General features: G+C 42.3%; 2 protein-coding genes across 3 annotated transcripts; one reads left to right on the top strand and one right to left on the bottom strand.

Annotated features, from left to right (window-relative positions):
* Positions 1–44,941: 44,941 nt before the first annotated feature.
* YME1L1 (YME1 like 1 ATPase) lies at positions 44,942–83,062 on the bottom strand. The gene is made up of 19 exons (XM_065398587.1): positions 82,855–83,062; positions 78,450–78,581; positions 73,026–73,188; positions 68,071–68,169; positions 66,848–66,957; positions 65,550–65,700; positions 65,374–65,457; positions 64,336–64,418; positions 63,249–63,339; positions 61,433–61,585; positions 58,857–58,989; positions 57,445–57,507; positions 56,751–56,863; positions 55,848–56,003; positions 54,407–54,558; positions 49,274–49,400; positions 49,097–49,170; positions 48,297–48,383; positions 44,942–46,941 (listed from the first exon to the last, which is right to left on the bottom strand). The coding sequence occupies exons 1-19, from the start codon at positions 82,885–82,887 to the stop codon at positions 46,798–46,800; spliced, it is 2,148 nt and encodes a 715-aa protein (XP_065254659.1). The 5' UTR covers positions 82,888–83,062; the 3' UTR covers positions 44,942–46,797.
* A 7,753-nt stretch (positions 83,063–90,815) lies between these two features.
* On the top strand, positions 90,816–128,961 carry MASTL (microtubule associated serine/threonine kinase like). Of its 2 annotated transcripts, XM_065397936.1 has the most exons (13): positions 90,816–90,986; positions 102,373–102,510; positions 104,079–104,218; positions 104,976–105,064; positions 107,248–107,354; positions 107,697–107,841; positions 109,868–110,040; positions 110,689–111,927; positions 119,031–119,169; positions 124,784–124,798; positions 126,499–126,612; positions 126,700–126,801; positions 128,804–128,961. In XM_065397936.1, the coding sequence occupies exons 1-13, from the start codon at positions 90,816–90,818 to the stop codon at positions 128,959–128,961; spliced, it is 2,730 nt and encodes a 909-aa protein (XP_065254008.1). The 2 variants fall into 2 exon arrangements, with proteins under 2 accessions (XP_065254008.1, XP_065254006.1); XM_065397934.1 differs by lacking the exon at positions 124,784–124,798.
* The last annotated feature ends 15,218 nt before the right edge of the window (positions 128,962–144,179 follow it).

The raw sequence follows: 144,179 nt of genomic DNA, 5'->3' as shown, positions 1-144,179 counted from the left end.
AACTTTAAACATCTAAGATGTGGAGGTACTTTATGAACCACAATACATTTCACTAAATCAATGTGTTTCTAGAGTTTATATGGCAGTAGGGGCCATAGAAGTGTGTGTGGTTTTCTTGTTTGTTTTTTAAAATGGTACTTCTGCTGGGAGCACAGTTCTAACTCCAATTTCACAGGATGACCATGCTGAACTGAGCGGCCCTCTCATCCCCTAGTCCCCTCCTGCTGCACCTCTCTGCAACCATGTGACTGAATTGCACATTCTTGGATTTATGTTCTTGAAAGTGTGTCACAATTGTATCTGGGGAAAAACTACACTTTGTCTTGGGCCACCTTTTCAAGATCATTTATGAATATGTTGAACAGCACAAGTCCCATTACAGATTCTTGAGGGACCATGCTGTTTTCCCCTCTCCATTGTGAAAACTTACCCATTTATTCCTATCCTTTGTTTCCTATCTTTTAAGCAGTTACTGATCCATGAGTGGACTCTCCTTCTTATACCAAGACTGCTTACTTTGCTTAAAAGCCTTGGGTAAGGGACTTTGTCAAAGGTTTTCTGAAAGTCCAAGTACACTATAATCACTGGATCACCCTTGTCCATATGCTTATTGACACCCTTAGAGAATTCTAATAGATTGGTGAGGCATGATTTCCCTTTACGTTGGGGGGAGGGGGGGAAGTCAACACAGCTTTTCTATCATGTTCATCTGTCTATATTAATTCTGTTCTTTACTAGGATTACAACCGATTTGCCTAGCACTGAAGTTAGGTTTACTGGCTTGTAATTGCCAGGATCACATCTGGAGCCTTTTTTTAAAAATTGAAGTTACATTAGCTACCCTCCAGTCATCTGGTAGAGAGGCTGACTTAAATGATTGGTCACATACCACAGCTATTTCATGTGTGAGTTCTTTCAGAACTCTTGGCTGAACACCATCTGGGCCTACTGACTTATTACTGTTTAATTTATCAGTTTGTTCCAAAACCTCCTCTAATGACCCCTCAATCTGGGTCAGTTCCTCAGATTTATAAACAGAAAAGAATGGCTTGGGTGTGGGGATCTACCCCACATCCTCTGTGCAGTGAAGACTGGTGAAAGAATTCATTAGCTTCTCCTAAATAGCCTTTTCTCTGAGTGCTCCTTAGGTATCGTGATTGTACAGTGGGCCCACTGAGTGGCAGGCTTTCTGCTTCTGATGTACTTACAAAAACTAACAGCATTCTTTTAATCTTTAGCAAGATGCTCTTCAAATTCTTTCTTGGCCTGCCATATTATACTCTTACACTTGACTTGCCAGAGCTTATGCTTCTTTCTATTTTCCTCTCTAGGATATGACTTCCAATTTTTAAAGTATTCCTTTTTGCCTCCCACCACCTCTCCTACTCTGCCGTTCAGCCATGGTCACATTTTTTTGTTCCTCTATTTTTTTTCTTCCTATTTAGGGTATACATTTAGTTTGAGCCTCTATTATGATGTTTTTAAATAGTCTTCATGTAGTTTGCAGGGATTTCACCCTTGGGACTGTTCCTTTTAGTTTCCATTTAACAGCTTCCTCGTTTTTGTGTAGTTCCCCATATTGAAGTTAAATTCTACTGTGGTGGGTTTCTTTGGCTTTTTTCCCCTACAAAGATGTTATATTTAAATTGCATTATGGTTGCTATTACCAAGCAGTTCCACTATATTCACCTCTTGGACCAGATCCTGTATTCCACTTAGGACTAAATCAAGAATTGCCTTTCCTCTTGTGGGTCCTAAGATAAGCTGCTACAAGAAACAGTCATTTATGGTGTCTAGAAATTTTATCTCTGCCTTGCTTCCTGAAGTGACATATGTCCAGTCAATATAGGGATAGTTTAAATCCCCCGTTATTGTTGTGCTTTCTGCCTTTGTAGCCTCTCCAATCTCTCTGAGCATTTCACCATCATCAGCGTGGTCAGCAGTATATTCCTACTGCTATACTCTTATTGTTCAGCATGGAATTTCTATCCATAGAGAATTTATGGTAAAGTTTGATTCATTTAGGATTTTTACTTTATTCAACTCTATGCTTTCTTTTACATAGTGCCAATCCCCCACTGGTGTGATCTATTCTGTCTTTCCTACATATTTTGTACTCTGGCATTATGGTGTCCAATTGATTAGCCTCATTTCACCAAGTTTCTGCAATGCCTATTATATCAATATTCTCATATAATGCCAGGCACTCTAGTTCATCCATCTTAGTATTTAGACTTTTTTAGCATTTGTACATTGTATCAATATTCAGTTATTTGACTGTGTGCTAGAATTTCTATGCAATTCATTAAACTATAGGACCAGATTTTTCAATGATGTTTTGGGGGCTGCACAGTTTTAACTGAGGGAATAATTTTGTCCATACAGTCTGGTTTTAAACTCTCATTCCATTTGCTCTTAGTAATGTTCTACTGGGAAGCAGTATTCAAAAGATGCTTATGCAAAACACTATAATTATGTTGATTGCCTATATGTCAGTGGTATGTTGCAATATGCAACAGCTTGCAAATTCTAACCCACATACGCTAAAACAGTTTTTCAGGTTAGACTGGAATGATTTCTTCTGGGTCAGCCGTGCTAAGATTTGTACTGTTGTTGTTCTGTGGGGTGCCATTTGTCATCACAAATACACCATTTCTTATACTGGGTAAGTGGAAAAATGTGGGTTAGATTTAGAAAAGTAAAAAGAGTGAATTTCATTTTATGTGATCATATCCTGAAATATGCCACATCTCTTCAATATGGCTTTTTGAGTGTGTACTCTGACCAGTATTCCACCTCTCTAGATACACAGCCACCACTCAAATTACCTTAAACAGGGAGAAACATGTATTCCCTATCCCAGCTCTGCTCCATCTTTGTAGTCCACTTTCACTTCAAGTGAGAAATGAAGGGTTTAAATTGAGATTTCCAAACCTCAATAGTCAAACAATAACTTGGTGACCATCCCTCACCTATGTTCCAGGACAAATTTGGAAAAAGTGCAGACTGAGTGAGCAGGAGGGACATGACTAACAAAACTAGCATGTGGTGATGGAGGAATGATTGTTGGCAACCAAAGAATTTGTTCTGAAGAAGGGGGACCCTGTTGATTGAACTACTGACATTTTCAAGAGGCAGGGTATTTTATAATGCATAATGTACAATTTCCAAAGCTTTAATTAAACAAAGCTTTTATCTACAAAAGTACATTGAGCACTGTAACAGACAATTTTTAGTATTCTAATTTAAGAAAATATTATAAATTGATTTAATCATGTCTTGTTATTTCAGTAGGTTTCTATTCTCCTCACCTCGTGTACACATGATTTACAGTAATACCAACATAAAAGGGAGGTGAGAGCTAAAGGAAGAGAGAATAGACCCTTAGTTCACCTTTGTCATATTAATAATGCTTAAAAAGTAATATCGTAATCCAGTGTCAAACTAGGCTATAAAACAAACACAATGCTCTCAGTATCTTAGGGTACGTCTATAGTGGAGTTGGAGGTGTAATTTCCAGTTCAGGTACAAATGCGCACTAGCTGTAATCAAGCTACCATACTAAAAATAGTAGTGTAGCCATGGTGGCATGAGCAACGGGGTGGATTCATCACTCCAAATATAATCCCATCTAAAACCCTTGGTAGGTACTTGGTTGGCTAGCCACCCATCCTGCCGCTTGCATCCCTGTGGCTACCCTTTTATATTTTTAGCATACTAGCTCAAATCAGAACTCATGAAGGAATATCTCCTCAAGCTGGAAACTACAGCTCCAGTGTAGAAGTACCCTAAGATAGACCAGAGTAAACCAACATTTAGAGTGCCCATAAGAAATGGAAATGAGGATAATGTTTGAAAGTATGAGGTATTCATGTGCACAGAATAACTTATGTAATTGGACATATAAACAACCCAATCAAGAATCACCATAGAAAAATACTTCAGCATTTTGTAGCAAACTCCTGTGAAGACTGAAGCAAGGTTAAGAGTTATGAGGTATTTCCTTCCCCCCTCCCCCCCCCCCCCCGCACCCCCCAGGTCAGGGCAGCTGTTCTGAAGTTTCCTTCTCTCACATGCAGGCAGCACAGCTCCTGAGGAAGGGATGGAGGATATTTAGGTAGAGCTGATGGCAAAACAGTTGTAGTTGATAATGCTAGTAAATTCTCAGTAATACTTAAATCCAAGGGTTAATTTTAGCCGAACAAGAGGTAAGCAACTGAACTCTCAAAGATACAGCACAAATAAGTACGATTTAAAATAGGTTCATGTACTTACACAGCAAGACAATTATAAACAGTGTTAGTTCCCTTCCAAAGATGATGGATTTTAGTAAACTGGGTGCAGTGGCGTAGCCAGCTTCTAAGAGGAGGGGGAGCAAACTTAAAAAAGGCGCCCCCTCTCGGCTCCCCCTCTGGCCACGCCCACCTTGGCTGGCTCCTCTGGCTGCACCGCCCCCCTCGCTCCTCCAGCCACGCTGTGGTCCGCCAGCCTGCTCCCCCCCTCGCTCCTCCAGCCGCGGCTGCCGGCTGCGCCCCCCCCCGCTCTTCCGGCCACGCCCGCCGCCCCCCCATGGCTGCCGGCCGCGCTGTGGGCCGCTAGCCTGCGCCCCCCCTCGCTCCTCCGGCCACGGCTGCCGGACGCGCTGTGGGCCGTATGCTGCACCCACCCCGCTCCTCCAGCTGCGCCCGCTGCCCCCCCATGGCTGCTGGCTGCACTGCGGGCCGCCAGCCTGCAACCCCCCTCGCTCCTCCGGCCGCTTTTGGAAAGGCGCCGCTTTTGGAACATGTGCTGAGGGGAAGCGGCTGCTTCCCCTGCACCCCGCTAGCTACGCTACTGACTGGGTGATGTTGGTTATATCAATTGTTATGTACAAAAATTGCAAAATACATTTCCTTATAGTTACAGTGCTCTCTCTTTTGGAAACAAGCAATTAAATCAGGTACCAAATGAATTTATTCTCTGTCAGATTTAAATCCTATATCCCTAATTATTGTTTTTAGGAAAATGGTTTCAAAGTCTTTATGCTACTTCAATGCAATATCTTTTCTCCCTTGTCCTTACTATGATTTTTTTTTATAGTATTTGAAATCAGAATCTCAGTAATATTTATAGAAGTTAAGTTTTACTACATTTCATATATCCCGCAGCTTTAAGTCCTACCAGCACAAGTGTCTGGATTTATTGAACAAAGATCTGAATTCCAAGCTTTCACCAGGTGTGCAAGGTAGCTGTTGTTTGGTTTCTGCATATGCTAGGCACAGAGGGAACAGGAGTTTGCCATCTATCCAGAGAGGCATCACTGGAAGAAAGAGAGCTGTCATGGAGGACATAGTTTAACTTTGACTATTCCAAAGTTGTTATTGGGCATTTAGTGCACTATGTGAGTGCAATCAGACACTCACTACGCTCTCGAATGAACAAAGGAAAATGATAGACAAAAAAACCGCACCATCACATGTGGGTGAAAAATTTTCACAAAACAATCACTCTATATCTGACCTATTAGTCCTCACCCTCAAAGGAAACCTGCACAACACTTTCAAAAGACAAGCTTGCAAGCTTAAATTCATAATTTTGCTAGACAATAAAAATAGTGGACTGAATAGAGACACTGAATTTATGGTTTATTACAACAATCTATAATCTACTAACAACCCCGCCCCCCCCCCGCTGCTTCCCCCCTATCCCCAATGATTGGAGAGGTGTTAACAGGCCATTTCACCATGAATGTTTAGCATAAGTAGTTAACACACATTTCAAGGGAACACTCTGTTCTGCCTTGTATTTAGCTATGACACTCTGAGCATGTTTCCCAGACCTGATGAAAAGCTCTGTGTAAGGCTTTGTCTACGCTGGACTTTTGTCAGCAAAACTTTTGTCATTCAGGGGTGTGGAAAAAAAACACACACACCCGAACTACAGCTTATTAAAAAACTATTGCTTCTGCCAGTGTGATATCCATAAAACCTGGATCCCTATGATAGGCACCAACCTGTGTCATCTTCCTGACTGCTGTTGATGCCCTTCTTCTCAGGCATGCTCATTTTCAAATGTTAGTACTTTTTTCTTTGTGGGGTTAATAGACCCCACCAATATTAGACAAACAGCCCTTTGTTTATTGGTATCTTCTATAGCATTTTCATAAAAATGCTGCTCAAGTCTGAGTATATGTGGCAAAAAACTTTTTTCATTAAATTAGAAACTGTCCATATTGCCATATGCTGCCATTTTATCTTAACACTTTAAAAAAAAATCCTACCCTTATCACCTGTATTCTGTTATATTTTATGGCATATACATAGAGAAGTTAGATTAAAAACATGACATACACTGGCTAGAGACTTACAAAGTAATTCCACCTTATTTCTTAAAATTCAGAACACACAAGAACACAAAAAAACAGAGAAAAACAAAGCCAGCTGCTCCCTCAGGGAGAGAGGCAAAACTCACCCAATCTTGTCCTAGGTCAGTTCTCTTCAGACTGACTCTGTGATTCACATGCTTCCCTACAGAGCTCCTAGCCTACAAGCCAGACCAGGAAACCACTCCACTCTTAAAGTGATAGCTTGCAGTTCCAACAGTCCTCAATATGCCACATTCCTGTCTGATTCTACCATACTGGCCATTCATGTTCCCAGAGTGTTCTGATTACGAACCCTGGCTTTTAGAGAAAGCCAGCCCTAAACTGGGTCTGGTAATAATGTTGACCAAATGTTGTCCCAAAAAGAAGGTTCTGTACCTTTTCACAGTAACAGATGGCACACCCATGGAAAAAACAGCTGGTAAATTCAAAAAGCTGTGGGTTTATCATTGCTAACTGTGTAACCATCCAGTAAGTAAGGACTCACTTGAAACCATCCACCCCGACAGCATGCTGAATATCTATAGTTCCTTTAGGGGTTGTGTCATAACTATAAAGGGAAGGGTAACAGCCCTCCAGTGTACAATACTATAAAATCCCTCCTGGCCAGAGACTCCAAAATCCTTTTACCTGTAAAGGGTTAAGAAGCTCAGGTAACCTGGCTGACACCTGACCCAAAGGACCAATAAGGGGACAAGATACTTTCAAATCTTGGTGGGGGGAAGGCTTTTGTTTGTGCTCTTTGTTTTTGGGGAGAGTTCGCTCTTGGGACTAAGAGGGACCAGACATCAATCCAGGCTCTCCAAATCTTTCTGAACAAGTCTCTCATATTTCAAACTTGTAAGTACAGCCAGGCAAGGCGTGTTAGTTTTATCTTTGTTTTCTCAACTTGTAAATGTACCTTTTGCTAGGTTGTTTACCTCTGTTTGCTGTAACTTTGAACCTAAGGCTAGAGGGGGGTCCTCTGGGCTCTTTAAGTTTGATTACCCTGTAAAGTTATTTTCCATCCTGATTTTACAGAGATGATTTTTACCTTTTTCTTTAATTAAAAGCCTTCTTTTTAAGAACCTGATTGATTTTCCCTGTTTTTTAGATCCAAGAGGGTTGGATCTTGATCCACCAGGAGTTGGTGGGAGAGAGGAGGGGGGATGGTTAATTTCTCCTTGTTTTAAGATCCAAGGGGTTTGGATCTGTATTCACCAGGGAATTGGTGAAGAGTCTCTCAAGGCTACCCAGGGAAGGGAATTAGCACATGGGGAGTGGTGGCAGCGGACCAGATCTGTTTTCATGCAGGCCCCCACATCTGTACCCTAAAGTTCGGAGTGGGGAAGGAGCCTTGACATGGTGGCAGAGTGGTGGGATCATTTTAAACCAAAAGCCAGTAAGATTTTTTCTCTCCTTTCTAGCTGCTTAGAAAGCAGAGCTGAAGGTAGATGCATATCTGATCTCTCCTTGCCTGAATGCAGATGTGTTAAGTTTTTTTAACAAGGGTCTTTGTTAAGAGAAGGGTTCAAGCAGTGAGCAAACAGCTGGCAAAAGGAATTTACAAGCTGAATTATTTTTTTTCTTTCTACCTCTCGGGGATAGCTAGTTAGAAAGTCTCTGTTACCTAAGCAGCCCTGAGGTGAGTGCATCCCAGTTTCAGTGAACTGCAGAGGGGTGTGGCCCAGCACAAGAAAACAGGAAAATGACTACCAGTGAAGCAGCTAACAAACTAGAACTGGCCAGACTAGAAGCAGAAGAAAATTAAAGGAAACATCAGAGACTGCTCCAATTAAAAAAAATCAAGAAAGAAGCTGATGAGAGAGCTATGGAGCAGAGAGAAAAAGAGATGGAGGAGAGAGAAAGAGAGAGGAAGCATGAACTGGAATTAGCAAGGGCTAGGCAGAATAATCCAGCCAACCCTAGCAACCCCTCTCCAGGTACCGCTTCCCATCCCAGAAAATTCCCCACCTACAAGGCAGGCGATGATACTGAGGCCTTCTTAGAAAATTTTGAAAGGGCCTGCCTTGGGTACAGCATCACTACAGACCAGTACATGGTAGAGCTGAGGCCGCAGCTCAGTGGACCCTTAGCAGAGGTGGCGGCTGAAATGCCTAAGGAACACATGAACAGTTATGAACTTTTTAAAAAAAAGGCCAGAATCAGAATGGGGCTAACACCCGAGCATGCCGGTCGGCAGTTCAGAGCCCTACGGTGGAAACCAGACGTGTCATTTACCCGACATGCCTACCACATTGGGAAAAATTGGGATGCCTGGATATCAGGAGCAAATGTTAAATCTACAGCAGAGTTGCCCTTCCTAATGCAAATGGAGCAGTTTTTAGAGGGTGTTCCTGAGGAAATAGAAAGGTACATCCTAGATGGGAAGCCTAAAACTGTAACCGAGGTGGGGGAGATTGGAGCCAAATGGGTGGAGGTGGCAGAAAAGAAAGAAACTAGTAGCAGTTGGAGCGAATATCAGAAGGGGCAACCCGAAACAAAACCCTACCACCGGGGACAACCCAAGGCCCCATCTACATCCCAAGGGAAACCCCAGACGCCTTCTCACCCCACCACACCAGTCTCCACCAACCAACCTCGCCCCGGTGATACCTTAGCAGCGTGATGTTTTAAATGTAATGAACTGGGACATATAAAGGCCCACTGCCCCAAGAACCCCAACCAATTACAGTTCATTGCACCACAATCACACCAAAGATCCCCAGGCCCAGATGCCTCTCTCATACCCTCGGAGCTAAGGGAAACCTTGAGAGTGGGCGGAAAGAAGGTTATCGCGTGGAGGGACACTGGGGCACAAGTGTCGACTATCCACCAATCCCTAGTGGACCCCAAATTCATCAACCCGGAGGCTCCGGTGACAATTCAACCCTTCATGTCACACTCTGTAACCTTGCCTACAGCCAAGTTACATGTCCAGTACAAGGGCTGCAGCCTATGACAATTATCCCATCCCCATGCTGCTGGGGGAAGACTTGGCCAACCATGTGAAGCTAGCCAAGAAGGTGGGAATAGTCACCCGCAGCCAGGCTAAGCAAGCTTTCACCCCCATCCCTGTTCCGGAGCCGTCTACCAGGGCCCCGTCTGTGTTACCAGAGACCCAGACAAAGGTGGTGGAACCGGATCCCCTGCCAACAGCTGCAACAGCCATAGTAGATCCAATCCCAGAGACCCAGCCAAAGCCAGTCCCAGAACCGGAACTGGCAACACAACCAGCACCAGAACCATTGCCAGCACTGAGTACAGCGTTTGCAAACCCGTCTACAACTCCAACGCCAGAGGGCACCAGCGAGCCTGAACTGGCAGAAGCAGCAGATAACCCTACCCAAGAGGCTCAGCCTGAGCCCGAAATACAACATAGTGCACCAGCGGACAGCGGTTCACAGTCAACGGAAACAGCCCCAGCACCTGCATCGCTTCCAGAGGGACCAAGCCCAAGTCCACAGTCCAAGGAGGAACTGATGTCTCCAGCATCAAGGGAACAGTTCCAGGCCGAGCAGGAAGCAGAGGATAACCTTCAGAAAGCTTGGGTGGCGGCACGGAGCACCCCACCGCCTCTCAGCTCTTCTAACCGATCCCGGTTTGTTGTAGAACAAGGACTTTTATACAAGGAGACTCTTTCTGGTGGGCACCAGGAAGATTGGCATCCTCAAAGACAGTTGGTAGTTCCCACTAAGTATCGGGTAAAGCTCTTGAGCTTAGCCCATGATCATCCCAGTGGCCATTCTGGGGTGAACAGAACCAAAGACCGGTTGGGGAAGTCCTTCCACTGGGAGGGAATGGGCAAGGATGTTGCTAATTATGTCCGGTCTTGTGAGGTGTGCCAACGAGTGGGAAAGCCCCAAGACCAGGTCAAAGCCCCTCTCCAGCCACTACCCATAATTGAGGTCCCATTTCAGCGAGTAGCTGTGTATATTCTGGGTCCTTTCCCAAAGAAGACATCCAGAGGAAAGCAGTACGTACTGACTTTCATGGATTTTGCTACCCGATGGCCGGAAGCAGTAGCTCTAAGCAACACCAGGGCTAAAAGTGTGTGCCAGGCATTAGCAGACATTTTTGCCAGGGTAGGTTGCCCCTCCGACATCCTTACAGATTCGGGAACTAATTTCCTGGCAGGGACCATGAAAAACCTGTGGGAAGCTCATGGGGTGAATCACTTGGTTGCCACCCCTTACCACCATCAAACCAATGGCCTGGTGGAGAGGTTTAATGGAACTTTGGGGGCCATGATACGTACATTCGTAAATGAACACGCCAATGATTGGGACCTAGTGTTGCAGCAGTTGCTTTTTGCCTATAGGGCTGTACCACATCCCAGTTTAGGGTTTTCACCATTTGAACTTGTGTATGGCCGCGAGGTTAAGGGGCCATTACAGTTGGTGAAGCAGCAATGGGAGGGGTTTACGCCTTCTCCAGGAACTAACATTCTAGACTTTGTAAGCAACCTACAAAGCACCCTCCAACACTCTTTAGCCCTTGCTAAAGAAAACCTAAAGGATGCTCAGGAAGAGCAAAAGGCCTGGTATGATAAACATTCCAGAGAACGGTCCTTCAAAGTAGGAGACCAAGTCATGGTCTGAAAGGCGCTCCAGGCCCATAAAATGGAAGCGTCGTGGGAAGGACCATTCACGGTCCAGGAGCGCCTAGGAGCTGTTAACTATCTCATAGCATCCCCCACCTCCAACATAAAGCCTAAGATATACCATGTTAATTCTCTTAAGCCCTTTTATTCCAGAGAATTAAAGGTTTTCCAGTTTACATCCCAGGAAACAGATGACGCGGAGTGGCCTGAAGGTGTCTACTACGAAGGAAAAAGTGACGGTGGCGTAGAAGAGGTGAACCACTCCGCGACCCTTGGACGTCTGCAGCGGCAACAGATCAAGAAGCTGTGCACTAGCTTTGTGCCAATGTTCTCAGCCACCCCAGGACGGACCAAACGGGCATACCACTCCATTGACACAGGTAATGCTCACCCAATTAGAACCCCACCCTACCGGGAGTCACCTCATGCCCAAACTGCTACAAAAAGGGAGATCCAGGACATGCTACAGATGGGTTGGGTATAATCCACCCCTCTAACAGTGCATGGGCATCTCCAGTGGTTCTAGTTCCCAAACCAGATGGGGAAATACGCTTTTGCATGGACTACCGTAAGCTAAATGCTGTAACTCGTCCTGACAACTATCCAATGCCACGCACAGATGAGCTATTGGAGAAATTGGGACATGCCCAATTCATCTCTACCTTAGACTTAACCAAGGGGTACTGGCAAATACCGCTAGATGAACCCACCGAGGAAAGGTCAGCCTTCGTCACCCAGGCAGGGTTGTATGAATTTAATGTGCTCCCTTTCGGGCTGCGAAATGCACCCGCCACCTTCCAAAGACTTGTAGATGGTCTCCTAGTGGGATTGGGAGAATCTGCAGTTGCCTACCGATGATGTGGCCATTTTTTCTGATTCATGGGCAGAACACCTGGAGCACCTGGAAAAAGTCTTTGAGCGCATCAGGCAGGCAGGACTAACTGTTAAGGCTAAAAAGTGTCAAATAGGCCAAAACAGAGTGACTTACCTGGGGCACCAGGTGGGTCAAGGAACTATAAATCCCCTACAGGCCAAAGTGGATGCTATCCAAAAGTGGCCGGTTCCAAAGTCAAAGAAACAGGTCCAATCCTTTTTAGGCTTGGCCAGATATTATAGGCGATTTGTACCACACTACAGCCAAATCGCCGCCCCACTGACAGACCTAACCAGAAAGAAACAGCCAAATGCAGTTCAGTGGACTGATGAGTGTCAAAAGGCCTTTAACCAGCTTAAGGCGGCACTCATGTCTGACCCTGTGCTAAGGGCCCCAGACTTTGACAAACCGTTCCTAGTAACCACAGATGCGTCCAAGCGGGGTGTGGGAGCAGTTTTAATGCAGAAAGGACCGGATCAAGAATTCCATCCTGTCGTGTTTCTCAGCAAGAAACTGTCTGAGAGGGAAAGCCACTGGTCAATCAGCGAAAAGGAATGCTACGCCATTGTGTACGCGCTGGAAAAGCTACGCCCATACGTTTGGGGACAGCGTTTCCAACTACAAACCGACCATGCTGCGCTAAGGTGGCTTCATACTGCCAAGGGGAATAACAAAAAACTTCTTCAGTGGAGTTTAGCTCTCCAAGATTTTGATTTTGAAATACAACACATTTCAGGAGCTTCTAACAAAGTGGCTGATGCACTCTCCCGGGAAAGTTTCCCAAAATCAACTGGTTAAAAATTGTTCTTGGAATGTGGGACATATTGTTAGTTTTTATATAATCAGTAGAATGCCTAAAGGTGCATGTGTCTTATTAACTCTGTTTTCTCCTAGAGCTCCAGGAAGAAATCACAGCCAGTGTGGAACTGGCTGTCCAACACTATCTGTGATTTGGGGGGGGTGTCATAACTATAAAGGGAAGGGTAACAGCCCTCCTGTGTACAATACTATAAAATCTCTCCTGGCCAGAGACTCCAAAATCCTTTTACCTGTAAAGGGTTAAGAAGCTCAGGTAACCTGGCTGACACCTGACCCAAAGGACCAATAAGGGGACAAGATACTTTCAAATCTTGGTGGGGGGAAGGCTTTTGTTTGTGCTCTTTGTTTTTGGGGAGAGTTCGCTCTTGGGACTAAGAGGGACCAGACATCAATCCAGGCTCTCCAAATCTTTCTGAACAAGTCTCTCATATTTCAAACTTGTAAGTACAGCCAGGCAAGGCGTGTTAGTTTTATCTTTGTTTTCTCAACTTGTAAATGTACCTTTTGCTAGGGTGTTTACCTCTGTTTGCTGTAACTTTGAACCTAAGGCTAGAGGGGGGTCCTCTGGGCTCTTTAAGTTTGATTACCCTGTAAAGTTATTTTCCATCCTGATTTTACAGAGATGATTTTTACCTTTTACTTTAATTAAAAGCCTTCTTTTTAAGAACCTGATTGATTTTCCCTGTTTTTTAGATCCAAGAGGGTTGGATCTTGATCCACCAGGAGTTGGTGGGAGAGAGGAGGGGGGATGGTTAATTTCTCCTTGTTTTAAGATCCAAGGGGTTTGGATCTGTATTCACCAGGGAATTGGTGAAGAGTCTCTCAAGGCTACCCAGGGAAGCGAATTAGCACATTGGGAGTGGTGGCAGCGGACCAGATCTAAGCTGGTAGTTAGAAGTGGAAGCATGAAGTTCAGAGTGGGGAAGGAGCCTTGACAGGTTGTATCAGCCACTGGATAGCCAGGGTAGAATATTTCTTTTTCTGCCTGTGATAGTTATCTAGTGAAACTAGTTGATAGTGTAAGAAGCCCTATGGTCATGGAGTTTAAAAACGTAAACCTGTGCAGCTCCCTGAAGACTGGAGCCAATGTGATGTATTAGAACGGCTCTATACACGTTTACCAATTCAGCACCTCTGTGCTACTCTCCAACACCACAGCCTCCGTCATCTCCATGATTTATTTTCTGTAGAGGATTCAGACTTGTCTCATAATTTGTACATCCTGCTGGCAATAATGTACCAGTTCATTTTATAGGTCAAATGTAATTTTGATTAGCTTGATACCACTCCAGAAACTCCGCTTTCTCCTCAGGTATCATATAGTCAACCTCATAGTGCTCCATCCCAGGTCTAGACCCAACATTGTTTTGTTTGTTTTTTAAGTGTTAAAACATGGAAAATAGCCGTTGGCCCCTTCAAAACCCATGATCTGCAACATCTTTCATAGGCAGGAAGTTTCAAAAATCAATAAGAGAAATGTCCAAGGCCTTTGGCTTCACAATCATTAGTTTATCTTCCTGAGTTATCAATCCTGTATCCAACTTTTTCACTAGCACCTGCCTGGTGATAAATCTTGCTTCATAATCTTTCGAGTTGTGAGCTATGAAGGCATACCCCGGAAACTGCTTTGCCCCAAAAGTATTGACAATTTCCAAACCCTTTCTACACCCTTACATTTCTGAGAGATCTTCCTGATGTCTAGACTCTTTGCAAACATGTAATTAGGTATGTGCACACCAGTTTTCTGAATACATTCAGAACAATTAAAAATATACTTTTCTAATATAAATTTCTAAAAAAAGTCAATTCTAAACTAAATGTTCTGGTAAGTTGAAAGAGAACTTTTTGACCTTATTGAAACAAAGGGTTTTGAATTTTGTATACAAAATTACATTGAAATAGACACATTCCTACAAAAATACCAATTTTATCCAATCACCATTTTACAGTGAAAAACTGTTCATTGGAAAAATTTTGACAAGTTCTTGTTCAGAGTAGTGCCAAGCAGAGCACATTGGAGCAATCTTGTCTCAAGTTGACAAAGATGGATAACTATAGTAAATTCTATATTTCAAACTAAATTACTGTATATACTCGTTCATTAGCCCATTCGTTTATAAGCCGACCCCCCAAAATGGATAGGTAAAAATAGCAAAAACTGTATGACCCTTTCATAAGCCGACCCTATATTTCAGGGTTGGAAAACTTTGGCTCCCGGCCCGTCAGGGTAAGCCGCTGGCGGGTCAGGTTGTTTTGTTTACTTGGAGCGTCTGCAGGCATGGAGCCCCTCAGCTTCCCATGGCCACGGTTCACCGTTCCCAGTCAATGGGAGCTGCGGGAAGTGGCTCAGCTCCATGCCTGCAGACGCTCCAGGTAAACAAAATGACAATGTATTAGATATTCAATTCAATGATTCCATAGAGTTTAAAATCATCAAATTTTGGTGTAGACCCGTTTATAAGCCGACCCCCGCTCTTTGATGTGTCACTGTTTACCAAAAATATTTGGCTTATGAACGAGTATATACGGTACTCCAATATGGATGCTGACTCAAATTTCTTTTTGCTTGTTCAGAATAGATTCTTAAATGTACTGCATTGTGTCTTCATGATTTAAAGTGATACCATAAATTATTTTTCACCTACTTCATATTAGGTAAGTGCCCTATTCAGATAGCTACTGTAGTATGCATTTTCTGGACCCTGTATTCGCTTCACATTTTGCTTCCTAAACACAGGCCACAGATGATAGTAATAATCATGGGCAAAGATCAACATCTCTTAGCATTTGGGAAGGACAGTGTCATCAGCAATTCTCTAGAATATGTACACATATAAATTCAAAAATCCTGAGCACAGATATAGTTGGGGATTGGGGGGAGGAGGTGGCATATGCCAGTGAAAACAACTACACACTCTTGAAGGAGAAGAAAGAAGCCATAAAAACTAATAAAATAGCAATAATTGGTCACTAATCTTATATTACCAGGCCAAATGACTCAGAGTAAAATTTTGATCAGCATTTATTCAGTATCATAAGCAATACTTCTTGGAACAGCTATGTCTAGAACACAGAAAAGTCTAGTTTTGATTTAGTCCTAATTAAAATATAACATGGGAGGTGGTTTAAGAAGAACCATAATTGAACCACTAAGTTATAATATTCACCATATAACTATGTTCTGCATCCTCTGGGGAGGGATTGTACCATAATAGAACTGACTCTAAACTTTACAAAGGGAGATATTTTAAAAATATGGAATCCAGAAAGAAACTAAAGAGAAAAGTAAAGATGTTAAAAATTTTCAGTCTAGTATGGAGGCTACTTAAGCATCCCATAACTAGAGTACCAAAAGGTATGTATGTATATCCCTTAGCAAAATAGGAAGTGGGAATAAAAAGAAGTATGACTAAGGGCAAGTACCTGACATTCAAGTGAAAAGGATATCCTTCAAAAAGTGAAAATCCAGAGCAAATGAAGCCAATACAAAGAAAAACCACAGGAATGGAAGGCTTAAATTTGAAAGGCTAGAAGAAATTTGAAAAACAAATAGCCAAAGACACAAAAACAAGGTGACGATCACTGGCAAAATTTTCCAAAATTGAAATTTGCAAGCTCACTATTTTTTTCCCAGGCAAACTCTAGGGGGCCATTGATGCACTATCATGTTTCAAATACAAATAGGAAGAGTAACATTGTTTCAGAATCAGGGATTGTGCGTGCAAGAATTTGTGATCATAGCAAATACAAGCAACAAAAGAAAAGGCATAAATAAACATATACAGTAGTTGCTGTTCTGTATGGGTGAGCACACTAATTCCATTATCAGACACCTCAGGAAACAGGAGCTGAGGCAGAACAAATGTCCCTGAATCAGAAAGACTATGGAACAGAATGTCTCTATCTGTTCAGAAATCTGGGTGCATAGATTCATAGATTCTAGGACTGGAAGGGACCTCAAGAGGTCGAGTCCAGTCCCGGGCCTGCATGGCAGGACCAAATACTGTCTAGACCATCCCTGACAGACATTTATCTAACCTACTCTTAAATATCTCCAGAGATGGAGATCCCACAACCTCCCTAGGCAATTTATTCCAGTGTTTAACCACCCTGACAGTTAGGAACTTTTTCCTAATGTCCAACCTAAACCTCCCTTGCTGCAGTTTAAGCCCATTGCTTCTTGTTCTATCCTTAGAGGCTAAGGTGAACAAGTTTTCTCCCTCCTCCTTATGACACCCTTTTAGATACCTGAAAACTGCTATCATGTCCCCTCTCAGTCTTCTCTTTTCCAAACTAAACAAACCCAATTCTTTCAGCCTTCCTTCATAGGTCATGTTCTCAAGACCTTTAATCATTCTTGTTGCTCTTCTCTGGACCCTCTCCAATTTCTCCACATCTTTCTTGAAATGCGGTGCCCAGAACTGGACACAATACTACAGCTGAGGCCTAACCAGAGCAGAGTAGAGCGGAAGAATGACTTCTCGTGTCTTGCTCACAACATACCTGTTAATACATCCCAGAATCATGTTTGCTTTTTTTGCAACAGCATCCCCCTGTTGACTCATATTTAGCTTGTGGTCAACTATAACCCCTAGATCCCTTTCTGTCGTACTCCTTCCTAAACAGTCTCTTCCCATTCTGTATGTGTGAAACTGATTTTTCCTTCCTAAGTGGAGCACTTTGCATTTGTCTTTGTTAAACTTCATCCTGTTTAACTCAGACCATTTCTCCAATTTGTCCAGATCATTTTGAATTATGACCCTGTCCTCCAAAGCAGTTGCAATTCCTCCCAGTTTGGTATCATCCGCAAACTTAATAAGCGTACTTTCTTTGCCAATATCTAAGTCGTTAATGAAGATATTGAACAGAGCCGGTCCCAAAACAGACCCCTGCGGAACCCCACTCGTTATGCCTTTCCAGCAGGATTGGGAACCATTAATAACAACTCTCTGAGTACGGTTATCCAGCCAGTTATGCACCCACCTTATAGTAGCCCCATCTAAATTGTATTTGCCTAGTTTATCGATAAGAATATTGTGCGAGACCGTATCAAATGCCTTACTAAAGTCTAGGTATACCACATCCACAGCTTTCAGAGTAGCAGCCGTGTTAGTCTGTATCCGCAAAAAGAACAGGAGTACTTGTGGCACCTTAGAGACTAACAAATTTATTAGAGCATAAGCTTTCGTGGGCTACAGCCCACTTCTTCGGATGCATATAGAATTGAACATATATTGAGGAGATTTATATACACACATACAGTGAGCATGAACAGGTGGGAGTTGTCTTACCAACTCTGAGAGGCCAATTAAGTAAGAGGAAAAAAAAACTTTTGAAGTGATAATCAAGATAGCCCAGTACAGACAGTTTGATAAGAAGTGTGAGAATACTTACAAGGGGAGATAGATTCAATGTTTGTAATGGCTCAGCCATTCCCAGTCCTTATTCAATCCTAAATTGATTGTATCTAGTTTGCATATCAATTCCAGCTCAGCAGTCTCTCGTTGGAGTCTGTTTTTGAAGTTTTTCTGTTGTAAAATAGCCACCCGCAGGTCTGTCATTGAATGACCAGACAGGTTAAAGTGTTCTCCCACTGGTTTTTGAGTATTATGATTCCTGATGTCAGATTTGTGTCCATTAATTCTTCTACGCAATATATGTTCCATTCTATATGCATCCGAAGAAGTGGGCTGTAGCCCTCGAAAGCTTATGCTCTAATAAATTTGTTAGTCTCTAAGGTGCCACAAGTACTCCTGTTCTTTTTGCACATCCACAGCTTCTCCCTTATCCACAAGACTCATTATCCTATCAAAGAAAGCTATCAGATTGGTTTGACACGATTTGTTCTTTACAAATCCATGCTGGCTATTCCCTATCACCTTACCACCTTCCAAGTGTTTGCAGATGATTTCCTTAATTAGTTGCTCCATTATCGTCCCTGGCACAGAAGTTAAACTAACTGGTCTGTAGTTTCCTGGGTTGTTTTTATTTCCCTTTTTGTAGATGGGCACTATATTTGCCCTTTTCCAGTCTTCTGGAATCTCTCCCGTCTCCCATGATATTCCCAAAGATATCTGAGCTAGAGGCTCAGATACCCCCTCTATTAGCTCCTTGAGTATTCTAGGATGCATTTCATCAGGCCCTGGTGACTTGCAGGCATCTAAATTTTCTAAGTGATTTTTAACTTGTTCTTTTTTTATTTTATCTGCTAAACCTACCCCCTTCCCATTAGCATTCACTATGTTAGGCATTCCTTCAGACTTCTCGGTGAAGACCGAAACAAAGAAGTCATTAAGCATCTCTGCCATTTCCAAGTTTCCTGTTACTGTTTCTCCCTCTTCACTAAGCAGTGGGCCTACCCTGTCTTTGGTCTTCCTCTTGCTTCTAATGTATTAATAAAAAGTATTCTTGTTTCCCTTTATTCCTGTAGCTAGTTTGAGCTCATTTTGTGCCTTTGCCTTTCTAATCTTGCCCCTGCATTCCTGTGTTGTTTGCCTATATTCATCCTTCGTAATCTGTCCTAGTTTCCATTTTTTATATGACTCCTTTTTATTTTTTAGATCATGCAAGATCTCGTGGTTAAGCCAAGGTGGTCTTTTGCCACATTTTCTATCTTTCCTAACCAGCGGAATAGCTTGCTTTTGGGCCCTTAATAGTGTCCCTTTGAAAAACTGCCAACTCTCCTCAGTTGTTTTTCCCCTGCAGCTTCTGGCCACAATAGCCTTGTGCATGGAACAGCTAACAGGCATCAATATCAGGAAAGAAGAGTTCCCCTTTAGGGTATATCTCCACTTCCAGCTCGAGAAGATATATCCCTGGCTAGCTCTGATCAAGTTAGCTCACTAAAACTAAAATGTGTAGTCATAGGAGCAAGAGTGGCAGGAGGAGGTAGCCACCCTGAGTACGTACCAGTTTGAAACATTACGTATATCCTTGGGATGGCTAGCCCCACCCACTGCTCATGCCTCCACATCTACAGTCTATTTATAGCTGCTAGCTCAATCAGACCTAGCATGGGTATGTCTCCTCAAGCTGGAATTTACACCTCGAGCTTGAAATATGGCCATGTTCTTACATAAGTGACATATATGGGTCACACTGGGAAATGGAAAAAAAAGGACCGGCAGCTATCCACATTGGGCTGGTGACAGGGGGCAAACCTGGTGGGTGAAGAAAGAGAGTATCCCCTGAGAGAAACATGTCAAATTGCTTCAGACAGGCCAACAAGTCAATAATTCCCTGAAGTCACATACAGTATCCCACCAGGATATGACACCTCATCAGATCCAACAGCAGCCCATGTGGTTATGCTGCCAGGAGACTCTGGACAAATGGGGGAGCAAAACAAAAAACAAAAAACAACCTGCCACTACATAACACACACCACCATACCATCTTGATAAGTAGAAAAACATGAAAAATCCCAACCAAATAATATGCAAAAGAGCCATAAACTGGGTGACTGGGGTGTGGGATTGTCATCTGCAATTCCTTGGGGAGAGGGAGAGACAAGAAAAGAAGAATTATATGACTTGCAAATAAAGAATCAAATAAAAATATTTATCAGCGAGTAAAGACAGAGTAAAATAAATACACAGTTACAGGCCAGTGGCAGAACTCTACTCCCTGATGTGAAGGCATAGCAGTTCACCATGTATGTATAGATCAGTAGTTCTCAAACTTTTGTACTGGTGACCCCTTTCACATAGCAAGACACTGAGTGTGACCCCCCCCTTATAAATTAAAAACACTTTTTAATATATTTAACACCATTATAAATGCTGGATGCAAAGTGAGGTTTGTAATAACCTCACGACCCCGTGAGGAGACCCGACCTCCAGTTGAGAACCCTTGGTATAGATCCAGTGTGTAGCCTGGCAACTGTCTCCTGAGCGCCCCCTTGTGACTAGAGGTCACTCTGTAGTGCCCTGCTAATAACTTGTCCTTCAAAGGGCTCCCTACTCAAACTCCACATGGGCTTTGCTTGTCCCTCCACCCCTCTCCCCCCCCTTCTCAGGGGCCTGAGTTTATTCACATAAATTAAGTTCCAAAATAAAATTAACATCTCAAAACACAGTCCGTCAATTTTACCCTCTTGTTGGCTGATTCCTTCCTGTAGCGTCTGTCGGGAAATCCCACATCCCAGTTCTTTCTGCTGGAGCCTGCTCACTTCTAGCAGTCTCCAATTCATTCTACTCTCACAGCCTTTTTGCCTGAGCCTTTCCTGCTTTGGCAACCACTCCCAGGCCCTACCTGGGTGGAGTCTCAGCTTTCCAGTTCGGCTTCCAAACCCTCTGGTATTAAAGTCTTCCCTGCAGGAGCTGTTCTCACTATCTGTAGTTTATCAAGTCTCCCCCTTACTGCAGCCACTTGCTGCCCTTCTTAGGGAATTTCCTGACTCAGATGGGGCTTATCCTCTAATCAGGCTGGCTTAGAACCAAGAGTGGCCAACTGAACTTCAAATGGGGCCTCCAGATAGGGTCATAGGCCAGTCTTAGAGGTACTAGTGACCCAAGGCAACTACAGAATGCCGGCCAAAATACAAAGGAGCTAAACAGCTGCACACAGCACCCACAGGACACTTGTGTTACCGACATATCGGGTCCACCTAGCTGAGAGCCAATAATAGCCAGACAGGGATAAGGAAGAGTTGCTTTATTCTGCAGAAGAAAGGAGAGCTTTCCACCTTGGTACAAAAACTCTGTCTTACACACATTTTACAGATCCTTTATACACATTCAGACAAAGGCCCTTGCCGTGTTAACACTTGATTGGTGGTTGCTAGACCCGTGCTTCTGCTATCTGGTCAGTGAAAACCGGCTTGGAGCTAGTTCCCTCTGCCTAGAGGAAAGAAGACAGTTCAAAAGTTCAGGCTACTGTGTAGTGAGGTATCTGCTTCCCCCTAATGGCTGCTGGCTGCCATAACGGCTGCTAGCTGTTAAGGGGGGGGGGGGTCGCTGCTGACTATCACAGTCCCCCCTTTGGGCCTGACAAACCCAAATTGTCAGGCCCGTTGCGCAATTTGCGATCAAGTTGGAGGGAAAGATATCTAGAGCCAAGCGGTTCTGGAGAACCATCTGCCTTAGTGTTCTCTGTGCGGTTGTCAAGTCCACCAGGGCATCGGCGGTAGTTTAATTTTCCAGATGTCTCGGTGAATTACCCAATTCCACATGCATCCTCTCCATGGACCTGGCGGGATTCGGTATGTGGGAGCCCACACACCCCTAATTGGTCCATATGCTTGGAAGGAGCATTGAGAACATTTGCACTTCCACCCAGAAAGTTTCCAAGTATGTCTCCATGGCCATAGATCAGATAGTACTCCTGATGTGTCTGTAAGGGCAGTGGGCCAAGCCTGAACATGCTAGATCCCACTGCAATGCCTTCCCAGCCTTAGTGATATTCAATACCATTTCTGTCAGCAACTTCTGGGTCATAGAACTAAGGGCGGAGATAACATGTAACTCACCAATTCCAGCCTGTACCTGGGTTAGCTGTGCCCCAGAAATAAGGCTAGTGGCCTTTTCTAATTGCCCCAATTTTTCATCATGTTCTTGGTTCTTAAAAATATTCCAAACTGCTGCTGCACTATTGGCCCCATCCCAAAGGGATCCAGTTAAGTCACTTTTCTTTCTAGAGGAAATAACCCAAGCCCTCTGTTGTGCTAATCTAATGGCAGCCCCCTGTGAGCAATTTGGGTATGTAGAGGTGATCTGGAAACTGGATAAGGGTAATGAAAATTTAACAGTCCCTAGTGTAGTGTTAATCACAGTTCGTTGATATCCTAATACATTTCTTTTTGGTGTAGTACTATACCACATTTCCAAGCATGGGTCCCACAAGTTTCTTCCTGCCAGTGTATAATTCTTTGTTTCTTCACCAGGGTCAGTTCTTAATGTCTCTTGTAGGCAGGAATCCCTGGACTTTGGTGGTTCCAATGAAGCAAGTGTTCCTTCTTCTCTTTTCCTGAAACAGTCATGCTTCAGCATCATACAGGGGAGAGGTTACTAGCACATCACCCTGTAATGGTTTTGCGTCTTCTAAAAAAAAATTCAAAGGCACAGTAGGTCTGTCAGTGGACAAGGGAGAGGTTACTAGCACTTTACCTTGTCTTTTTTCCTTTTTCCTGCTGTCCAGAAGGCACAGCAGAGCTAGAAGGAGAAATAGGCTTATCAGTCGGAGAGTCCTCCCGAGGTGGAGGGGTCTTTTTACAGTGAGAAGCATGGGGCCAGGTAGGCAGTCCTTGGCACTTCACAGCGGTGTTGGTGGTTAACAGGACTTGGAAAGGGCCTTTCCAGCATGGAGCCAAAGCAGTCTTTCGTTGTTGGATCTTTACATAGACTCAGTCTCCTTGTTTCAATGAACGGCAGGGCTGCTAGGGTCTTTTGGTAGCACTTCTTTTATCTGTGAGAAAAGAAACCTAACACATTTCATTAATGCCTGGCAGTGTTTTGCAGATCTCATAGTTGCTTGGGCACATTCAGGCCCCCCTTTTCTTGGCTATCAGCCAAGTCTTAGCTGTGGGCAGTGTCCTTGGATGGGGCCAGCATCTTATCTTTGGACTGAGCTTGCTAGCTATTTTTTTCCAGTTAACTCGTTCTGTTCTTTTTCCTTCTCCCCTTCTTGGGTTCTTTTAACCTACAAAGGAAACTTCCACTCTTCACTCATACACCTTTTCTCAGCAATGAACACATACACATTGCCATTATACAGTACATTAGTCTTATTACTCAATGTATGCCATGTACACCCTTCCAGTAAAATAACTTTATTACAGAGCTTTGGAGCAACAAACCAGGACAAGCACACACACTTTTGAGGAGTCCACTCGGTACAACCTCTGGTGTCCAATAGCTTTCCTCCCTCCCCAGTCCTCTGGCTAGAAATCTGAGGTAGCCAGAAGGATCCCATGGGCAATATGGGGAGTGGGTTAACCTTCCATGTCCTTGCTTCCAAAGACTGTTGGTATGCAAATTTTAACAACAATTTTGGCCATAGAACACAAAAATAATTCCTATTGTGCCAGTAAATGCATGGTACGTTGAATGCTATTCAGCTGGCATCCGTTTTTTCTGATGATCTGAAAGACAAAAGAACAGAGGTCTACCCCTTCTGGGCAGTCAGTCATTGCTTAAAATATTTCCTTTATATACACATACTCTTGTTGATTTTAGGCAAAACAGAGGAATTATCCCATATTTCCTTGTATTTGTTTCATAGGCAGCCCAGGTTTCAGTGGCTTTTATCTTATTAGTTAAAAAATTGCATTAATACAGATGCTTTCTGGCTTGCTTCCAGATCCAAAGCTATCCACAGCTTAAAGATTCTTACTTAAAAAGGGACACAATTAACTTTCCCAGACTTTTGATTGCCTTTTACTTCTAACTTTTGCTTTCAAACACACAGTGATCTGAAAAAGACAACACAACCTACATTGGTAGGTTTGCATTTCTTTTACCTCTACTACAATATACACTGCACATGTTCTGGGGAAAATGCACATCCTCTCCACAATTCAATTTCCACAACACTAGCCACATCAATTTTTACAAAAGGTGTAACTATTTCTTTTTTGAACACCGGGTAAAGGCCATTTACTTAACATATAATCCAAAGGGCTATCCTTAGAGGGTTTTACCAGAGACCCACCCATCTGCCTGCTGACACTCTAACAGAGAATTACACAGAGAACAGAGGGAATTATGGCCTAATAGGATCCTATTACAGGAATTTCTACTAATACTGACCGCTACAGGGGACGGGACAGAAGGATCCCAATTCGACCTCAGAGCTTCATCGCACGCGATGGCTTCCACTCTGAAGAATTACGAATGAGAGGCTCAGTTCCGTCCACACACCTAACGCCCAAATGTATAAGACAGAAATTCATTAACCGGTTAACCAGAACAGAACCAGACCAGAACCAGAACCAGATAGTGTCTCCTTATCCTATTAGGGCTCACCTTATCGGAACACGAACCCCAGGGGCCGCGGTGAAGCAGAGAAAAGGGGAGAAACACCTTGTTGACGCCGTTCCCAGTTCGCTGCAGCCGTCCGGAGTCCAATGTCCAAGCTAGGAGAGTCCCGGTGGAGTCGCCAGAAACTGTTACTGAAATATCTGGTCCACCTAGCTGAGAGCCAATAACAGCCAGACAGGGATAAGGAAGAGTTGCTTTATTCTGCAGAAGAAAGGACAGCTTTGCACCTTGGTACAAAAACTCTGTCTTACACACATTTTACAGATCCTTTATACACATTCAGACAAAGGCCCTTGCCGTGTTAACACTTGATTGGTGGTTGCCAGACCCGTGCTTCTGCTATCTGGTCAGTGAAAACCGGCTTGGAGCTAGTTCCCTCTGCTTCATGGCAGAGGAGAGAAGACAGTTCAAAAGTTCAGGCTACTGTGTAGTGAGGTATCTGCTTCCCCCAATGGCCGCTGGCTGCCATAACAGCTGCTAGCTGTTGGGGGGGGGGGCGGGGTAGCTGCTGACTATCACACTTGCTAGGTGGTTTGTTCCAAGCCATGTGTAATCAATTCCCCCTTTGGCACTGGCTTCATACGTGTATGAAGTGCAAACAGGAGAGGGATACACCTCCAGGGAGACAAAGGATTAATCACCTTATAGCAGTGGCTACAACACTTGAACTCAAAAATAATTCAAGCTCACACCAGCAAACAAATTAAAAACAGTAACGACAAACCCTATGTAAGGATTTGCTTAAAGAGAAATATACTATCAGTATAAAATGATTGGAGATATTTAATTTATTTTTAATTACTAAAGACTATACCAGCAAACATACTAGGTCACATGACCACATACTCTCCCAATGTTCCTAACCAAAAGCTCTCCCTCCTCAGTTCTGTCTTTCCCCACGTCACAGGTATCCAGGTGGTGCATGTGCAGATGCACTGCCGGCCTGTAAGGAGATGCTGTTAGAAACATGCTTCATTACACTGGGAATTGGCAGTGTAGGTCTTGAGTATCTGGGTAGATCAAAGTCCTATCTCAGATGCAATGTGCCTTAATGGTGCAAAATTAAATCCTAACTACCTAACTATAACATAGCGTACTCACTCAGGTTTCTTTTCTCGCAGAGCAGTCAGGCAAGTAGGTCCCCCCTGGGAATCGCTGGAGAAGGACTAACCGCCTGGTCCCTTCTAGAACAGTACTGATGTACATACAGTTGTAAGCAGGTTGGGTGTCTGGATCTGAAATCCTAGATCCAGGGTGGTTTGGCAAGAAGGCTGTAGGAGGTGGTAGGACAGACAGGTTGTCTCCTCCAGTTACTGGCAGGCTGGTAGCAGGAAGAACAGATGGTCTCCTCCTGCGGCTTTCCTTCAGGCTGGGGTTACAGACAGTCCATTTGCTGGGCCTGGTAGTGCTACGCTGTGCTGACAGCATGTAGGGAGACTTTCTCCTGAGCCCCAATGTCTACACCATAATTAAACAGCCCATTAGCCCGAGCCGGGCCAGCCACAGGTTTTTAATTGCAGCATGAAGATACCCTAATTTGCTACTGGGGACTGCTGTTGCTTCCCTTCCTCCCAATTGTTGAGGGAGGAGAGTTGTCAGGGTGACTGGGGGTTCATGTTCTCCTCCACTTCCCCCCCCCCACACACACACACACGCATGCCACTGCCAGAGAAGTCAACAATGCAGGACTCTGCCAAAGACTCCACGGGAGCCCAAAAGGTGTCTCTTCTCTTGGGGTACAAAGCCCTTGGTAAGGGAGGGGGCTACACATGTTTTTTTACATGCAGAATAGACAGTCATGCATCATGCAGAACCATGACATTGCACTCTAGATGCCAGCAAAGATGGATCGGGCTTCCTTCTAGCCCTTTTCTGCTGAGCCACCCCAACTTTTCATCACTTGTAGTCTTGGTTTTACAAGGAAGGTGTACAGGCCAGCTGGGCTGTGGAATGCTGCAGCAAACTGTTTGTATATGTTTGGGCCATTTGTTGATTTCTTATTTTCCAAGTCTACAGTTTGTACTCTGGCATTTCATTGTCCTATTGACATCAGTGAGTGTTCTTGCATCCTCTGATGCTACTGTTCTACCATGACCCACAGTTTCTCTATCACCATATGTTTCTTTGCAGAAGCCAGGAGGGGCACATTTGGGTGCAGCTCCATTAGTGAATAAATCTGGTATTGCAAAACCACTTATGGAAATATCTCCCTGCTACCATACTCATGGGCCTGGGCACAGTATGAGCAGTCATTTCCCATTTTGTATGTGTGCAACTGATTGTTCCTTTCTAAGTGGAGTACTTTGCATTTGTCCTTATTGAATTTCATCCTATTTTCTTCAGACCATTTCTCCAGTTTGTCCAGATCATTTTGAATTTTAATCCTATCCTCCAAAGCACTTGCAACCCCTCCCAGCTTGGTATTGTCCGCAAACTTTATAAGTGTACACTCTATGCCATTATCTAAGTCACTGATGAAGATATTGAACAGAACTGGACCCAGAACCGATCCCTGCGGGACTCCTCTCGTTATGCCCTTCCAGCATGACTGTGAACCACTGATAACTACTCTTTGGGAACGATTTTCTAACCAGTTTTGCACCCACCTTATAGTAGCTCCATCTAGGTTTTATTTCCCTAGTTTGTTTATGAGAAAGTCATGCGAGACAGTATAAAAAGCCTTACTAAAGTCAAGATATACCACATCTACCACTTCTCCCCTATCCACAAGGCTTGTTACCCTGTCAAAGAAAGCTATCAGGTTGGTTTGACACGATTTGTTCTTGACAAATCCATGCTGACTGTTATTTATCACCTTATTATCTTCTAGGTGTTTGCAAATTGATTGCTTAATTATTTGCTCCATTATCTTTCTGGGTACAGAAGTTAAGCTGACTGGTTTGTAATTCCACGGGTTGTCCTTATTTCTCTTTTTATAGATGGACACTATATTTGCCCTTTTCCAGTCTTCTGGAATGTCTCCCGTCTTCCATGACTTTTCAAAGATAATTGCTAATGGCTTAGATATCTCCTCAGTCAGCTCCTTGAGTATTCTAGGATGCATTTCATCAAGCCCTGGTGATTTGAAGATATCTAACTTGTTCTTTCCCTATTTTAGACTCTGATCCTACCTCATTTTCACTGGCATTCACTATGTTAGACGTCCAATCGCCACCAACCTTCTTGGTGAAAACCAAAACAAAGAAGTCATTAAGCACCTCTGCCATTTCCACATTTTCTGTTATTGTCTTCCCCCCTCATTGAGTAACGGGCCTGCTCTGTCCTTGGTCTTCCTCTTGCTTCTAATGTATTTGTAGAATATTTTCTTGTTACCTTTTATGTCCCTAGCTAGTTTGATCTCATTTTGTGCCTTGGCTTTTCTAATTTTGTCCCTACATACTTGTGTTATTTGTTTATATTCCACTTTTTGTAGGACTCTTTTTTGAGTTTTAGATAATTGAAGATCTCCTGGTTAAGCCAGGGTGGTCTCTTGCCATACTTCCTATCTTTCCTACTCAGTGGAATAGTTTGCTCTTGTGCTCTTAATAATGTCTCTTTGAAAAACTGCCAACTGTCTTCTATTGTTTTTCCCCTTAGACTTGCTTCCCATGGGATTTTACCTACCAACTCCCTGAGTTTGCTAAAGTCTGCCTCCTTGAAATCCATTGTCTTTATTGTGCTGTTCTCCCTCCTATCATTCCTTAGTATCATGAACTCTATCATTTCATGATCACTTTCACCCAAGTTGCCTTCCACTTTCAAATTCTCAACCAGTTCCTCCCTATTTGTCAAAATCAAATCTAGACCAGCCTCCCCCCTAGTAGCTTTCTCTACCTTCTGAAATAAAAAATGGTCTCCAATACATTCCAAGAATTTGTTGGATAATCTGTGCCCTACTTTGTTATTTTCCCAACAGATGTCTGGGTAGTTGAAGTCTCCCATCACCACCAAGTCCTGTGCTTTGGATGATTTTGTTAGTTGTTTAAAAAAAGCCTCATCTATCTCTTCTTCCTGGTTTGGTGGTCTGTAGTAGACACCTACCATGACATCACCCTTGTTTTTTACCCCTTTAATCCTTACCCAGAGACTTTCAACAAGTCTGTCTCTTATTTCTATCTCAACCTCAGCCCAAGTGTATACATTTTTAATATATAAGGCAGAACCTCTTCCTTTTTTCCCTGCCTGTCCTTCCTGAGGAAGCTGTACCCTTCTATACCAATATTCCAGTCATGCGTATTATTCCACCAAGTCTCTGTGATGCCAACTGTGTCATAGCTGTGTGAGTTCTTCCTGCTTATTCCCCATACTTCTCACATTAGTATACAGACATCTAAGATATTGATTTGATTTTCCCCCTCTTCCCCCCCCCATTCTGTCTTGTCTCTCCCTTATTTCTGCCCATGCTCCCCCCCAGATTCCGACCCTTCTCCCAGGTGTCCATGTTTTTGACTTACCTGTGGGCTTCGGTCACCTGCCTCCGTTGAACCTAGTTTAAAGCCCTCCTCACTAGGTTAGCCAGTCGGTAGCCAAATATGCTCTTCCCCTTTCTCGAAAGGTGAACCCCATCTCTGTTTAGCAGTCCTTCTACTAGGATTGGCTGCCTGCTCCACTTCCCTGCCTCCTGAGGCAGAATAACCAATCAGAGTTGCTGCAGGCAGACTTCTCTCCACTTTTTGCTCCCTCCCCCCTCCCCCCCCCCGCCCCAGCAACCCAAAGCCATTCTCACATGAGGGGAGGAGTAGGACAGAGCTAAAGATCCCAACTGTCCAGGGTGGCTCTACTCCTGAGAGCAACAGGGACTCCAAGGAAAACCAGGGGTGTTCATTGACCCCAGAGTCCGTCCTCCCACCCCCAGCCTGAAGTATTTGATCTTGTGTACGCTGCCAGTGCAAAATGAGGTAATGCTAAATAGTCCTATTTTGAGAGGACTACTTAGCATGATCTCAGTTCACACTGACAACATACACATGTTCAAATACTTCTAGCTTGGGGGGGTGGCCGTTGGGGTGTTAGTTGGCTGTGAATTACAGCTAAGTGGCCAGCTAAGACCCCTGGCATTCTCCAGAGTCTGAAGTATTTGATTTAAGCTCTTTGGGGGCAGGAATTTGATTTTGTTCTGTGCTGGTGTAACAGCGAGCATAATGGGGTACTGATACATGACTGGGGCTATGATAATACAAATAAATAATAATTAATAACATACAGTTTTACTTTCAAACTCAAATAATTGAAAATCCCTATCTATTCTGCAGTTTCAGAGATATGTGATCACTTTGTTTTCCTGCACATGCTCTCCTTTTTACCAGAAATCATATACACACGTAAGTTTGCTGAATTGTAAGGTTTTTTGTTAGGCTGACCTTCCACATAATAGCATTATTTATCATTAACTGTTATTTCATTTTACCCTTTCAGTTTGCTCAAACAATGTCACCGAAAAATGTCATAAATTGTTTGTTTATTCAACACTTTGAAATTACAAAATGCTAAATAACAACGCTGTTTTTGTTATGATGTTGCATTATTATATCTCTATTGACTGCCTAGTTACCTTCATTATCAACTTTCTGATTAGAGTAAAATCTTGGAGGAGCATATCATTTTACATCACTTCATATGGTGAAAATAGATGTACAAACACTATGATTTTTACTAGATCATTGAGATTATGTAAGGTACATTCTGCATACAAACAGAAATCCTATACCCCTGGATTCACCATGTCTTGTCCAGATCCTTTTATAAAAAGAAAAAGAAAAAAGCTGTGGATTCATTTCTCCATTGGGGAATTCTGAGATCTTTTATAGTACCTTCCCTATATATGCTCTGAGTCAAAGTTTCTTAGTTTCCACTGACACCCAACAGCTCCAATGCTGGGATATAGCATTACACCAGACTGCTTTGATTTTTATTTTTAATATTTTTAGTCTAACCAAAATGCACTGTCCAGACTCAAAGTTACAGCAGGAATCTAGGCTGTTCCTTTTAGATTCTGAGTACATATACTGAGCAGAGACAAACTCCTGCTCCTCATATATAGCTTAAAGTTGACAAGTGATACAGGTTGCAACACCTATAGTTAAGGTTGCCTGACACTTCCTATTATTCCCCCAAACATTAATTCTGGTAGTGGTTTTGGGCCACTCTTCCCTGAGGACCATGTGCATGCAGTTCAGGAATCTGAAATTGCTATAAACTTCTTTCTGGTTGCTCTCAAATCTGTTTGCTCCTAATACCATATGTTGTTCATCTTATACAGGTTATGTCTACACTGCAAATCATGGGATGTGATTGCATCTCATGTAGACATACCTGAGATAGCTGTATTGTAGCTAGCTCAGGTACTTGAGCAGTGAAGGTATGACAGTTTAGGCTAGCAACAATGTCATTCCCCAGGATGCTGAGTAGGCTTGTACAGTCTGCACTGAAGCCAGTGCTGTCACAGCTCAATTGCTCCAGTACCCAAGCTAGTTAGAGAAAAGCTATCTTGTGTATGTCTATAGGAGCTGCAATCACTCCCCATGATTGCAGTGTAGACATACAAACTGTCAATGTCTGAGAGTATTTAACAATTAAACTATTCTTAAAACACTGTTACAACAACCTGAGCATAGTATTGTCTGCAGCTGGTTGCTCCCTCAGTGCAGTACCCCACCTTGTAAGACGGAGGTTAACCCTTAGTTTCTGCAGCCATACCCCACACTCTTACATACCAATAACATCTGCTCCATACAGATTGCAGAGGATCTATTGAAAGTAGGGAGGTTGGAGGGATTAGAGAATGGAGTGACTGGTGACCAGAGGATACACTGATGGACCTACTGGAGCAAATAGTGGATTGGAAACTAAGAGTTGCTTCAGGAGGCTAAGGGGAAAAGAAAATTGATTGGAGGCAGAGATTTGATTAAAAGCGTGTGAAGAGGCTGGTAGAGGTTAGTAGAATATGAAGACTAAATCTTGCAACTCTTTCTGCATAACATTTCCTATCTATCCACACAGCTAAAACTCTCATCTAGGCTCTCATCATTGTCAGACCTGGAGAGACACTGGAGCAGATTATTAAACAATTTGTAAGCATCTGACCTATGAGGACAGGTTAAAAAAACTGGGCATGTTTACTCCTGAGAAAGGAAACCTGAGGGGGGACCTGATAACAGTCTTCCAATATGTTAGGGGCTGTTATAAAGAAGACCATGTTCAATTGTTCTCCTTGTATGCAGAAGGTAGGACAAGAAGTAAAGCGCTAAATCTGCAGCAATGGAGATTTAGGATAGATATTAGAAAAAACTTTCCAACTATAAGGATAGTTAAGCACTGGAATAGGCTTCCAAGGGTGGTGTGGAAGCTTTTAAAAACAAGTTGGACAAACACTTGTCAGGCATGGGCAGCATGTGAACCACCAGCTGGGGGAGGCTAGCCCCTAGCCCCACCCCTTCTGCACCCCCCTGCCCCAGCCCAGAGCACCCCCCCCCCAACTGCAGCCGCCAGCCCCTGCCCCAGGCTAGTGCCGCAAGCCTCCCCTCACCCCCAGAGCGGACAGCCACAGCCCCGGAGAGATGGGAGGGCAAGTGATGCAGCTGCAGCTCCCCCAGCCCCGGAGCATCGGGAGGGCGAGTGGCGCGCTGCAGCCCCGGAGCGTGGGGTGGTCGGGTAGCATGGCTGGAGCGGCCATGCTTAGCGGAAGCAGTAGGAGGGGCCCTAGGGCAGAGCATGGTCTGGGACACACCTGGCTGTTTGGGGAGGCTCAGCCTCCCCCAGCCTATGTTACTCATCACCCATGCTGTCAGGGATAGTTCACTTGGTCCTGCCGTAGCACAGGGAGCTGGATTTGATGACTTTTCAAGGTCCCTTCCAGCCCTACATTTCTATGATTCTATGTCTCAACTACTGCGACGTTCTTCTCTCTGGCTTTGAGACAGGCAAACTTGTCCTGCTCATACTCATTCAGGATGTCACTGCAAAGATCATTTCCTAGCTTGTTGCTTTGACAGTGTCACCCACTCTTTGAATCCCTCCACTCACCCCCACGTCTCTACTGCATCAAAAATAAATGGTTTGTTTTCAATTTCAAGGCTTTTAAAAACCTATCTCCACCCAACCTATCATCTCTCACTAACAAAATGTCGACTCCCATTCCCGATCAACCTAGGATGTCAGCCTCTGTCATCCACTTATTAAATTTTCAAACAAGCATCTTCCTGCTGTCTCCCAGGCTGCCTCTCACACTTGGGGGGCACTCCCTATTAATATCTGCAAACCTAACTCATTATCCTCCTTCAAACACTCCTCTGCCACGATGTCTACAAAAAAGAAACTTACAATGGCTAGGCCTCTGGTGTGCTGAGACCACTGCCTGCCATGCTGATCATTATTGTTTCTTTGTTTCCTTGTGCTCCCCCATCTCTTTGTCTGTATCCATCTGTCGTCTCTTGTTTTATACATGGATTGTAAATTCTTTGGGGCAGGGACCATCGCTTTGTTCTGTCTTTGTACAGCACCTAACACAATGGGGTCGTGGTCCTTGGGCTCCTAGGCAATGTGTTAATAATAAGTCATGTAACAGTGGCTTACCTAGTCTGATGTCAAGTCACATGTGCCTCAGTTTCCCCTCTCAAGTATCTAGGTGCTTTGAATTGAAGACCAAAGCCAAGGGTCCTACCCTTCCAGGATATACAAAATCCAAATAAATATCCAAATGTAATGGAAAAAAGACATATTTTCCCCTGGGTCACAGGCCTACATTGGGGCCTGTCCACTTTGTCTCCTCTCCAGGGTATAACAGCAATTTTCCTTCCCCAGACCCCAGATTCTTTTCCCAGTCCTTTTCTTGGTTCATAGGGTTTTCATACCACACCAAGGTGGCAAAATGGCAAAGCCTGAGCCCTCTGTCTAGTTTGGACTCCAGCCCAGGGACCCTGTATCACAGGCAGCTGTCCTCCCTTAAACGCTACTCCCTGTTCATTCTTCCTACAGAAACTTTGGCAAAATTGCTGGTGATAAGCTGGTCAGGGAGGAAGCACATACAGCACCAAGGGTACTCATACCAATGAGGAGTTGGTGGTAATCATGGGCCACAAGCAGTTGCAGCTTCAACAAAGGCCTCTGGGAAGGGGCCTGTATAGGAGTGAGGAGGAGAGGCCTGGACTGACACTGGTGAGACCAAGGTGGAATCCTCATTAGAATCCTCTTCCTAGTGTTTGCTGAGGAACAGTGGAACACTGGAGAGATCTGAAGTGAAACAATTGGTACTGGGTAAAGTTCAGGTGATCTGGATGTTCTCAGTACTGACAGCACATCGGAGCTGAGGAGCAGTGTCAGGAGTCTGAGGTACAGCCAGGTCCTGGGGAAAACAGAACTCCTGTGGTGCTGCAAGGGTGCTCAATTCTGAGATTGAAATCTGTGCTGAAGTAGTTGTGACAAAGGACCCTGACAGTACCGCATGCTTTAGGTGCTCGGAGGGAAGCGCCGCTGCTGAAGATCTTGTGCACTCTGAGGGAGGCGCAGTCGGAGCCTGAGTGGGCTTCTTTGGTACCAAGGAAGAGCTCTTCTTGCCACCTTGATCTGATAAGGTCTCTCCGGGCCTGTAGCTTTGCCACCTTGCAGTCTAGCCATGCCCCTCTTTCAGAGAGATGTGGTGAGAAAGAGAGAAATCTCACCTAATAGCATAGTGCACAAGGAAATCCAATACATTAGATCATAGATGCAGGGATCATTTATTTTCTGTGGGTACATAACTTCACTTCGTGTCAACACAATGCTTATTGCTCAGCTTTCTCCATCAAATATACTGGCCTAATTTACATATTTTGCATTTTTCCTGTTTTTCATTTGAAATTGATGTTGATGGTATGTAAGCTGTTAACCTCTTCCCTCTTGTAGGGTTTGGTGTTGATGACGTATTTGTTATGATCTCCTGCTGGCAACAGACTAATGTTAAAAATAAAGTTGAAAAGCGGATGGCTGAAATTTATGCAGAGGCATCAGTGTCTGTCACAATCACCACTCTCATGTTGTAGAGACTGTCTAGTTAGGCCAATGTACATGCCCCTCTGCCATGTACATTGGCCAAACCGGACAGTCTCTACACAAAAGAATAAATGGACACAAATCAGACATCAAGAATTGTAACATTCAAAAACCAGTAGGAGAGCACTTCAATCTCCCTGGACACTCAATAACAGACTTAAAAGTGGCAATTCTTCAACAAAAAAACTTCAAAAACAGACTTCAACGAGAAACTGCAGAACTGGAATTAATTTGCAAACTGGACACCATCAAATTAGACCTGAATAAAGACTGGGAGTGGATGGGTCACTACAAAAAGTAATTTTCCCTCTGCTGATAATCACACCTTCTTGTCAACTGTTGGAAATGGGTGACGTCCACCTTGATTGCATTGGCCTCGTTAGCACTGACCCCCCACTTGGTAAGGCAATTCCTATCTTTTCATATATATACAGCTTACTGTATTTTTCACTCCATGCATCTGATTAAGTGGGTTTTAGCCACAAAAGCTTATGCCCAAATAAATGTGTTAGTCTCTAAGGTGTCGCAAGGACTCCTCGTTGTTTTTGCTGATACAGACTAACACAGCTACCCCTCTGAATCCAATGAATACATTATTTAGGAAATATTATGGTCTTTTCCTTTCAAATATCTGGACCACAGTGTTTGTGGAGTTGCTGGATGGAGGGTTCCTGGCTAGTAGTATTTATGGGGGTATTGTTTGCAGCAGAAGCTTAGATCTTCAGGACATTATCTACGATTATGTTCCTTGTTATCATGTTTCAGGCTATTCATGGCCTCATTTTTATTCCAGTGTTTTTAATCTTTTTTTGCAGAAATTGCAGATAATTCAGAAGGCAAAATCAATCCCATTAGTGAATAATACACCGAGATAATAGCCAATATAAAACACAGGCTGTCAGTAAATTGGATAATACTCTACCAGACAATGATACTAGAATATATATATATAAACTGCTTCACAAATCTAGATATTACTTCTATTAGTGGGCCAAATTGGGATAGCATGAATCGTTATGAGAATGCACAAATATCTTTCAGAAATTCAGCTGAAATACCTTTTGCCCCCTTTAAAATAAATCCAGATTGCTTTTAATTATTTACCACTGAAAATTCAGCATGAAAAAAAATAATGGTTATGTGTGGAAGATTTCTACATCATCAAGAGCCCAAGATTGTCCACTCTCATATTAAAAGCTGTGGGAGGGGATATTTTGTGAGGGTATGTAGTGAGTCGGTGTGGCTCCCCTCCTGCCCGGAAGAGGGAGCACGCGAGTGGGCGGAGCCACCGCCGCCTGTTCCCGCCCCCCGGAAGTCAAGGGGCGGGACAGGAAGTATAAAGGCCGGCCGCCGGAGCTCTGTCGGACGCCGGCCACCGCAGGGAGCAGACGTGCGGCCAGGAGCTCCCGGCCGGGATACCTCCGAGGCCCGAGGCCGTTGCCCTAGCTGGCCGGAGCTGCCCCGAGCCCACTACGAGGAGGAGCCACCGGAGCCCGTCCGCTCCCGTCGCTGGAAGGAGCCCTTGGAACTCCCCCACACCAACCCCGAAGGCGAGACCGCACCAGAGCCCCTCCGCCCCTGCTGTTACCCGGAGGAGCCGCCCGAGTGCAATTGGCCGGATTTCCCCACGGAGCTGCCGGACCTGCCACCAAGCCCCGGCCTAGAGGAGCCCATGCTGGTGGACTGGACCGGGCCCGGTGCCACGGACGAGGTAGGCCCTGAGGGGGAACCTGGAAGTAGACCGGGGGTAGCCGACCCCGGTCAGGCTGCAGACGCATGTGAGCCAATGTCAGTGTGTTTCGGTCAGGATACCCCACTGACCAGCAGCGGCAGTAACCGCTGCTAGGGCCCCAGGCTGGAATGCAGTGGAGTGGGTGGGCCTGCGTTCCCCCCTGCCACCCCCGCTTAGGGGTGGCAGGTTTCCCCCTCACCCAACGCTCAGGTGTAGGAGCCTGGGCTTACCCCCAACTGATTGTTGCTCGGCCCCTGAACCAGGGGGCCTGAGCTCCCTAACTGTGTTTGCTCAGCCCCTGCACCAGAGGGCCTGAGCTACCTAACTGTTGATTGTTTGCTCAGCCCTTGCCTCCAAGGGCCTGAGCTGTGACTGTTTGTGCCCCGCCCTGCTCCAGGGCCTGGGCCTACGAAACTAACTGTGTACTGTTGCTCAGCCCCTGCACCTAAGGGCCTGAGCCCCCCCCCTCCCCCCCAACTTTGTATTGTTGCTTAGCCCCTGCACCAAAGGGGCCTGAGCTCCTTAACTGCTGTGTACGGTTGCGCAGCCCCTGCACTAAAGGGCCTGCGCTGTGACTGTTTGTGCCCCGCCCTGATCCAGGGCCTGGGCCTACCTAACGGATTGTTTGCTCAGCCCCTGCACCAGAGGGCCTGAGCCCGGAACTAACTGTTGTTTGCTCAGCCCCTGCCTGAGGGCCTGAGCCCTGAACTAACTGGCTGTTTGTTCCACCAGTAGTGAGTTGGTGTGGCTCCCCTCCCACCCAGGAGGGTTGAGCCCTGGCACGAACCTTTTACAGGGTATCTATACAATTTTCTCACCAAGATGCCCTTACGATGGCCCATTGAAAGAGAGGGGGCTGTCCCTCTGTGGAAAGGCTGCCCCCCAAAATAGAAAATCCTAGGAATCCCACAACAAGGAGGTTCATGTTGAAGTACTGAACCTCCTTTCCACAACAGTGGCACCTGCCCCCAGCTCCTCTCCTTCCCTAGCAACACAGTTGATTGAAGATGGGAAATTGCACTTGAGGGACACCCCCTTCCCCTGCATGAATTCCAGGGAGAATGATCTGGTCCTATTAATAAATAATTGTATAGCACTGCCTAGGAGCCCTAGTCATGGACCAGGATCTCATTATGGTAGGCGCTGTCCAAACACATAATTTGGTACTGGAATTACATGTAAATCTCAGCAATACAGGGCCGGCTCCAGGGTTTTTGCCGCCCCAAGCAGCCCCCCCCCCCCCCCCCCAAAAAGCCACGATCGTGATCTGCGGCACTTCAGCGGCAATTCGGCGGGAGGTCCTTCACTCTGAGCCGGAGTGAGGGACCCTCTGCCGAATTGCCGCCGAATAGCTGGACGTGCCGCCCCCCCTCCGGAGTGGCCGCCCCAAGCACCTGCTTGCTAAGCTGGTGCTTGGAGCCGGCCTTGCAGCAATATAAATTGTATTTAGGTTTTTAGGAAAACTGAGGTATATCATGGGCTACTGAGAAGTATTTGTAATGGGCCTTTAACTCATTAACATTAATGATAATTAAGTGGTCACATCAAAAGTGAGAACATAAACCTTGGCCCAGACATACTCATTTCAGACTACATGGTGGCATTCTATGGGGTTTATTAGACTCTCACCCTCTAATCAAACAGTCCTACACTTGGTACCAGTACATAGGGAGCCATCCCAGTCAACTGTTAGTAAAAAAGTAAAATGAAATCCATCCAGAATAATATTTGGGTTTTGTGACTGGTGCAAAATATACCACATAAAGGGGACTGAGCATCTCCCTTTGGCTGACAAGCCCTCCAGATATTCACATAAATATCTAGTTATTTGGTGGGTCCAGAATTCAGAGTAAGATTAGGACTTGCAACTAAGGTCTGGTCTACACTACAAAGTTAGGTTGACATAAGTCACCTTGCATCTACACTCAAATTTGTCTCTGGCCAACTAAGTGCCCTGTTACAGTGATGCAGTAAAACCACCTGTCTGAACATCATGGATCCATAGGTAGGCATAACGAGGTCAACATGATGCGAGTGAAGACATTTTATGACTATGTCAACTCTAACTGTCCTCCAGCAGCTGTTCCACAATGCCCCAATTCTCTGTGACAGTGAACACTCTGGTCACTATTTAAAACTCCACTGAAAGAAATAGGGCGGCCATCTGCAGAAACCTCCAGAAAAGGATTGCAGAGTATCTCATAAATGTTTCATTGAACTATCTCAGGAGGATATGAGGGACAGCCTTATGTACATAAACTGTTTTGCATGGGCCCCTCTGCCTAATGCCAACTTTACAGTTTGTTGTACCTCTCATATAAGTAAAACTGAAAAGTCTGACCCACCTTGTCAACTAGAGGAGGGGCTGGCTGCCATCTTTACATTTAAAGACTGTAAGAAAAATATGTATACACATACTTACCTGAGGTCCCTTCCCCTTCATTGGGATCATCCGTGTTCACCTGGCAGGACTGACTGGACTGTGGACACATGCTCAAACAGGTTCTGCCTCGCAGCAGTGGTGCAGGTAAGGTTTCCACCAAATAGGGCATGCAGCTCATTGTAAAAAGCAGCAGGTCTGCAGCTCAACACCATATCCATTGTTGGCCCCTCTGGCCTTGTAGCATGCCTGGTGAAGTTTCTTTGCTTTCACACAGCCCTGCTTTCAATCCTTGTTGTATCTGGTTGCCTGCGGCCTCCCCCTCCCATGCAATCTATGTGTAAATATCCACATTTCTACTGCTGGTCCATAGCTGTGCTTGCACAGGCTCTTCTCCCCACAGGCCCAGGAGATCCAATACCTCTTGTCTATTACAGGCAGGAGCACATCTAGTGCATGGAACTGGCATGGTCAGTTAAGCAGTTGCACACCACAAGGGAGAGCTGCTAGGTGTGCTAACCAAGATCAGCAATCAAGAAAAGGCATTTCAAAACACATAGGTGTTTTAAAGGGGTGTGTGGCTTCCAGTCTCTATGACCCTGAGGAGTGCAGTTTAAAATAGTGATGTGAGTGGTCACCGCCACAGAGAAGGGGGCATTGTGGGACAGCTGCTGGAGAATTGTGAGGGTCACAACACAGAACATGCAGTGTCTACGCTGGCATTGAGTCAACCTCAGTAGGCTCCATGCCGTTCCCAGCAGGTGGTTTTACTGCATTGAAACAGGGTGCTCACGTGGGCTGGAGACAAATCTGAGAGTAGACACATGCACAAATAGGTTGACCTAAGGTGACTTACGTTGACCGAACTTTGTAATGTAGACCAGGCCTTAAACAGAGTTGTAATTTCTCACAGTTCATCCTCCAGAGCATTGGGACTACTCGAATAACTATTGAGAGTAAGGATTGTGGAATCACTCCCGAAATAACTCTAATATTGCACCACTTCATAAAACAAATATGTATAACTGTCATCCCTGGAATTAGCTCACATTGTGTCATTTTAAAAATACCTCCTTTAAGAAACATACCAAATAAATGTATAATTTATGATTTAATCATCTCAGTGAAGCACATGTTTTCAAAGAAATATTTTCTCCCTTAAAGTAAAAGACTTTTTTGAATGAGACATTCTCTTTCTCCTTCTTTCTTTCTAATAATAAAAGATAAGTGTTATTTGCAAATGAGAGAGGAGGAAAGTTGTTTGAGACAAGTTCAAAGTAAGTTAAGATATCAATCTTTTAATTGGGATTTAGTTTAGAGGTCCATTACTAGAGCTGGTCAAAAGAGATAATTTTTTCACATTTTTCATTAAAATTGGTTTTTTTTCCATTTTTTCTAAATTTCAAATTTCAGCCAGCTCTGCCCCTTCCAAACTTAAGATCTACAATATATTATAGAAAGAATATGCTGTGCACAAGACTAGAAGACTGATCAATCAAATTATACTATCAGAATTTAAATAATATTTAATTTGAATGAACAGGGCATATTTATATTTTTTGGTCTATATCCATGTGAAACATGCTTTATCAAAAGTTCTGTAACACCTAGATGTTCACTTCTGATGTACTCTAAGTTCAAGTGGAGAATTTCCACTGACAAATATTAAAGGCAACTTGCTTATTTAAAATGTGTATTTTTAAAAAGCTGTATTTTTCTTATAACACATCAAAACACAATAAGGTCCTACATCTGAGCATGTGAATAATGTTATTAATAAGAGTAGTCTCGTATTCATAGGCTCTGTTTACTTACAAAAGATGTGGCCAAAACTGTATACAAGCAATTCCTTTTGACCTTTACTGGAAGTTGGGCACCTAAATCACTTAAGCTGGTTTTGGAAAAAAAAATCTCATCCTAAATCTATGGTCCCACCTCTTAAACAAGCATTTAATGGGAGCAAGATGCCTCAAGGGCAATCCTGAGCTATGGAGCTTTTCCTCTATTGAGCTATTCCTCAGTCTAGTAAGGATAAATAAAACTGGTGTCATCTAATGGATGTTTGGTAGCCCCCACTAAGAGAAGAATTTGGTAGGTCTTTGGACCAGCTTCCACATCACAAAATCACAAGTACGTTTTTGACTGACAGATGTGAGACAGAGGCCAAGAACTGCTTGGGTTTCAGAGACCTGACTACGACTGTTGCCCACAGAGAAAATTCACTCCCCCCATCATCAGTTTTCCAACATTAAGCAGATTATAGTCGCTTTGCATCAATTAAACCAGTGGCGAGTGGAGTGGAGTAGTATATACATATCTGTCCTGAGGCCAGCACTTATATGGTCTTTCTGTGAAGATCTATTAAAAGGGATTTAAGACTTTCATTTCTGTTGATAATTTATTTTACCTGCTCCAATATTTGTGTTATTTCAAATTATTTTTTCAAACATAATTGAGGTTGCTTGTTGAAAATGCAAAGATATTCCTACTCAAATCTGAGGAGACATTGGCATGTGTTGAGCACTCCAAAATACCTGGTTAGCATCACTACAAAGGATGCTAAACATCACTTACAGATCTGACATAGAACTGGACTAATGACTGCTACTCTAGCAACACTCAACCATATTTGCAGAAGCAGAGGTGTTATCATAAAGTGCAAATTGAAATTGCTGCAGTGTCTTAAGCATCTTGCTATATACATGCAAGTTAAGAAAAAGCATTAAGAGGCTCTTTGCTTTTGAATAGAAATTCTACAGGCAATTGCTCTGTGTTAGCTATGGTTAGTACACGACTAACAAGGAGGTACTTGCCTGAAGTTACAGCATAACTAGAGTGATCCCTGCTATCAAGAAGAGCAGGCAAAGAAAACTTGAATTTGCAGGACATGTGAGTTGGATAAGCAAAGGACGGTTGCTGAAGCAAGAGTTGCAGGGACTGGTGCCAAGGGCATCAGCAGCAAGTGTAGGTTAATGATGTGACTGGATGGGATATGTTATGGTGCATTTCTCAAGGTGTGTGAAGACTACGAAACATGGAGGAAGATTGCTGGGTGATGACTTGTGTGCTGTTTACTATTCATTGTGATGTGACGGGTGCTTTGCACTCTAAGAGAATGAACGTATGTATGTACGTAATTGAGGCTGCAGTTGGCACAGGAGTCAAAAGTCACAGATCCAAGGACTGGAAAGAGAAGGAACCTTCACTTCTACAGCACAGGGTTATCCACACACTTAACAAAAAATTTAAGTTCAAACACAGTAAAAGCTTCTTTATCCGGCATGTTGGGAGGATGGGGGGTGCTGGTAAATGAAAAATTCCGGTTAACTAAGAGGGAGGGAGTTTGGATGTGGGAGGGGGTGCGGGACTGGGGGTTGGGGCATAGGAGCGGTTTCAGGGTTGCTACTTGCAGGGAGCCACCTGAGATGAGCACCCCTTGGATCTGACACCCTGAAACACCTCCTAACCCCCTGCCTCGAGCCCCCTCCCGCACCCAAACTCCCTCCCAGAGCCCACACCCCAACCCCGCACCCACTGTCGCACTTTGAACCCTTTGTGGCTGTTCCTCCGCCTAAGAGCAGCAGGGACATGTTGCCGCTTCTAGGGAGCCACGTGGAGCCAGGTAGGGAGCCTGCCAGCCCCCCTGTCAACTAGACTATAAACCAGACTTTCTATGACGATTAGAAATGCCGGTTTATAGAGCCAGGTTGGAACAAGGACGGATAACAGCTTTTACTGTATCATGAAACCACAGCAGCAAAACTCAGGGAACATTCTTAACAGACTCAGTTGTGTGTCAGGCTCAATAGTCACCCACTGTTTTGAGAATCCCGTGACTTATGGACTGCAGTTCAGGCCTATATATATATATATTTGAGTTGAAGTCAGACCAGTGAATATTATTCTCTCTCGGTATTTAGAGAGAGAAACAATAAAAAATACTAGCTGCGCACTGCAGATTACATATATCTGACAGGAACCATAGAGTTCTCTCCCTCATTCTTTTTTCCATGAAAAATATTTTTATTATTGAGAAAGTTGGTGAAAAGATGGGTCTTGGAGTTCCATTGCAATGGAATGTTATGAAAGTTTAATCTCCTTCACATACAAGTCTCACCCTGTAGCTGATGGCTCACTTGCTCCTGAAGAATGCAGCTGCCACGACACAGCTTGTTCATTGACACACAACCCATGGAATAGTACAGCCCAAAGACGGGCTTTGAAAGTAAGTTGCAGAATTTTAAAATCTGCTCCTTGATGCAAAGTCAGTGCCTATAGTAACTTGCATAGTACGGTGAGCTGCTCATGCTGCATCATTGAAACTTAACTTGAGAACACCACAGTTACAGGACTGATCTACTTTATCCTCGTCTACTCTTTTCATCCAAGATGGTGCAAGGGCAAAACAGGCACTGGAACAGCAATTGGAACATAACTTCAAAAAAAGGAAATGCAACAACAGATAAAGGGAAATATTGTGATATTGTTACACGAACATGCTGTGAGGTGTGAGAGCTGTAATGATTTATATACTATTCTTAATTCATTAATCCAGACAGGCTATAAAGAACAAAATGCATAGGGCAGGCGTAACTATAAAACAGGAATGACATGCCAAGCACAATTAAATATTAGAGGCAGCAAAACCTTTGAGTGGCTGTTGTGCAAGAAATTACGAGATGGGTGGGACATGGTCACTGCCTTTTTCCAAGGTCACCTTCAATCCTAGTCCTTGTGTCACCAACACAGCCATTTGGGAATAAAAGTTGAAAAATGTGACCACTTTCAAGCCAATAGAGCCAGAGGACGATGGAGGTACAGTAATACACCTAGCTTCTAGCATAGGAAGAGGAGTGATGTCTGTTTAGTGAAATAATGAAGCAACTGTAGAGTCATTCTTGGAGCAGTAGTAATTAATTCCACTGAAGTACTGTCCAGCCTTCCTTGGCTGGAGGTTTGATCACCACCAGTCTTTAAGAAGGAGAGTAAAATGAAAAATAGGGGAGAGACTTCATGGCTTATAGCTACTATAATAGTTATAGTTACTACCCAAACCTCCTCCCAAGTCAGTGAAATGTATTCATCTGATAGTGAGTTAATCACTGCTTTATAATCTCAGATCCAGAACAGCAAATGTCACACTTATGCCAAGTGCACAAGCTACTTATAAAAATCTCAGTAACTTTGCTATTTTATCAAACTGTAAGACAGCAAAATGGAATAGTCTGCTATATTTGTTATGAAGCTAAGACCATGCATGTCTGCAAAACTGGCAAACATATTGCACCATGTGAAATGGATTTCTTAAATAGGTTTTTAAAATTTCACTCACATACACACAACTTTCCAAATTTCAACCCAGTGATTAAAAAAATAAAATCACACAACTGAGTTGTAAAGCTCAGTATCAGGTATTTCCAAAGAATCTGGTACCACAGTACTGAAAAGTCTTTCATGATAATGTCACTAATTACAACTGATGCTTGAATGTGACTGTTAGAGGCATGGTGGGAAAAGTCACATTCAAACATCAGTTGTAATTAGTGACATTATCATTAAGCGCTTTCAATACTGTGTGATTTTTCCACCCCACCTCTAACAATCACAAATACAGCATGAAACAGCTTTACCCAGGTTTCTCCAAGATCCATCAGTACATGGACAGACCAATTTTTTTCCCCCCAGGAACCAAGTTACTGAGACTAAGCCTACAAATATCACATACACAAATAGAGACCCAGCTGTTACAAATGAAATAAAACAGGAAACAACTAAGTATCTCAGACCTTTTATAGTGTTAAAAGGAAGACAGTGACCATCAATTTTAAAATGACCGCTTTCCTCTAGTGAGCACATGGAGTAGCATTTGAGACTCCAGAGGAAACCATGTTCAGCTGTCCTTCAGTAGTACAGCTTAATACAATATAGGCTTTTGAAAGAGGGATTTAAAATAGGGGCAATTAAAAAAAATAGTAACTTTTGATTATAAACCAACAAAATAGATAGAGTGACAAGTTTTGCTTTTTGTTTAAACAAACAATTCATATTATTTACTACACAAAAAAAGAATTCCCCCTCTATTAAGTCAACTAATTACTAAAAGTAACAATTTAAGGAAATAAAGTTTGAGTGTTTCAGAAAAAAAACTTCCTAGTGGTCTAACTGAAGAAACTACAAGCTTGCCATAACTGTTTAATTTATTTACAAATTTAAGCATGGTTTATATACACCTCAATTTACATAAGAAGGAAACTAGTATTACACTTTATATCAATACACAGTGAAAGAAAAATGAAATAAAGCAAAGTGCATACTAAAATGAACCTTTATTATTTCAAAAACAGATGCCAAGCATGTCATATTTGCGTGTTTCTGAATGCATATTCCTAAAATACATATACATCTGTAACCAATCAGCCTAGCAGCTCGGTATACTGTTTTAGAGCAAATGCCTTGAGGTTCTTCCATACTGCACTAGGGATGTCATGGTACTAAGTTGAATGAATGAAAACAACATAGTAAATAGGAAAAAAAACCAAAAAAAAAAAGGGGTATTGCAGCACTGGTTTTGAAAGGAAAGGAAAATGCATTCTCTACTAATAAAATTTTTTAGCTAGCCCAATGTTACAACAAAATCCTGTGTTAATGTTAATTCTAAATTTAATTACCAATTTATTTCAAATTTTTCACATTTATTGGCACTATTTTTTCACTATTTAACCTTAAATGTTAATATTCTAATAAAAGCCTTCTCTCTAGGAAAGAAAAAGTGTATAGTGTCTAATATTTTCTATAATTGTACAGAGAGACTCTTATAATCAGAAAGTGTTAATTTTCCTAAAAATTGTTTCCTGGACCTGGCAGCAGCAAGATGCATATATAATGCTACTTGCAATAATTTTTGCTTGATTGTAACCTAGTTGCTAACGGTTTCTTTTAGACTTTCTTCTGGCTCTAGAATGTCAGTGAGTACTTATATGGATTAAAAGTTGTAGAATTTCAAGCAAAAAAGATTTATTTTTATGGAACAGGTAACAGGGAATGTTTTTTAAACCAACAAGCCACTTGCTTCTGAAGTACCCTTTTTTGTTGAGTAATACTGGTCTCCTCTTAGAAGAAATCTTTCACGGGTTTATCAAAAAGCCCATACACAATATTAGTAAAAACCAATTCAATAGTATGTCCAGCAGTATAAAAGCATGGCTATCAAATTACACCCATATATTGCTAACTTTATAAAGTTTGTGAGATAACCTTGTCAGGAGCACATTAGGTGTGACAGCACAGCATTTCCCATCCCTGACACAGTTTTGTCAGCATGAACGCTACTTTTTACAGCATGGTCCAAAGAGTTTTAAACAGGTGTATCCCATCATTGCCCACATATCGTGTTGAAAATTTTGAATCCTATGAACATGTACACTTTATCTTTTAAGAGTAATGAAAGTGCAATTAACAACAGTTCATCTGTTTTGGGAGCCCTGTATTTCCCTGTATTGGAGATGCACTGTGTATCCACTCATTTAACAGCTATGTTTGTTGCATTTCTGGAGCAGGAAAAGTGTTTTTTTAAAACTGTACTTTATTGGTAAACATAAAATCATTACTGTTCTGTAACTTTAGCACTTAAGGGCTCACTTTCTACAAAATTTTATACTGTACATATTAAGATGGTACCACTTCAAACCCACCGATAGCAGCATAACCAAGGAAAATATGCTTGAACACACTAGAGCATTCACTTTTCTTTTCTTCCAATTTCAACATTTGACGGAGGTCTCCAAACAAGGTGGATTCGACCCTGAGATTTTATATTTCTGATTTTTTTTCCTGTGGGAACTTACTTTATTCCTTGTCTCTCATTCTGAACAAAGACAAAAATTAGATAATTGTAACAAAAGCTCAAGACAATGCATTAACATTAAGAAATGCTATTAATACTATGCAAACATCAGGAAGAAAAAAAGCTATGCTGCATTCAGAGACAACTGCATTGCTAGATGTACATTCTTCAAATGATCAGTTAGACTCCATAAAGGAAGTTGTTATCTCACTTCTAGTTTTTTCCCCTCGAGAACTATCTGGATTTCTTTGGCATCCAAAGTCTCATATGTCAATAAAGCTTCTGCTAAATTCTTGTGTTCTTTTGCATGGGTCTTCAGAATGTTCTTTGCTCGTTCATATGAGTCCTAATATAAAAAGGTAAAAGTTTTTTTAAAAATTCAGAACAGAAAACGATACAAGTACATTTTGAATTCAAAATACACCACTAAGAAAGGGTACACAGCACCCATGAGAGATATCCTTTCAGTTCACTCCTAAGTATAGCTTTGATCTTGCAAAGACTTAAGCATAAAATGCTGCAAGTGCTTATGATTAGAGTCCCACAGACTTCAATGGCTCTCCTCAGGTGTGTAACTTTACACCCATGTTTAAGTCTTTGCCAGGATCAGGGTCTATGTGTGGGTTGAGGAAGCAATCCTGCAGACCTGCTTTGTGCTACTTATTTTTTTTTTTTTTTTTTAGTAAATTTGGAAACTGAATGACTGACAAATCAGTATAAGATTCCTTAAAGATTACTATTGAACATGTCAAGTTTTAAAAATCAAGCCCTGTGAGTTATCAGAACACAATAAAAGGGCTTAATAACTTTTAAAAATACTCATATTACACAGCTTTAAATTTTGCTGTCTCTCTCAAAATGTGCCCAGACTCCAAAGTGCGTACAATCTAAAATTGTGGTGGTTTTTTTTTTAAAGTTAAAAGCGTACCTTTTATCAATTCACTTTTAGACAATTTTTTTAATTACTCAAAAATGAGCCATTGAAAATAGAGGATTAGAAAAATATAGCAACACTTATCACAATGCTATAAAATATATGTAATCTGAAAATCCCAATACACCATTTTAAATTAAACATAATAAATCTGAATCTCAAATATATCAGCACTGTTAAGAGTTAGAATAATCATTTATACACAATATAATTTAACCCTCAAAATGCTAACCAGGAAGTAAAAATTTGAAAAAAAAAAATGGTACTAGATACCCTAAACTGGAACTCTGATCTGGAAGTCTAAGAATTATGTTCAATTACTTGATGGAAAGTTATAAAACAGTGTGAAAGTAACACAAAATCACCACCTATTCTAAAATAGGTAACTGGAAGGTATTCAGTGGAATTCCCACATTAATTCATTGGAAATTACACAGTTAAACCACAGCACCACTCTGAAGACAGAAGTATGTGTTAACATGGAATGCATCAGGTGTGCTTGGATAACAAAACCAACCCTGCCTATGCCATGCTGCTTAAACATAAACCAAATGCAAAGCTACTAACTCCTCCTCAAAGGCATTCAATATGAAGAGTCTGTGGGTTTTTGTTCAAATTTGACTTAGCTGCACCTTTAAGAATATTTCCATCCACAAGGTCAGGCACTATACTGTATATTGCAAAGAAACCAATATAATCAGTCATTCTTTATCTTTGTTCAGCCCATCTCTTAAATAGGATAAGTAATTGCGGGAAACAAATCTTACCTTTAAAAGTGTTCTTATTTCCTGTTCAATTGCAGACTGGGTTTCAGGACTGAGTTTCCCTGTATCTGCGTACGTCATAACACCAAGCTAAAGAAAGAATAGCAAGACAAGAAAAATCTTCTATTTCAATAAAAAACTGATGCTATTGCTATTTTTGTATAAGAGATGTACCACCCACTCGCCACCCACAAAATTGCTAGATAATATATACATCCATATTACTAAATCTGGCAAAAAGTCACAAGCCAAACAAGCTATAACATCACTGCAGGGTTGTATTTCCGTATGGTCAAAACAAAGCTCCCTTTAAGATTACATCTTAGTTGTGAAATAATTTTTATTCCTTTCAAGCTATCCAATATAATGCTGTCTCTTTAAAAGTCTGCAAAAATCACAGTTCTCTCCACCCCTTTCCCCAATGTCAGCTAAGATTTTCTTCCAAGGAATGAATCTTTAAGATTATCTTCAATTTTTAGAACATTTATTTTGCTACAAAAATAATCTTGTGAGTATGCATAAGCAATACTCCCCCTTAGCAGAAATGTGTTTGTTTAATGCAAGCGTATAAGTTGATATGTCAAGTGTACAGAACTCAACAAGAAAACCCATTGTATGAAGGTCAAAAGACAAAGCTTGCATTTCAAATTAGCCAGATCACTAGTTTATTGGGTTACTATGTCAACAGAATTTCTTGATCTCCATATAGCTTGATCTTTCATAGCTGTGTGCACATAAAAGGTGCACAATCAGAGCAACTGCTATGACTCGGTATGACTAAATTTAAATTAATATGATCTTACCTTCTCACTCATTCCAAATCTAGTCACCATCAGCTTTGCTATTTTAGTAGCATTGTCGAAGTCACTGGAAGCACCTAGACATTAAAAACAAAATTTACGTTAAAGTCAACTAAACCAAAGTTACATAAACTTAATATCCATTGACAGAAGATTCTTTAGCCACAGATCTCAACTGACCTGTTGTGATGTGATCACTTCCAAATATGAGTTCTTCTGCTACTCTCCCTCCCATACTAACATCCATTTGTGCAAGCAGCTGGGATCTAGTTTCACTCCACCTGTCATTTTCTGGTAGCAAAGATACCTATAAAATGTAGAACTTGTCAGATTAAAATAAAATAGAGCAGTGTTAGGGCTTCTGTTTTTTTCTGGATTTATTAATTTTATTTTTCAGGTGGGTTTTTTTTAAAGCAATTTTTGAGTTTTATATAGATGTCCAAAAATCAGGAGTTTTCAGGGCTCATTAGTATATATTGTAATGAGCAATCTCTTTGTAACACTCCTTAGTTCACTTTAATGTAGTACTGTTTCAAATTGCACTATGTTAAAGCACACTATGGAACCTTTAGTGCACACCAGCAGGTTCTCCACGGACCTATTAAAGATCAAGACATTAGTGTGCTTTAGAAATCACTCCCCTGTAGTCCACATTACTGCTCTGTGTAGACAAAGCCTAAATATTAAATAAATATATGGAGATATACCTATCTCATAGAACTGGAAGTGACCCTGAAAGGTCATCGAGTCCAGCCCCCTGCCTTCACTAGCAGGATCAAGTACTGATTTTGCCTAAGTGGCCCCCTCAAGGACTGAACTCACAACCCTGGGTTTAGCAGGCCAATGCTCAAACCACTGAGCTATCCCTCCCCCCCCAAAATACAAGTAACTATTTTCAGTGTTTATTGGATAAATGCCAATTTCTTCTCTGATTTAAAATACTTCTTTAAAAAAAAAAAAAAGTGTTTTATTGGTAAAATGTAAAACCAGAAGCCCTAAGCAACCTACATGTTGATATACCCAAGAACCAAGATCAGGGAACTACAAAATGACTAGTATCCCCACTATTTCCTGAATGTGTGCTCAGTACAGTTCAACTTGTCTGGAGGATATAGATTCATAGATTCCAAGGCCAGAAGGAACCATTGTGATCATCTAGTCTGACCTCTTGTATAACACAGGCCATAAAACTTCCAAAATAATTCTCACATTCCTACAGCATCCCTTTTTAAAAAACATTCAATCTTGATTATCCATCACTGACCATTTTTAAATCAACTACAACCCTTGGTAAATTGTTCCAATACTTAATTACTCTCACTGTTTGAAATGTATGCCTTATTTCCAGTCTGAATTTGTCTAGCTTCAGCTTCCAGCCACTGGATTGTTATACTTTTTGCCGCTAGACTGAAGAGCCCATTATGAAATATTTGTTCCCCTTATCAAGTTACCCACTAATCTTCTCTTTGTTAAGCTATACAGACTAAGCTCTTTGAGCCTATCACCATAAGGCATGTCTTCTAAGGTACGTCCAGACTACCCGCTGAATCGGCGGGTAGTAATCCATCTATCGGGGATCAATATATCGTGTCTCATCTAGACGCGATATATCGATCCCCGAACGCGCTCCCGTCAACTCTGGAACTCCATCAGGGCAAGCGGTGGTAGCGGAGTCGACAGGGGAGCTGCGGCCGTCAATCCCCCGCCGTGAGGACCCGAGGTAAGTCGAAATAAGATACATCGACTAAGTTGCGTATCTTACATCGACCCCCCCCTCTCCCCCGGTGTAGACCAGACCTTATACTTTAATTCTCATGGCTATTCTCTGAACCCTCTCCAATTTACCAACATCCTTCTTGAATTGTGAGCACCAGAACTGGACACAGATTCCAGCAGCGGTTGCATCAGTGCCAAATACAGAGATGAAATAACCTCTCTACTTCTACTCAAGATTCCACCCATTTATGCATCCCAGGATCACATTAGTTCTTTTAGCTACAGCATCACCCTGGGAGCTCATGTTTGGCTAATTATCCACCATGACCCCAAAATCTTTTTCAGATTCTTTGCTTCCCAACATAGAATCCTTCATCCTATAAGTACGGCCTACATTCTTTGTTCCCAAATGTATACATTAGCCGTATTAAAATGCATACTGTTTGCTTACGCCCAGTTTACCAAATGATCCAGATCGTTCTGAATCAGTGACCTCTCCACTTCATTATTTACCATTCTGCCAGACTGAGCCATCTGCAAGCTTTATCAGTGACCGTTTTACATTTTTTCCCCAGGTCATTGATAAACGTTAAAACAGTGTAGGGGCAAGAACCTGCAGGATCCCAATGGAAACACCTGCTCAATGACTATTCCCAGTTTACAATAACATTTTGAGACCCATCAATTAGCCAATTTTTAACCAATTTAATGTGCGCCATGTTGATTTTATATCATTCTAGTTTTTTTGTTTTTGTTTTTGTTTTTTTTAAATCAAGATGTCATGCGGGTACCAAGTCAAACACCTTAAAGAAGTCTAAGGCTGTTACATCAAAAACTACTACCTATATTACAGAACTTGTAATCTCATAAAAAATGATATCAAATTAGTTTGACAGGATCTATTTTCCATAAATCCACGTTGATTTGCATTAATTACATTACCCTCCCTTAATTCTTTATTAATCGAGTCCTGTATCAGTCACTCCATAATCCTGCCCAGGATCAATGTCAAGCTGACAGGCCTATAATTACCCACCTCATTCCATTAACCCCTTTTTAAAATTGTCACAACATAGACTCTCTTTCAGTCTTCTGGAACCATCCCAGTGTTCCAAGACTTATTGAAAAATCAACATTAATAGTTCAACAACCTTCTCAGGCCAACTCTTAAAACTCTGAGTCTCAAGGTTATCTGGACTTGCTGATTTAAAAGTGTCCAACTTCAGTAGCTTGTGTCTAATATCCTCCAAAGATACTAATGGAATGGAAAGTGATATCAACATATGATGAGACTACATAATCTGGATTTCCCCCAAACACAGAACAGAAACATTTATTGAACAGTTTTGCCTTTTCTGCATTATTATTAGGGGACCTACCAAATTTCAGCCATGAAAAACGCATTATGGACTGTGAAATCTGGTCTCCCCCATGAAAACTGGTCTTTTGTGTATTTTTACCCTATACCAGTGGTTCTCAAACTGTGGGTAGGGACCCCATTTTAATAGGGTTGTTGGGGCTGAAGTTAGACTTGCTGGGGCCTGGGGCTGAAGCCCAAGCCCAAGCCCCACTGCATGGGGCTGAAGCCCTGGGGCTTGGGCTTTGGCCCCTGAACATGGGGCGGTAGGGCTCGGGCTTCGGATTTGTCCCCTCCCACCTGGCACGGAAGGGCTCGGGTGGACTTAAGCTTTGGTCCCCCTCCTGGGGTCATGTAGTAATTTTTGTTGTCTGAAGGGGGTCACGGAGCAATGAAGTTTGAGAACCGCTGCCCTATACTATACAGATTTCACAAGAGAAACCAGTGTTTCTCAAACTGGGGGTCCTGACCCAAAAGAGGATCATGGGGGGGAGGGGTCGCAAGGTTATTGTAGGGGGGTTGCTATATTGCCACCCTTACTTCTGCATTGCCTTCAGAGCTGGGTGGCTGGAGAGCGATGGCTGCTAGCCAGGTGCCCAACTCTGAAGGCAGTGCCCCACCAGCAGCACAGAAGTAACGGTGGCAATACCATACCATGCCACCCTTATTTCTGCGGTGCTGCCTTCAGAGTTGGGTCCGGACCCCTACAGTTACAACACCATGAAATTTCAGATTTAAATATCTTAAATCAAGAAATTTATTATTTTTAAAATCCTATGACCGTGAAATTCACCAAAATGGACTGTGAATTTGGTAGGGCTCTAATTATTATAGATAATACCATTTCTCTCTAGTAATGGACCAATACTATTGTTTCTAATATATTTTAAAACTCCTTATTGTCCTTTACTGTGCTGGCCATAGATTTCTCCTTGCGTCCCTTATCAATTTCTACAATTCCTAACTTCTGATTTATATTCATTACTTTCAACTTCCCTTTTCTTTAATTTGGTTTTTTGTTTGTTTTTACAGCTGCCTTCTGTTCCCCTCTAAACCAGGTTGATCTTTTAACTAGTGCAGCCTTCTTTTTCAATTGGCGTTTTCTGGGCATTTAGTAGTGTGTTCTTAAATTATTCTCAATTATCACTCACAATTTTTCAATTAAATTCTTCCTCCCAATTGTTTGGGTTTATGACTGTTTTCAGCTTTGTGAAATTAACCCTATTAAAGCACAAATATATATATTACTGGTTTGGACTTTATTCTGCTTGCACATTATAAATGTGATCAAAGTCATGATCACTTATACCTAAGCAACCATTAATTTTTAGTTCTGTGGTCAGTCACTCTGCTGGACCATGCCTTAATACAGAATTCCTCTGTGTTGGCTGCAACACTTGAGGATGTTTTAGTACTGGCAGCATGAGACCTCCAGTGTATGTTACTCAAATGATGTCCCCCAGTCTCAACTTTCTTTCCTTACATGTTGCAAATAGGTGCGTAAGGCGGTGGGCATCTTGTTCCCTAAATTGATTTGGTGGTCGATAGCAGACACCAACTAATATCCCATCTTGTTCTGTACCTGTTTGGACACTGGTCAATATGCTTCTGGATCAATGTGTTACACTAGTTTGGTTGGATATTAAAAGACAAATATACACAATAGGGAACACCTCCCTTTCTATTCAAATATCACCCAGCTCAGATTTCAAAGGACAGGATAGAAATGTCGAAGGGACAAGGTCTGTCCTAAAAGAAGAGTGAGCTAATTATTGAAGTTAGCAATCTATTTTAGACACAATATCTTTGGAGAAGCACTGACTTGATACAAGGAAGTTTCTATAAAAGGCAGCTCTGCTTTTAAGCTTTCTGGGATTTTCTGGCTGTTCTAGAAGAGAAACGGACCAATACTAGTTCAGAATCACATCAAGACTTAATATTTCCTCCTTGCCTGTTTGAACCATTATTGATGGCTAGTTATTGATAGCAGGTTTGAAGCTAAGGAGAAGTCTGTCTCTCTAACCCAGCTATAGGAAAAAGGAACAAAGTAGAAAAAACAATTCAGAAGATTTTTCTCTTTAAAAAGCTTATTTTTATATCTTATATACATTAGTTTATTAAAGTAGTTTTGCAATATCATGACGTGCCTTTTATGTCACAATGTTGCTGCGAAATTCCTTGAAAGTGTGAAAAGGTAAATAGTATAAATGTTAGGCTTATTTTTTTAAAAAAAACCTCACATGTCCAAGTGTTGGTCCTCGGGGCATGATTGTAGCTTTGTTGATTGGCATTGCATCTTTGGTATAATATGCAATTATAGCATGTCCAGATTCATGATATGCTGTGATTGTTTTGTTTTTATCGTCAATTTCTACACTTCTACGTTCAGGTCCTTAAAAACATATGAAAAGGAAAAGAATAATAAAGCTGCATAACAAGCACATGAAATTAACTATCGTTCAACATGTTTACACACACACACACACACACAGACACGACTGACATTTGAGGACTACAGTGAAATAAGAATCAAATTATTGTCATTAGATTTGTTACTGGGAGGAATTTTCAAAAAGGCTCAGTATTGGCCTAACTCTGCTCTCACTGAAGTCAATTTGACTTTAATGGGAGTAATGTGAGGGTAATGCCAAGTGCTTTTGAACATTTCAGTCCATCAAGTATAAATAGATCAGAAGATGTTTTTCGATTAGTATATGTCCGAGGCATCTAAGTTTTACCTCACCAACTCAAACCAAATCTTGCTCCAGGGTTCTGATAATCTACCTCCCTTCTTTACAAGGAAGAAGCATATCTCCTTTATTTGATCCTTTGCCTCCCATTTATTTTTAAAGTGCTGACAGCATACTCATTATTGTATAGGACGTTGATTGAGACAGTCCTTGCTACAAAAAGCTTGCAGTATTAACAAATCTCAGACAATCTGTTTTAAACTGTGGTTAACATACTGTGAACCCTCTGATCCAGATGGGTCCTATCCAAAGTTGGAGTGAACAGCAGAAGGCTTTTGTACAGCTATAGGTCATCCCCTTTACCCTCATCCTCCCCCAAAGCCTCAGTCATGTCACAATAGCATGCTTTACCTCAATCCAAAAATTGTCCTAACTGTATCTATGGTATAGTCTGGCTGAGTACATTACAGACAGTGCCAGTTTGGTTTTTTACACTATTTGAATTTGTGAAAGATTATTGCAGTTGGTTGGAAACATGTTAATTTCTTCTTAACTTCGTAGCTTCAGAGCTTCTAAACACCCAAGCACGTTGGATATAATGATTCAATTGCCTCTAAAAGCCATTAGCCTTTATCGCAAGAGTAAATTTCCCAATGTAGCACACTACCAAACAGAGCATTTGCTGTCAGTATCTGAACCTTTTTTTTTTTTATAACCTGCCATGGCAACTACTATAAGCTTTGACCTAACTAGATAACATTACTGTACTTGAGACTATTACATTATTAGAATATCATTTAGGTTTGCATTTGAAAGCATCCATCTCAGGCCTTTCTAATGTGCCCACCATTGTAGCTGGTAAGCACTAACCTAAAAAATCAGTCTAATTGAGAAGCAGGTAGTTGAAACTGATAACAAAATGCAATAAACACACTCAAATATAACATTACACTATCTTAAAAACTGTTAGTCTTGCATATGAAAAGCCTACCCATGAGAATTTTGTCCTTTGAGAATTCCAGTTCCTTCATGGTTACCATATCTTTCCCATCAACAGCTGCCTTTAACGCAGCTTGGTTCACAAGATTTTCTAGCTCTGCTCCAGAAAATCCTACTGTTCCTCGTGCAATTATTTCTGGATCAAGAGCTGTGTGAAAAAAGAATAGATATTGATAACACCTATTACTTCCTTGCAAAGAATTTTTTTTCTGTTTATCTAACAATGTCAAAAACAGGTTAGACATTTATATGAATGAGAATGCCTGGTTACAACAGTAAATATTAAAATAAACAAGTTTTAGAAGGGATATGAACTCTCATGCCTCTGGATTTAAACACACCTCTAACCATTGCAGATTAGAAGGAAGCTCTGCTCAGGGCAGGTTGTCCCATAACTGTCTATTGCAAGGTTTCTTGCACCTTCATCTGAAGCATCTGGTTCAAGTCACTATTGCTGACATGACAATGAACTAGATCGGGGTTCTCAAACTTCATTGCATCATGACCCTTTCTGACAACAAAAATTACTTCACGACCCCAGGAGTGGGGACCAAAGCCTGAGTCCACCCAAGCCCCACCACCCTTGGGGAGGGCAGGGGAGAACCAAAGCCCCACCTCCCCAGGCCGGGGGGCCAAAGCTGAAGCCCAAGGGCTTCAGCCCCACACACGGGGCCTGTAACCTGAGCCCCGCCGCCCTGGGGTGAAGCGCTCAGGCTTGGGCTTTGCCTTTGGCACTGGGCCCAAGCAAATCTAAGCCAGCCCTGGTGACCCCATTAAAACGGGGTCACAACCCACTCTGGGATCCGGAACCATAGGTTGAGAACCACTGAACTAGATGGACCAAGAGTCTGATGGCAAAAGATGTCATCCCATGCAGCTAAATATTTATACTTACATTGATCATACTTTATTTTATTAAGGTACCATTTCAGAATTTCTGTTCGACCTTTCACATCTGGCCTTGGAACTGTAACTTGCATGTCAAAGCGGCCAGGACGTATTAGAGCACTAAGAGAAAGAAAAAAGAAACTTAGTAAATATGATGTGCTTTAACATTTGAAGATCAATGTTACTGACAGAGTGTTACACAGCATCTAATTTTCTTAATAAAACAGACATTTTGTGAAGACTTTCTCCCAGGAACACACCTCTCTCTCCACTTATCTGTACGCTGTGGAAAAAGCGGATGTAGGTGTTTGTTGCTGGTTAACTTTAGCAGAAAGCAATTTCTATTAATCTATCAGGAGGCACAGTAATATTTTTGTTGTATAGAATTGCTGCCAAAAACGTATATGCGGCTAAGGGGTGATTCTTTACCAAGTTGTCAATGCATCATGGAAGACTGGGCACCCAGCCATCACTTAGCACATTTTTACAATTCTTACTAGAACACGTGGTAATATTTCCTCTAAATCAGTGGCTCTTAAATGTTACAAATTGGCCGGTCCCTACAGCTTTCCAGAGAAAAGTAACCTCAACATTATTTGTAAAATCTGAAGATTATCACAACTGCATAGACAGCCCCCATCACTATAGAATTGGAGATTTAATACACATTTGTGAGACTGGTACATAAACTTCATACTTACTTATCTAATGCTTCAGGGAAGTTTGTTGCACCAATAATAATAACTCCTTCATTAGGCTTAAAGCTTCAAAAAAAGATTTAAAAGGATATTAGTTTACAAAGTTAGATTCCTAAGCATTATGAAATTTCACTTAAAAAACAAAACAAAACAAGGACTGCCCACTTTTTAGCTAGTTTACTACTTCTGGTTCTTCTCTGGGCCAGCTGCAGTCAATTGGTCTATCAGAGTGTGGAGTCCGACGAGGTCTGAGCCACAAACATAGCCACATCAACCCAATGATTGTCTTCATGTTTCCTCTACCCACCCATCCATTCCAGAGGACATAGCTCTGGAGGCAATCAATTGATAGATCATCATTAATAGGGACAGTATGTCTTTATTTCCTAAAACGGGACTTAAAATTTGGTCTAAATAATGGAAAAGGGGTATTTTTCACCCCCCAAAAAAATCAAACCTCTGTTTTGAAAATTAAAGTATTTTATCCTTAATCAGTAACAAAAAGAGCTTTGTTAGGTTTATGGCTTGAATGAGTTGATGTGAAACATCAGGTACATTTTCATCCAGACCCAGAGTTAAGCACTATTACATAAAGACAGATGAAGGAACATTCCAAACCTGCACTGCTTGTCAAAGTGGCAAGATGCAACCAAGCTCCCTAGGTCAAGTCGTGAAACAGTTTTTTTAGCTCATCCTTGAGGACAACATGCAGGTAGTAAGCGCTTTTCAGCTTAATACTTCTATCGGGGGGGGTGAATTTAGATTTTATTTGGTTTAAATCCTAGAAACACTGTTCCTAGTTCTCAAGGTCTGTATCCCAGTGAGAACACCTGCCAAATGCATCTACTTGAATCAGAGGAAAAGGACAAAGTTAAGCAAAGCTGGTGCACATAGCCCTTCTGGCACTTACTAAGCCAGTGCACCCTGGGGCTAGAGGGGAAGGGATTATTCAATCCTGCAAAGGGAAAGCAACATTTCCACGAATACTTCCCCTTTCACTGGTAGCTTTAATTCCTGCTGGGGCTCAACAGACACTAAACCAGCTAATGCTCCAACTTCGATTTCTCAACCCCCCCCCCCTTCATCTTTCACCCTTTTTCTCGCTCTCTCTCTCTTTTTTTTTTTTTAAAGCTAGGGTGCTTGCACGCACGCACACACACGCACCATCTCATCTGCTTTGCCACTTCAACCTGGCCCTCTCGTATACTTTCCTCCACCAGAATTCCTGGCTCTACTGTTCTTGCTAGCATAAAGTGGTGATAAAATTGGTTATAAGTATTATTTAAATTGTATAACCTTTAATCAAATCTCAATTTTGAAGAGATTCTTAACCTCAGCTTTAAGAGAGGGAATATCTCATTCAGGTGTTTTAAAAATATCAATATCAAAATATCAAAGAACAAAAATATATGTACCCATCCATTTCGGCAAGAAGTTGATTGATGGTCTGTCTTGAGTAGGGATGCATTGGAGACTCAATTCTCTTCCCGCCCACAGAATCCAACTCATCAATAAATATAACACAAGGAGCATTTGCTTTTGCTTCCCCTAACAAAGAAAATAGCTTAAGAACATTTGAAATCAATGTATTTCATATATACAAACTATATCCAATTTTCCCTATTATTTTAGGATTCTATTATTTCTATTCTATTACTCCACTATTTTAGGACTCAATTTTTTTTTGCCAACTGTCACCAGAATTGCACTTATTTCAGTCAATGAACCAACGTATTTGGGAAAAAGTGACCAAAGATTAAGAAATTCATATTTTAGATCATATGCACCCAACAACTGTTTTTTAGGGTAAGTAGATGTCAAATTGTAACCCATTAAAAGAGAAGACATTGTCAAGTTTGAGGAACTTAAGGTACAATAGGTCAACTTTATCAGCTCTCTCACAGCAAAGGTTTCACCTTCAGAATTACAGGTATTAATTAACTGACCGCTCAAAAGCGATAGTTGTGGTCTTAAAAAAAAACTCCCCAATAATCTAACACTCAGACCACAAATGGGTGCACACACACTAAACATCACAGGTTGGCTTTATTTTCCATCTAAATACCATCTGTTCAGGGTAACTTGTATCTACACAGATGGCAAGGGGACTCCAGCAAAATGACAAGTGTCAAGGCAAAAAGTCAATATTAGGCCTTACCAGTTTTCATAGTGCCTCTTTAAAGCTCACGCTCAGAGGCTGTTGATGGGAATAAGAAAGGGGATATTGAGATGTTAGCACTGTATTGGCCTTAATTTAATGAGGAGAGGGAGAAGTGAATAATCCCTTAATATATTTCCTATCACAAAATATTTTCTCCAATTGTTCAGACATCTGGAGATGAAAAACGGGCACACCTTAAGTGAATTCTTGCTTCTGAGTATCTTTGAGGCAAGCATTACAGAGGAACATTTCTATTAAACTTAGACTTTATAAAACCTTGTGTTATCACAACTTCAGTTTTGGCCCAAAATTAGCCCACTCTGACGATAGACAAAAATATACTAAACAAGACAAATTAAACTGATTAATCAGATATTAAATGGTACAAAAAAATAGAAGCTAAACCCAATTATATTTTGAACTGAACGGGACATAGTCAACTTGACATCTACTCAATTTAATAAATGTAATACCACCTAGCTTTTACACAGCACTTTTCATCAACAAATCTCAAAGCACTTTACAAGAGAGGAGGTGGTATTCTCCCAATTTTACAGACTGGGAAACTGGGACACAGAGGTGAAGTGACTCATCCAAGGTCACCCAGCAGGCCCGTGACAGAGCCGGGAAAAGAAACCAGCTCTCCCGATCCCCAGTCTAGTGCTCTTTTAAAGAAGCAAAGTCTAAAGTAAAAGAAGTGAGTTTCAAGTACTACACCTGTGCCTAATTCGCCTGCCAGTTTGTAGTTTTACCATTTTCCCCACTTTTAAAAAATGTTTTTTCCCTCCTGCTGTGTGAAAGTCACAAAGGAGAAAATTACTATATTGTGGAAAGAGTGAAACTGGCTACACAAAAGTCTTGTCAAATTATTGTTTATTACAGCATGGTAGCATCCACAATGTGCTAAGCACTGTACACACATTGAGGAAGGCATATCCTGCAACATAGCACTTATATTTTAGAAAGAAAAGAAAAAAAAAAACAGACAAAGGATAAAGGCAGGCAACACAAAACATAAGGAAAGTGTCAAGGTGAAGACTGACATCTTGTTAGTTACATTTTGTTTATATTTTGTTTTATTTATATTAAAACTAAAAAAAGTTCTTCCTCAGGCATTACTAAGGCTACGATTTAGTCACGAGTATTTTTGGTAAAAGTCATTGACAGGTCCAAGGGCAATAAACAAAAATTCATGGCCCGTGACTTGTCCATGACTTATACTATAAATACCCCATGACTAAATCTTTGGGGAGACCACTGCTGTGGGGGACTAGCTAGGAGGCCACTGCTTGGGGAGGGGAGCCGTGGGGGCCAACTGCTTCAGCGGCCCTGGGGTCAGCCACACTGACCACTGCAGAACTCACAGAGGTCGCGGAAAAAAATCATAGTATCCTTGACTTCCGTCACAGACACGAAGCCCTACTCATTACATTTAGTAATGTTAGGACCTACTTGTGACAACAGTGGCTAAATAATATTCCAGACAGAATTATGATTTTAAGTGAACGTATCCCTTTGTCTATGAAAGACTGAGGTATTAAATAACTTACCAAGACATTTTTACATGTGTTGGAAATAGTTTAAATTAATGTTGAAAGTAGGTTTCTGCAGTTCATGGCCACTCATGAGTCCGGTTAGTCTCATTCATTTCAATGGAAAACTGGCCCAGAGTGGAAGTGTATTTTTTGCCATGAGACATTGCTACTTTTCAGCAACCAGTACTTTATGCAATTAACATATGTACTCCTGACACTTTTAAATAGCATCAGCAAACACCCAACTTAAAGTGTTAAAGGAATAGAAAACAACTGAACTGAAAAATGAACTTACTAAATAGATTTCGGATACGACTGGCTCCAACACCAACGAACATCTCATCAAACTCTGACCCAGATGCATAGTAGAATGGAACATCAGCTTCACCAGCCACAGCTCGTGCAAGAAGGGTCTTGCCTGTACCTGGTGGTCCAACTAACAAAATCCCTGAAGAAAGATTTATACTATCATAAACAAACTCTGTTATACAGTAGCTCTCTCATATCTTCCAAGTCTTTAAAAAAATCCTTACAACTAGCTTCAATTAGATCTTAATATTTAATTTCAAATATTGCTTAACCAAGATTTTAACATGGTTGCAGCACAGCAGGACTTAGATTTACAGTTGATCTATTTATACTTTGATCCAAATAAGAAGCATGGAAACAACAGATCTGTAAATTTAAAAAGAAGCATATTGCCAAATAAAATCAGAAATCTAGATACAATAGTGTATGATACTATCATTATTAAAATTCTACCAGTGTCAACTTTTTGATAACTGTATTTGGGAAAAATACTTCCTCAACAGTGCTGCCCTTTCTTACACTTAAGAATTTTCCCCGTTTAAAAACACAATCTACTATGTATGTTTTGTCATGGTCCTGTGATTTGTTAAATTATGAATATGATCAACAATATGATCTCTATAAAGTAGGGTGGGTCAATGAGACTCATTTAAATTTTATAGAAGATTCAAAGCCTGTCTATACGAATTAAAGAGAAGAACAAACATAACCGTTTAAAACATAATTATAACCATATTTCAAAAATCAGATGAAAATAATTTGACCTAAACAGATCTACAAATTCCCTTTTCCTCTGTGTAAGTGAGCAAACAACTGCCATAAACTTAAGGCCAATGTATATTAGACAATTGAATCATTGTTGAAAATGGGTTTCAGTTATAAGTCCTCCTAAACTGTTCCTGAAAACAGTTCAAGTGGCAGCGCAGACGTGGCAAGCCCATTTCACACCCCTGAGATTTGGGGGTGGTCAAACTCAAGACAAGTTACATCAAATACTAATTATTCTTGCTGAAATGGTGGTAACCATTGTGCCTAGTCTAAACCATTTTCTATACCAGTTCATGGCAACGAGGAGAGGTAAGCCATTTTCAACAACTGTTCAATTTCCTAACAGACTAACTTTTAGGATGAAAAGAACCATTCCATTCTAGCCTACTAATTTCTTCAACTTTTTTTTTTTTTTTTTAAACTCATATAGCCTTCCATTTTTTTGCCCAAGATTCTCGTTTCTCACATTTGGGCTGAGACAACACAAGAGTTCTGGGGGAGTTTCAGCAAAACTGGCTGAGCCCTTTTAAAGTTAGAGCATAAACATTGCTTCTTTTTTAAACATATTAAGATTCTTGTTTTAACTTAGATGGGTTTTTAAGCTATAAACATGCCACAGATTTAACCCTCAATGAGCACAAGTGCCTTTGATATGATCAAAAGTTTGTTCACACAGTTACAAGTGAAAGACAACACACATCCACCATACACAGTACCAATTTTACTACTTTAAAAAAACCTAAGTTACCTCTCAAATCACAATGGGGTAGGACTCTTGGCATGGAATAGATACATGCTACACTGCTGCTGTACACCACACTGGTGTAGTTTGAAAAGTCGAAATGGCTGAGAACTTAATATCTGGATGATAGACAACAAAGTCCAGTGATGATTGAATCTGGTAATATTCTGAACAGGGAGTTCTCAACCATTCTGGGAGCTGTATCCATTGCTTCACTCTGACTCAAACATTCAAGGCTTCAGAGTGACATTCCAGGAATCTTATTATATAAATTAGCAGACGACATTCTTACCTTTTGGAAGTTTACCTCCCAGGACAGTAAATTTCTGTGGATTTTTCAAGAATTCTACAACTTCCTGTAATTCCTGCTTAGCTTCTTCCACCTACATATTAAAATATGCCAGGAAATGTGACAAAGTAGTTATAAAACACTGCAGCTATTTTGATACAGTTACAAATAATTGTGGACAAAAATTGTGGAAGTAGTCTGTGCTAGGAACATGAACAGACATGTTCAGATTGCAGCAATTGTTCACACAAAAATGAAGCAAAACAACGGGCTGGGAAAATGCATTAATGCAGTGTAGTCCTTAATGCTTCAAAAAGAAAGCAAAATATTATTTTATATTGTCCTCACAACACAAAAAAATAAAAACAGCCAAATTCCATGACAAAGCAAAGCATTACTGAAGTTTTCTCTAATGAGACTATCACAATTATTTATTTCAGATAAATCAAAAATTATTTTTGCAGTAAAGATGCAACAGGAATTTAGAGCGCAGGTAAATAGCTACCCATTGAAACTGCTCCCTATTAAGTAGATTAGGGGAACCAGAAACAAACGCATTGACTTTTTAGCACCTAGAGTAGCCTTCTTCAATGGTAATTCTGACTTAGTAGAGACTGCTGTCCTTACGCATTCATTCCCAACATCTGGTGATGCTTGTGGATGCAGACATGTCACCCACCACAGAGGCAACAAAAATATACTTATGCTTGGCTACTATAGTTTGTGAAATAATCTGTTCCATGCACCAGTAAGATAGAACATACTTCATGGACTTCCCCTTCAACCCATACTGTCTACAGAAAACAAAAATCAGTTGGCAGCTACTTACCTGGACTCTAAAACCTCGCTGCCTCTCTACTAACTATAGAACAATTTGGAAATGCCATGCTGGTCTTCACTTCCTTGCTTTTCTAGGTTTATCATTCATCCACAGTGCAAACCTAATTCTATCATTCTATAACCAGCCCTGTAAAAACAAGACTTTTAGCCATGGGCTACCACTTTTGGAAAATACCTGCAAAAACCCATAAGTTTTCAGGTTCATGGTTTGGCAACAAGCGATCCATGCAAAGCTAATTTTTGAACTTACTCCTTTAACATGTTCAAAGGTGACATTTTTCATCTGAATAGGATCAACTGCTGCATCAAGCCCAGATGTTGTCCGAAAGCGTACTGCAGGCAAACCAGAAGGGGGGGATGTTTCAGTTTACAAGATGCCATTTAATTCCAAGACTACATATATAATATTTTTAATGGATATGCACAGTTAATCTGCCTGTGTTATGTCATCCATATCTTTTTTTAAAAGCAATGTTTCCATTTACAAGTGTCCAGCTAGAATAAATATTTTAATAGCTTCATTTTGTAGAACAATTAAGGTTTAGTTTTTTCCACAAATATTTAATAGCTATATGAACTGAATTCAGTGGTTATGAGAGATTAACCAACTGCTTTTTGGTTCATTTTAGAGATCATTCCTCCATAGCTCAGGAGGAAGTCCTGTCTCCAAAAAAAAATAAAAAAAAAAAATACATGGGTAGTTGTACAAGCGTCCCCACAATGCCTCAACAATGAATCTCACCTCTCGTCCAGAGGTTCCACCCCTAAGTATGGAACTGTAATCCATTATTGATACATTCAGCCTTTGGCCATTCAAATGAGATAACGAACAAGCATAAATTTATGATGGTGCTTTTGGCAATATAAGCACCTGGTCATTAGAAGCTAGGTGAGATCACATGAGAACCACCAAATGGCAAAAGTTCTTTTCTCACTACTGACCTGAATGAGAACAGATCACCTAAATTCTGGGTCACATTACTTATTCTGCTCCCTCTACCCTCATTTTCAAGAGTTTTATCAAGAAAGTCAAGAATTGACAGAGTATCAGAGTAAGAAAAAAAATTACTTTACACATTTGTAGTTATCTTTTGAAGTGCTGAATACAAAAGCAATAAATATTGCCTAAATTCCTTTCGTATTTTGAAACGTTACCTTAAAACGATCACAATACAAAGTACAATACACATTTTACTTAGTGTTCAGGTTGAACAAAAAGAAACTGAGTAAAGTGAAAGGTTAGAGGAATGAAAAGTTAACAAACCAGTATCAGAAAAGGAGCCTTTACCAGATAAAAATGGGGTTTTTGACAAGCCATAAATACCAAGCAGTAACAAAACAAGGAGAAAAAGACGTGTTCGTCTTAAAGAATCTGTAAAAGAAAAAACAAAAAAATTTTAATAGGATGAAATAAACTACTTTCCAAATAACAGAATGTGATGGTATTACGTTAAAGCAGCTTACCATTTGTTCTTTGCGTGAGTGCCTGTGCTTTCAAAAAGCCCTCAGCAAAACCAGTTTTAAATGCATCTTGATGAGCTTCAGGTACATTTTTTGTTTTCACTAACTTGTCTAAGCTTTCAACATCAGATCCTCGGTCTCTCAAAAGGAGTCCCTAAACATACATTGCATACTAATATTACTTTGTATTCATTTTGATAGAGAGCCAGTTTTCATGCAGAGCAAAAACGATAGTGAATTGGCTTCCTAACGTGTACGTTTTTCAATGAGGAACTGTCAGACATTAGCAATATTAATTTGTTTTCAGTGTACAAAAATGTTATACAATACAACCTCAGAGTTACAAACACCTTGGGAATGGAGGTTGTAACTTTGAACAAAAATGTTATGGTTCTTCTTTCAAAAGTTTACAACTGAACATTGACTTAATACAGCTTTGAAACTTTACTATGCAGAATAAAAACACTGCTTTTAACCATCTTGAAACAAGCACAGAAAGTTTCCTTACCTTGTCAAATTTATTTATTTTTTTAAACTTTCCCTTTTTTTATTAGTTTACATTTAACACAATCCTGTATTTGGGAGGTTTTGTTTTTGTTCTCTTTTTTGTGTCTCTGCTGTCTGCTTGCATACTTCTGGTTCCAAATGAGGTGTGAAGTTGACTGGTCAGTTCATAACTTTGGTGTTTGTAAATCTGAGGTTCTACTATATGGGGCATCTGTGACAGAGTAGCTATTCCAGTAACAAAATTTTCTGGCTACTCCAAGATCTAGATTTACTGCATTAGATTTCTGCAAGTTGTCTTCCTGGATTAAAGTTACCTCCTGTTCAGGTAAGCATGCTACAACATTAAAAAGACATAAGTCACCAAAGTAGCTATTCTTAAAGCAGTTACAACTGCTATAGTACAAAAAAGCACCCATTTATAAGTAAAACCACTCACTGAACTTCTGCACATAGGAGTGCTTCACTGGTCTCCAAGATTCTTTTGTAATTTATTTTAAAAGTAAAGTCAGAAGCAACATATTTTATTTTGGAGTTAAAAATTTACTCTTCTAGATTTTCAACCTGCTATCATTACAAGAATTAATGGATTTAGGGATCCTTATATCAGCAATAATAAAGCAAGTCCTGGGTGCAGGATAAGGAGGGGAAATGGAATCCTTTCAATTCACTAAAGTTATAAGATCTAGGAAGATTTTCCTTTCAATAAGTGAGAACATTACTGATTATTCAGTAACTTAAATCTTCTATTTCTTCACAGTAGTCATGATCTCAAAAATGTAGCTCTTTGTACTTGCCTTTACAAATGAAGGGGATACATTTTCTGTTTCTGCAAATCGTTCGGATGTCGACTGCAGACGTCTTGCTCTTGATTTCAAAGTCTTAAAACCCCGAGACTGTATGAAAACTTAAACAAAAACACTTTCCTTTAACATCATACTTCCTCTTTAAGCAGAGAAGGAATAAGGTGCGTCAAACAAATCAAAGTTACACTATATTTGTAGGTTCTTCCTCTGTCTTTTCTCCAAAGCCTCTTACATATGATACTTTTTGTTTTTATTATTTATGCAATATACACCTCTACCTCAATATAACGCTGTCCTCGGGAGCCAAAAAATCTTACCGCGTTATAGGTGAAACCGCGTTATATCGAACTTGCTTTGATCTGCCGGAGTGCACAGCCCCGCCCCGCCGGAGCACTGCTTTACCGCGTTGTATCAGAATTCGTGTTATATCGGGTCACGTTATATCGGGGTAGAGGTGTATAAATGACTATACTAAAAAGGTGCTAGGTGACAAGAATAAATTACCAGTCATTTCAATTAGTCTTAAAGTTTTATCTGAGCCTTTGAATGGCTACACTCACTCCAAAAAGGCTCTTGCAACCCAAGTTCCCCAATTAATACTAAAGTCATTCTGAATCCCTCAGCATACTTAATGAAATGAACTGCAATCCTAATACAAAACCAAAGGAGAGTGACACAAGTTACACCTTAAGAAAGATTTCAGAGTGGTAGCCATGTTAGTCTGTATCAGCAAAAACAACGAGGAGTCCTTGTGGCACCTTAGAGACTAACAAATTATTTGGGCATAAGCTTTCATGGGCTAGAACCCACTTCATCAGATCTGATTATCTTAAGAAAGCTCACTAGTACTGATGTCAGATTGAATTTACTTATTTGACTCAAAAGATGAGGGGGTTTAGGTCCTCTTCACTAACATCACTTAAGAATTTCACACCTTAAAGCAAGGTCTACTAATTGTCATATTTATTGACTTTACCAAGAAACCATGTTTCTAAAGATCTCTTCAGATTTAACAGCCCAAAACCTTGTAAGAATAGAAGGCCCTTAAGATGACTTTTTAAAAAGTAAAGTACCAAATTCAAGTAAGTTTGCCAATATTTGCTGAATGCCCCCATTACTCAGACTAAGTAGAATTTCCCAGGGGAAAAAACAAAACCACAATGTAAATTAAAAACATGTTAACTGATCTCATGAGGTAGTTTCTTGCTTCATACCTGGCCAGCGCTGAAGGTCTGAACACACACTCTGGAGGGGACTGGGATGCTGTCTATATAAGTAAGATGAACGTAAAGTACTAAATACATCCATGAAACCTAGAAAAAAAAATTCAATAACATAAGCATGATTTCCATTTTAGATACAAGATATTTCACACTAGACTTTTTACTTAGTCTAAGTTATTCTTAATTATGTTGAATCCAAATGTCTACTTTATTTATATCTGGTCACGTGAAGTACCATCACAGAACAATAAAGAAATCATTACTAACAACATATAGTGGGAATTATTGAATTTCCTCATTTTGGAAACTTTCTCAGTACGCAAGAATCCTTTTAATTTTAGAACTTCCAGGTGAAAACAAATATTCCAGCTAAGATTTGAGATCCTGCAACTGCATGGGAAAATCTCAGTTATCTGGACTCTCACAGGATTTCTGTGTTGAGACTCATTTCATGAATTGATTTAAAAATAAGAAATGTACAAAGCATTAACACATTTTAAGACTACATTAAGGTATATTTGATTTGTTTAATAGTTGTAATATAGCATGGAAGCAACAAGAAGTGGAAAAGGGACAACACAGCAGGAAATGCATCAGCAAATACCATTTCAAAAATGTTAGCTACTGTGAATAGATAGCATACCACAAGTATGCCTTATATCCATTGTTCAAAATAGCGATACTCAGACTGAGGTTCACGAGCCACAAGTGGCTCTTTAATGTGTTTTCTGCAGCTCTTTGCAGCACATGATATTAAAACACTGTGTGATTGAATTATTAACCAATGTAAGTTAACAACCAATCAGGATGCTTTTACTATATTATTAACCAATAAAATAATACTTGGTCAGTCATTTTGCTGTGAGAATTTTACATATAAAAAATAAAAAAATATAGTAAATGAAACATTGAATTCACACTACTGTGGCTCTTTGGGGTAATGTTGATCGCTAATTTGGCTGCTGAACCACTGAGGTCTGAGTATCGCCGGTTTAGTGTCATTGAAATGCATTGTATTGTTAAGAAACTGATTTCAACATCTCCATTAGGCAGGCTTCAAAGGTGACAGAGATATGGTCCACAAAATGATGATCAGGGGACCATGAAGTTAAAAAAAATAAATATTTGTGAGCACATGTTCAAAGAAGGTATTTATATAAATTGGTTAAATCTAAGGATTATTCTGGGCCATCTTCTTAAATGTAACTAAAGGGTATATTAAAACACAAAAAACGCTTACATTAATGAAACATTAAGGTAACATTTTAAATGCTCAAAAGCCTGGAAATGCAAAAGTTAGAGTTAAATGTACAACCTTAATTGTGCACCCTTGTATGTATGTATTACTATACAATCTTTAATTATGAGCACATATTCTTCAAATAATAAACCATTTCCCACATCTTTATAAATAGATGTATTGCTAAATCTTTTTGGGGCATCAACCTAATGTTCCTCCATAATATCCAACAGTATAAGTTATACCAAAAAGTACAAATGAAGTTGTAATAAGATGTAAGAGTAATGATGAAAAGCAGTATGAGCTGGCATCCTGCATAAGTGTTTACAATTTAAGTGTCTACAATTAAATTGTAGAACTTTCAAAGCTCGTTGTCAGCAGTGCTTCATTAACACAGCTAAATTCGTAGCTGAATTTGGCGAATCCTATTCGACTTACCCCGCTGTGAGGACGGCGGCAAATCGACCGCCGCCGCTCCCCCGTAGACGGCGCTTACTCCTCCTGACAAGGTGGGAGTAAGCGCGTCGATTCAGGGATCAATTTATCCGTCTAGATGAGACGCAATAAATCGATCCCCGAGAGATCGATTTCTACCCGCCGATCCGGGCGCGTAGTGTAGACTAGCCCTTAGGCAACTTTACAAATCACAGCCTTAAAGTTTAAGAAATAAGTCAGGATAAATCACTAAAAAGCTAGCTAAACTTCTACAAAAGATAGTAAAATACTCCATCTTGAATATTGGTGGTCTATTTCAGTAACATAAGGATATGCTGTTAAACAGAACTTCTACAAGAAAATAAAATAAAATATATTCTGCTTTCAGCTGCCTGCCCGGTGAGAGGAGGAGGAGGAGGGGCGGAGGGGCCAGAAAGCGCCACACTGGGGGAAGAAGCGGGGGAGGGGGGAAGCTTGGCTGCGGCAGGATCAAGCTTCTGCCTCCTGCCCCGGCAGGGGAGAGCGGTGGGGGGGAGTCCCGGCCCCCCGCCCCACTCAGCCCCCCCGCCCACCACTCTCCCCTGCGGGGGCAGGAGGCAGAAGCTTGGTCCTGCGGCAGCCAAGTTTCCCTCCTCCCCCGCTTCTTCCCACAGCTTGGTGCGTTCCGGCCCCTCCTCCTCATCCTCCCCCTCCCCCTCCCTCTCCCTGCCAGCGATGGCCCTAGCGAAGGGGAGGGGTAAGAGCGGCAGCGTGCTCACTGCTCTGTAGAGGAGGCAGAGAGAGGTAGGGACGGGCCTGGGGGAAGGGGGTGGAACCGGGCATATCCCTCCCAGCCCCCTGCCGTGAGCTGCTCAGGGCAGGGGGCTGGGAGCACCCCCACGAGCCGAGCACCCCAGCCTTCTGCCCTGCACCCCCCCCACACCCTCCAGCCCTCTGCCCTGACCTCCCCTTAACACCCAGCCTTCTGCCCTGCACCCCCACACCCCCCCCAGCCCTCTGCCCTGACCTCCCCCCAACACCCAGCCTTCTGCCCTGCACCCCCACACACCCCCAGCCCTCTGCCCTGACCTCCCCCCAACACCTAGCCTTCTGCCCTGCACCCCCCCACCCCGCCCAGCCCTCTGCCCTGACCTCCCCCCAACACCCAGCCTTCTGCCCTGCACCCCCACACCCCCCAGCCCTCTGCCCTGACCTCCCAACACCCAGCCTTCTGCCTTGCACCCCCACACCCCTCCAGCCCTCTGCCCTGACCTCCCCTCAACACCCAGCCTTCTGCCCTGCACCCCCACACACCCCCAGCCCTCTGCCCTGACCTCCCCCCAACACCCAGCCTTCTGCCCTGCACCCCCACACACCCCCAGCCCTCTGCCCTGACCTCCCCCCAACACCCAGCCTTCTGCCCTGCACCTCCACACACCCCCAGCCCTCTGCCCTGACCTCCCCCCAACACCCAGCCTTCTGCCCTGCACCCCCCCACCCCGCCCAGCCCTCTGCCCTGACCTCGAGTCGCCTCCCACACCCAGCCTTTTGCCCTGCACCTCCACACACCCCCAGCCCTCTGCCCTGACCTTGAGTCGCCCCCCAACACCCAGCCTTCTGCCCTGCACCCCCACGCCCCTCCAGCCCTCTGCCCTGACCTCCCCTCAACACCCAGCCTTCTGCCCTGCACCCCCACACACCCCCAGCCCTCACCTCCCCCCAACACCCAGCCTTCTGCCCTGCACCCCCACACACCCCCAGCCCTCTGCCCTGACCTCCCCCCAACACCCAGCCTTCTGCCCTGCACCTCCACACACCCCCAGCCCTCTGCCCTGACCTCCCCCCAACACCCAGCCTTCTGCCCTGCACCCCCCCACCCCGCCCAGCCCTCTGCCCTGACCTCGAGTCGCCTCCCACACCCAGCCTTTTGCCCTGCACCTCCACACACCCCCAGCCCTCTGCCCTGACCTTGAGTCGCCCCCCAACACCCAGCCTTCTGCCCTGCACCCCCACCCCCCCAGCCCTCTGCCCTGACCTCCCCCCAACACCCAGCCTTCTGCCCTGCACCCCCACCCCCCCAGCCCTCTGCCCTGACCTCCCCCCAACACCCAGCCTTCTGCCCTGCACCTCCACACACACCCCAGCCCTCTGCCCTGACCTTGAGTCGCCCCCCAACACCCAGCCTTCTGCCCTGCACCCCCACCCCCCCAGTCCTCTGCCCTGACCTCCCCCCAACACCCAGCCTTCTGCCCTGCACCTCCACACACCCCAGCCCTCTGCCCTGCACCTCCACACACACCCCAGCCCTCTGCCCTGACCTTGAGTCCCCCCCAACACCCAGCCTTCTGCCCTACACCTCCACACACACCCCAGCCCTCTGCCCTGACCTCGAGTAGCCCCGCTCAGCCCACTGCAGGCCTAGGTGAACAGAACCCCAGGCTGGAAGCGGGCTGAGCAGGCTAGCGGCGTAAGATCAGCATTTTAATTTAATTTTAAATGAAGCTTCTTAAACATTTTGAAAACCTTGTTTACTTTACACACAACAATAGTTTAGTTATATAATATAGACTTATAGAGAGAGACCTTCTAAAAAATGTTAATATGTATTACCGGCACGCGAAACCTTAAACTAAAGAGAATAAATGAAGACTTGGCACACCACTTCTGAAAGGTTGCCTACCCCTACCCTAACTACACCAACATAAGCTCTACGCCTCTTGTGGAGGTGGAGGTATCATGTCAGTGTATTAGGGCACTTACATCGGCAGGAGCAAGGCTGTAGTGTGCACACTGACATAATTAGGTCGATGTAAGCTGCCTTACATCGACCTAATGCTGTAGTGTAAGACCAGGCCTCAGTCACCCTGAATGAAAAGATCTATCTTATGAACTAGACTTTCATAGCTCTGAAGACTCCCAAAAACCTTTGTAATTCTCCCCTTTCAACCAGGGACTTGTCTGTGCAAGCTATTTTTCACATTTATACCCAGTCAGGCTGCAGTTCCTTTAGTAATTCTGTTCCGAGGCTAGCCTCGAGCTGATTTCCCTCTTCCTACTCTCCCAACTGCTATGCTGTGGAGGCAGCATTATGACATTGGTATTCTGACTGTTTTTTTCTATGGACAGCTCCAATAGTTTGTTTTAAATCACAATCTAAGCAATTGTATAACACAATGACCTATGGCTTGATTTACCATGGTTTCAGCTTGAAAATTTAAGTGTGACAGCTTTCACTAGTCCCATTTTTATTTTTGCTGAAATGATAATACTGGCATATCACCCCAGAACATACCATGTTTATTTTCAAAGAAGGACTGTGCAGAGATATAGGATGTATTCCACTGGGAAGAGATTTTGTTTTCTGTACAATAGCCAGGAAGCAACCTGTTCACTAGTTCATCGAGCTGGCTAACTTTCAAGTCGGACAATCCCAGGTCTCTCAGATTCAGTACAGGCTGTAAGGCAATAAGAGAAGTATTCAAATATTTAATAACATCAGGTCACCTCATGGGAAAAAAAAGTCTGCTAAGAAGGGGATATTTTCACAGAATTACTGATACAGCTTCAACTATCAGATTTTTAAAGAAGTAAGAATTTTAAAGTGAAAAACACACATTTTAGATGTTGAAAAATAGGAAGGCTTAATTAAATCCTAAGAGAAAAATTAAACCAGTTATTATTGATATAAAAGAAGCTTCTACACTATGCAATCCTGTGCGTATTAATCACAGAGTGTGCGCTTGTTTGCTAATACATAGCCATTTGTTTGCTTAGTCCATGTTAAGAATGTTCTCTTCATATTTGAAAGCAGAGTAGATTGATTTAAGTCAAAAGTGAATTAAATCACCAATTTTAGTCATGATTTAAGTCAGCAGCCAGGAAACCTTGATTTAAATTGTCAATTTTAAATCTTGTTTTGTATTTGTACTTCTTATTTTCCTGAAGAAAAGTTGATTCTTATTAGTTGGTAATCATTAAAACATATTGAACAGCAACCAGCTATAGCCTTAACACTAAATTTGGTGGTACTTTTTGCTACCAGGATGACACACATCTGTACACATTTATGTAAGCAATTATATAGCTTAACTTAAAAATAAAGAATATGAATGTTATGAAAATAAATGTATATATATTATGTTAAAAATGGTGAATGCTGCATTTCTAATTTATCAGATGATTGTTATCTTGCGATTTGTTTCAAGCTATTTGGATGGAAACTGGAATTCAATTAAATGCACACAAACAACATTTCAAAGTTGTTTTATTAGTTAAAAACAACTATCTTAGATGTGCTGAATATATAGGAAAAAAGTTTATCAAAATATGTTTTACATTTAAAACTAACTGATTTATTAAACAAAGTATTAGCTGTAGTTAGTGAACTGATTGTTTCTGGTCACCATGTCCTTCAAGATTTTATAATTAGTAGATCTCATCCTCTCAAGCCTGGTTTTTATTTATAGATTGGAAGAGTAAAACAAGCCTTCCTGCCTTTTCAACTCCCAATTATTTTCTTAACTTTCAATGAACTAGTCATTGAACTGAACTACACCTCTACCCCAATATAACGCGGTCCTCCGGAGCCAAAAAATCTTACCGCGCTATAGGTGAGACCGTGTTATATCGAACTTGCTTTGGCCCCCCTGCTCCTTGTCCCCTGACCACCCCCTCCAGAGACCCCTGTCCCTAAACACCCCCAGGACCCCACCCCCTACCCAGCCCCCCACTCCCTGTCCCCTGACTGCCACGACCCCTATCCACTCACCCCATCCCCTGACAGGCACTCACCGGCAGCGGCGGGAAGTGGAGCAATCCGGCCCCAGCCCGCTCCACTTTGCCAGCTCTCAGCTGCAGCGCTCCGCTTCCCGCCACCGGAGAGTGCGGGGAGGTTGGGGAAAGGACACTCCCCCGTACTCATCGGCGGCAGGAAGCGGAGCGCCATGGCTGGGAGCTGGCGGAGTGGAGTGGGCTGCTCCACTTCCGCCGCTGCCGGTGAGTACAGGGAGGTTGGGGAAAGGACGCTTCCCGTACTCACCCACGGCAGGAAGCGGAGCACCGCGGCCCCAGCCCGCTCCGCTTTCCTTGCCCCGGCCCCAGTCGTGTCGCTGCGGGTGGGGGGGGGGGTGTTGGAGAAAGGTCCTGCACTCACCAGCAGCGGTGGAAGCGGAGCAGCCCGGCCCCAGCCTGTTCCACTCCGCCAGCTCCCAGCGGCGGCACTCCGCTTCCTACTGCAGGTGAGTACGGGGGGCGTCCGATCCCCAACCTCCCCGCACTCACCAGCGGCAGGAAGCGGAGTGCTGCGGCTGGGAGCTGACGCGCTGATCCACCGCGTCGTACGCGAACCCGTGTTATATCGGGTCACGTTATATCGGGGTAGAGGTTCACTTGAATAAAACGAAAAAGAAAATATTTTCTCTGCACTCACAAAAGAAGCTATGGCTGTCAAAAGCTGGTTTAGCACTTCAAACTCTGGCTCCAGGTGCTTACTCAGTGATTTCCCATCAGTTCAGTAGTCTGACTTTCTTTAAAACTTTGGTAGCAACCTGTAATGCTTACTTTTTTTTAATCTAATGTCAATTATTTTAATATATTCTAGAAAATTCAGGCCTTGACGTAGATTGTTATAATTCAAATTTAATTTTAAAAAACTTTACTTTAAAAAAAGATAGATTCAATATAAATTTTTAAAAATCTGATTTTTATGTATTTTACAAAAATATCAATTTTTATTCATGTTTTCTACTATTGTTCTGGCTTGAGTAGACAGATGCATTATTTCCCTACCCCTCTCAGCATCCAGCATCTTTCTAATCTTTGAGATGTTACTATTCTGTCAGAGAAGAAAAAAAATCCCCCAAGAATGTGCAACAGCAACTATCCACTAGTTAGACTGACTGAGGTGCAGAATCTTCTGCAATTCTGGCTTTTTTGCGAGTGGTAGGTGAGAAATTGAGGAAATGTGGATATTGGATATTTCACAGTGGTTTTAAAAAATTACAGTAGAAACCCAGATAAACAAGTTCTGATCCCTGTATAATCACACTGAAGGGAAAGGCCTTTTGTATTCATGGCTCAAGCACAGGGAGTCATGCCAGTGTTGGCAGTCAATGTACATATTACAAACTAGAATTTGGCTCTTTGCCTCATTTGTGTCTATTTGGGAGGGGGGAGGAGAGAGAGACAGTATTCTATCAATCAAAATATTTACCCTTTTGTATGAGCAAAATGTTTCACTTGTTTTCTGATTAATTATGCATAAGCCAGTTAATATGACAAAACTGGAATTGCAGAACCTAGATCTTACCAGCATCAGCTCAAAACCCATGATGTTCTACTTGGCAAAGCTTGATTCTTGATCAAGGCTGTCAAACATACATCCCACATGATGAACTCATGTGGCTCACACGAAATATCCATACTAATCCATACATAACAGAATCTAAGTTTTCATTTCCATTACATCTACCTGAGTCTGCTGACAGTTTGAAACAACTCAGCGCATGAACTCTTCCCCTTTTAATTTGATTGGTCTATCAACTCTAAAGCCCATTGATAACACTTCAGTGTCAGTGTTAACTAATCACTGATCATTTTAGTAAGTGGAAAGGGAGTAGGAGTGATACCCACTGTGTTGGGAACTTGGAGTTGCTGCAGGGAAAGAAATTCAGAGAACACAGGGAATTCCCAAAGAGAGGGAAAGCAGGAAAGAAACAGAGAAGGGGGAAAGAAACAGTGGGGTAAAAAATGAGTAGATTCTGAGTGACAGAACAATGACACACTGAACAAATGATAAAACAATTAAATGTTTAGTTACTCCATTCAGGTTATATCTTCTCCTTACAAACTTCCTACTGACATCAGTGGGCACCATGACAGGCATTGTGGAAAGTACATAGTCCTGAATTTATACTATGGTACATGGACCAGAAGTAGATGTTATGAAAATGGGACTTTGGTGCTTTTGAAAGTTTTACCTTTGGTGATGTCCATAATGCTGATTCTATGATTTTATTTCAAATTTTGTTAACATTACTTTGAAGAGAGGGCTACAAGTTTGTTTTAATGACTTACAAGGAGAGAGGAGGCACAGTGGACAAGAACAGGAAGCAGAGTAGCAGCCGTGTTAGTCTATATGAGCAAAAAGAACAGGAGTACATGTGGCACCTTAGAGCAGGCCTGCACAACTCGTAAAGTGGCGAGGGCCATATTACTCCGAAGAAAACAGCTGAGGGCCAAACCCCCCGCGACCCCACTGACACCCCCCCAGCGCCGCCCAAAGCCCCCCCGAAACACAACCCCCCCAGCACCGCCCGCCCTGCGACCCCCCCCCCCCCCAGCACCACCCAGCCCCCTGGAAACAACCCCCCCCAAACGCCGCCCACCCCGCGGAAACAAACCCTCCTTCCCCAGCGCCGCCCCGCCGAAACAGCGGTATTGAACCTTGGTAATATGTTATAGCAGGCCCCTAAGGTAGTATAATTAAGGTAAAATAAAAATGTCTTTTTGATAGAAGTAGAATAAGATCTTCCCCCCCACTTTGTAATCAATTGCCCTGTTAAATGAATGAGGTGTGAATGAGGAAGGCGTAGAAAGCAGGCACCTCCAGACAGCTTCAACCCTTGGAGAGGGGATGGGAGCCAGACCGGATCAGTAGAACAGGTCAGCCACCAACTCGTAGCTCGCCTCCTCAGCGCCGCCCCCCCCCCCCCCCTGCCGGCTCACCTGCCCCCCCCCGCCCACCTGCTCGCCTCCTCAGCCCCCCACTCCCCCGGCCAGTGATGAGCTGCCAAAATATTAACAACCGGTTCCCTCCTCACCCCACAAGGGGGTCGTGGCCCGCCCCCACCCCCCGGGGGTCACGGCAAGAATAATAACATTCAAAAACCAGTTGGAGAACACTTCAATCTCCCTGGCCACTCGATTACAGACCTAAAAGTCGCAATATTACAACAAAAAAACTTCAAAAACAGACTCCAATGAGAGACTGCTGAATTGGAATTAATTTGCAAATTGGACACCATTAAATTAGGCTTGAATAAAGACTGGGAGTGGATTGGCCATTATGCAAAGTAAAACTATTTCCCCATGCTTATTCCCCCCCCCCCCCCCTACAGTTCCTCACATCTTCTTGTCAATTGCTGGAAATGGGCCATTTTCATTACCACTACAAACAGTTCTTTTTCTCTCCTGCTGATAATAGCTCGCCTTAACTGATCACTCTCGTTATAGTGTGTATGGTAACACCCATTGTTTCATGGTGTGTGTGTGTGTGGGGGGGGGGGGGGGGGGGGGATCTTCCTACTGTATTTTCCACTGCATGCATCCGATGAAGTGGGCTGTAGCCCATGAAAGCTTATGCTCAAATAAATTTGTTAGTCTCTAAGGTGCCACAAGTACTCCTGTTCTTTTTAAGAACAGGAAGGGGGCTCCGGACAAGAATGTTTATCCATTTCACGTTTTTTAAAATGCTGATCGCTCATTAAAGTATTTGCCTGCTTGTAATTTAAAGTACCCATATAGAACAGTAATAAGCATGACAGCATTGGCTATATATAAAAATAAGGTACACCTTTGTACATTGTACAAAAATATGATACCATTTAAAAATAATTTCTTAGTAAAAAACAGTGACAATTTTTTTTAAAAATTGAAAAATCTTCAGACCTCATTTAAACGTAAATATAATCCCCAGTCTCTCCAAAATTCCTATTACCTCACTGCTTTGAGCATCATGTTCTGGGGCTGTATCCCTCTGTAGAGACTGAATAGATGCTGTGCTGACAGAAGTAGCTGAGGTTTTTGGTGAATGGAAGGCATTGATGAGGTGACTCAGAGGAACTGTAACCTGGTAGAAATTAAAGATTAATTTAATCAATCACACAAACAGAATATAATGCCATACATGAATTTTCTCTTCAGTATTTATATATCTAAATACATCCCCATCTCAGATACTGTATAAAATGACCATCTTGTACAGTGCCTTCCAAGTTAACTTCTCAAAATGCTTTTTGAACTTTGCCTCTAAGGTACAAGGGGTAGATATCTCTATTTTACAGATGGAGACACAAAGAGTTAGCAATCATCAGACAGAAAGCAAGCAAGAGAGATTAAGTCACACAGGTAGTCTACCAAAGTAGGAAACAGAACCCAGGTCGCCCAATGTACAAGATAATGTGTTAGATACTCAAACACAGAGTTGTGGGGACAAATGATCAACTTTTAAGCAAAGTATGGACAGCCTCAATTTGCACTTAAGCTACCCACTAGCCTTCTGTTAACTAAAAATTCTCTTCTCATAAAATTTTTTTTTATAAATTTCTTAATAACAATAGCAGATAAAGAAATTATTAGCTGTTGCAAAAGGAATAATGTTTTGCCACTTTTATTGTGCTCCTGTCATTTGTTTGTTGTGTTAGTGATCAATGTATAGTGTGAGGTGCCATTGCAACCTCACCTGGGAGAGAATTGGCTAGGTATTATTGAAGTGCACTTATAAGACATTAAAGAGGCCTTTCCAAGAAAAATGTTGACCTCTGACGTATTTTTGCAACTCTATTTACATCTTGAAGTTTATCTTTCCTGAAAAGTTTCTACAATTAGTGTAGGTCTCTCTTTAGAAGAAATAACAGGTATTTGTTAAAACATGCTGGTGTAACTTTTGCTAATGTAACCTATCTAAAAAAGTATTAATAAGTGTTTGTTTTCTAAACCCACTTTAAATCTACTTATATATTTAGAAGTCTTGGATTTAGAAAACAACACAAAGATGATATAGGAAAGTGAAATGGTCTCCTAGTAAAGCACACAATGCCCTCTCCTAAATATCTATTTCTGCAGGATTCTCCCTAACTCTGCCCAAAATTAATGAGAGCAATTGCAATGCTTCTTTGGTTTCCAACTGCACAAATCAGTTTCTCTGAAGTCCTACTGTAGTTTAAGCTATGTTGTTAAGTTACTTAACTTCACTAAAACTTTGGATCAATCTACACAATCACACCACACTGCTTTATGGTCACAGAGTTCAGCCAAGTTTGATACACCTCTACCCCGATATAACACAGTAAAGCCGCGCTCCGGGGGAGTGGGGCTGCGCGCTCCAGCATATCAAAGCAAGTTCAATATAACGCAGTTTCACCTATAACGCGGTAAGATTTTTTGGCTCCGGAGGACAGTGTTATATCGGGGTAGAGGTGTAGTTTGTTTATTCTATGTTTGAAGTATCCATACTACCAACTTGGTTGTTCAAAATTGTTATGTGGTTTCTTGTAACTATATCAGTGCGTAGCCCACCAGTATACATACACAGATACCTAGGCAGGACGTGACCAATTATTGGCATACATCACTGGGACTAATATGCACGTAGGTAAACCTGCTGCTGAGCTCTACTAGTCCCAGTGGCCTAAGCCATTCATTGGTCGCGCCCTGCCTGCAGATCCATGCTGTGCCCTCACACAAGTATAGGTAAGCATGATGGCAGAGGATAGGCAAGAGAGCTGGGAGAGAATGTGACAAGTGCTGCCACATCTGGGTGGCAGTGCCCCAGGAAATAAGTAGTTCACAGTAAATTGTCAGAAGAGAAAGCAACTGCCAGTTTAAAAAAAATTATACTTCTGATTTTTCCCCAGTATTATTACATCATCTAAGATTAGTGTAACTGAAAAATCAGAGAAAAAATATTCTTCAGTTTCGTTAAACAACACTTTTTATAAAGTAAATTTCATTCTGTCCCCAATCAATCTCATGTTTGAGAAAGTCTTTCACATGCAGCAGAGCAAAGACATTTGAAAAGTAAATGTGATTAGAGAACCATAAAAAAAAGCAAAGGAACCTAGAGGCAAGAGAAATAAATGAACCTATTTTAAACAGACTACATTTCAAGTTAAGTGTCAATTTAAATATTTAAGTGATTTATTCATTTAGCTGTTGTTGTCCAGGTTGCACAATGCATTCATTGGTTCATCTTGTAAACAGAATCAGAGTGGTTTCCATCACGACACAGCAGGTGTCCACTAAACCAGGATTTGGAAGCTGATTTCTCAAACAGAATCCCACAGCACGACCAGTTTCCCACTATGTATTATATGGTAAAAGTGTAATGCTTATTCTAATGAACTGTATGGAGGACACAAATAGTGAGGAGACTAGAGTGCCACAAAAGGGTAATCTAGATAATTTGCTTAGAGAAAGAGTTCAACTTTGCCTAATAAATACGTGCATTTATCTGAAATTTCGCTAGTTTTAGATTTCATTGGTGTTGTACCTTCCATTTTCTCTTTCAGAATTTAGGGGGGGGGGGAGGGATAGCTCAGTGGTTTGATCATTGGCCTGCTAAACCCAGGGTTGTGAGTTCAATCCTTGAGGGGGCAATTTAGGGATCTGGGGCAAAATCAGTACTTGGGGCTGGACTCGATGACCTTTCAGAGTCCCTTCCAGCTCTATGAGATAGGTATTGGCCATATATTATTTTTAGGAGATCCTGCTTAGGCAGCTTGCATATAAGTGGGCTAAGTCTGGGCAATACAAAGTATATGTGTATCAACTGACTGGTTTAAACAAAAGTATTTCGTTAACTGGTAATCTATATAATAATTACTCCCTCCCCATTTGCTTCTCTTATTGGACCAGAAATTTGGCCAGAATGCTGCATGTTCAACATTTTACAGATGTAGTTGAAATATTTTAAATGTAAAGTTTTATTTCTTTATAATGCACTGTGCTAATCTTATTAGTCAATTGTTTTCCCACAGAGCTGAGACCAGCCAAGTGATGCTTTGATAGCTCCCAGGCTTGCTAAAACTGGGAACTAGTATACCTAAGATCAGCAAATTAAAGTATGGTGTACTATCTAGTACTAGCTCAACTCAACCAGGGAGGGATAATAAAAAAGTCACACAAACAAAAGCTGAGGGCAGATCCAAGCCTGAGAGTTTTCAGAGAGCCTTACACATTGTACTTTTAACACAACTGACATTTTCTGTTTGGTTTAATATTAAAATCTCTACTCTTATGTTCTGTGTGAATAGGACAAATAATCATGCCAGTATTATCGGTTACTAGCATTTGTTACAAAAGTACTTCTTCTCTATGTAAACTGGGGAAGTGTTATAACTATGTTAGTAAGCCATATTGTAGCCCGAGCAAGAAAAATACAATAGTCTAACACCCATGCATCTAACCAGGGCAGGGAATTGGGCCTAATGAGGAAGGGAATAAGGAATGCTAAGGGACATGACATGTGTAGACTGTATTATACTGTATCAGAGTCTGGAATGTAAAAGGCAGTAAGCTGCACACTTATCAGAAGCTTAGGTATTGTCAGAAGCTGAGGTCCAATCAAGGATACTATATGTAATATCTAGGTCTCTCTCTTAGGTATTTATATGGCCCCAGTTACTGTGGCATATAAGCACCTCACCATCTTTAATATACAACACAAATGTGAGGCAGGGCTGTACTAATGTCCCCATTTTGCAAACGGGAAAATCAGGCACAGAGAAACACAAGGGTGCTCAAAAGCCTGTGACCAAGCAGGGATTCGACCCGAAGTTTCCCAGGCTAGCACTCTAACCACTGTACTAGTCTATTGCATTACACACCTCATTCCTCCCACTGTTGACACATGAAGTGACAGAGACCAGGAAGTGTCACAACCTCTCTTGTCAGCTCAGAAAGGGGAGAGAAAAATTCCCTAGCCGAGCCACCGGGGGGAGAGAACTCGAGAGAAAGAAGATGGGGAACCCGCTCTCCATTCAGGACCGGGTCGGGATAACGGAGTATCTCCCGCTAACGCCCCCCGTGCAGGTGTCTGTCAGGAGACAACCTAGTGGCCAGGTCTCACCCGCCAGTTTCTCAGAATCCCTCCTTGAAGCAGAAGCAATCGCCCTCTCACCCCGCCCCCTGCCCCAGACTGGCCTCTGTGGCAAGTTGCAACCCAACACTCACCCCCGCTCGCGCCCCCCGGGGACTTTCTGGGGCGGAGTCTCTCAGCGCAGCGGCTCCGACACAACCGGCGGGAGCTGCCCAGCCGACCCATTCCCCGCTCAATAGTACCCCGGGGAGGCGCCCCTTGCTCTCCTGTATCCCGAGTCCCACCCGCGCGCCAGCACTCTCACCTGGGGCTGCACGGTGGTAGAGAAGGAAAACATCCTCCCCTCTATGAGGGCGGCGACTCTCCCTCCTCCCGTGCCGGGAGCGGCGATCTACGCGCCCAGCAGTCTTCGCCTCTCACTCCCTCTGGCCGCGGCCGCCGAGAGAAGCAGCGTTCAGCGGCTCCACTCCCATGGAAAATGGCCGCCTCCTGCGGCCGGTAACGACTAGGCCAACTACAACTGTGCCGGAAACGGACGGCGCGGCATACCGCTTCCGGGTCATACTCCCTCCCGAGTCCTTCCTGCCCTGCCACCTCCCCTTCCTCCCCCATAGCAACCAGACACCTTAGCAACCAATGTGTGTCACGGGCGTACACCAGCCTCTTCCTACTATGCTCTTGCGCGCGGGAGCAAACCATTCCTTCCGCCTGACGGGGGAGGCTGTAGGACCGAACCATTTCCGCGGCGGGGGTGCAGCTGTGTGTGAGTTGCGTGCATCAGCTGCTGTGTCCAGCTGGTCGCAGCACGAGGTCGTCGTTTCGGAAACAGAGAGCTGGGGTACGGATAAAACAGGCCTGCTTTTGAGCAGCCTGTTTTTGCAAAACCTAACTAACATGGTGTGAGAAAACCAAAATGCAGCCCTACCCCACCTATCTCTCCAGCCACCACATCACTCCACTGGTCCATCACACCAGGGGCCCAGCAGGTGCTCTCAAGGTCAGCAAACATCCCACAATTCTGGGCCCTGATCCTGCAACTACTTACGCATGTACTTTACTCCCATCAGTAGTTTAATCGAAAACAGTAGAACTCTACTCATGGTAGGGTGACCAGACAGCAAGTGTGAAAAATCGGGACGGGGGTGGGGGGTAATAGGAGCCTATATAAGAAAAAGACCCAAAAATCAGGACTGTCCCTATAAAATCGGGACATCTGGACACCCTAACTCATGGTTCTAAAGTTAAAGATGCAGAAGCATCTGCAGGATGGTGCTCTTGGTGTGCAGATCCCCATGAAGGCCTGGAAAAAGAGGTGGCAAGCCTAGTAGCATCACTGCCTCCTTTACCTAAAATTTAGGAGATTACAGGTGACCACATAGCTAATATGGTCCTGGAGACTGCAGAGCCGGCTATACTGTTTCCCTTCTGGATCCCACTGGCCTGGCCACTAGGTATTGCCAAGGCATCTGCCAAGTTTCCAGGGTAATGCGCAGGCCTTGTAACTCTAGAACATCAAGCAGAAGGCTACGCTGCCCAAGTTTTGAAAACATCTCTCTAGTTTTGTGGGATAGTATGGAGCTGCTCCCCTCCTTTGCTCCCTGCACAAGTGTGACATAGTGGGAATTTTCCCTCATTATGTTGTATGTGAGCCTAAGTGAGTCTTACTGTTTTGCATGAATGCTGTGTGTGCCTCAGTTTCCCTATGTATTGCAACAATGTCTAGGTGGAGGGAATAAGGGTGTGTGACTTTTGCGGGGGCTGCTCCAGCTGCCTGCACAAATGCTATGGCCACCCTTTCGTAACCTGAGACCCAGCATGGGGATATGACCAGGTGACTCTTGGCCCGGGAAGCAAGAAAAGGCCAGAGGAGGAGCAATGGGCAGGGCCGGAGCCAGGCAGCTGGAGGCGTGTCAGAGCCCTGGCTCTGGGCTCCCCTCCCCCAACAACGGACTTGGCTGAAAGTCACTGATTTCTGTGCTAACACATTCTGTTCTACGCTGTGTTCCTGTTGACTAATAAATGTTCTGTTTTACCAGCTGGCTGAGAGTCACATCTGCCTGCGGAATTGGGGTGCAGGGCCCTCTGGCTTCCCCAGGAGCCCCATCTGGGCGGACTCGCCGTAGGAAGCACATGGTGTGGAAGCGGATGTTGAATGCGCCAAGGTCAGACCCAGGAAGGTTGAAGCTGTATAAGCTTCTTGCCCTGGAGACAGTATACTCAGAGAGAGGAGGCATGCTCCCCCAGAGTCCTGACTGGCTTCGTATGGAGTAGTTCCGGATCATCGCCCCGGTCACTCTGTGACAACAAGGCATGGAAGCATTACTGATTCACAGAGCAAGGTACCTCTTGGTGTGAATATGGGTATCGAAATCTGGCCCTCAGTATTTCCAACCAGTACTCCACATCCTACTCTCAATCATCTGATGATACAAATGAACAAATCCTCGTGGCTGTCAGTAAGATGTGAAGGAGCCCAGCTGGGCAAAATCATGCTGGCACATTTTCTTTTTTTAAATTAATAAAATTGCTGGCAAGTTACATGGCTAAACTAATACAAAAGAGATGTGGGCATCAAATTTCTTGCTGTAAGGCAAAAGGTAAAGCAGTTTTATAATGGACATTTTGAGAAGAACAATTAAACAAACTTTAAAGGGACATTGCCAACTTGAAATCTAATCAGTATTTAATTTTTAAAAAGAGCTAATCAAATGTTCAGATAGTACACCTGTCCCTGTAATCACATGCCAAATTTTGTGGTTTGGAATCACATTTTTCTCTATTTTAAATGTCTCTAGATTCACAGAACAAACTGAAGAAACTCTCTAAATAATGGACTATACAGGGAAACAATGAAACTTGACTTATACAAAGTACAGTCAAATGCACAAAATAAACAAAGTTCCCAATCCTGGAAAACACTTTACTTAGGAGGATTCTGTCCCACCCTCCATCAACTTTAGTAATCTCTGTGATCTCCAGGTGCTATGTCTGTACAAAGTTCAGTGGAGGATCAGATTTTAAGACAGACAACAATATTTTTCTCTCTATTCGTATTCAGTTATGGTAATATTAGTTATTTTTACCAACAATGGGTTAAAATAGTACAAAAGTATGATTTTTAAGTTGACAGTGTCTAAGTTTGGGTCTTGATCATGCAAAGATTTCATGCTTAATTTTTAAGAATAAAAGTAGTCCCATTGAATTCAATGTCTTTGTAAGATTGGGGCCTAATTTGCTATACATACTGTGACAGGATCCCCTGTGTACATCCTGAAACTATGGGACCGCTGTGCCCCCTTCTCTCTCCAGCCTGGGCTGTCTCTCACAAAGCTATGCCAGTGACAAACAGCAAACCCCTGCAGGAGCTGTGATCACTCAGCCACCAGCATGTGGAGACCCACACCCTGCTAAATAGCTCTCCAAGCCACTCATGAATTATACAGAGAGAGGCACCAGCCAATCACCCCAGCCCCCAGCCTTGCATCCCATTAATATACCATGTTACACTGCTCCAGACTCCCTTGGACAATACAAGCTCATTAATTAGTTCACCACTTCAACAAAGGGTAGTGAGTGTGCAACAGCCCTTGTTAACCTGAACTGAGATTCACCAAGCACTTCAACAACAAAAAACAACAACACTGTTTTAATTAAAATATAAAACATATTTATTGACTCCAGACAGATAGATTTTAAGTGATTATAAGTAGCAGGCATAGAGATCAAAGTTGGTTACATAAGAAAAAGAAATAAATTTGCAGTCTAAATTCTACAGACTAAGTAAGGTTTGACTCAAACAGCTTCTCTCACTCCAATAGAGGTTACAGGCAGCTTACAGTTCTTAATACACAGGCTGCATTCCCTCTCACCTTGGACCAATCCCCCCAGTTCAAAGTTTTTGTCTTCCAGACGGTCTTACAGCTGTTGAGGTGTGGGAGGGGAGAGGCCAAGTGATGATGTCACTCTCTCTCTTTTATACTTTCTTCCAGCTGCTAGAAAAATCCTTGCTGTGACATGGGGTTTAAGTACCCCTCATTGTATACGTGCCCCCTCTGAGGTGTCTCTGGGAGAGTGGATTTTTTTTTGGTGGGCCATCAACATGTCTGGCTGGTCCTGATGTAAATCTGTCTTGTCAGTTGCTCCTTTGTTGTCACTGAAAGGCTGGCTGTAGGTATCTCCCAACCTCAATATATTTTAGTAACACATCATAACTTCACATACAATGATAGTACATACAATTCAACAGGATATTAAAGTTAAACAGATCAAGACCTTTTAAATGATACCTCACTCACAAGGCATACTTTGTACAAAACGTATCATAATATCACAGTGGTGTATATGTGGGTTCCGGGGTGCTATTTTGAGGTAGAGTGTCACACAAACATTTGTGAATCTTGTTTAATGTAAAATTAATTTTTTCAGCTGTTCATAAATCTTAAAATCTGTTAATTTAACAAAAGAACATTTTCCAAAAGAAACCTTACTTTTTCCTTATGTCTTTTCAATCATCAGCACTTGTCTGTCTGGAATGGCTTGCTTGAAATCCTCATGTATGTTCCCTTCTATAAGATGTGGCTCAGATGAGTAGGGAGTACCAAGAGGATATCAGATAGGCCATGTTCTCACTGAGAAGCATTTGAATAGGCTTTTTGTAAATCCTAAAGACTGTTGCCTGTTCTCAGAGTATCTGGAATTTGAAGATAAAAGTTCATGTTCCAACTAGCTTCTTTTGGGCATTCAAAGAGGAGATTATGGTGGATTTTAGATGGGTTATTCTGAAAGGAGTTGGTTTTATACTTTTGCAATTATTAGTCTATTAAGTGTGTAAATTACCTAAAGAGCTCTGGGGAGCTTGAAAGCTTGTCTCTTTCACCAGGAGGAGTTGGTCCAATAAAAGAAATTACCTCACCACCTTGTCTCCCTCATATTGTAGGACCAACACTGCAAACAACTTCTAACATTTGTATGACATGCTGAGTATTTTCATTGTTGCAGAGCATCCATTCAGAGCTTTAAGAAGTAAAAAAAAAAGTCTAAATAAGTAAACTATATTGACACATAGATCCTGATTTTGCAGTGATAGACACATTCCTGATCCCAGTTAATGCTGCTGTAGTGGCAGGTGGAAAATAGCTGCTGTGGTCACTGACACTACTTGCTCATCTAACAGTAAGTGAGGAATGCACAAGACTTCCAAGTTAAGAACATTAATGACAAATGGGATATACATTCTGTAGACAATAAAGCAAATACAATCTCTGTCAACTGCCACAGTTATAATGTTATACCAATAGAATAAAAACCAGCAAGATCTTATTAAGAGGGATAAGGCAAAGATGCCACATTTATTGTAAATATAATAATACTATAAAAGATAACAGTAAACAACGTTGTTTGGCTACTTATTCCTATTACTACTTATTTCTTATACACACACATTATACCTATACATACACACACACACACACACACACACACACACACACACACACACACACACACACACACACACACCCCCATCAGATGTTCTGCAGCTGCTGCATAGTTACCAGTCCTGCTTGAGTTTGCAGCTTGGGTTCATAGCTTGTGGCAGCTAACTGGCCAGGAAATCCGGGCACAAGGACGAGCTGGGTCTCTGTTGGGCATGCACCGATGCCCTTCCATGTTGGCAGCAGAATGTTACCCTTCTCTCAAAGTTTTCCATCTCACCCATCCTTTTTGTAGGCTTTAGTTTGAATCCAGAGTCTATAAGGGCTGGTCTACACTAACCCCCCCACTTCGGACTAAGGTACGCAAATTCAGCTACGTTAATAACGTAGCTGAATTCGAAGTACCTTAGTCCGAAGTTACCGCGGTCCAGACGCGGCAGGAAGGCTCCCCCGTCGATGCTGCGTACTCCGCTCGCCGAGCTGGAGTACCAGCGTCGAAGGCGAGCACTTCCGGGATCGATCCGGGGCACTTCCGGGATCGATCCGGGATCGATTTATCGCGTCTTAACCAGACGCGATAAATCGAACCCAGAAAATCGATTGCTTACATCCGGACCCGGATGTAAGTGAAGACGTACCCATAGTCTTGCTGTGTCATGCTGCCTCTGGGTTTGGTGATCGATCACCCGTCAATTGCAGACATGACTTTCAGCCTCTGGCCAGGCTTTGATCTTCCTTCTATTGTACCTTTTCTTTTTAGGGTGGATTCTTCTTACTTTGTTAGGGCTCTTGTCTGCATCTTTAGCCGTTGGTGTTTGAACTCTATTTAATCAGGACAGGCTGGGGCTGGAGGTTGATTCCATCATTCATACATACCTTATTCACACATTTAAACTAAACTAATAAGATTACACCAGGGTTTGCAAAAATGAAGGTTGCAGCAAGCCCTTACAAAATGGAGTGAGCATTTTAAAATGGGGTTTGAATTACAATATGGCAAATAGTGAACAGAAGTTACAATATAGACAAGTATAGTAAATGGTGAACAGAAGTTACACTACTGAAACAGTGCAAGTCTCAGTGATTTAAGCAGGAATTGGACTGATAGTGAAACTTACAGAGGCAGCTGACTGAACAGCTATGGCTCTTAACAGGCATCTGAATTGTTATTTAGCCAGTTATTGGGGTAACCGGTTTTATGAATGAATATTGTTTCATTCATAAAACTTTACTTATGAAGTTGCATTAATAAAGTGAACAATTAAAAACAATTTCATTCATCAGTCCTACAATAATAGACAGTTATTATAGGAGGTAGTTTTATGGACATTCAGAAGGAGGGGTGGTTCATTTGGATAGTTATAAAGGACAGTTGAGTTTGGGGATATTTACTGAAGGGCATTTATGAGCTAGTTGAGTAACAGTTATATTGAGAGGCATCTGAGGAAAAGAGGATTGCAACATGGTCTAATTGGGGACGATCATGAAAGCCATGCAGTAGGGAGTGATTACATCCAAGGATAATTGCAGTGGGGGCAGCTGCGATAGGACATTAACAAGGCCCTTCAATTTCAGTTTTTATTTTGTTTAAAATTTCCCAGAAATTAATCAGTGTTCATTACAAAAATTAAAAAAAGGATGGAAATGAGTGCAAAATACTAGCTTCACAGTTTTCTGGGTAAATATCAGGGTTAATATTGGGAGACAGGAAGACAGAAAAAAAAAATCAGCAAATAGAGACCAGTAAGCGTATTGAAAGTAAAGGCAATTTACTGTTGTGGTTTATTTTGTGAACTGTACATTAACAGTAAGCTCCAAAGCTTGTCTGTCTCACGAATAGAAGTTGGTCCAATAAAAGATATTACCACACCCACCTTGTCTCACTAACAGTATGTACACATATACACACACATATCTTCCACTACATTGCCTTACTTTAACAAACTGCCTCACATTTACACTTATACTAATTTATTATCAACATAAACACATGTTCCTAAGGTGTAAGGTATAGGATTTTTTCTGAACATAATCAGTATTTTCGTGAACTTCAGTGGTCCAAAATTCAGAGGAAAAAAAACAGTAAAAACTGCATAATAGCTTTTGTAAAACCTGGGAATTTTTCAGCAAAAACTGAAAATGAAGGCCCTTAATTACACTACACTAATCAATTACACTAGAGCAGGGGTTCTCAAACTGGGTGTCGGGACCCCTCAGGGGGTTGCAAGGTTATTACATTGGGGGGGCGTCACAAGCTGCCAGCCTCCACCCCAAACCCCGCTTTGCCTCCAGCATTTATAATGGTGTTAAATATATAAAAAAGCGTTTTTAATTTATAAGGAGGGTCGCACTATGTGAAAGGGGTCACCAGTACACAAGTTTGAGAACCACTGCACTAGAGGTAGTTGTAACAGTTTGGTGTTGTTTACATTACAGGCAGCTGCACTAAGATATTGGAAACAGTTGTATTGGGATTGGTTGCATTGGGGTCAGTTGCACTGAGGCATTAGAGGCGGAGCTGCCTGGAGTCACTTACATTAGAGGCAGCGTTGCGGTGCGGTCAGTTGTACTGGGGACAGACCGCTTGATTCCCCAGATCTTACGTGTTCCGCAGTGCTCTTGCTAGACTGGTCACTGCGCATGCGCTATATGAGCACACGCTCGTTTTCACCCCTCCCCTTATCGCTCTCACTCAGACTCTCGGAAGGCCTGCCCAACCCCCGTCCCTGCTGCTGTCCAATGACGTTACCCGCGGGTGGGGCGGGGCTTAGCTTTGAATTGGCGCGGGGCACGGAGCGGTGGAGGGGACAGTCGGAGAGCGCGGAGCCGTGCGATGGGGCCGGTGGAACCCGCGGCTGAGGAGAGGGGCGCCGCGCGGGTGAAGCGCATCGCGGTGCCCCGGCCGCCCTCCATCGAGGAGTTCACCATCGTGAAGCCCATCAGCCGCGGCGCCTTCGGGAAGGTCTACCTGGGCCGCAAGGGGGCGAAACTCTACGCTGTCAAGGTGAGAGCGGCTGGGCCGGAGCCCGACCCGCGGGGGGGGGTTCATCGCTGCTCCGGTTCCCGCAGTCACACCCGGAGCGCGACGGTCTCAGCGGGGCCCGGCGCTGCCCTCTGCAGACGGGACCCCGATAGCCCGGCAGGCAGGCAGCCAGCAGTCCCCAGCGATCGCCCGTTTGGGCTCGAATTAGCCGCGGGCTCGTAGCAGTTTCACTGGCTCGTCCCCCTCCCGCTGGGAATAGATGGGGGTGGGGCGTGGAGCTGCCGTGGGTGGGTCAGCCCGGCGATGTGCCAGTCTGGGGGGTCTGAAGCCGAGCAGTTGGGCCTGGCTCCCACGCGCTCTGTTGCGCGGCGAGTGCGTTTGGCCGCTGGCGCTGCGTCTTGCTGGGGGCCAGGCCCCGGCCTGAGGGGGCGGTGGCCGGGGAGTCGCGGCCCGTGGTACGCTCGGCGGGCACAGGAGCCGTGAGTCTGTCTGAGTTCAAGACGCAGGTTGCCGGGCTGAGTCGGGCTGCGCTCAGCAAACCGGAGCTCAGACTTGAGAGGAAAAATGAACTCTTACTGCTGGGCCCGGAGTCAGGGGTCCGTGAGCGGCAGCTGGGCATGTGCAGGCTGCTCCTGTTCCAGTGGTGTCCTGGCTGGCCCCACTACCCCTTGTTTGTTGTGCCCCGCGGTGTTCTCAAGGCAGGCTTGTGCTTGTCTCTGTTTGCCCTCCCTGCAGCTGTGTGGTTCAGGCCTGGTCTACACTACAGTTAGGTGATAAGTGTCCACCCTATAGTGTGCTCCCGTTGCTGTAAGTTGCCCACTACATTGACTTAATAAGGCTATGTCTAAACTACAGCATATGTTGGCAAAACTTACATTCCACCTCACTGAGCGACATAAGTGCTTGTGTGGACAGCGCTGTAGACTGGAGAGCTTCTACTGCCGACATAGCTTCTGCTGCTTGCTAAGGTGATCTTTTTTTATACCAATTCTCTCCCGTTGGCATACAGCGTCTTCACCAGACGCGCTGCCCGTTTGCTGTCACGTCGCCCATTATGGTCTCATCCGCCACGCCAGGATGTTAGGGCAGTAACACTCTGGCGAGAGGAATGGATATCTATTATAATCCGCAACCAGTCCCTCGTCACCAACCCCACAATTTGCCCATCTGGTTTTGACGTGCCCCGTCGCCAATGGTCCCTGTTGAACACGTTCTAGACCAGGCAAGGTCTTTATGCAGCCAACCAGTATCGCTGGGACATTCATGACAGCCCTTTGTGCAGCTGTGGTGCAACACAGACGATGAGGCATGTTGTCGATGAATGCCTGTTGACTAGGTTCAGCGGTGGCCTAGAAGAACTGCATCATGCCACTGAAGATGCCATCACTTGGCTAGACTATGCCAAAAGACTAAATAAAATAAACCAGACGCGCTGCAGCGGCACAGCTGTGGCGCTGTATGTATAGACATATCCTAACTCCATCTCTGAGAGAGGCGTAGCGCTTAGGTTGATGAAGTTAGGGCAATGCAGTGCCTACCCAGACACTGTGTTACTTACATCGCCTGTTAGCTGTCAGCACAGCCCGGAGCCCTGCTGCCAGGACTGACATCACAGAGCAAGTATACTCCCATAATCTCAAAATGACAGAATTCCTTTCATTAGCTAACAAGATCTGTGGGGGCAGATCATTTGCAGTGTTGGGAAATTGTCTGAGACTGGATCTTTTGGAATCATGATTTTGGGGATGACGTACCCTTAACTGATATATTGCACAGATGGAATGCTCACACAAACTTTCATTATGATCATTTTGTTTGGGTTGATCCTGGGGGTAACAATGTTAAGCTTTTGATTTAAAAATCAAACAAAAACCAAAAAATCCCAAACACCGTCAGTACCAGGTCGAGTAATCAAGACCACCGGTTAGGGAAATAACCCACTTCCTTCCCTGATGAACCAAGGGACGTGCCCCACCCATGTACTTATTCGCTACACAAATACCGACTTGGACTCTAAATTCATTCTATGGGTGGCCTACCCGAGCCCTCTTATCCACAGACGTTTTAAAAACCTTGTAGCATCCTTCCCATTCAGCCCCTGGCTCAATGCTGTCACCCCTCTAGCTCCTGAGCCCATGCTCCAGACTGTCCCCCACCACTAACTCTCCTGAAGCCCAATCTGTGACTCCCTCCAAGCAGTCCCGTATGCCCTCACTCTGTCTGTCCTAAATTGGGTCTGCGGGCAGGGTGCTGTGATGAATGCAGTTGGCTTCTGGCTATTCTAGTGCCACAGTGGCATCTGGTAGATGAAGGGCGGGACTGCAGGATTTCTCAGGCAGAATGTATTTTCGGGGCGGGGAGGGTGGAATCTGCATTGGATATGAATTGTGCGCATGCGCAGTGGTGCACAGTTCCCCCAGAGTAAGCAGTAGATGGCACAGGCAGAGGATATATTTGATGCAATATAGTATTGTTGCTGAAGGTCACAGTTAACAACGGCTGTATGCAGTGTAGTTATAGCCATGTTGGTCCCAGAATATTAGGCAAGATGGGTGAGGTAGTATCTTTTATTGGACCAACATCAGGCCTTGGCTACACTTGAGAATTCACAGCGCTGCCGTGTGTAGTCGTGCCGCCAGCGCTGCGAGAGCTCCACCTCTCCGAGGGGAATAGCTTGCAGCGCTGCAAGCGAGCATGCAGCGCTGCAGGCGCTGATTACACTGGCGCTTTACAGCGCTGCACTTGCTGCGCTGGGGGGGCGTTTTCACACCCCTGAGCGCAGCAAGTTACAGCGCTGTACAGCGCCAGTGTAGCCAAGGCCTCAGTTTGTGAGAGAGACAAACTTTTGAGCCACACAGCGCCCTTCTTAAGGTACCTCGACCCACCTTGTCTCACAGTTAACGAAGACAGTTATTTGTCATCATTAATTGCTTGTGTTTGCTGAGGCTTTCTCCTGAGGAGACCAACATTTGATTACTTTTGATTATGAAATTGACATTATATTTTTCTTTCTTATGCAGAAATTAGATTTCCCTCCCTGAAAAATTAACCAGTTAAGGCTGGGAATTTTAATGACATATGTTTACTTTTCACTGCATGTAACTTCTTTCTAAAGAGGATAGCAGTATTGCTTAATTGCAGAGGCAAGATTTCTGCATTTAAAATATTTTTCTTTAGAAGACCCAGTCATAATTCTAACTAAATTTTGCCATAAGTGCTAAGAAAGGGGTAGTTTCACTATTGATATTACCTCCTTGGAAAAAAGTTGTCCACACAAATATTTTAGACTTCCATCACAATTTTGACAGTGGGAGTCCCACTGTGCACGGGGCTAACAGTGGAAACCCTGTCTGCCCCAGGCTGAGAGCGAGGGTGGCTGCTCTCAGCCCCAGGCGGCTGACAGCAGAAAATCACGGAAAAGTAATAATTGACTTTTTTTTTTTTTTTTTTTACAATCATCCCACAATTTAAGTAGGGCTTTATCAAAAGTATTATACATTGAATTTCTAATTATAGGTTATATATTTTACCAACAGCTGCACACACTAGTTTGAAACTAAGCATTAATTTCACATAAAACTTAAAATAAGGAGTTAGCTTATTACTGGCAGCTAGGGAAAGAAAGCAGTGTCCACGTAAATGGAGGATGCATCCTGTAAGAATTTAAATCTTCTAAACTGGGTGAGATAGTATCTTTTATTGGTTAGAAAGTAAATTTAATACTTGCCGTCAACAGAGAAATTTTCCAACTCACAATGCTTTTAGAGGAGACTTTAAATAATGAAAAATTAACTTTAGTATCTGCACTTTTTAGCCATCTAAATGCCTCATGTCACCATATATTAAGCAGAGCTGAGTATGTCTCTAGAATCTATGATGTACAGCTAGAAGCTTCAGCTAAGTAAATTAGCAGGTCAAGATTTTGAGTTAACATTAAAGTTGAAATGTGACTATACAAGAAATACACTAAGTTAGTGGTTCTCAACATTTTTCCTATTGGCATCTCCCTTTCCTTATATGGAACCCTCTCCCATTATAAATACTTCAGGGTGATCATGAGTCCCAGGTTAAGAACCCATGGCCTAAGCATTTAAACATTGGGAAATATAGAAGGAAGATAAATATTCAAATCCTCACAGTTCATATAATCCCTTAAGTAATATATGCATTAAATATCACATTTTAAAATCAACCTTAACCACCTTGTATCTTTGTCTAACTTCAACATATTGATTAGAAACTTTGTTAAACCCACCCAATGTAAATGATATACAGTAGAACTCAGAGTTATGAACACCAGAGTTATGAACTGACCAGTCAACCACACACCTCATTTGGAACTGGAAGTATGCAATCAGTCAGGAGCAGAGACTTCCCCTTCCTTCCCTCCCTTCCCCCACCCCAAAAAAGCAAATACAGTATAGTACTGTGTTAAATGTAAATTACTGGAAAAAAGGGAAGATTTAAAAAAAAAGAGAGAGATTTGACAAGATAAGGAAACTGTTTCTGTGCTTGTTTCATTTAAATTAAGATGGTTAAAAGCAGCATTTTTCTTCTTAGTAAAATTTCAAAACTGTATTAAGTCAATATTCAGTTGTAAACTTTTGAGACAACAACCATAATGTTTTGTTCAGAGTTACAAACATTTTGGAGTTACGAATAACCTCCATTCCCGAGGCGTTTGTAACTCTGAGGTTCTACGGTACACTTTGGGCTACAGGTCCTCACTAACCATCACTGCTCAGTTGCTATCTTGTAGTTCACTGGCTTGTTATGTTTGAGACAGGGGTATTTATATTGCCCCTCGCCCTCCATTTAAAGGCAATCAGTCCTTCCCTGACTAGTGTGTTAATGGAGCAGAAAGCTCATTCCTCCTCCAGCTTTCTTATACAAAAATGTCACCGTTCTTTCCCTATATATCCTTCCAACATGAGCAAAGCACAGCTCTTCATTATACCAGGCTAGTGTGTTATTTACTGGAAAGTGGGAGTGGGGTCAGCATTTCTGCAAATGTAATTCATTTGTGGTCAATGATTTTAAAACATCCATTACACTGGTCTACAATTTTTGAGAAGTCGTCTGCTTCAGAGATAAAATGTGCTATTTATTATGTATTTTGATGTGCTGAATTCAAATATGACAATTAAAACAACTGATTGGCTACTGTTTCTAAGATATTTAAGTTTTTACATTTTATGTCTATGTATATTGTGTAGATAGTAGAGTTTTAATCATAAATTGTAAACCTAGGTCTTTTCATGTGTTTATGGTTGCTTTACATGATAATATTTCACCTGTCCTGTTTATGTAACACTTAAAAATCCGCAAAAGGGTTATATAAATAAAATTTATTATGAAACAAAAGGCAAAAAACTATTCTGTACATAGTTTAGTCCTATTCAGTGTCTACTCGGCGCTTCTTGGGTTGTCTCTTGTATTCATTAAATGGAGCATCTCTTGTCACTGTCCAGCAATAGTCTGCAAGCATTGATGGGCTCCATTTGCCCTGATAGCGTTTCTCCATTGTTGCAGTGTCCTGGTGAAATCGCTCGCCATGCTCGTCGCTTACTGCTCCGCAGTTCGGTGGAAAAAAATCTAGATGAGAGTGCAAAAAATGTATCTTTAGTGACATGTTGCAACCAAGGCTTTTGTATGCCTTGAGGAGGTTTTCCACCAACAACCTGTAGTTGTCTGCCTTGTTGTTTCCGAGAAAATTTATTGCCACTAACTGGAAGGCTTTCCATGCCGTCTTTTCCTTGCCACGCAGTGCATGGTCAAATGCATCATCTCGAAGAAGTTCACGAATCTGAGGACCAACAAAGACACCTTCCTTTATCTTAGCTTCACTTAACCTTGGAAATTTTCCATGGAGGTACTTGAAAGCTGCTTGTGTTTTGTCAATGGCCTTGACAAAGTTCTTCATCAGACCCAGCTTGATGTGTAAGGGTGGTAACAAAATCTTCCTTGATTCAACAAGTGGTGGATGCTGAACACTTTTCCTCCCAGGCTCCAATGACTGTCGGAGTGGCCAATCTTTCTTGATGTAGTGGGAATCTCTTGCACGACTATCCCATTCGCAGAGAAAACAGCAGTACATTGTGTATCCAGTCTACAGACCAAGCAAGAGAGCAACAACCTTCAAATCGCCACAAAGCTGCCACTGATGTTGGTCATAGTTTATGCACCTCAAAAGTTGTTTCATGTTGTCATAGGTTTCCTTCATATAGACTGCATGACCAACTGGAATTGATGGCAAAACATTGCCATTATGCAGTAAAACAGCTTTAAGACTCATCTTCGATGAATCAATGAACAGTCTCCACTCATTTGGATCGTGAACGATGTTGAGGGCTGCCATCACACCATCGATGTTGTTGCAGGCTACAAGATCACCGTCCATGAAGAAGAATGGGACAAGATCCTTTTGACGGTCACGGAACATGGAAACCCTAACATCACCTGCCAGGAGATTCCACTGCTGTAGTCTGGAGCCCAACAGCTCTGCCTTACTCTTGGGTAGTTCCAAATCCCTGACAAGGTCATTCAGTTCACCTTGTGTTATGAGGTGTGGTTCAGAGGAGGAGGATGGGAGAAAATGTGGGTCCTGTGACATTGATGGTTCAGGACCAGAAGTTTCATCCTCTTCCTCGTCTGACTCAAGTGAGAATGATTCTGGTGCATCAGGAACCGACAGTCCTTCTCCGTGGGGTACTGGGCGTATAGCTGATGGAATGTTTGGATAATGCACAGTCCACTTTTTCTTCTTTGACACACCTTTCCCAACTGGAGGCACCATGCAGAAGTAACAATTGCTGGTATGATCGGTTGGCTCTCTCCAAATCATTGGCACTGCAAAAGGCATAGATTTCCTTTTCCTGTTCAACCACTGGCGAAGATTTGTTGCACAAGTGTTGCAGCATATGTGTGGGGCCCACCTCTTGTCCTGATCTCCAATTTTACAGCCAAAATAAAGGTGATAGGCTTTCTTAACCATAGTGGTTATACTGCGCTTTTGTGATGCAAAAGTCACTTCACCACAAACATAGCAGAAGTTATCTGCACTGTTCACACAAGTACGAGGCATCTCTGCTCACTTTGGCTAAACAGAAATGTGTCCCTTTGCAAAATCAAATACTGACAAATAAGAGAGCACCACACTGTGTGATTTCTAGAGCTGATATAGGGCAATTTGTTCAGCAGAGTGATGTAAGCTTCGTTATGATTGCATCATCCCTGACTTCTAGGAATAACATGATGCAATTCATATCATGTATGACGCAATACCAGCTTCAGATTGCATCATTCATTGTTTTGCCTAAAAAGCAAGTACTGTCCAAACCCAGTCATAGATTTATTCGTAGATCCAGTTAAAGATGTATTTTAGTCATTTCTGGTTTAAATTGAGATCCCTTCCCTTTATAACTCACTTATCCTCCGCCATTCCCAAGTCAAGGGTCGTATATACTGACCCAATAGCATATCTTGAAAACTAGAGCCAGTCAACAATTTTAAGCATCATTTTCGTTCTCAGTGACCCAGAATTAGTAAAGTTTGACTACATTTATTTCAGAAGCATTTTGGCTGTAGAGCAGTGTTATTTGTATTTGTGGGTGGATATTGGTGGGCAGATTTAAGGTTGTTTTGGAATCTGCAATGTAATATTTTACACTTTTTCATTTGAAGTGGTATGAACTGAGTGTATCAGAGGTTTCTTCTTCCTTTAATTATTATTTCCATATTTTAAGTGCATATTTTAGTCTGTAATAGTCCTTGGTACACATTCAACAAATATTTAAACCTTATTGTTACTTTTAAATTCCAGTTACTAGTTAAGTTTTGTATATCTTAATTTCCTTTTTCTAAAAATATGGGGACTAATGCTTTGCTTAGGAGCTCTATAAAGTCCACTCGACTCCACCCCTAGACCTAAAACCTCAATAAGCCTAGTAAAGCCTTATTTATATTACAAATGCTTTGCAGGTATAGCTATACTGGCAGAGTCCTCTAGTGTAGATGTAGTTTAATGTCTCCTTCCCCAAATGACATTAATTATGCCAACAGAAGCATTCTTAGGTTGGCATAGCTGCGATGTTGGTTGGGATTGTGGTTAGTTTTTTTTACCCACACCTCTGACCGATTATAACTATGCCGTAACTCTCTGCAGGGTCACTGGCTCCCTCCCCTGGTTCTCCCTAAAATGTAGAGGTAGCCAAGGGCAGGGTGGATTTGATTTAAATCAAATTGATTTAAATCACTAGTCAGGAAGACTTGATTTAATCATGGTTTTCTACATAAAAGTGCATTCTTTTTGGTTGTTATAACCTTAATACATATTCTTCACAACTCAGAGATAGATGTAGGTTTCCTACAGCAACTCCTCACTTAACGTTGTAGTTATGTTCCTGAAAAATGCGACTTTAAGTGAAACGATGTTAAGTGAATCCAATTTCCCCATAAGAATGACTGTAAATGGGGGGGAGTTAGGTTCCAGGGAGATTTTTTTTTGCAATACAGTACAGTACTGTAGTTGGGAGGTGCCCCTGCCTTACTCCACACAGACACAGCCCACTGGCACTGGAGACAATGAAACAGGCAAGGAGGCTGAAGGTGCTGTAAGCTAGGAGAAGCACGTTGCGCAGCAGCAGCTTCCCCTACTCTGCAAGCACCAGGGGCGGGGGCTCAACCCTCGGCCCGTCCATGCCACCCCTTCCTCCAAACTCCCACCCTTAACCTGCCTATTCTTCCCCTCTCCTCCTCCTTTACTCCCCACGCCGCGTCCTCACTCCTCTCTCCTGCCCATGGCAATCAGTTGGCTTGCGATGTTCAGGGGGCACGAGGGACAGGGAGGAGTGAGGACTCGGCGCGCAGGCTCCCCTCTCCCTCCCCCCTCCTGCCCGCAGCAATCAGCTGGCTTGCAGCGTTTGGGAGGAGGGGGAGCCTCCGCGCCGAGTCCTCACTCCTCCCCCCTCCCTCCTGAATGCCGCAAGCCAGCTGATTGCTGCGGGCAGGAGGTGGGGGGAGGAGGGAGAAGGCGCTGATCCGCGGGGTCTACCGGCAGGCGGGAGGCGCTTTGGGGGGGGCATAGGGGAGCTGATGGGGGGGCTGCCAGCTGTGGACAAAGCAAGCAGCCAAACGACGTTATAGCGAAGCATTGCACAACTTTAAATGGAGCATGTTCTGTAATTGAGCAGGGATCAATTGATCAAAACAACGTTAAGTGAGAGGACGTTAAGTGGGGAGTTGCTGTAAATTTTTAAACAGTGATTTATTTTGAAAACTTTTCACATTAGTTTTACAGCTATATGAGAAAATGAATGATTGTTCGGTTATTTCATTTACCAAAGGTAACTGAAGCAGATAGTTCACCTCCCAATGACTTCATAAATATCTCCATTTCAACAAGTTAATAATTAATATTTGGAGGATTTTCTTGCCAAGCTGTATTAGGAGGAGAACATCACCAGACAGACATTTAAATTGTTTTATTTAACTAAAACAACAACATTAAGTATTCTGGATTTTTTTTCTTCAACAGCAAACATATAATATTTTAACAAAACAAGCATATGTCCCTCGCTTCTCACATCTCCAGACTTCTTCTCCTTATCCAGATCTATTCCACCCCCAACAATCTTCTATTTGTTGAACTTCCTGAAACTTTGCACTTTTAGAGAGAGGTAAGAGATTGACTCTGTGTACACAAATTTGCAGAGGGACAATAGAGTTGAGTTATGTTATTTCTCACCTCTATATATTATTTATTTATTTAAAAACATTTTTGCTGTTAATAAGCATGTTACCTCTGGAGATACAAATCACAGTTTGAGATCTGCAAAACTAAGCATCTCTGATGGTATCTTCTAGAGACTGAGCACTGAGTCCCATTGGTTAGATAGAAAGATTAACCTAGTTAATATATACAGAAGCCTGTGGAACCCCATAAGATTGGGTCTCTAATCCATGAACTTTTGGAAGTCATTTACAAAACTTTTCTTAAACATTACATGAATATATTGTCTCATACTATAGAATTAGAATTTATAATCCCTATTCCATGATGAACGAGGAGTACTTGTGGCACCTTAGAGACCATCTGATGCATAAATTTGTTAAAGTGGGTTTTAGCCCACGAAAGCTTATGCTCAAATAAATTTGTTAGTCTCTAAGGTGCCACAAGTACTCCTTGTTCTTTTTGCTGATACAGACTAACATGGCTACCACTCTGAAACCTGATTCCATGATGAGATACATTATACCTCAAAGTTATCTTAATTAAAACTATCTTTAGATAGGTTTTTTCCTCACAAAGCATTTTATCAAACAAATCCGATTTAAATTAAAAAAAATCTGATTTTTTTTTTTTTAAAACATTGATTTTTGTCCACCCTGGCCAAGGGGATCTTGTGGAACTCCTAACTTTACTTCACACTACTCTGCAAAGGTTTGGAGTGCCATAGAGCAACTGACCTCAGGCTACCAGTGTGAGTCAACAGAATAGCTCTACACTTCACACAGAGTCCTCAAATTTGTTTGTATCTCATAAGTAGGGCCCTACCAAATTTATGGGTGAACTGATCACCCTCATGGTATCTGGCTATTGTAGTGGAGGGGCAGGGCTGGGGCACCCCAGCTCAGGGGGTCCTACCATGCATCAGGATCCAGCTGCTAATCCTGGCTGGGCCAGGGAGAGACGAGGAACGGGACTTCCTCTTCCCCTGCAGGGGCTGCTCCTGGGCGGGGTAGGACCCAACTCCGGGAACCTCCCCCGGCTGCTGGAAGCTCCGTGGCTGTGCAGCCTTCATAGCTTTGCAACCATGAGGACCCCCAGAGTTATAAGGGTGATACTTCAGATGTAAACATCTGAAACAATGAAATTGACCATTTAAAAAATCCTGTGACTGTGAAATTGACCAAAATTGACTGTGAATTTGGTAGGGCCCTACACATAAACTATATAACAATTGTGTCAAATATAATTTTTAACTATTTAATTACAACCTAATTTCTTCAAATATAGCTTATAAACTAGTTTTCAAGAAGCTCTAATTGCATGGAAAGTTGTTGTTACCCTCTGAGTTAGAGGGACTCAAACACATTAGACGCTAGTCAAACATTCAGATGAGAGTAGCTGTTTTTTAATAACCTGAAATGCAAATAGTGTGAATAATTTTCTTCAGATGTTGCAGGAGAATTCTTCAAAGTAGGTGTCCATGTACAAAACCATAGCACCACAATACAAGGGCAGTATGTAAAAATGTCATTCTAGCTGTGCCATTGAGACATGGAACTCAGTGAAGGAAAGTTTCTCTAGGAAACTGACTAACCTTATCAGCATGTGTATTCTGGAAAATAAATGAGCATGGCAAATTATTGTTGTGAATTCATTTCTACATGAATTGTTTTACAGGTGGTCAAAAAAGCAGACCTGATAAATAAAAACATGGTTCACCAGGTCCAGGCAGAGAGAGATGCATTGGCTCTCAGCAAAAGTCCTTTCATTGTACACTTATACTACTCACTTCAGTCAGCTAACAATGTGTACTTGGTGAGTAAATGGTTTACAGTGCTTTAAGACAGCTTTGAAAACATAGTGGAGAATGAAGTTCATTAGAAGAATTGTAATGTTTGAAAATATGCTCTTGCAATAATGAGGATTGGGTATTTGGGTCATTTCATTACACTTCTCATCCAATATGAGGTCTTAACTAGAGTAGTTATGTGGGATTAATATCTTCCTTCTCCCTGACTCCTTTTAACCCCTCCTTCTTTCTAACAGAAGAGTCCTTCCACGTAGCTAACCTGGTCAAGAATGCCTAGCACAATTTTGGGTCCAAAATAAAAATGAGCCACATATTTAAGAAGACTGTGGGGTCAGAGTGACTGTGTGTGTGTGCCTTGAAAAATATCCAGTAGATCACGAATAGTAAAATGTATGCTCTTGCTGCCAGTACTTAAAGTGCAGAGTTAATTGGGGTAGGTGGGAACAGGATGATTGAAGGATAAAATAAAGACTAGCACAGGCTTCTGACACACCCTTGAGATAAATATAGGCCAAGCCTTCTGTGGTAGGCTGTCTGTGGTAGAACCAGCAATTTAACACTCCCTCCCCAAGTCTTGGAGTAGGATTTGATCAGGGTCCATACAAGAGATACCCCAGCTATGCAGAAGGGATTAGGACCCATATTTTTTAAAATGAAAGCCTAGATTCTGCCAAAAGGGATGAGGAAGACACTTTGTTGACACACAAAGCTTCCTACTTACTATTGGTGAGTGGATTTGTGAAATCCTGCTTTTGTGAAACATGCTATTCTCTTAATGTCTAGTATAGCATTTAATTTTGCATTAAATTTAATAAAGATGTATTGGTCTTTAGACACTGAAATAGCATTAATATTGGTTTGGACAGCCCAAATACATTACAATTTAGAAAGTTAACCTTTTAAAATATGTTTAATGCAGGATCGTATTCAGACCATTTGTTATTGCCCTGATTATGTCAAGGAAAAACAGAGCTCAATTTTTTACATTTGGGCCTTTAAGCATGCTCATAATTAGACTCTCTAGTCTCTTGAATGCACAATTACTCTAGTCATGTACATAATCTTGGGAATTACTCATCTCTGAAAATTTGGGCCTGGATTTTGTATTATATATTTACATTTTCAAAATACAATCATTAAGATACTTTAATCTTGATAAGACAGATATTTTGTGAAACTTGGGATCAATTATCCTTGACTGACACTGAATTTTGCTTAATCAAATTATACTTCCTGTCATGGGAAGTGTTATTTGTAATCAATCTAGCCTATTGAAAAGCTAACCAGGGTTACAAAAAGAAGCAATAAAAAACTTCTATGTCCATCAGAGGAATGTTTTATTAGCTATGTCATATGGATTAAGTCTTCTAAACAGAAAGAAATATAATTAAACATTGCTTCAGTGACTTCCCTAGGAAATGAGTTAAACTACCACAAGAATTCTTTTATCTGCTTTACCCTATGTGAAATGCTCCTCTTTTGAAAAGAAAAAAGGTAGTTCATAATTGTGTAATCTTAAATATCTCAACCAAAAATAAAGATTCATTTTAAAAATGAAATCTTTCAATGGCAGGTGATGGAATATCTTATTGGTGGTGATGTCAAATCTCTTCTCCACATATATGGCTATTTTGATGAAGAAATGGCAGTGAAGTATATTTCTGAAGCAGCACTGGCTCTTGATTACCTTCACAGGCATGGGATAATCCACAGGTAAAAATCTAATATGTAGTTTTATGACTGCAAACCAATACATTGTTTGTTGTTAAAGCTCATTTTATGGTATGAGCATGTAATCCTTGTGGAGTCCAGCTTTCATGTCATCAGCCTCTGAATATTGAGTTTCTATTTGTGAATATCCATCCCTAGACTAGTTTTTGAAGGGAGAAGCAACTTTGTCTTCCTTTAATTTGTCCCTCAAAGGGAATAAGAGGAGGGACTTGGCTACTCTGTCCCCAGTGCCCCCTGAATGCTATCCATTCTTTGGGAGGATTGGGGAGAAGAAGGGAGGGACTGCTCTTCTCCCCCAGTGATGAAATATTCTCTTCAATTTATATTACTACTGCACTTCAAGGAATGCATTTTGAAATCTATAGCCAATGGCTAGTAATGCTTAATGTCAAATGCTAGTAAGTACTAATAATTTGGTAGTCCTCAGTGAGACAGTTTGACATGCTCCCCAAGAGATTAAAATTATGAGACACACAAATCTTGTGGCATATATTCCAGGCTACATTATGTTATTTGCATTTTTAATGCTAAGACACATTTAATTTTCTGACACATCTCTAGAATCTGTACTTAAAATGGTTTCCTAATGGGAAATGGGCCCTAATATTGATCCTGGAGAACTATAAATGCCCCCATTGTTGGTTGAGTAACTTCTTTCTACTTAATGCTTTCTCCTCCCTTCTTTCTTATGATAAATTGTCTATACACCAATCTTATTTCAGTACCTTTATATCTGCAGGGACCTGAAGCCAGACAACATGCTAATTTCTAATGAGGGCCATGTTAAATTGACGGACTTTGGGCTCTCCAGAGTTACTCTGAACAGAGGTGAGATGTGGATCAATGAGTCTGTGGTTCCTCAGTGGTTTCTAAATATCATGTTTTAATATTCTTGGTATTTTAGATTCCAGTGGCATGTAGTGGCTCCAATCAGAATCAAGGTCCCCTGAGCCAGGCACTGTACAAATATACCTAACCGATATTTCTAATCAATGACCAGTACAGTGGAACCTCAGAGTTACGAACACCAGAGTTATGAACTGACCAGTCAACCCACACACCTCATTTGGAACCGGAATTACACAATCAGGCAACAGCAGAGATTAAAAAAATAAAATAAAAGCAAATCCATGACAGTACTGTTAAATGTAAACTATTTAAAAAAAAAAAGGGAAAGCAGCATTTTTCTTCTGCATAGTAATGTTTCAAATCTGTATTAAGTCAATGTTAAGTTGTAAACTTTTGAAAGAACAACCATAATGTTTTGTTCAGAGTTATGAACATTTCAGAGTTACAAACAACCTCCATTCCTGAGGTGTTCGTAACTCTGAGGTTCTACTGTACTGGTACCACACATGACTGGTGCAGTTCCTTGACTAATGTTACTTACTGTTATAAAAGCATTAGTATTTAAGTAAATAGTAAGCTTTTGGAGGAGGGGGTATATAGTAAAAGTCATGGACACGTCATGGGCCATGAATTTTTGTTTACTGCCCATGACCTGGCCATGACTTTTACTAAAAATACCCGTGACTAAAGTGTAGCCTTACTCATAACGTATGCATTATAATTTGTCCTGTAGTACATGATCCTGTACTATTTCTCAAACAGACTATATGCCATTCTACAATCTTAGATACTGTGTAATACACAACTGTCTGGCATATACAGTATATTTTTGAAGCTTCATAGTAAACTGTTACACATGTTATATTGTATATGCAACATAGTACAATAGTATAAACTTGCTGATATATACAGATCACCTCTGTTGGTAGCTATTTTTACTTAATAGTTAATAGCCTCGTCACCATGTTGATAGTTAATTTAACTTAATAGTTAATAGCCTCGTTCCCTGAATTGCAGAATCTACCACTTTTTGAAAAGAGAATGTACCATATATGGATGCTGACTAAATGATTAAAATATGTGATTTAGAGAGAAGAGCACTGACAGGACAGTCTGTAAAAATTATACATTACTGAACCATTATGGCAGCAAAATTAGTGAGACAAGATGGATGAGGTAATACATTTTATTGGACTGTCTGTTGGTGAAAGAGAAGCTTTTGAGCTCCACAGAACTCTTCTTTGAGTCTTGTATCCTGGACCAGTACAGTTACAACCCTGCAAACAAAAGTGAAATTAGTGTAAATCTACAGGAATGAAAAAATGTTAAGCTATATGTATCTAAGGTTGTAGGAAAAATATGTATACTGTATTTGTGAAATAGTATGTGACTAATTATTACAGCAATTTTTATGTTAACTGTACGACCCTAATATTGTCTTAATATATGGAAATTCCTACCTTACTTTCCAGACTGCCTTTTCTTAAAAAAAAAAAAAAAAACATCTTTCTATAGCCTTCCCTTTTATAGATGCGCACTTCATAAGCTTAGTGGAAAAATCTTATTAAAAATGTACTGCACATATGCCAGATTGATTTCTTTAGCCCATCTCCCCCCATCCTACCACAAAAACAGATCATAGTTTTGCCATGTTAAAATTACTATAGCAGGTGTCTGTCACAGTGCATCTAATTATTAATACATTAATTAGAGAGAACTGATTATGCCCCAGAAGGTACACTCAGTACCACCTTACCTCAAAATTCCTGGGGTCTTATTTCATCATTTTGAAAAAAAAAACAGTGGAAAGTTCTTACAAACATTTGCCTTCCTTTTGAACCTTTGCAGTATAGTATTGAAAACTCTGAAAATGAAACGGACTTCAGTGGTTTTTATAGGGAGAAATGCAAAACATAAACAACATAGTGAAATATAATTGGACTTCGAAAAGTCTTTTGGGTTTAATAAAATAAATGTGATGAATGGTATTGGTAAAGAAATAGCTTGTGTAAAATTCAGAATTAAGTGAGAGAGCCATGTAAACCAAATTAAAGGACAAGCTTTTTTTTCACTGAATTTAAATACTGTTAATGACTGAAACTTTTCGTTTATTGATTAATCCAATAAAAACCTAACACACTGCATTAACTTCTAAATTTTAGAGATAAATATGATGGATATCCTTACTACACCATCAATGGCTAAGCCTAAACAAGATTATTCGCGCACTCCAGGACAAGTGTTGTCTCTCATCAGCTCTCTGGGTTTTGTAAGTAATCTAGTTATTTGTTTGTTAGTTTTCTTCAAACTGCTTGCATTTAAGGTAATGAAAAGAACTTAAGTTGGAGTAATGAGGCTTTTCCGTGTCTCAGTTGACCACAGCCAGTAGCATGTTTCGTGATTGGACTGCTCGTGCCTTTGACTTGAGTGTTCCAGAGGCTACTTTTGGCCTTACTCCAGATTAGTGAATTGCCTGATTTGGGTTGTGATTTCAGCTGAGCTCCAATTATAATTTAACTTTGAGTAAATTTAAGACTAATTTTCAGCTGCAGATGTTCTGTACAAACTTTAATCTATTTATCTTTTAAGAAAGTTTCTATCATTTTGATAGTACACTCCAATCGGTGGGAAAATGCAAGGACCTAGTTCAAGTCCCATGTCTGCTGATGCTTTGCAACTTTCTCGAGAATTGGTTTCTCCCATGTCTGTTGGCCAAAAGGATTATACTCCTGTTTCAAATAAACTATTGAAATCATGTAAGTACTGAAAATATGTAAGTATAACAAATCACATAATAAGCAAGGCCGTCAACTTGCGGGTTTTTAACTTGACCAACTGCTTGAATGGGTCCAGTCATGGAGCTTACATCTCTTCCAAAATACAATGCCTTCAACAACATGATACCCTCTAACACTTGTTACTCCTGAGAGAATTCTGTGCCCAAAAAACATTCTGTGCATAATATTTTAAAATTCTGCATATTTTATTGGTCAAATAATGTGGAGGCTCCAGCATGGCAGTGAGGAGCCCAGGCCACTAGGTGCACAGAGATGAAAGATCACACTGCAAGCCCGCACACACACCAAGGGACGCAGGCTTTGTGGTGAGGCTGAACCTGACCCTGACAACAGTGCAAGGGCCAGGCCTGCGCGAGAAACACCCCAGGGCCCTGTCCCTCCACGGGTGCACCAGCTGTGGTTAGGCAGGCTCAGCTGGGCAGGATCCAAGTATGTGGATGGGTTTCATATGGGGGCATCCAGATGTGGGATGAGAGGGTTCTGTGGGGGGTAACCTGGGTGCAGGCAGTTCAGTGGGGGGGGGGCGGTCTGGGTGCTGGGGGGATCTGGATGCACAGGGGCTTGTTGGGGGGGGGTTCTGGGTGCAGGGGCAATGGGACTCGGTAGTGGGGTCCAGGTGAAGGTGGCTGGGGCTCAGCAGGGGGGAATCTGGGTGTGGGATGAAGGGGCTCGGCAGGAGGGGTCTAGGTGTGGGGTTCAGCGGGGGGGTCTGAGTGCAGTTGGTTGGGGCTCACTGGTGTGGGGGCTCATCAGGGTGGTCCAGGTGCATAGGGGGTGGGGCCCATGGTGGGCGTTTGAGTGCAGGAGCTTCAGCGGGAGGTGGTCTGGGTGCAGGGATAGAGGTCTGGATGCAGGGGGGAAGAGCTCGGTAGGGGTCTGGATGCAGGAGGGGTAGGGCTGGGGGTGTGGGGGAGGCTTAGTGGGGTGATGGTTTGGGTGGGGGGGAGAGGCTTGTTAGGTGGTCCAGATGCACAGGGATTGGGCAGATAGGGGAACAGCTCCCTGTACAGGGAGCCCTCACCCCATGGCTGAGGAGTGATGGGGGCAGGAAGCGAGGGGAGGGGATATGGAGCCGGGGAAAGTTTCTGGGGGTGCATCTGACCCGGCCACGTGTGCAGGGGAAATACGCTCCTCACCTACCCCCAGCCCAGCTGGGACTAGCAGCTGAGCCCAGTGCAGGGTAGGAGTCACCAGCCATGGCATCCCCAGTGGCAGGGGAGGTTCATGGGTGGGGGTTGTTTGGGGGGCAGAGGGATTTGGATGCATGGGGGAGGGGTCTGACCCATACACTTCCTCCACCCCTCGTCACACACAGTGATATACCTCTCTGTTGGCTGCTCTGGGCGCCTGAAACTGTGCGCCCGCGCTGCTGTGGAGGGGGCGCATGACCGCTCTTGCAACTTCCTTTTGTTTCACCATCAGAAAGTCCTTTTTCTGAGGAGAAGCAAAGAAATCTGCGGCAGACATGAATTCTGTATGTGCGTAGTGGCACAGAATTCCCCCAGGAATAACTAGTCTGGGTTGTTTGTTCAGTGCTGACTCCAACTGAAGTGTTCTTCCTACTGGATCACTAATGCCAGGTTTTGAATCTGAATGTACGAGCCAGTAAAGTCAAATGACATATTAAATCAAGAAACAAACACTAATTCAAAGATGTTACATGTGACATTTGCAGTGCAACTAAGTTAGTGTTGCTCTGGGTGCCTTAAAATTTGAATTGTCTTACTTTGGTGTCTTGATATTCCTAAACTGAAATGCAAAAGATGGTCAGTGCAGTGGTAGTATTGATTCATTTGGTAAATTATGCCTCTTCAAAAATGATGAAACTCATTGTACAGGAGAGGTGCTGAGAACAATTCCTACATCACTTGGTGTTATGGAAGATTATCTTCAGAGTAGTGCTCAGATTTGGTATGAAGCTGGCTAATGTACACTACATCTTTCAGTCAGAATTTGAACTTATTCATTATTTTTCCTTTCAAAGGTCTTGATGTTGCTGTCTTAATTCCCGGGATGCCAGTGAGGAGTTTAACTCCAACTCTCCTTCAATCTAGGAAGAGATTTGGTACCTCCAGTGCCAGTAGCCACTCACATACACACATGTCCAGTATGGAATCAGAATGCTGTAGCAGCCCCAGGTGGGAGAAAGATGTACAGGTCAGGACTACTTTATTTCTCCAAGATAACTTGCATAGTGTACTCATACAAATGTAAGGGTTCCCATACACTGACCATACAGCTTTTCAAAGCACTTTCCCACTGCCCCCTCCATCTCCCTCCCCCCCAGTTACTCCAAAAGCAGGGCTTAGATAGAATGGGTTAGATGCACTTTGAGTAGCTTTGCCCCTGTTCACTTTTTCAGCCAAATGCTCATCCTGTGCAGCACCGTGGGAAGGGAAATTAGATTCCACCTCCCTACTGGCCTGCAGCAATGGGAATGGAAGAAAGCCTGCTGAGAGGAGACCTTAGCCTGATTCTTGCTCAGCTTTGTAATCAATGAGGCTAGCAGTTCTGGGGGGCATAGATGGCCAGCATAGTGGGCAAGCTTCATTTCTTGTTTTCTAAACAAAATCAGATTGTCACAATGGCTGATTCCTGTTTGGTTTTTCAGTTACTTGTTTTTAGAATATATTTGTAGTGACTTTTTGTAAGCAGATGTCGTAAGAAATGTTTCATGTTAAACTGCAGTTTTCCATTAAGGTGGGAATAAAGTATTTTCAACCTAGGTCACGAAAGGGCATATTTCTGTAATGCTGTATTTCTATAATTCTTACTATTTAAAAAGAATTATGTGCTTATTTCCAGGAAACTGACGATATACTGTGTTCTGGAACAGGCAAGGCAAAGGAAAAGCTTTCTAATACGCAATTACTGAATGCAAAAGACAGTACAGCCTTAAAAAAGAAGGAACTTGAGTTTGCCATCTCTCCCATTGGTAGCAATGACTCTGGCTGCAGGCATGATGCAAAAATTGAGCATTTTGATGTAGGGGACACTCCTGTGACTGCATCAGATGTGAAAGATCTAGTCAGAAAATGTCTTTCTGAAAATAAGGCTTGGGAAGAAAAACTTGTGGAAAGAACTGGTGTGGCTAATGAGATAGGAAAATCTTCCAATCGCCAGCAGTCATGCTCATGGTTGGTTGATCCTGCCAAATGCATCAAAGAGGAGGACATTCTTGAAAAGCCAGGTGTAAAAAGAAGCTTTGAACTAGTTGACACCAGTCCTTTTCAAGAACTTAACTATGTCAAAAAAAGCAATGCAGAATATAAACGCGGCTGTCAAATCTCAGAATTTCAGGCAAACCAAAGCACAGGTTTAACAACGGAAATCCAGTGTTTAATGCTTTCTGGTGATAGAGGTCTACAGGAGACCCAAAAAAATGAAGAAAAAGCTAAGGATTCCATCTATAGGCAGCAAACATCAGAAAAGTCAGCCACTCCAATAATAGCTAAGAATCTTATGCATGAGCTAAATGCAGATTGTGAAAAAGACGGTAAAAAGGAATATATTAACTCCAGTTTCTTATGCATTGATGATGAAAAACCTCTTGGAATCTTAAGTGCAGACTCTGATTTATCCTTCCCTGAGATTTCTGTTACAGAAAGCCATTTAGAAAAGCAGCTTTCAGACCTGGATAAGAGCATTAAAGAACTTTCCTTTGAGGAATCAAAAACTGAGGACATGTCAGTAATGTTGTCCTGTTGTCAAGATGCCTCACCAAGAGGTGAGGAAGAGAATGTTGTCCAGGACAGCAAGCCTTTGTGCCATGAACAGGATAACGTCCTGAAATGTTTGGTTGAAACTCGTACTGACATAATCTCTTCTCCCTCAGAGGAGATGATGAAAACATTGAACCTCCTTAAAAAAAATGTTGTAGCTTTTCGAAGTTATAACAGTCCAATTAATGTGTCCAATGCATCTGAGCCATCAAGAATTAGCATGGCTTCTTTAGATGTAATGGATCTCTCTCCTGCTTGTAGTGGCTCTTATCCCATGGCTATTACCCCAGCACAAAAGGGAAGATCTTATAGGGTTTATCAGGTATGTGTCCAAGTGTTGTAGTGGTAACTAGTATGTACATGTGGTCATTGATTTAATTATTTGATATTATATATGAAAGAGTCGAACAAAGGCAAGCAGAGGTAGCTTTTCAAAAGGTCAGACTGTGAGTGGATGCACATGCATTGCCAAAATTATTGCCTTTCAGCAAGAGCATAGCGATACTCTATCACCCACAATTTGGTCTCTGAAAAATCCTGTCTCAGTTTGCCCTTCTGCAAGGGAAGATCCTTTGCTCAGAACTAGGCAAGGACAACTAAAAAGGGATGTACTCCTTTATTTTTGTCTCACTACACACTCTCTTGGAGCAGTGAGACATTTCCTTTGGGCCACTTATTGTGGGAGTCTTTAGGTTTTCTGTTGGGCTGTGTTTCTTTCTTGACTCTTCTTTTCCTAGTGCAGTATATGAATGCTGCTGAGTTTTTGGCAGTTGCTGTTCTGCTTCATGTTTTGTCTCCCTGTGCTGTTGATGCTGTGATGCATTCTGTCAGTTTCAATTTAAGAGCGTGTCATTATGACTGATGCAAAGAAAAACTTCTGTATGCAGGGTGTGAAGTTTTCATTTTAACTGCAGTAATCCTAATTATATTCACAATGATATAAATACATACGTTTACTGTTATTGAAATATGTATAGCCCTGCTGTCTGGACTTTAGAGAAATCGCCATTATATTAAGTAGCCCATGGGAAGAAGGAAAGGTAAGAGTGTGTGTTTCAGTCCCCAGTGCCTGCTATTGTGTTGTTATTGGATGTTACTATTACTAGGTTAAGCTTTCTTAACTAACTGTTGCTAGGAAGGGGGAGGTTTAAAGCTGACCTAGGAGAGAGGGTATTGTTAAAATGTTCTCAGGGTTAGCAGTATGTGCTGAATGCCCCTGGCAGACTAAAGGAGACTAACTTCAATGTGTTAACTTTAAAAACCCCACTTTTTCTTTCCTGTGACTATCTGGCCTTTTTTGGACTGCTAGCTCCTGCTTTACTGTGAAATCACATCAGCCATGGAAATTAGCTGTAGCATATAGTTCAGCCGGCACAGAGTTAGGGCAGCAACTGCTTTATCTTCTGTACAAGACGGTCCTACAGATTTTTTTTATATATAATTTTAGGCTGTACATTTAGGTATCGAATTTTATGTAGTAAAACTGAATCTTGTAAAGTCAACCTAGTATTAAAATGGGACCTATGTGCCGCCTTCTTCGAGTGATTGCTCCAGTGTATTCCACAGTAGGTGTGCGTGCTCGCCACATGCACTGGTGCCGGAAGTTTTTCCCTTAGCAGTACCCGTAGGAGGGGAGCACTGCTGCGACCCCTGGAGTGGCACCTCTATATCACGCTATAAGGGGAGCTGCGCAATCCCCCCACCCGCAGTTCCTTCTTGCCACCAGTGAAGGTAGTCGGAACTTTGTGCTCCAGCCTTGCTGTAGCCCTTCTAGTAGCCTTAGTAGTACTCATCTTCTCCATAGTTGGATAACTTCTTTAGTTAGTTGCCTGGTGCGGGGCATGCCCTGTGCCCCAGGCTTCAAGTCGTGCAACTCCTGTCGCAGTTCTATGCCAAGAAGCGACCCGCACACTCAGTGTCTTCGCTACTTGGGTGAGACTCACATAACCGATCGCTGTAAGATCTGTAGGTTGTTCAAGCCTCGAACGAAACGTGAGAGAGAGATCCGGCTCCGGGCCCTGCTAATGGAATCTGCGTTGGCCCCGGCATCGGCGCGCCGATCGGACTCGGCACAGGGCACCACATCCTCGGTGCGGAGCGAGGCGCCCTCCACCAGTCGGCACCGCTCACCCGCTAAGAAGCAAGGGAAGACTCAGCGGTGCCAACAAAAGGACAGGGGTGAGGCCGGACCCGAGTTGGGCAGCCCACGATCCCCCTCGGGACCCAGACCTCCGACTCGCGCTGAGCGGAGTAGCCCAGTCCCTTCCGTGTGTGCCTCTCCCACGGAGAGAATGCTGGAGGCTGCACAGGCCACGCATGACATCCTCTCCCTCCCGATGCTGGGTGCGCCACCCGAGACGGGCCCCCAGTCCCGAGGGAAGCCGCCGTTGGGAGCACACCAGCCCTCCCCGGCAAGACACAGCCCGCGCTCTGAGGACCGTGTGCCCCGTTTGATGAGGTCCTCACATAGCTGGCGTCAGCCCTCCACTCCAATCAGACTGGCTGACTCGCCCGTGCGGGAGTCTCGAAGGTCCTCCACTCCCCACTGGGAGCGCAGGCACTGAGAGAAGCGGCGTCGACGCTCCTCTTCGGATAGGAGCTACAGGAGCAGATCCCAATGCCATCGTTATGGACGCTCGGGCTCGAGTGCCCGCTCCGCCAGACACCATGGACGGAGCTCTCCTCGGGCGTAACCGGCACCGAAGTGTCGTAGCTACAAGCGCCGGGACAACTATGAGAGCAGCACTTCGGTCGAGTACCGCTCCTCATCGTTGTCGAGGTCCAGATCTCGAGGTCGGCACCAGCACGACCGTAGATGCTCCCACCGCTCCTACGGCACCATGCGGTCAACAGCCACCTCGGCACCCAGCTGCCCGTCCCCGAGCCGCACCGGGCCCCAAGAGCAGCCTCCACCACTTGGCACCCAAGCCGGTCAGTGGCAAGGGGCACTGTGGCAGGGCCAATGGTGTCAATGGGCACCATGGCCGCAATTGCCTTCCCAGGCGAGACCCCGCTTGGTAGCCGGGGTGTCCCAGACCCATTCGGTGTCCCCTCCTTGACAGAATCAGAAGTCGACGGGCACTGAACCGGCGGCACTGGGCCCAGACTCAGTCTTGGGAGTCGAACCAGTGGCACCTCCCGACGCCCTGTTAGCCGGACCGGCCCCCTCGCCGGCACCGGAGGATACCATAGCGGCACCTCCGTCCATTATACAGGTGGACTTTAAAGCTCACCAGGAGCTCCTCAAAAGGGTAGCCTCGAATCGCCAACTCCAGGCTGAGGAGATGGAGGCGCCATCAGACACCCTTTTCAATGTACTGTCCTCCTTGGCACCAGGCCACGCGGCCCTACCCCTTCACCAAGGTGTGGCCAACATATCGACTGCCCTGTGGCAGACCCCAGCTTCCTTGGTGCCTATCTCCAAGAAAGCAGAGAGAAAGTACTTTGTTCCGGCTAAGGGACATGAGTACCTGTACTCCCACCTGGCACCTAACTCCCTGGGGGTGGAGTCAGTCAACCATCGGGAACGCCATGGCCAGCCTGCACCCACCCCCAAGGACAACGACGCCAAGAGACTTGATTCTTTTGGCAGGAAAGTTTATTCTTCTGCGAGCTTTCAACTTCGGGTGGCCAATCACCAAGCCCTGTTGAGCCACTATGATTTTAACTTGTGGGGGTCCCTATCGAAGTTCGAGCCTCTTCTCCCGGAGCGGGACAAGAAAGAGTTCAAGGCTCTGGTTGAGGAAGGGGCAGCAGCGGCGAAAGCAGCCCTCCAGGCCGCCTCGGACGCAGCGGACACGGCAGCCCGTTCTATGGCGTTGGCCATATCCATGCGAAGGGCGTCGTGGCTTCTCCTGTCTGGTCTGTCTGCAGAGTCTCAGTCTCTAATGCAGGACCTTCCCTTCGACTGGAAAGCGCTGTTTGCGGACCAAACTGATGTTTGCCTGCATGGGATGAAAGACTCCCGTACCACCCTGCAAACTCTGGGCATATATGTCCCGTCAGCGAAGGACAAACCTAGGCCACAGACCTCCACACCCCCTGCTAGGGGCAGATATGAGTCCCCTCCTAAGCAACCGAGGGAGCAGAGACGCAGGTCTCAGCGTCAGTCCCGCTCGGCCCCGCGACCAAGCTCCTCGAAGGGCAAGAGGCAGGGGAAGAGGGCGGTTTTGACTCTTTGCGGGGGGCCACCAGGCCTGTTGCCATGGACGCCCCCCAGTTAATAAAGTTTGTGTTCTGCAACCGGTTATCTGCGTTCCAAATGCAGTGGTCCTGTATAACGTCGGACCAGTGGTGAACGAGGCTAAGTACATGTTGGTACCGGTTCAGCGCATATACTTCATAGGGGCTCTGCTAGATTCCCTAGAGGCCACAGCCTCTCTTCCCCGAGACAGATTTGAGACACTCAAAGCTCTCATAGCCTCGGTCATGGCCTTCACCGTGACGACGGCAAGGGTGTGCCTTCAAATCCTAGGTCACATGGCAGCATGCACGTCCGTGGTGCGATATGCCAGACTCAGAATGAGGCCCCTCCAACTTTGGTTGGCCTCCCAGTATTCCCAGTCCCGGGAGAGCTTGGACAAGGTGGTCACGATGCCTCCCAACGTGGTGGCCGCTCCTGAGCAATATGCTGAACGGGGTCCCCTTCCGAGAACTCCCTCCCTCTCTAGACCTGGTGTTAGATGCCTCGGACCTGGGCTGGGGAGCCCATATAGGGGACATTCAAACCCAAGGCAGATGGTTGACCTTGGAATTGTCCCTTCTGAAACTTTTAGCAGCCCCCCCCGCGGAGGCTGCTGCTTCAGCCAGACCTCCTCTCCCAGGAGAAGGGATGCCTTCTCCACCCCAACCTGGTTGCGCTCCACCTGACAGCGTGGTTGCTCCATGGTTAAATGAGGAGGAGGGAAGGTGCTCAGAGGATGTAAGACAAATTCTGCTGGAGAGCAGAAAGCCATCCACACGGCGCACATACCTTGCCAAATGGTCTAGGTTCTCCAGGTGGGCGGGGGAGCGGGGCGCCTCCCCGTCTTCCGCATCCCTCCAGCTTATTCTAGATTATCTCCTGTCCCTTAGGACCCAAGGGCTAGCTCCTGCCTCCGTCAGGGTACATTTAGCGGCCATTTCGGCCTTCTGCTCTCCGGTGCAAGGTTACTCTGTTTTCCCATCAAATGACCTCCCATTTTTTAAAGGGCCTAGATTGCGCTTTTCCGTACACCAGGCCCCCGGTCCCGCAATGGGATCTGAACCTAGTTTTTATCCCGCCTCACGGGTCCTCCCTTTGAACCCTTGGCCACGTGTTCCTGGTCCCACCTCTCATGGAAAATAGCCACCAAAAATGCCATCACCTCAGCCTGTCGGGTCTCGGAACTTAGGGCCTTGACCTCGGGCCCCCGTATATTGTTTTCCACAGGGATAAGGTCCAGCTTCCTCCACACCCCGCCTTTCTCCCGAAGGTGGTCTCCGCCTTCCATATGCATCAGGACATTTTCCTACCAGTACTCTGTCCTAAGCCCCGTTCCTCCAACGAGGAACGCCTTCTACACACGCTAGACGTACGTAGAGCGCTGGCCTTCTACCTGGACTGAACCAGGCCGTTCAGGAAGTCCTCGCAACTATTCGTTGCATCGGCCGAGCGTATGAGGGGGCAACCAGTTTCCACCCACCGCCTTTCCCGCTGGATCACCTCGTGCATACGCACGTGTTACGACTTGGCAGGGGTTCCCCCGCTGCCTATTGTAAAGGCGCATTCTACGAGAGCGCAAGCCTCTTTGGCCGCCTATGTAGCCCACGTCCCTATCCAGGACATATGTCGGGCTGCCACATGGTCTTCTGTCCACACCTTTTCCTCGCACTATACAATCGTCTCCCAAGCACGGGATGACGCAGGGTTTGGTAGGGCGGTACTTCGTCCCAAAAACCTTTAAACTCCTACCCACCTCCATCAGATATAGCTTGGAGTCACCTACTATGGAATACAAAGGAGCAATCACTCGAAGAAGAAAGGACAGTTTCCTGTTCCGTAACTGGTGTTCTTCGAGATGTGTTGCTCCTGTCTATTCCACATCCCGCCCTCCTTCCCCTCTGTCGGAGTTGTCTAGCAAGAAGAAACCGAGGGTGGGGAGTGCGCAGCTCCCCTTATAGCGCGATATAGAGGCGCCACTCCAGGGGTCACAGCAGTGCTCCCCTCCTACGGGTACTGCTAAGGGAAAAACTTCCGGCACCGGTGCACGTGGCGAGCACGCACACCTATTGTGGAATAGACAGGAGCAACACATCTCGAAGAACGCAAGTTACGGAACAGGTAACTGTCCTTTCCGATGGGCAGGTTCTGTTGCTAATATGACAGTAAGCATAGTTTGCATTGGACTATTGCATCAAAGATAAAGTTAGGGATCAAGTGAGGGCTACATGTTTTTGACTTACGGGAGTCTCTATTCTGAAAAGTGATTATGTAACATACACTCTGTTTATTCAGTAGCATCTTACTTTTTTCCACTAAAACAAGAAGATTTTACTCTGTCAATCGTTAAGTGCCAGTATCGCTATGGAGAACGTATTGGATTATGTTCAAGCTCATATATCAACAGTTGTTAATGAAGTACCATTTTAGGGCAATTAGTTGAAATCCCATTGTCTTCAAATGATGCACTGTGCAACCCCACTGAAAGTAAGACTCACATAGGTTTAACACTGGGCAGAATTTCACCTGCAGAATCTTTATTACTGGAGATGAATATATAACTCCAAGAACCCAGCTTGATTTCCAGATCCCAGGCAGTCAACAGGGCGGACAACTTAAAAACAACAAAAGCCATATTACTTGTAAATCTGGGATGTAATAGCTGTGGAATCCCATGATGCCAAATTCTAGTTTTTAGATGAGCGTTACAATTTAAAATATATTGAATACATATGCATATATATATATCCACTTTAGCCTGGTTATTGAGCGCACACTGCTAAAAGCTGAGGCTATCTGGACAATCCCCTGTATAAATTACCTTTGAGATTCATAGTGGGAGGAGTCATTCTAATGTCAGTCTGTAAGAAGACTGATATTCTTTCATTTCTTTAAGGGAAATTGCTTTCTATGGCTCTATGATACTAGAGCAATTGTTCAGGAAGAATTCTCATGTATAGTGAAGGAATGGGACTCACTCATTCTTATGCTTTGGGGTAGTTGAAATTCATTCAGCAAAAAGTGCAAAACCTGTTGCAGTTCTGACTGCAATTTGTTGTGTGAAGAGTGGGCAATAAGCACACTTTTTGAAACTTGGAAATAAAATACTATTAATGTACAAGTTGTAAGATGTATCTTAAATTAATCGCAGTCCTAGCCAGTATTTTTACTGAAAAGAGAAATAGACTATTGGCTCTTTGTATGACATTTGTATTTGAAATCTTTTCTCTGTTCTTTGGCATAAGACACCTAATCAGGGAAATGCTGACACACCATATAGGACTCCAAAGAGCGTAAGAAGAGGGGCTGCCCCAGTGGAAGGTGAACGCATTTTAGGAACCCCAGACTACCTGGCACCTGAGTTGCTATTAGCAAAGCCTCATGGTAAGAATATTTTTTTATAAATGCAAGAATGTGACTGATGTTTAAAACACATTTTGTAGACACTTAGGGGTGGATTTGTAAAGGTATTTAGGTGCCTAAAGATGCAGAAAGGCATTTTTGAAAATCCACCTAAACACCTAACTCCCATTGATTTCAAAGGGAGTTAGGTGCCAGGAGCTCTTGAAAATATACCTAGGCGCACGCATCTTTACATGCATAAATACCTTTGAAAACCTGGCCCTTGCTCCTTAATTTTGGATTAGGCATTTGGTTATTTTCAAAATCTAGTCCAGAATTAGAGGGATGTTGAAAAGTGGCTTTTGCAATCATATTTTCTAATAAAATAAGTTTCATTCCATTTATATCAGAGAGCCAACTTGTGGATTTAATGAAAATCATAAAAATACACATTGATTCAGTGCAATATTTCCATTGAATATTCAGGCAGGCTGATTGTGTAGCCACCTTTATTTTGAGAGGAAAATGGTAACAGATTTGAAGACTTCTTAAAGAAAACAAAATATCACCTTAATAATCTGCACCAATAATTGGGGTCTGATCCAAGTCAATGGAAAGACTGCCTCAGAGACAAATTGCAAATTAATGTTGCAAATTAGCAAGGAAGCAAACAAGCACAGTTAAAAACAAAAAACAAGGCTAATGCATCACAAAATGTGTTGAATTCATTTGATGATTGTACTTTTATTTGCTACTGAATAGTATACTAGTAGATTTTCTGTAGTATATTTTGTAAACTTAATGAATTATTAGTGATTTCAGACCTCATATGGAACTCTATTAAATCTGCATTGAGAAACAGGGAGACCATTAATTTGTGAATCACCCGTTCATACATAAATGACAGTGAAGTTCTACTATACAACTAAACTACATTGTTTCAATACAATTAAAATACTAGTTATTCTTTTAACATTATAACTTAAATAGCTAAACAAATATTTCCTAAATAAGAATTTGATGTAATACTTTGCACTTCTACTTGCACACTGTGTTCCATCCCAGGATCTCAGAACACCTTACAAACATTAAATCTCAACATCGCTATTATGCAGCATAATCTACGCATTTAATGAAGGGGAAACTGAAATTCTTCTTCGAGTGCTTGCTCATGTCCATTCCGTGATAGATGTCTGCGCATGCCATGTGCACAATTGCTGGAAATTTTTCCCTTAGGGATATCCGTAGGACCAGCTGTAGTGCCCCTGGAGCCGCATCGGTATAAGGGATGCCGCTGGCTCCATACCCCCTGAGTTCCTTCTTACCACCCGTGATGGTTGCTTGGAATGATCCCTCGTGCTCTTGCAATGCTTTCTCAGTGGTTTGGACTTTGTAGTCTATTGTATAGTAGTATATAGTTATTAGTTAGTATTAGTGTATATAGTGGTCCCTGTTGTTGAGGGACTCTTGTCCCAAGGGCTGGGCATGCCCCGGTCCCCAGGCTTCAAGCTGTGTACGTCCTGCGGCAAGCCCATGCCAGTCAGTGACCTGCACTCTCACTGTCTAAAGTGCCTTGGGGAAACTTACATTAAAGACAACAAGGAGTCTGGTGGCACCTTAAAGACTAACAGATTTATTTGGGCATAAGCTTTCGTGGGTAAAAACCTCACTTCTTCGGATGCATAGAGTGAAAGTTACAGATGCAGGCATTATATACTGACACATGGAGAGTAGGGAGTTACTTCGCAAGTGGAGAACCAGTGTTGACAGGGCCAATTCAATCAGGGTGGATGTAGTCCACTTCCAATAATAGATGAGGAGGTGTCAATTCCAGGAGAGGAAAAGCTGCTTCTGTAATGAGCCAGCCACCTCCAGTCCCTATTCAAGCCCAGATTAATGGTGTTAAATTTGCAAATGAATTTTAGTTCTGCTGTTTCTCTTTGAAGTCTGTTTCTGAAGTTTTTTTGTTCAATGATAGTGACTTTTAAATCTGTAATAGAATGACCAGAGAGATTGAAGTGTTCACTTACTGGCTTATGTATGTTACCATTCCTGATGTCCGATCTGCCTCCATTTATTCTTTTGTGGAGGGACTGTCCTCAGCCCTCTTCTAACCAAGCCGAGGACTTGGTGATGCAGACTTTGGCCCCCAAACTAAACTTTTGAAGGTGCACCAGACCAGATCCCAGATCCTTCCCCCTATTTTGTGAACTGTCTATCCCATTTCTACCATGCCTGGGCCCAGATCACCTCAGACCAATGGGTCTTGCACATGGTAGAATTGGATATTCTCTTCAAATCTGATCCCTTCTCACGAGCATCTTCTCATACGGGAGGCACAAATGCTCCCAGAAGCCGGAGTGGTACAGGAGGTTCCTCAGGAGTTCATGGGTAAGGGGTTTTATTCACAGTATTTCCTAATCCCAAAAACCAAGGGTGGGCTCCAGCCTATTTTAGACTTGCAAAACCTCAACAGATTCATGAGGAAGCTGAAATTCTGCATGGTCTCCCTGACTTCCATTATCCCTTCCCTGCATCTGGGGGATTAGGACGCCGCCCTCAATTTGAAGGATGCATCCTTTCACGTGTCCATAGTCCCGTTCCACAGGCGGTTCCTCCAGTTTGTGGTCAACAACACTCATCATCAGTTTACAGTTCTCCCCTTCGGCCTACCGGTGGCCCCTCACATGTTCACCAAGTGCATGTTGGTTGTAGCTGTCTTCCTGGGGAGGTGACAGTACAAGTATTCCTGTATCTAGATGACTGGCTAATCAAAGGCCATACCAGGGGTCAGGTGGAGGAGCACATGAGCCTACTAAAGTTGACTTTTGACAGGCTCGGCCTAATACTGAATGTGACAAAGTCAACTCTAACTCCCACTCAGAGGATAGAGTTCATGCGAACTCTTCTAGACTCCAGTCAAGCCAACGCATTCCTGCCAGAATCACATTTTCTGGCAATGGGCGCCATCATAGAGGATTTAAGATGATATCCCACTACCACAGTGCAAAATTGCCTGAAGCTGCTCAGTCATATGGCCGCTTGCATGTATGTAGTACAGCATGCGAGACTACAGCTCTGACCTCTTCAGGCCTGGCTGGCCTCAGTGCAGACCAAACAGAGACTAGCTAGAAAAGATAATCACACTTCCTCCACTAGTTATCGAGTCCCTCCTATGGTGGCTCAATTCACAAGTAGTGTGCATAGGAGTACCCTTTTCCAGGCCCTAACCCTTGCTGTCTCTAGTCACGGATGTGTCAGCGATGGGATGGGGAGGCGCACCTAGGGAGACTCAGGACTCAAGGCCTCTGAACCCAAGCAGAAGTTTTGCTGCACATCAACATCAGGGAGCTAAGAGCAGTTCGCCTTGTTTGCCAGACGTTCCCAACCCATCTGGAGGGCAGATGTGTCAGTATTGACTGACAATACAACAGCGATGTTCTATATAAACAGACAGGGTGGTGCTCACTCCTCTCCTCTATACCAGGAAGCCCTCAAACTGTGGGACTTCTACATCACCCACTCAATACATCTAGAGGCATCGTACCTTCCAGGCTCTTGGAACAAACTAGACTATCATCTCAGCAGGTACTTTCAGAACCACGAGTGGTCCCTCTACCCGGATGTCGTTAATATCTTCCAACGGTGGGAAGTTCCCTGGATAGACTTGTTCACAACCAGGCACAACAGGAAGTGTCAGCAGCTCTGCTCCTTCCTGAATCAGAGCCGGGTCTCACTTGTGGAGGCTTTTCTCCTCCCTTGGAAGGACCCCTACTATATGCGTTCCTGCTTATGCACAAGGTCCTGCTAAAGGTCAGAAAGAGGAGGCATCGATTATATTAATAGCATCAGCATGGCCCAGCCAACACTGATTCACCATGCTTCTAGACCTATCAGTGGACATCCCAATGACCCTGCCCCTCGTCCTGGATTTGATCACATAGGACCACTGCCACCTCCAGCATCCCAATCTAGAGTCTCTCCACCTCACGGCATGGAAAGTCCATGGCTTAAACCCGTTGGAGCTGACATGCTCAGACCCTGTTAGAGAGGTCCTTCTTGGTAGCAGGAAACCATCCACTAGAGCCACTTGTTTGCTAAGTGGAAGAGATTCTCTATTTGATCATTACAAAAGGACACTCCACCTTTGCAGTCATAGATTCCCTTAATCCTGTACTATTTACTGCACCTGAAACAGGGCCTGTTGGTGTAGTCTATAAAGGTGCACCTGGCCGCTATCTTGGCTTTCCATCCGGGTTCAGCTGGCTGATCGGTTTTTGCTAACCCCCTAGTCGTCTGCTTCCTCAAAGGACTGGATAGACTGTACCCTCAAGTAAGGCAACCAATGCTCGTGTGGGATCTCAACCTAGTGCTCTCAAGACTGATGGGGCCTCCCTTTGAGCTCCTAGCAACATGCTCACTCCTTTACCTTTCCTGGAAAGTAGCATTTCTGGTGGCTATAACATCAGCCAGGAGAGTGTCTGAGCTTAAGACCCTGACTTATGAGCCTCCATATACTGTCTTCTATAAGGACAAGGTGCAGTTGTGGCCCCACATGACCTTTCTCTCAAAGGTAGTTTCCCAATTCCATGCAAACAGGACACATATTTTTCCCAGTTTGTTTCCCTAAACCGCATGCCAGCAACCAGGAGTGAATGTTTCATGCCCTGGATGTCAGCCGAGCACTAGCCTTTTATATTGAAAGAGTAAAGACATTTTGAAAATCAACACAACTCTTCGTTGCAATTGCGGAACGGATTAAAGGACTTCCAGTGTTGCCCCAAAGAATTTCCTCGTGGATCATGGTCTATATCAGAGCATGCCATGACCCAGCAAAGATACCTGCCTTTGCACTGACAGCACACTCCACAAGGGCACAAGCATCCTTGGCGGCGTTCCTAGCGCAGGTTCCCATTAAAGACATCTGCAGGGCAGTGACGTGGTCGTCAATCCACACCTTTATGTCGCATTACTCCATTACACAGCAGGCTAGAGACGATGCCGCATTTGGCAGAGCGATGCTGCACTCTGCAACTCGCTGAACTCTGACACCTCCTCCTCCTAGGAGATGCTTGGGAGTCACCTACTTGAAATCGACATGAGCAAGCACTCAAAGAAAAATGGTTACCTACCTTCTTATAACTGTTGTTCTTCGAAATGTGTTGCTCATGTCCATTCCAAGACCCACCTGCCTACCCCTCTGTCGGAATAGACTGGCAAGAAGAAACTGAAGAGGCGGTGGGTCGTCAGGGACCTATATACACCGCCATGAATGCACGATTCCAGGGGGCTCCACAGCCGACCCAACAGGGGAAAAACCTTCCAACGACTGTGCATGCAGCGCACCCCCCCACACACTTGGAATGGACATGAGCAACACATCTCAAAGAACAACAGTTATGAGAAGGTAGGTAACCATTTTTTTGCTCCTCTCCAAATTTCCTAAAGCATATTTAAGTTTAACTTTTTTAAAAACAGTGTTTGTAGTTAGTTAGTGACTCAGAAAAGTACCACAGTATATTAAAGCAACGAGCAAGAAATAAAATACTTCTCCAGTGTCAAACATAATTGACAATATTTAAATGAATGTGTACAATGATAAATAATTTATTGCAATAATCTTACTATGGTTAACTAATTGTTTTTTTACATTCAGGGATTCTGATGTCTGGTGAGTTTGACTATAAAGGAGTGTTCAACTAAAGTCAAAGTATAACTAGATCACATTTTTCAAGTAAAAGTTATGTGGCTAAAGAAATTGCACATGTAATTCTATATAGCAACAAGAGAACCACATAATAATACATACTACAAGAGACTCAAGATATAGAGAAACTTTGGTCTCCCTGTTGCAGGCCACTGGAGGCTATGCTTACACCCTTCAGATGAAAGTCCGTGCACACCACTTCTAAACACCTTCTCGCTATCGGGAGTAAGCCACAAAAGTTATATAAAATTGGAGGAGATGATGGTGAAAAATGATCATTCAGAATGACTGGCTGGGTTAAAATCCTCAGCCTTTCTGGGATAGCTTATAATGTCTGTTCATTTATGTGGTTAAAAGGGTAGATGTGCACAAGAACTGCATTTGGCTTTCTTGCCACAAAAATAGATGATAGTAATTAATTTTTACTTAGAATGGTCGGGATAAGAATATTAAAATAATTTGTATATGTCTAGACCATGAAACATTTTCCTTAGTATTTTGTCCAGAGTTGTGATCTTATTAGACTTTGACTTCTGTTTTATAATTTTTCCCAAACATCCAAGTATACTGGATGTAGTGGATGGGATCTCATTGCTTTAGTGTGCTGAGCTGGGAGAGGTGCTCTGATTGTTGTGTCCAGCAGGGAAATTTATAACTGACCTATCTGGTTTAGTAAGACTACAATAGGTTAGAAACATAAGAAAGTTAAAATTATCAAAAGCATTTCCTTTTTACCTTGGAGGTGATTTTTAAAAAAAACTCCTTTTACAAGCCTGGATTTCTGTGCAAACCAGTTTTTGCACCCAGTGAATCCTGTATTCTTTATAAGGTGGACTGGGCATGGCTTAAAGATTGCAGAAAACAGAATGCATGCAGCTCTTTGACTAGTGGTGTCTGAACTGCTTTGCCTGCTTGTTTAAGTGGGTTGACTGCATATGTTCGGCAAAGGCTGTACACTTCCCAGAAAAAAACGAGAAACACGAGAGCAAATAAGTAGCTTTGCATTGCTGTAATGAACTTTAGCACAGTAGAACATTAATCCATTTTCTTGCATGCTGGCTCATCTCTGCAGGCTGTGCTCAATATTGGCAGAAATGGGTTTAGGTTATTGAAAAAATATATATATTTTGTGCCTGTGGAGTCGCATCAAGCAACTGAAGTGATAAGGTAATATGTGGAATTACAAGGTTCACTCAGCCTTGCATTCCAGAGGAGCTGAAAAATTACCAATGACTGTCTCCTACCACAAGAGAGCACTTTATATGAGAGAGCCTATAGACACTGTCAGACTAACTTGTACAGGAGTTTGCAATTATGCTATTCCTACACTCTTCTGCCCTCAATAAATGTTACTCTGAATATTAACATGAAGCTATGAACATAGTGACTTTTTAAAAGAAAAATCCTCTTATAGTAAACAATTTTAAATCTCATGCCACAATTATCAGAGTGCAACTTGTGTTTTGTCTGTTTCTCAGTATTTCATAATAAACTTCCTTCCCCAAAAGCTTTTCAGGATTTATAATTTTTTCAAAATTCTGCCACTGTTAGGCTTTAAATGACTTTGTTTGCAAGTGTTGTTGATCCTTCATGCATAGGTCACAGTATAGCTTATTCAGTAACTTCCTTCTTATGCTAACTGCCTGGCTTTCTCACTTATTCAGGTCCTGCAGTAGATTGGTGGGCTCTCGGAGTTTGTTTGTTTGAGTTTTTAACTGGAATTCCACCCTTTAATGATGAAACACCACAACAAGTCTTCCAGAATATTTTGAAAAGAGGTAATTTATATTCTCATCAAAAATGATGAATTCAAAGTTTGCTGTGCTATTTGAACTGCTGACAAGTCTGTGTCTTTCTATTTGTAGATATTCCTTGGCCTGAGGGTGAAGAAAAGTTGTCCAGTAATGCCCAAAATGCAATAGATATTCTTTTAACCATTGACACTACAAAGAGAGCTGGACTGAAGGGTCAGTATTTATTAAACTTTTTTCATTTTACCTTTGTGATAAATTGGATATTTCAAAATGTCACAGTCCCTGCTTTAGCACTGATCTTGAGTGCTAGAATATGTTACAAATTATGGTATCCACTATGCTACTGGTAGACTTCGTGCTGATAAAAGGTTTTATGCTGCTGAATAAGGAAAGCAAATAATGATTTTTACTTTGGTATATATTCACACTGCTTGCAATTAATGTTTAACATCGTTTGTGTGACTTTCCAAAGTGCAATCTATCCAGCTCTTACTGAAAACAGATATTTAGTGTCCAATTTGTCTGTCCTCCCAACAAAAGATTGTTGAGCTCCTGTTAGCGTATTGTCTGGCATTATAACCCAATTGCTTTACATAGATCTTGGAAAAAGTGGGAGAAATCCTTGGAGAGGAACAATTGCCTTTGAGACCTCTGGAAGGATTAAATAGAGTCACATTAAAGTGATGATCCATAACAAGAACCAATGGCTGGAAGCTGAAGGCAGACAAATTCAAACTAGAAATAAGTTTTTACACAGTGAGGGTGATTTAACATTAGAACAAATTAGCAAAGGAAGTGGTGGATTTTCCATCTCTTGATGTCTTTAAATTAAGACTGGATGCCTCTCTGGAAAATGAGCTTTAGCCGAACACAAGTTATTGGATTAATTACATGGATAGCTGGATGAAATATAATGGCCTGTGATATACAGGAAGATAGACTAAAAGATCTAATGGTCCCTTTTGGCCTTAAATTCTATGGAGACCTGTAATTGTAACAGAAGTACCTCTTTAGCTGCATTAAATGCCAAAGATAGGCCAAGATGTCTGCTGTTATGTCATTTTCCTGAGATCAGCTACCATTGCCATTAATAACACATTCCCTGTCATAACACAGTCAGAAGCCTGACTGGTTGAGGAATCCAAGGAACTTGGCTGCATCATTTGGTGCTGGTGGCCTGCCACAGTCACTTCAGTGATATTTTCAGATGAGAAGTTAAAGAAAAGGCATTAGTTTCAAGAACGCTAGTGTCCAAAGTTTGTTCCTTGATAAAGGGTTGGACTGCAGCTTATTGCCAGTACCTCTCCTTTTTAAGGGAGACATTAACAATCCTTTAATAAGGACCCAGGCATTCTCCCAGCCCTTTAGCTTTAAAGCAGAGTCCTCAAATTTTTGACATATAACAGTTCTATTTCTCTGACATCAACTTGCCTACATTTCACACACTGTATTTTGTTATATATTTGGTAACCTTGCTAGTACTTGACAATATGTGTGTAGAGGGAGAGTTCAAAAGTTTTTTCTAGGATGACTCAAGACATCTCACATGATGAAGATAGAGTAGGCTAATAGATGTTCTTTCAAATCGGAGGAATCAGATTTGAGGAGGGAGCCCTGCTAGTGAATCACCAATCAGATTACAGGATTTTCTGATTATCCTGCCTCCAGCAGCTATGGACCTCCATGGTCTGTGGTCTCTTGATCAAACTAGAGTAGGTTTTCAAGTAGTTGGAATTAAAATTTCTCTCTGCAGATGCCCTATCTTGGAAAGTGATTTTTCCATTTGTTGTATGATGGCCATTAGATCACATTTCATACAACCTCCTTTGATCCAGCATCTATGCCAAATGTAAAATTGCTCTCTCTATAACTGAGGAAAAGGTTAGTTTGCATGGGAGTAGTCTGATCCCACTGGGGGTTGTTGGCTGACTTTCCCTCACAGGCGTATCAGATAAACCACCACTCTTTCAGTCAGTCTTAAAAGTGAAGTGACTGTGTTTCACCATCTTTGTCAGTCATGCTAATCTGTGTGCAAATATGTCTCCTTACCTAAACACCATTTGATCTGTCACTGGCTGTTTGCAATGTAGGCTTTTGAATGTCCAGAAAGGTAAAACACACCCAAACAGCTAACTGGCATCATGTCAGTGAGGTGGCTAAACTGGTTGTTCAGAGGAGAACAGTCTTAATATTTTGTGTAAACTTTTTGTTCTAGAGCTGAAACATCATCCCCTCTTTCATGGTGTAGACTGGGATAATCTTCAGAATCAAACTATGCCTTTCGTACCTCAGCCGGTTGATGAAACAGATACCTCCTACTTTGAAGCTAGAAATAATGCTCAGCATCTGACTGTATCTGGATTTAGCTTATAGAATCGAGAAAATGGATCTTTGTCCATGGTTTTGCACATTTGTAAACTACCCTTTAACACTAGTTTGGTCTTGGTTTTCTTACCAAACGTAGTTTTTAAAACAATTGATCAGTCTGCTTTTAATTTGTGTATCCTTTGTTCTAAAACAAAACCACTATACAAAATGTTCATTAATTCCAAATGGCTTCTTGTTCTTTTTATTTATCCTACTTTCTGCACCTTATTGAGAGCCTGAGTATGTATTTGTAAAGTTAGTAATGTCACTTTCACACTTGGCAAAATATTTTTCTTGCTGCTGTGGAGTACTTCCAATTTGTTGGGGCTATTTTGCAATTAAATACAACTGAGTTGGGGCATAAAATGTATTATTTATCTGTCTGGGGTTTAATATGTTCATAGTCACATTTGGGATAGGAGCTTTCAGACCAATTTGGAGCTGCATCCATAGTGAAAATAGAAGTTTTTTAGGTCTCAGGGCAGTGTAAAAACATCTTATTCCTCTGAATTACTCCTTAGTGGGATGAGAAAAGAGATGTTTTTGGCATCCTTAGGTCACATACACTGCCTGCTCGGCTGCTGAGATATCAGTGTTGTAAAACTTAACTGTATTTTTACTGCTAACCTTTTTTTCCCTGGCAAATGCACAGAGTTAAGGAAGCTTATAGCAAATTAAAAAAACCAAATAGACTTTTTGTTTAAATTGTCATACTGAAAAGACTTTGAATGTGTTATGGGATGATAGACTGAACAGTATTTATTTTAGTGACTCCTTGTTTATTTTAAATTTACAAGATCTGAGTGTATATATATATTTGACTTCTTTTCTGTGTCTCTGCCAGATGTTAAAAAAAAATCTTTGCTAATGAAAACATGAATTATGTATATTAAAGTCTATATAATGTATTGCAAATTGATTAATTTGAGAACATCATAAGTTCAATTTCAATAAAACTTGAGTTAAAATTAGGACTTTCAGTATTAAGCATTTTAATGAGGGATCTAAGCTGTATTTTAATATATTGGGAAAATACATAGAGATTATCTACTGCATTGTGGAGATTGTTACGTTTCTGATAATGCCTGATTTTTGTCTCTGTTAAAACTGTTTTCCTTTATCTTAGATGGGAATCACCATTAAACAAAATTTGTCTTTCTTTTAGTGCTTAAAATTTCATTCAATTCATTACAAGGTTTTTAGTTTCCTGCTTCAGTGTCTGCTGTGGTGGGGGTGGGGCAGAAGGTTCAGGATGTACCATGGTGTAATTCGCCTACTGTATCCTAAAACTGATCACTACGCTAGCAATCATCGTGTGGCTTTTCAGGGCATTGCATGGAATTGACATTTCAGACAAAGCAAGTGGATTGATGACCATTCATTTTCCATTCTTCCTGGCACACAAGGCTAGTGAATGCAGCTTGAACTAATCTAGAGTTGCCAAACTTCCTGCTCCAAATAGCCAAGAAGGGTGTGAGAGAGAAGAATCACCCTATGTTTTGTCCCAGAAGCCACACAAGAGATCAGACAGTTGCAAAATGTCATAAAATTACAATTGTCAAGACATGTTTGCATTGTAATTTACTGGGGACCTGTGAAAACATGGTATGAGGAACACATTGGAATGTTGGGATGTCAGAAGCCATACTATAGTTTGTCACATTGATTGAAATGTCTCCCAATTTCTGCATATTTGCAGATCACTGAATCTAGTTTGTGCATGTAGCAGCAATTTAAATGGTGACAGTTTTCTAAATGTTGAATATAATAGGTATTTATTACTTCACATGATTAACGGAGGACTATTTCTGTCAGTGAGATAAAGAAGCTGCAGATCATAACAGGTCCTTTATTGTAAGAGAAATGTAGCATTTGTAGCCAAATATCCCAAACTCTCAAAAAAAAATCTTAACCTGAGATGAAGTACAGCATCTGAAAATGTCATGGGATTAGTTTGGTTTTTCAGAAGTTAGGTGTGAGAAAACTAGTCTTTTAATGAGAAATACAGCTTTATGATGCACTGTCATCTCTCCATAAAAGTCTATTAGCAAACTGTTCAAGTTGAGCACCAAAACTATTTTTTTAGTGTTCAGCTATTAATAGAAATTGAAATAGGATGTAACTATCTATTAGCATAATTAGTTCATGCTGCTAGCGAGGGTTTTGGTTTTGTTAGGATGTTCTGAATGCACCAGCTTATATTCATCAAGAAAATATTTAACAAAAAATACCAAGATTTTATAAAGTAGAATCACAAATTGATATGAGCTTTTATTTAAAGACCTTTCAAATTAATTACAATGTGCATCATGAACTACAGAAACTATTTTGAAGTGTTTAATTATCTTTTTACATAGTCTAATGCATTAATATAAAACTAGAAATCAAACCATTGTAAAACATGTATAAACAAGAACCCTAGTATCTATCCATTCTGTTTCAAAAACTATCTCAAGGAACCCAATTTAGAAGTTTATATATGTTACCATAATAAAGTCTTACAAGTCAAAATGACAGAAATGGGAATTTTTCATTAGACTGTATGTAAGTTTCGTAGACAAGTCAGAGAGCAGAGTGTATTAATATGAATGGTATGCATTCATTATAAAATATTTCTGCACAGGGTCATACTTTCCTTGGTCTGTACAGCTGCATAATGTGAAATTTTCTCATCTAATTCTATTGAATATCTTGATTTTTTTTGTTACTATGCAGACATAATGGAATTAAGACTACATGTTGACTAAGCAAGTTGATACAGCAAATCCTTTCTTCAAAACTGTTTTAGCTTTCTTTTTATCATGTATTGTTTCAAAGATTTGTTGTTTCCCATTTAACACCTCCCATTTTCCCATGACAGAAGCATAAAACAAGAGGTTTGGAGGCCTTGGACAAATTTAATCTTCCTGTAACTAGTTATCTCAATCATAACGTGCACATTAGAACAGGCTTGTGGTCCCTGGAAGCTGTGGAATGCTGCCTCTGTGTTCTGTTGTGCAGTTGATAGGCCAGCAGTTTCTTTTGAGGCCTCTTGGTTTCCATGCACTCCATATTTGTTCCTTAATCTATACACAATTCCAAAGCTTCTAGAGTCATCTTAGTTCATGTCAGCTGGACTGAGGGTTAAGCTCAAGAAATGTCAAGTCCACTGAAATCTCTGTATTGAAAAAGCTATGGCTTTCAGGCACTCAGCTCTGTAGCTAAAGTCACTACTATTACTATTAATCAGATTGAGAAAGTTTTCATCTATTATGGCACAGGCAGTTGGGGCCAAGGAGCCTTGGAATGTTGACTGTACCTTTTTGCTGATTAAGCCTAGGCTTTAGTAACCTTGAAACCCCAGACTCAACTATTAGAACCACTCCCATACCTGGGAGAAGCCAACCCCTGTGCCTCTGGTCAGTTCTGGAACTCACTTACCATCATTTACAAATGAGCTCAGTGGAATCTTTTAAGCAGCTGATGTTTGTCCAAACTCTGACTGCTCATGGGCTAAATTTAGCCGGTTTGGTAAAATAAAACATTTTAGTCTGTTTTCTGTTGAACACTGGAACCTGTCCTTTATAAAACTGTGTGACCAGCCAGCTAGCACTACACTTTCTTAAAGTTCTCAGCAGGAGCACCCTTTGCATGTGCTAATAAGCAAGTATCATGCTGAGGTTCAAGTGAAGGACCAGTCTGAACATTTTATATAGTGTATGTAGTTGAGAGAAAGAAGTTGGTTGTTGCTGCATGCTTTGCCTCTGCCTCCAACCTCTCACTCCCCACCCCCATCCACTAGATGTAAATAACTACTTAGAACAGAGAGGGTCAGTAATGTCATTGAGGCAGAATCAATTTGCAATGTTTTATCTAAGTGATAAGACATTCTTCAAATGCTTTTATAAATTACTCTGCCCCTGTGCAGTACTAGTTTATTTTTAATATTTTTTCCCCTCTTCATGTGTAGGCACTGGGCCATTGGCCAATCATGTGGCACCTTCTCTCCCCCCCCCCCCCCCCGAGCCTATTCTATACAGCTGGTAGTGCCTAGGTGTTCGTTCATCTTATGCTGTGAACAGGGGAGAGAAGCACTACTGCTGCTGCCTTCATTATAGGGTTCCTAAGTCTCTTGCCTTCTGTGACTATCTTTCTTGTGCCTTTCTGAGATAGCAGGCTAATCTGGTCACAGGAGCTAGGTTTGGTATTCTCCTTCAGTCCAAGGGTTGCTTGTTTCTATTTCTAATCATAGAATATCAGGGTTGGAAGGGACCTCAGGAGGTCATCTAGTCCAACCCCCTGCTCAAAGCAGGACCAATTCCCAACTAAATCATCCCAGCCAGGGCTTTGTCAAGCCGGGCCTTAAAAACCTCCAAGGAAGGAGACTCCACCACCTCCCTAGGTAACGCATTCCAGTGATTCACCACCCTCCTAGTGAAATAGTGTTTCCTAATATCCAACATAGACCTCCCCCACTGCAACTTGAGACCATTGCTCCTTGTTCTGTCATATGCCACCATTGAGAACAGCCAAGTTCCATCCTCTTTGGAACCCCCCCTTCAGGTAGTTGAAGGCTGCTATCAAATCCCCCCTCATTCTTCTCTTCTGGAGACTAAACAATCCCAGTTCCCTCAGCCTCTCCTCATAAGTCATGTGTTCCAGCCCCCTAATCATTTTTGTTGCCCTCCGCTGGACTCTTTCCAATTTTTCCACATCCTTCTTGTAGTGTGGGGCCCAAAACTGGACACAGTACTCTAGATGAGGCCTCACCAATGTCGAATAAAGGGGAACGATCACGTCCCTCGATCTGCTGGCAATGCCCCTACTTATACAGCCCAAAATGCTGTTAGCCTTCTTGGCAACAAGAGCACACTGTTGACTCATCTCCAGCTTCTCGTCCACTGTGACCCCTAGGTCCTTTTCTGCAGAACTGCTACCTAGCCATTCGGTCCCTAGTCTGTAGCTGTGCATGGGATTCTTCCGTCCTAAGTGCAGGACTCTGCACTTGTCCTTGTTGAACCTCATCAGGTTTCTTTTGGCCCAATCCTCTAATTTGTCTAGGTCCCTCTGTATCCGATCCCTACCCTCTAGTGTATCTACCATGCCTCCTAGTTTAGTGTCATCTGCAAACTTGCTGAGAGTGCAGTCCACACCATCCTCCAAATCATTAATAAAGATATTAAACAAAACCGGCCCCAGGACCGACCCTTGAGGCACTCCGCTTGAAACTGGCTGCCAACTAGACATGGAGCCATTGATTACTACCCGTTGAGCCCGACGATCTAGCCAGCTTTCTATCCACCTTACAGTCCATTCATCCAGCCCATACTTCTTTAACTTGGCAGCAAGAATACTGTGGGAGACCGTATCAAAAGCTTTGCTAAAGTCAAGGAATAACACATCCACTGCTTTCCCCTCATCCACAGAGCCAGTTATCTCATCATAGAAGGCAATTAGGTTAGTCAGGCACGACTTCCCCTTGGTGAATCCATGCTGACTGTTCCTGATCACTTTCCTCTCCTCTAAGAGTTTCATAATTGATTCCTTGAGGACCTGCTCCATGATTTTTCCAGGGACTGAGGTGAGGCTGACTGGCCTGTAGTTCCCCGGATCCTCCTCCTTCCCTTTTTTAAAGATGGGCACTACATTAGCCTTTTTCCAGTCATCCGGGACCTCCCCCGATCGCCATGAGTTTTCAAAGATAATGGCCAATGGCTCCGCAATCACATCCGCCAACTCCTTTAGCACCCTCAGATGCAGTGCATCCGGCCCCATGGACTTGTGCACGTCCAGTTTTTCTAAATAGTCCCGAACCACTTCTTTCTCCACAGAGGGCTGGTCACCTTCTCCCCATATTGTGCTGCCCAGTGCAGCAGTGTGGGAGCTGACCTTGTTTGTGAAGACAGAGGCAAAAAAAATCATTGAGTATATTAGCTTTTTCCACATCCTCGGTCACTAGGTTGCCTCCCTCATTCAGTAAGGGGCCCACACTTTCCTTGACTTTCTTCTTGTTGCTAACATACCTGAAGAAACCCTTCTTGTTACTCTTAACATCTCTTGCTAGCTGCCCTCTTCTCACTGCAACTGTCTCCTTCCCGGACATCAGTATGCAAGCTGCCACTGTTCCTATGTATCTATGGGAACATGGCAAAGAGCCATCTCTTGATTTGGCTCCTACTAGGCAATCTGTGCTGGAAGTACCACACCTCTACATGACAGTGTAGTTACTGTGATGAGATCTAAGTAAATAAATGGAAAACAACCTTCACTATCCCCAAACCCAATTGTGGGTGCCAGCAGCTAAGATTTGGACAGCACCAGTTGGAGTAGCATACTCAATGCCTCCAGCCACTCTGATTCATTTAGAGAGGCTTTCAAGAGTTAAGGCTATGATGCCCTTCTGTCATTTGTCTCATAAACCAATATCTCTGGCCCTGTGGAGTGGCAGAAAGGAGTCTGTTACAGGCCTTTATGGAAAAGAAAACACTGTAGATGAGTTGGAAAGAGGCAAGAAAATGATCTCTGATGTGCCTTGTGGTTCCTCGTTATAGCTGCTTGCTGGTTGGGGACGTCCAGTCTCAGACTCCCACTTTAATCCAGTCAGTTAGACCCTCAATGAGGTCTACAGCCATGTCTAGTGTGGGATATCTACCTAGGCTGCTAGTCCTGCAAGAGCACAGGGAAGCAGCATCAGTGGAATAATGGTTTCACTTTGTATTAAAACTTACAGGAACTTATTTCTTTCCATGAAATGGTATGGTGGGAGGCTTGGTAGACACTTATGTACTGAATACAAAATGATGCAGTAGTAAAGCGGATATTCTGTGAGAGAAATGTTTCTACATTTGTTAAAGGCCTTTTTAAAAAAAGATGAACTGAGTTACTTTGTGCATGCACTAATAGCCAGAGAGACACAAGCAGGGTACAAAGGGTGTGGTCGTCTGCACCACTATTTGCTGTAACAGGTTGCAGTCACATTTTTGAAAAAACATGATAGAGTAATTAGCCTTTAATGCAGACTCTCCTTGCTCAGTAATCAATCTTAATTCTTTCACTGTCTATAATATGACAATCAGCTATTTAAAATACAGGCAGAATAGCTTCATCGAGGCCTAGAATCTCAACCATAGCAAAATTTCCATTGTAGGATTGGTTTAATTCAGATTTAACTTTTCAGCATGTCCAGTCATGCTAGGTTTGTTTATACGTTACACCAAAACAGCTGCTTGTGAAGACGTGCTATCAGAGATGTTCTCTTGTGTCACTTTATTTAGTAACTCAGTTTTACATCAAAGATCAAGATCAGAAGAGGGAGAATAAAATTTTTTTTTAAGTATTTAAAGACAAGATTAAAATCATGTTCTGTTAAACAAGGCAGAAACATTAAATCCTATAATTACATCTATTTTATACAGTATAACTTGCATGAAAAGTGCTTTTCAAAACTATAAAATAAGAGACTTTACAGGGCAGAAAGCATGTCTTATCCCAAAAGACATTTCCCATGAATTATTTGTACTGTATCACTGACTAAAGAATGAGACAGCATAAACAGTGTAGTTTTTAAGATTCATATCTTAAATGTAGGTTATGGCATAATGGAATTTTTCTTCTCTTCATTGCAGATGCAAAGCAACCATTTTACTATCTGAGTCCGGTTTCTTACTTTGTGCAGAAAATATCTTAATATACTGCTCACATTCTCATAGATCTAGGCTATGTAACTTAGATACATTTAAAAAAAAAAAAAATCAAACTGCAAAGTATACTTTGACCAAGCAAACTTCACAAGACTAATATATTCATGTTTATACTGATCAATAAAATTTCTATGTATGAATAAATACCACTGGAAAGAATAGTCAGCACCAAAATTAGCATATACATTTTGGAAAATATTTGAATATTTGAATGCAGTGGAAGGATACAAGGAAAATATGGAAACAGATGTTTTCTCACCAGTAGGTTTTGGGGTGGGAAAAGGCCACAAAGATGTTGGGGCTAGATTAATTCATCTATCCTTTAAATTAACTACTACATAAAATAATAGCTTACATGGGACTAAACTTTGTAAAATCTTACAAATATTGGGTGTAGCTAGTTTTCATCTTGTATTTTAAAGCACTATGTGCATAAACTTCATGTCTCGGTTAAAATGAAACCGGTTAGCAGTAAAGAAAGATATATGAATGAAAAGTATTATTCAGCGCAGCTTCTCTCTATGGTTCCTTTACACCATACACTGCTCTCAACGTTATAATCAATAATCCCCATGTTACTACCATGTCTCTAACATGCAAGATGCTACAGTGGTTTTGGGAGTGGGTACATATAGTGCAATGAATGGCAGTATTATTCAAATATTTGATTCCACCTATGGCTGATGTACAAAGAAATGTACCGCACATCTGTCTAGCAGCAAAACAGACCAGTTGAACCCTTCAGAGCTACAACATTACATGCAGCCTTTTAGCCACCTTATAATGTACGCACAGGACTTGTACTGTCTTCCCAGTCACTGCTTCTATCGCACAGTATGTAACGTGAAAGAAATCTGAGTTACTGCAATTGCAAAATCATCCTAATGTTTAATTGCCATAAAAAAAAAAAAATCAGTCATCTCTACAGAATGCCCAGCCAGAAATCCATTTCAAAAGATTAATAATTTAATGTTCATATGGTTTAAGGGTGGGATAATTATTTATTTTACTTGTAATCTAGGAGCAGTGGATCATTCAAGTATCAGTAATGTTAGTCCTTAAGTAGTTAGCTCCCATGTAGTGCAAAAAATTACTACAACCGAAGGAAGATTTAGCCATCACAGATCCTGAGGTTCTCATGTGAATTCTGAATTCCTTCTCTCTCCAGGCTGTCCCAGTCCTAGTAGTCTTTAAGCGAAATCAAAAATTAAGTTCTCAGTTCAGTTTTCTAAAAGGAACCAAACATGTAATTAGTTTAACCCCACTTCCTTAGCTTTTGAAAAAAAATTTAGTGGTAGAGCCACATAAAATTTACTTATGTAAGGACTTTTCACTTAAAACAGACATGTTGTGAATATAAGCAATTAACATTATGAAACTACACATTAAACCCCACAATTACTTGAAGTTAGGTATAATGTTCTCCCTTTATTCTTTTTGCATACACCATATATTTCTTCACGGTATACATTTGTATAGTAAACAGAAAAAGATGATCAGGTTTAAGAATGGTGCACGGGTGCTAATGGTCAATTGTTTTTCAAAGTGATTAGGTCAAAAGTTTATCTTAGTTTACTGGTGATCAGCCTGGGTGCTTTTACAACAAACAAACAAACAAACAAACAAAAACTAAGCAGGTTGTTTTTTTTTTTAAATCATAACCCATACATTTATTATATTTGGCTGTAACTATACCTTAAAAGAATCTGACACTGTAGGAGATCTCTCCATTAAATTAAAACAAAATACAAAAATAATGAGGCACAATAGCAGCACATTTTCTCCTCCATTACTACATAACTCAACAGTAAGCGTGTGCGTGCGTGTGCACACACACACACACACACACACCCCTCACATTTCCACCAACCAAAAGTAAAAAAAATCCCTTCCAAAATCCCAGCCACTTCTGTGCTCCCAAAACAGATCGGCTTTGCAGCATACCTGGAAGATCAAGAGATTCAGGTAACTTCTGAATTCCAAATCCTTTGAGTATAAAAATGCTACCATTATGCAGCATGTCCATCCCCTCACCACACTGTAGCTAAGATCCTCAGCACAGATCTTCCACATGGCAGTGCACTGATCTTATACTAAACAGATAGGCTGGCCACTTTACTTCATTTGTTTGGTTTTGTTTTTTAAATTAGTATAAAAATAATAGAACAAAGCCTGTGGTCAATGATGTTAGGGGAGTGTAATGCCAGTGTAGTATACTTATATTTGAGGAAATAGGATAAGAGAACCCTTAACTGGCAGTGTCCATTTCAAGTTTGTGCTAAAATGTATGAGCAATGGCCATTTTTCAAAGTACAGATGTAGTTTGATCAAAGAATAATTTAACACAAATCTAGTGAGAGAGATCTGCAGAAAGATGTGGAATAAAAAGAGGATAAAGGATAACACCATCCTAAGACAATGGAGTCAGCAGTGAGGTCTGAGTCTGGATCTAGTGTTTAGAAAACATTAACTTGAGCTTTCCATGCTTAGACAGAGAAGGGAAATAGAGGAGATTAAGTAGGGTTTGAAGGGTGCTCCTCTTAATTAAAGCAGCACTACTGTCATTTAGCTAAAGGAAGCAGAAAAGAAGCCCAAGATCACTTGATCAAAACAGAACAGACAGGAAGGTATTCAAAACATTGAAAAATATGTACTGGTTATCAGTATAAAAGTAGTAATCCAGGTGCAGATGAGATGAGAGTGAGAGAAAGTAGCTAGAATAGGAAACTGAACATTGAACGCACCGTAAAGGAACCATCTCCATTTACAGGGAGAAATCTGTTTGCTAGGCAAGAGCAGAACAACAAGAGGATACCAGAGACTCCTGCATAACAATGGAGGTGGTTCAGGAGGATATCAGTGGGCCACAGAATCTAAGGATGTCAAACAGATGGGAGCCAGCCAGCCTCAGACATATAAGGATACTCACTGGAAGTGGTATGTTGTTTCATTTTGCACAAGGCTTATGGTAGCTAATTTTGAATTTCTTGCTGAACATCCATTCTGTTCCTCTTTGGGAGCAAAATCACATATCTTCCTATTCCAGTCTCTTCCAAAGGCTCTGGTACACGGTTAGGTTGAGCACCTCATCCTTAGCACTGGGAGTTTCACTGGTACTTAGAGTGGAACTTTCAGCAGGTTACATCCTGGATAGTGAAAGCTCAAGGAAATGTAGGATTCTTTAGGGGCACTAGCTATAAATCTACTTAATGTTTTGACACTGCCCATGTCCTCTATTCATGTTATACAAGCCTCGTGCAATGTAAGAATATGTTCATCATTGTTTATGAATGCAAAATCTTCTCATCCCTATGAGTAGAGTAGTGTACTGTCTAACAAATGAAAACTTAAATATACAAGCACATGCTCTTTTGAGTAAAAGTATACAAATAAATCTTCACCTTCGCCTTCTTTGAAAGTATACATGCACCAACCACTGGGCAACGAAGGGCCATACAACAGCAAAGGCTAAAGTGCCAGGAGAAATATCAAAGGGCCACCATGATGGTCTCTAAGCAAAACAAAATACAAATTGTGGTCTCCAGTTTGTATCAGTACATTAGATGCTAGTATATATACACACTTTAAATACTTCTGGGTCAAAGTGCAAAAAACTAGAAACTTGCATAGCAGAAGGAAATAGTTTACACTTCATTTTAAAACTGATTTATTGAATCATTTCTTCAGAGACTAGATCATAAGAGCTCTATTTTACTCCTTCTAGTTCAAGGGGAAGGCAAAATTTAAAGCATGTAAGAAATCTAAAGCCATTTTATATTGTTCCAAACATTGCCTTTTACAAATATGGAAAAAAAAATCTTACCTTAGCAGATGAGGCAGGTTGTAAATTTGACTGTAGCGTCACAGATCTTGCCTTTAAATACAAACCAAGGCTAGTAAGTATCAAAATGGTACACTCTGACCTCAGATGGAAATTAACACCAATTTCTATAGGAATGCATTGACTTGCAACGGAAGGACCAACTAATATAGTTGACTTAATGTGTAGAAGTGATACAAACTCCATTATGGTGGAGACTAGATACAACTACGCTTCACAGTTCAAAATAAAAGATTTGAAAATTTCTTTAATAACTTAGATTATAGACCTAATTCTTACTTTATCTTAAAAAGCATAGAAACTATCCAAAAATATACCCTTGAGAGAGAGCTTTTCAAGGCATAGCTAGTTAAGCAACATGGGTTGATTTTTCTTTAAATATAACTTTCCAGGAAAAAATAGATAATCTGGACAAATTTTTACCTGGGAGGCTGTCAGTGCCTCCAGTGTATGCAGTCTCTGAAGGACGTTCTGCATGTCTTCTTGTAACCTCATGAGCACTACTGCAATTTGTTCATTAAGGCTGCCCCTTGGTGCTCTGTCTGACCCCCAGCGTTCTCCATCCCCTCCACTGCCCATCTGTCCACCTTGAGCACCATCACCCAGAGGCTGCATCCTATGCCCTAAGTTTTTGAGGGGAAAAAACAAAACAGAGAGAAGCTATTGCCTCTACTGAAAATGGTTGGTTATACTGCTTTATTATTTCCCACTTCCCCAACCAAGGGTAACACTTGTATCCTCTAACTCTAAATTCTCGTACAAAAGAACCAAGATGTTATTACAGCATGTGATGCTATAGTAAAGGGTCTGTAACTATAAACGTCATTTGCAGGATAATCTTCTTTGATTCCCATCAGTCAGCTCAATAGTGATGAGGAGGCCAGATGAAATCTTTCAACCACTTTCTGTCTTTTACCAGCTTCATGACTTTGTTTATATTTAAACCTTTTTATTCTATGTCATTCTTCACTTTGTCTATCCAATGCCTCCTTAGTCTTCTTCTATTTCGAATGTCTTGCGTTCAGGTATGTATCGCCACATCTGGTATCCTTTCCAGGTCCATTCTTGACACATCTAAGACCACAGTGGTCTTTCTTGAATCTTCCATAACAGAGTTATTTCTTGCCCGAGCCGTTTTCTTATCACTTCATTTTTCTTTTTCTGCAGTCTTGACACACACAGTATTCCTCTCATTATGTTTGTCGGCTTTCCTCATACTCCAACATTCTGACCAATACAGTAGTATCAGCATGACAGCTGCCTCATATATACGGTCATATTTTTATCTAAACGTCTTTTGCCTTCCAGATCTTGCAGAATTTTCTAAATGCAGTAGTGGCTAGTCTGATTCTTCTTTTCATGGCATCTTTGTGATTTCCATTCTCTGATATTAGTCCTCCAAGATACACAAATGTTTCCACTTGTTCTAGTTCTTTGTTTCTGATTTTTATCTTTACCTCTTATCTTCCAATTGCCATAGTTTTTGTCTTCTCCATGCTTATCTTCAATTTGAATTTTCTGCTTTCCCTGTTTACCTTGTCAGTTATTCTTGAAGAATTCTCCTTGGTCAATATCATCTGCAAATCTAGGGTTATTCACTGTCCTCCCACATAACATGACTCCTCTAGTTTAATCGCTCAGTGCTACAGCCTTTACTGCTTCCAATACTAAGTTTAACAAATCTGGGGATGGAGTGAGACACAGATACACATTTACACATCCTGATGACTTGATATTCATGCTTACATGATTTGCAGGCTAGTTATAAAGAAACCATACAGTACAATGCTGGGTATGAAAACTGCATACAGATTTCAGCGAAGATCCCTAAGCTAAGCAGTGATCCTTCTGCCCAGTTTAACAGAGACAGTGAGGCCCGTCCTGTTATCAAAGGTAGGTGAGGAAAAACTAGGGAGGTCTTTCACATATCCAAATGGAATGTAGAAGACACTTCGGGACAGTGAGGAAGGCAGAAAGGGGATGAAAAAAAGAGACATTTGCATCAAACTTAATTTTCTCTTTAAATTTTTTGTGCTTAGTCTATTGAGGTTCTGTTAGGAAGCAGCAATCAAGAAAGGGGGTAGGATAAATAATCACATACCATGTCCATTCTAGTTTTTCAATCTAGAGATCGTGTTAGGATTCTTTTTAAAAATCTCTGCTAATGATAGTCTGTAGTGCCAGTTGGAAAAAAGGAGAGAGCCAGCTGTTGTGCTTTATTTTTTTTTAAAAAACAAAACCACATGACTATTATACTAGCAGCAAACCTCAGGAAGGAATTTTCACATATTGCATCATTTGTTCATTTCACAGTGTTTTCTAAAAACCTGTAATTATCATTCATAGACATTTCTTCCAAGTTTCCGATGAACAAACTGGCGTTAACATTGGCCACATTTAAAACAATGGCAGATATTTGAGTAGAAATGCAAGTTTTTAAAGAAGAAAAAAGAGTGCTGCTTCCATATCAGTTCTCAGTATTGTTAAAAATCAACACAGGTAGTAAGAGGTGGAGGGGCGTCCCTCATATATTGAAGATTTTGGCTATTAAATAACTGCCTCATCTCTTAGTTATTTAGGCATTATATTAGTATAAAGCAAACAGCTATGGCCAAAGACTGACCAAATTAAATACAATACCAAAAATGAATATTTTAATGAAATGCTCCATTCTGATACAGTAAAAGTAAAAATACTTTGATGCTTAAAATGTACCTTGTAACTTGCAGAGAAACTCTCCTTTCTCTACATTTATAAATCTGGTTTGAAGATGAAGTGAAAGATTACACTAGTAAAACAGAAGGGTGCTCTGAGTGATACTTGGAATTCAAGATAAGCCAAACCGGAACAGTCCACTATTTAGCTCATGAGGCTGACTGAAGCACTCTCCAGTACGAGAACACTCTTTTCTGACTCTTATTATGAATAAAATAAAATAAAAAGTACTCTTAATGCAAAGGTTAATTGTTACCACTAGAATTTAGGGGTGCAATATTTATTTATCCAGTTATGGAAGAAGTGGGATGAAAACGTTATACAGCATTGCTGCCCTAATGTTCAATCATAGAATCATAGAATATCAGGGTGGGAAGGGACCTCAGGAGGTCATCTAGTCCAACCCCCTGCTCAAAGCAGGACCAATCTTGACAAATGACTCAGCTGATCTATATGCGGAAGTACAGTGAGAAAAATACAAATGATGCACACACAGTACCTCTCCCTCTTCTGACTCCATGGAAATCCACCTTTTCTCCGCCTTTCTTCTCTTTGTGAGGGCCTCCATCGCTGCCTTTGCCATCTTCTCCCCCACACTTGACTTCACCTTTTCCTTCAACTGCTGCCTCTGTTATATCCTCAACTCTAAAATTCTCAGAGGGCAGGTGAGCATGCTCAGGAAAACCAGCATTTTCCAATAGATGACTGTGATCTACTTCCAAGAAATGGGATGAATGCTGTAAAGGTCCTTTGGCTGATGTAATCATTTCCAAGGGCTACAAATTAACAGCAGCATCTAGTTAATCTTAAAGTATGTGTTCTGTAAAATCTGACAGTTATCAAATAAAAGATGAAGTGTCCTCTATCCACTTTAAAAAAAAAAAAAAAAAAAAAAAAAAAAAAAGCTTCCCCATTGTTAAGGTTTTGCTTTCAATCGAAGCAATGATCACCCTACAGGATGTTTTTAGTATTTTCTAGATGTCCTTTTC

This window comes from Emys orbicularis, chromosome 2, assembly GCF_028017835.1.
Source record: "Emys orbicularis isolate rEmyOrb1 chromosome 2, rEmyOrb1.hap1, whole genome shotgun sequence".
NCBI classification, from domain to species: Eukaryota; Metazoa; Chordata; order Testudines; family Emydidae; genus Emys; species Emys orbicularis.
Note: the sequence above shows the minus strand (reverse complement) of the source record. Positions and strands in the feature narration are given on the sequence as shown.

Excerpts from the sequence above, each read along its gene's own strand:
- YME1L1 (XM_065398587.1), bottom strand. The coding sequence starts at position 82,887 with ATGTTTTCCTTCTCTACCACCGTGCAGCCCCAG. Across the intron at positions 57,508-58,856 it reads CTTCTTGCCGAAATGGATGG|CTTTAAGCCTAATGAAGGAG; the intron begins GTACATATATTT and ends CTTTTTTTGAAG. Across the intron at positions 56,864-57,444 it reads TTCCCTGAAGCATTAGATAA|TGCTCTAATACGTCCTGGCC; the intron begins GTAAGTATGAAG and ends TCTTTCTCTTAG.
- MASTL (XM_065397936.1), top strand. The coding sequence starts at position 90,816 with ATGGGGCCGGTGGAACCCGCGGCTGAGGAGAGGGGCGCCGCGCGGGTG. Across the intron at positions 102,511-104,078 it reads CAGCTAACAATGTGTACTTG|GTGATGGAATATCTTATTGG; the intron begins GTGAGTAAATGG and ends TTTCAATGGCAG. Across the intron at positions 110,041-110,688 it reads GGTGGGAGAAAGATGTACAG|GAAACTGACGATATACTGTG; the intron begins GTCAGGACTACT and ends GCTTATTTCCAG.